General features: G+C 42.4%; 1 protein-coding gene across 3 annotated transcripts; it reads right to left on the minus strand.

Moving 5' to 3' along the window:
- Window positions 1-33,300: 33,300 nt before the first annotated feature.
- On the minus strand, window positions 33,301-92,313 carry LOC147457082 (110 kDa U5 small nuclear ribonucleoprotein component CLO-like). 3 transcript variants are annotated; one of them, XR_015188074.1, is made up of 12 exons: window positions 91,508-92,313; window positions 91,020-91,088; window positions 89,757-90,944; window positions 36,788-36,886; window positions 36,533-36,691; window positions 36,332-36,417; window positions 36,053-36,251; window positions 34,748-34,858; window positions 34,448-34,654; window positions 34,232-34,348; window positions 34,107-34,159; window positions 33,301-33,704 (listed from the first exon to the last, which is right to left on the minus strand). XR_015188074.1 is itself a non-coding variant. In XM_086512099.1 (11 exons), exons 1-10 carry the CDS (start codon window positions 92,276-92,278, stop codon window positions 34,253-34,255), a joined length of 2,985 nt encoding a protein of 994 aa, XP_086368225.1. In that variant the 5' UTR covers window positions 92,279-92,313; the 3' UTR covers window positions 33,301-33,704; window positions 34,232-34,252. The 3 variants fall into 3 exon arrangements, 2 of the variants coding, with proteins under 2 accessions (XP_086368225.1, XP_086368224.1); XM_086512099.1 differs by lacking the exon at window positions 34,107-34,159; XM_086512098.1 differs by having other exon boundaries at window positions 33,301-34,159.
- Between the last annotated feature and the right edge of the window lie 51,866 nt (window positions 92,314-144,179).

Genomic DNA, 144,179 nt, shown 5'->3' on the forward strand with positions numbered 1-144,179 from the left:
TTATACTTAGTATACTTTTTTTCACCCTTCCCCTCCCCTTTGGTCTTTTGGATACCTCTTAGTGCTTGGATAGCTAGTAGTCTTTTCAGTATGCTAACCAAAAGATCGATTTACCATAAGCATGATAATTTGAAGTCATGTAGACTCTAGCCTCTTGCTACCATTAAAATACTTTTCAAAAATAGATTACATTAAATTTCTTTATTGAGATTTACTAGATTGTCCATCTATAAGTGGGAGCTAGGAGATTTCCAAACACACCAAAATAGAAGTGTGAAACTTCAGTGGAAATTATTTTCACAATGATGCATGTTTTCATGTAGCTATATCAGATCAAAATACTAAAATGTCTACAAATGAAGCTCAAAACCACGAAAGACCTAATTGTTTGCAAAAAGCGCTAGATTAGAAGCTCTTGAAAAAAAAGCACTCCTCCATGTACAGGGTTGAATTGTTCTTTTTTTAAGAAAACAAACACTATTGCGTGGAGGGTCTCTAACTCTAGGATCTCCTCTAGTTGCACAAATATGGGGATGCAAATTATTAGGAGGCTACCCTCATAACTTATATGCTTATGTACCTCGGGTGGGGAAAAAACAAAGCGTTGCAAAATAATTAGCTACTTAACAATGCAACATCAATAATCGTACATAATAACCGCATCATCACTTGTATAGTCCTTTGAATTTGATTGGATGTTCATGTTTGCTTCAAAGAGAGAAAGAGGGTAGGAAGATGTTGCTCCACACAACAAGAGTAGGTATTCGATGGTTCTATGCTTGAGTAGCTGAGTTAGAAAATGTGGATCTACAAGAACTGTGAAATCCATCAAGAATGGACATCTGTGTGTCCTATGTGCGTGTCTTATTTTGTTCTACCCGTGTTGTTGGCATCCCTTAGATATCCTCGATAAAAACCTCATTAATGACGTCTTGTTCTCTAGTAAACACAATTGGCATGCATGCTAACCTATGTGCTCCCTAAGTATGTGACTATTCATATAACTAGGGACCTAGTCCTTTGTAAGTATGTGTCTTTTCATCCTCATTTTTCCAATGCTCTATGCACACTCATCATTATGATGCATCTGCTCATGACTTAGTAACACATAGCATTAAGGGAAGGGGGGGGGGGGGGGGGGGGGGGGGGGGGGGACCAAGGGCTGGGAAATTTGCGCACGAAGGTTGGGAAAATTGTAGCCGTAAATGTCGACTTAAAAACTAAACCCGGCCATGGACTAAACTCGGATAGTGTTAACCCTCACGGCTCAAGGACACCCTAGCACCTACGATGGACGTTGTATAATTTACATGGTAGAGTCAGGTATCGGGCTTGTCGGTCCAATAGGAAAAGGGTAAGAGTGATCGCCGATGAGAGGTGCACTCTAACTAGAATATTCAAGGGATTAGTTGGCTAAGCATGGGCGACCAAGTGTGAATGGGGTGAGCTCATATAAAAGTCAACTAAACCTGAAATTCACTCATTCTCTCATTTGTGCAATTGAAGAGTGGTTTTGTTCCATCTCCATCTTCTTCTTCTTCATCTCCTTGTGTGTGTATGTGTGTGTATGTGTGTGTGTGTGTGTGTGTGTGTGTGTGTGTGTGAGAGAGAGAGAGAGAGTGTGTGTGTGTGTGTGTGTGATCGAGCATTGCGGCGACACGATGACGGCGAGGCGGTTGAGCGCGGCGTAGCGACGTCTCCTTCTTCTTCGCGGCGAGGAATCCTCCACGACAACAAGCGTAGAGCGGCGAGTGACACACCAACACCATCTTTGAGCTTACTAGTTTAGGCTTGTTGTGTGCTTGAAGCCATTTGTGGCTCGCACACGGTGTATCGGCAAGTTCCTTGCATTGACACGTGCGACATACGCACACTTTTGGCGCTGCTGCTGCCGAGGAATGCCATACACTAAGCTTGAATGGCACTCTGTGCTTCTTTTGTGGTGCAATTTCAATTGTAGGAAAGGTAGGGAAGGAAGGTGTGTGTGTTGAGAAGAGGAATTTTGTGTTGCTACTGTGTATTTCTTTGTTAATGAAGTTTTGAAAGGTTACTGTGTTTTCTCTGTGATAAGGTCTTAGTATTAAGGTTGTTAGTTCTATGTAATGCAAAGTACAGTAAGTAGGAAGTAGATCTATGAGAGCTAATGAAGTGTGTTAGTGTGTAACAATAGGTGTATTAGTTGGAAGTAGGTAGGTAGAGTGTGTGTGTGTACTCGCGCGCAGGCCGCGGCGACCTTATCCCCAAAAAAAAAAAAAAAAGTAGAGCCGGGATCGGGAATATCTCTCAGACCCAAGCCCAAGCTCATGCTCGGGCTTAGGCCTAAGTCACCCTTTAAAATTACAAATTTTAGCTTCACACATAGCTAAAAATCGACTTTTTTGAGGACCAACGGAGCTTTAAGTGACCAAACATTGTGTTGTAAAGCACACCGCAACCCTCTGAGTGATACGCTCGTTTCGATCTATCACACACTTTAATAAAAAAAACCGATTATTCAAAAATATTAAAATCCATAAAAAAATGAGTGAAAACGAACGCCTAAAAAAGTAAGCAGTTAACCTTCAAGGTTATGCGCGGACGCTTGTAGGGTGCCAAAAGGCACATGCATCTGCGCTCTGGTTGTATGCTAGAGACGGAGCAATTAGAGAGAATTTTGACTTATGCAAGTTCTCAATATCCACCTACCTTAGTTTTCGGGCCCTCGGCGAGGACCCAAGGTAGTACAAACCAAGACCCGAACATAGCGGCTAGTGACTCTTCCTCTAACTACGACGTCATGGAGGGTTTCCCAATGCCTAATCCCGATAGCTCAAGCCAAGACATGCATGCCATGGGCCCGCGGTCCGGGCCGAGCGTGCTTAGCCGCTTGAAGGAAACCTTTAGTAGAGCCACTCGCTCCGAACATGGAGCTAATGATGTAAATGAGGGGGGTGGGGAAGTAAATTCTCCATTCATGACCAACGTAGACCCTATACCCTTAAAGAATGTGCACGTGAATACTTCATTCATTGCACCTCCTGACTCTTCAAAACTATTTCCCTATGAGGTCATATTACCCGATGGTAGAAGCCTTACCGAAGTGCAAGAGGTTGAGCGATATATCATTGCGGCTAGGGAAAAGGAATTTGAGAGCTTACGCAAGGCGGAGCAATAAAGAGAGTTAAAATCGAAAGCCCCTATGTCAATATCCTTGCTAAGGGAGCAATTGAGTGCTCCTGACTTAGCAACCGCTAAAGGAAAACCTCTAGAAAGCAACATTGCATCTAGCTCAAAGGACACCCCTAGCACCTCAATCCTAGATGGAACGTTCTTAAATGAGAATTGGGAGTACGAAGTACAAATGAAAACTCTAACCGACCTATACACAGGTCACACCTATCACGTGGGTTGCTTAGATGTCCTACAATCCACAATGGGTGCTACTAGTGTGGAGGATCAACAACAAAGAGTTTGTGAGGTCATCCATAGGGTCATTGAGTTAGAGTAACAGAACAAGGGGATCAACATGCCTTCAACGGGTCTCATGAGATTCTTGGATACAGGAAAGGCTAAACAACCGACCTTATTGCAAATGGAGACTCCCTTGGTAAGTCCGATGGATCCCCCATATGTTGTTTCGCCAGGGGTCTCGGTGCAATATGAGCCCACAAGTGATAGCTTTACCTTTCCAAGTCTAACTCATCTTTCCCTTGATGACACAACGGCTACCATGCCTACCCCAATGATGGGCATGCTGAGAAACATGCCATGGACCTCATTTGTTAGTAAAGCACCACTACATGGTAGCTCAATGCCTGCAACAGTACCTACAAGTGTGTACCAATCGTATATAGATCCTTGTACTCATGTAGTCCCTACCCCTCCCATTGTTTCAACAACCTATGCTCCACAACCACAACACTCAAGTTCTTATTTCCATGGGACTATACCGGCTAGCATTAGCATGTCACATCCAACTTCTGCTATGCCTAGGGCCACACATATGAACTTTGGACAACCACATGGCACAACATAGTACCCAACGTGGAACCCAAGGGCTTCCTATGCGCCCAGCCCAATGCCAATACCTACTCCACATGTAGTCTCTGGAGCACCTTCAACCACGGTGCCTGCTCACTTAGGTGACTTGGCAACATTTGCTCAAGCTATTGGTCGATCTATTGCTAAGAATATGTGTAACACGCCTGATAGGGAGCCTAGAAGTAAGGCAATACAAATATCCAAGCTCACACAAAAATTTAGTGGAGACGGGGATGTGAGAAAGCATATCGAAGTGTTTGAAAGAATATGCGATTCTCTAGGAGAACACAATGACCTGCATAAGAGTAATGCTTTAAGCCTAACCTTAAGTGGAAAGGCTGGGGATTGGTATAGAACCCTAAGGGTGGAAGAAAAAATGATTTACCCTACTCTTAGGAGACTGTTCTTAAAAGAATACATGCGAGAGGGAGTACTTTGGGGTGTAGCCTCTCAATTCCAGAAAGCCCAACGAGAGGAAGGAGAGTCACTGAGAGACTTTATTAGTTGCTTGAAGCATTTGAATTCTCGTTGTAATACAAAAGAGCACTTCAATAATAATCAATTGCTCGATAGATTCATTAGGGGATTACGACACAAGGATATCTACAATGGCCTAGTCATTAGAGGTATCACCACTTGGGAAGCAGTCACCACCAATGTGATCCAATTGGAGGATAATTCAATGATTCAAGGAGAAAGAGTGTCTGTTGAGCCTAAATCTATTAGCTCACAAGCATCAGGGCATCAGCCAATGACCCTAAAGCCTATTGCTAAGGAGCCAAAGATATCTGAGATGACTTTAGCAGATCTCACCAAGGCTATTCAAGAGAGTCTTAGAGACAATCATGCTCCACAAAACAATCATATGTATCCAAGAAGGGAGCAACAATGGTGCTCACTATACTATGGACCGCATAGTACCAGTGAATGCCCTACTTTTAGAGTAAAATTCAATGGAAATTGCATTGCCTGTGGAAGGTATGGTCATCAAGCTAAGGATTTCATAGTATTTAAGCGCGCGAAGGCCAATATACCAACCTTAGCATGGACAGACACACCTCGAGTGCCTGCATTGATGTCGGCCCCACCTTTTGAACAAATAGCACAACACATGGTCCCTAGGGCCCAAAATGTTGTTCAAACAACACCCTTACCACCTCCAGTACTAGGACCGCAACCACCACATCCGAGAATCACTTCAGTGAATCAAGTAGGTTGTGAGTCATGTATTGCTTGTTTGGAAGGCTGTGAGGAAGATATAGACCCTAATATTGCATATGGGATGGATGTACTTGAAGAAAGTCCACAATACTACATGGAGGACTATTGGGGACAAGTCAAACATGTATATCAAGTAGCTGCTCTTGCTGCAAGAGGCCAAAATATCAATTACACTACTAAGACACCACCTCTTCAATGCTATGAGTATGGAGGTCCACATCGTGTAGCCGAGTGTCATATTAGGCTACAAAGAACGCCACACTAATGCAAACCAATCAAGCGAGCACGTCTACAATGTCGATACTCATGTGTAATCGATGTGGCATAGATCATTTGATTGCCCAATGTCCAAATAATTCAAATGTACCTAAGGTCACGCCATTAAACTTGATTGAGGTTACCGAGGAGCCATCACAAAGTACACCTGTGGTACCAGTAAACGTACTCACACGATCGATGCTCCAAAACCAAAATTATATTCTTGAGGAAAGAGACACGACACAATTGCCCAATCTCAAAAAAAGAAGAAAACTCGAAGGAAGAGATTGCTACAAGCAGCGAAGTCAGACTCCAGTTCAAAGACCAACATAGGGACTGGTGACAACCTCGTATATATGAACGACGCTGAAGAGGATTCTGATTCAGGTGAAACCATGGAGACCAAAACAACCACTAAGATAGAAACCAACAAAGAAGATCTTCATGAGCCACAATGGCCAGGATCCAAGAAGAAGATAGGAACTTATCCAAACCCTATAGAGGAGATCGAACGAGTCAAGCAATTAAGGAGTTTGGTAGAAGTTACCCAAAGGGATCTAGAACCAGCACACCTAGGCAGATCCAGATTACAGACACAATGTTCCCTATGCAACAACAACCTCACCAAGTCCATGGACCCTTAGCCATACCTAGTGTCATCCAAGAAGAAAGTGACTTAAAGTCATGGGAAAGTGGGCGTACTCACTTCTTGATGGAAAGAATGTTTATAGAGGGACTACTTGATCCTATCGAAGAAATGGAGATCCCATCTTTCCCACATCAAGGGACTGAAGCCCAAAAGGTGCCATTAAACATTGCCAAATTGATGGATTTCATGTCTTCAGAAGTCAGAACCACCATCATGTCCAAACTATATAAAGACCCTAAGCTAGTCTCAGCTCTTCGAGCCTTCCTCAATGGAGAACTAAAGTTTGGGCTACCACAATTTTCACAAATGGATGGAGTTGGGGAGATGCCAATAGAGGAGGGACACTTAGATCCAAAACCCAACCTAGATGAGAACCTTGTTATAGAAATACATGTTAACAAGTTGGGACAATACTTTGAGGGTGATGAATCCAATGCGACCATACCTCAGGGGGTTCACTATGTGTAAAACTACCATGTCACGTGCGTTCAAGACATGTTTGTAAAACCCCTTATCTGTGAATTTTGTTAGGAATATAATGTACCCTTTTCTTTTAAAATATTTTAGTTTTTTTTCAAATTTGAAAAAATAATGCCCTTCTGTATTTATATTTATGTAAGTTTGAAGAACTTTAAATACCCTTTTGTTGAACTCACGTGATAGGTTACATTTTTATTAGGTGACCTCCCCGGGGACCATACCAATTACTACTAAGGGATTAACTGTGAAGGCAATCCTTGATGGTGACGTCGGGGTTAGCATTGTGACTAAAAATTGATGGGAAACTATGGGAAGACCTCACCTTGCGACCACAACCATAGTAGTGAAGATGGCCAATGGGTCTATTGTTAAACCTATTGGGATGCTACAAGATCTCAAGATCAAGGTCTTTGGACATAAAATAAGGATTACCTTCATTGTTATGGATTTCTCCAAACACACTATGGCATCGGAGATGATTAGCATTGTGACTAAAAATTGATGGGAAACTATGGGAGGACCTCACCTTGCGACCACAACCATAGTAGTGAAGATGGCCAATGGGTCTATTGTTAAACCTATTGGGATGCTAGAAGATCTCAAGATCAAGGTCTTTGGACATAAACTAAGGATTACCTTCATTGTTATGGATTTCTCCAAACACACTATGGCATCGGAGATGATCTTAGGACGTCCTTTCATGAGGGAAGCAAAAATGGTGCATGACTGGTCTAAAAACCATGTCTACTTGCAGTTCCAAGATTCTGTCATTCGAGTGGATCTTGTGACTGGTCGAGTACATCCTTTAGGAAACAGGTTTATAATTGATCATAGATCTGACACCAAAGTTCACTCGGCCCCATTGCAGTTACACGTGTAAAGCAAACACTGATGTTGGGGAAGATTCTCCTTTTATGGATGTACTACTTGGGATGACTGAGTCAGACAATGTGGATTGGGTCCACCTAGCAGCAACCATAGACACTTGGGGAAACAGGGGGACGACCTGGGTAACACCTGAGGGGGATGAAATGCCAGTACCCTTAAATATGCTACAAGCAATGCATACAGCTTCTGACAAGACTCAACCTCATATAACAAAAAGAACATACAAGTGGGTCCCTAAAGCTTCTTTAGAGACCATAGCTAGTGCTAAAAAACAAAAGAGTTGTAAGAAACGTCCCACTCACCCCAAAAAATGTAAGGAAACGTGGTGTTGGATTTCTAAACGATATTGGAAGCCCAAGGCTACTATCAAGGAAATGATCAAATCTGGGTGCCAAAACGTAGATTGTGTTCTTACTTGTCACCTGACCCATGTGAGCCCAATCTTGTAGCTCCAAAATGAATTGACGATCGTGGAAAGAAAAAAATCATAGAATGCTACTTTGTCCATTCTTGTCTATATGTTATACTTGAGAAGTTTAAATTGTATTTAATCAAATTATAACTTGATCAAATTTTCTTTTCCATTCATCATTAAGATTTAATGTTTGTGTATTTAATGCAGGTATAGATGATGATGAGTTTCTTTCTTCCTTGTCACCCCAGCAGAGGAGGTGGTACGAGGAGCGTCATCACTCTGGAGCACCGTCGTGTCATTCCACTCCTTTAGCGTCTCCCTCTGTTTTAGAGCACTCACTGTGCTCCCAAAGTTTGGTGTTGACGAAACGATCTACACACTCTTCTAGACACAGCGTTCTAGTGGTGGCGGAGGCAGTTGCTATGGAGATGCCGTCGCTGATGCTTCAACACCGCCGTGTAGTCAACGAGGCTCCTTACCTTCCCCTTCTTTGGCCGCCCCCACACCAGCCACGGCATCGCCATTTACTCCAGGTTTTGCGTGGCTATCGGCCGTTCCTGGCTACACACCACTCGCTACTCCTCCAGGAGTCACCCCAGTCGACACTCCTCGCTTCGGGGCCCAGCCCAAACTCCAGTGGAGACACCTGTCGTCTGTACCCCCATCAAGATGTCACTAGATACGCCACTCGAGACCCTTGCTGAGACACCCACGTTCACACGTCACAGGCGAGAGGGCTTACCGTACTCGGTCAACATCAGTGGCGGCATCATATTGGATATGACGACTGTAAGAAGGTGATCTCGAGCATGCGCGGCCTTTGTTCTCAGGTGTTTTGACACTACATACTAAACACCTGGGGTGAAGTACCAAATGAATTAAAAGACAGAGTCATCACCATACTGCATGACGAGCTTCCCGTGTCAAGTCGGGATGAGCACTTCAATGAAGACCTGATGAAGGTGTGGATGCGCGAATACTGCAAGCACAAGCATTCTGAAGTGCAAAAAGTAATAAACCATGGGTGGAATAGTGCAGATTGACTGGCCAAAGAAGATTGGAAGAATGCAAAGCAAGCAGCGCACGAGAATCCTGACAAGTGGAAGCAACAAAAGGAGGCAACCAAAGCATGAATAGAGGCAGAGAGCTTGCACCACTTGGAGAGCGGCAGGAGGGCATCATTTGAGGCCAATTTTGTAAATGTTTTTGCATTGCCCTATAGATTTGGTAGTTATGGATAATTGTACTTTTAAATTCTAACATAACATATTCTTTGTATGTTTTGAATAGTGGTCAATGACAAGACGTAACCCCACACAGTACGAGCACGAGTATGCGGGCAGAAAGAGCTTACAAGCCCTCATGGACATTCTCAGTTCTCGCGTCGGCATAGTTAGTATTTCACTTTACTCTCTTACATATGTTGTATTTTAATAATAATCTAAGAAAATAGATTGTTTTGTAATTATGTGTTTATACTTATAAAAAGTTTTATGCTTTTTTTTTGTAGAATCCGACAGATACGCCACTTGGACACGATGAAACGTCTGATTAGACGATGTCAATCTAGGCATAGCCAAATAGCACTAGTTTTCTTTTGTCATAGCATGTATATATGATGATGCGTGCACGTCATTTTTGTAACTATTGGTCAACGATGTATTTTCTCAATAATGACAATTTTGTTGTAGCTATTACATCAAATGATTTTTCCTTTGATGTGTATAATTTTGTCATTGTATTACTTTCATTAATTCACTTTCCTCGAACTACTTTTTTCTGTCAGTTTTGCATCTTTATTTTGGAAACAATGTTCAATATGGTTGATGGATGACATAGAATTTACTGTCCTGCCACCCAAAAATATTTATTCTCGGGTGTCGCTATAAGCATCTTTATGTAAGGTTATGCAGCGTCGTTATAATCGTCGCTAAAATGAGGATTGTTTCGTCGCTATAGGCATCGCTATATAGTGGCTCTTATAGCGACGTTTATAAAGATTTCTATAGCGACGTTTTCATTTCAACGCTTTTAGTGACGTCGGGGGATTAAAAAATTGATTGTAGTTTCGTCGCTAAGCCGTCACAAGTGCACATAACCTCTTGTAGTGTTGGGTTCAAAACAAGCTGGCGGGAGGCTCATTTTTTTGCACTGTGCAAATTCAATTCCACCCCAATTTTTGGATGTCTGGATTCAGCCGACCTCGGGATTTTACCTTGGACTTCCGAGCCGTCGATCCCCTCCCCCCCCCCCCCCCTCTTTAATGCCCTATGTCACTTAGTGTCGTGGGATGCGCATCCAATTTTTGCCCCATATCTTGGCTACCCACGTCATGTCCTTCGTGCTACCCAAAAGGAACTTGCCATTCTTTGTAAAGGAGTGAGAAACTTTTTACCATATACATGTGGTAGTGATGTGTGTGAACACACTAGGACCGCTGGGGCATTTTTTCCCTCTTTAGGAGGTTTTTTCCCCCGAGCATTGTATATACGCCCATCACTCTAGGGCTATCTATCTTTCCATTGCACACTAAGTAACACACTCTCTGTTGTGTGCCTTGAGCTTCCTTCATCTTCTCCAAGTTGTGTGCGTTTCTCTGCAACCCTAATTCCAACAATTGGTATTAGAGCAGGTTGCATCTTCTTGGGCTTAGTCGCCAGCTGCTCCAGGACACGCCTGCTCACTTTCTCCAATTTTAGTGAGGTTTGGCGAGCGTTCGGCAGGTCGACAAATACTTAGGGGAAGCTCGTAGAGTAGGATCTACTCAATTTTTGATTTGGGGTCATTTCGGCCTCCGTTTCCACTATAGGTAGTACTTTACAGGCTATTTCGTCATCTTGTGCAGAATTTTTGTCAGTGCCGTTTTTTGCATAACAAGTGCCTTATAGTCTTCTACGGTTTGTGCTATAAAGCACATGTTCTTCCCGCTACATTTCTCCTATTTTTGGGAAGTTTTCACATCAGGTGCAGCATTTACCATGGCTGACAACAACAACACAGATGTGTTCAAGATGTTTTGTTGTTGAGGACAGGTTGGATGGGGACAACTACCCTATGTGGGCTTATATGATGCAACATGTTCTTGTGTCAAAGGGCGTCTGGAACATTGTGCAAGGCATTGATGTACGTCCTGGTTCTGAGGATGTAGGCGATGTTGAGGATGTTGCAGGTTTTGCTGCAAGGATTGCTGCTGTTAGATTTGTTTTGCCTACGGTAGAACAAGCTCGTTGGGATGTAAAGGATGCACAGGCTCATGCATTGATTGCGTTGTTTGTGAAGCGCACCATTGTTCCTCACATTTGTTCAGCAAAATCTGCAAAACAGGCTTGGGATATTTTGGCTGGTCTTTATGCAAGTCGCAATGAGGCTAAAATTGCTTTGCTGCGTAAAGAGGTGGAGTCGAAGATTATGCATGAGGAAGATGATATGGACACTTTCCTTGCTAGTGCCAAGGATATAATGAGTAGCTTGTTTCTGCAAGTGAAGTCATTTCAGACAGTTCCCTTGTGCAGACTGTTCTTGATGCCTTACCAGATTCTTACCAGACTTTTGCTAGTACTTGGAGACTTATGACCCAAGGAAATCCAGAAGTTGTCAAGTTTGATGGATTATGCACATTGCTATTGCAAGAGTCACTTTCCATAAAAAACAGGACTAGATAGCGTGAAGTTGAACAGGCTTTTATTGCTTCTCAAGAAAGGGCGGTAACAGCAATGCAGCCACGTCTTATGGTTCTGTTGCAAGTGGCAAAACTTCTATTCCCAATGCTTCTGTTGGCAGCACTTTGTCTAGCAATTCTGGTGATAAGAGCAAAAAGAAAATGTGTTGCCATTATTGTAAAGCTAATGATCACTTGATCAAGTCGTGTCCTAAGTTGAAGGCCAAAGAGGCTAAGAAGAAACAGGGTGGTTCCACTGCAAATGTTGGTTCCACTAAAAATGCAGCCATTGTTGAGACTTCTATGAAAGGAGACTGTAATGCTGATGTTGATGCAGAATGTGATTTTAGCACAGAGTGCACTTACAATCCTGTTGTCCATGATGCATGCTTGTCAGTTGCTACAGATTCACATGTGTGGTATTTCGACAATGGTGCTACAAAGCACATTACCTCACATCGTGAATTGTTTACCTCTCTCGAGTCTGTCCTTCATGGGAATTCAGTCACTTGTGCCAACAATGCCTCTTATCCCGTTCGGGGAGTTGGAAAGATTGTGTTTACTGCTACTAATGGCAGTTCCTTCACACTTGTTGATGCACTTTATGTACCTGGGATCAAGAAGAATATCTTGTCTGTATCCGCACTTGCTAGACTTGGACTTGTAGTCAAATTTGTGGATGACAGATGTACAGTTCATGATCTCAGTTTTGGTGATGAAAATGTTGCATCTGGGCTTTTGTGCCATGGGTTGTATAAGCTCACTTTGTATGACAAGTGTGGACAAAATTTTGCAAATGCAGTTGCAGATTCAAGGGCTATTTCAGATGCAAAACTTTGGCATGCACATTTTGGTCATCTGAATTTTGCGAGTTGCGTTTGCAAAAATCTGATATGGTTGCTTCTTTGCGGCCTCTTGAAGCACCTGCCAAACATGTTTGTGAAGGCTGTTTCCAAAGGATGGTTCAGTTCGGGCCACATGCAGGTTGCAGCTTGTGCATAGTGATGTTTGTGGGCCCATGCAAATTCCGTCCTTGGGGAATTACCTGTACTTCGTGACTTTCATTGATGATTACTCCAGGCATGCATGGGTATTTTCGCTTAGCGCGAAGTCCGAAATTTTTATGTGCTTCAAACAATTTCTGGCTATGGCTGAAAATGTCTCGAAATGTACTATGGGCACCCTCCGTTTTCATAGAGGGGGGGAGTATATGTCTCATGAATTTAATGCATTTATGGTGTGGGCCCGTCGTGGGATAAAACACCAATGTACAGTGCCTTATACACCTCAGCAAAATGGTGTTGCTGAGAGGAAAAACGGGTCACTTACGGAAAGGGCACGATGTATGGTCAAAAGTCAAGCTTTGCCGCATTCTTTTTGGCTTGAGGCCATCATGTGTGCCACTTATGTACTTAACAGGTGTCCTACAAAAGCTTTGCAGTTTATTACTCCATATGAAGCATGGCATGATAGAAAGCCTTCTGTTGAGCACATGCGTGTTTTTGGATGTTTGGCATATGCTTCGGTGCCACAAACACAACGCAAAAAATTGGATGATAAGGCTGTCAAATGTATTTCTGTTGGTTATAGTGCTGAAAGCAAAGGTTACAGGTTGTATCATCTGCAAACAAAACGTATTCTCGTTTCACGGGATGTAGTGTTTGTGGAAGATTCTGTTCAGCCCTTGCTGTCATGGACTAGAGACAATAATGTAAGCTCACAGGATATTTATGACACTTTGTTGCCTCTTTTCAATGGTGGAAATACGAATGTAAGTTCCAATGAGGCAAATGTACAGCCTATGGGGGTTTCTGAAAATGTTACAGATCGGCCTTCTGATGCAGATGTACATGATGTACTTGATGAGGAAAGGGCTGAAAATGAGCAGGCTAGAGGTATGCCAAAATGGCTGGTGCACACTTTGCGTGACAGTAAATTGGACGCACCTTTGTCTAGTCATACTCGTTCAGGCTCTCGCCATGCATCTTATGCATCAGATTGTTATGCTTTGGTTGTGTCTAGCTTACATGATGTTGAGGAGCCTCTGTCTTTTGATGAAGCACAAAATTCAGAAAATTGGATGGCTGCCATGCAATCAGAATATGATGCACTTATAGAAAATGACACATGGACTTTATGTGATTTGCCTCCTGGCAAAAAGGCCATTGGTACGAAGTGGATTTACAAGTTGAAACGCAAGCCGGATGGTGAGATCGATCGCCATAAGGCTCGACTTGTTGCAAAAGGTTATGCACAGCAAAAACGCATAGACTATGAAGAGAATTTTGCTCCCACTTGTTGTATGACTAGTGTGCGTTTTCTATGTGCATTGGCAGCTCATTTTGGTTGGGATGTACATCAATCAGATATTGTTACTGCTTTCTTGAATGGTGACATATTTGAGGAAGTTTATGTAACGCAGCCTCGCGGTTTTGTCATAAAAGGACAAGAGGACAAAGTGTGTAAATATAACAAGGCTTTGTATGGGTTGAAGCAATCTCCTCGTGCTTGGTATGAGAAAGCTAACACTCATTTGGTCAAACAAGGCTTTCGTAACAGTCCAACAGAAAGCACATTATATGTAAAGCGTGAGGGTGATGTACTTCTCATTGTGGTTCCTTATGTTGATGATTTGCTGATCACTCGATCAAATGAGAGACATATTGCTGAATTTAAGGCTTATTTGAATGCTACTTTCAAGATGAAAGATTTGGGGTTGTTGCACCATTATTTGGGTATACAGTTTAAGCAGTGTGATGGTGGTATTGCCTTGTGTCAGAAAAGTTACATAGAGACATTGCTATGTAAGTTTGGACTTGAGGATTGCAAACCTATTGCCACTCCCATGGAAACAGGTTTGAAGTTGAGTCTACATGATGTTGGCGATCCTGCTAATGTCACTCTTTACCAAACTACTATTGGCTGCCTCATTTATGTATGCAACATGAGGTCAGATATTCAATATGCAGTCTCATAGGTCAGCAGATTTATGCATAGCCCAGGGTCTAAGCATTGGCAGGCTGTCAAGAGGATTTTCCGCTACCTTAGTGGCACTTTACATCTTGGCTTGTTTTATCCCAAGGGGGGATCATTGCCGCCAGACTTACATGCTTTTTCGGACTCAGATTGGGCTGGTTGTTTTGACACGCGAGTGTCCACAAGTGGTTTTTGTTTCATGCTTGGCACTTCATGCATATCATGGTTGAGCAAGAAGCAACCTATTGTGGCCACTTCGAGTTGTGAGGCTGAGTACAGGGCAGTCTTCACAGCTATGGTTGAGTGTGTATGGCTCAGACGCCCTATGGTTGATTTGGGTGTTGGACAGGACACTCCCAACACTATCTACACTGACAGTCAGAGCGCATTGGCAGTTGCAAGGAACCCAGTTTTTCATGCTCGCACAAAGCACATTGAGGTGCATTACCACTATGTCAGGGAGAGGCTCTCAGCAGGAGAGATCAGCTTGGCTTATGTGCCAACACGGGACAACCTTGCAGATATTTTCACAAAGGCATTGTCTCATGAAAAGCTTGAAGCTTTCCGCAAAGATTTGGGCTTACTCCCCTTTGTGAAATGATCATGGCCTCAGGGCATGGCACTTCCCTTTACTCATGTCCAGCTCTCGTTCACCGCATCACTCCAGGGGGTATTTGTTACCATATACATGTGGTAGTGATGTGTGTGAACACACTAGGACCGCTAGGGAATTTTTTTCCTCTTTAGGAGGTTTTTTCCCCCGAGCATATACGCCCATCACTCTAGGGCTATCTATCTTTCCATTGCACACTAAGTAACACGCTCTCTATTGTGTGCCTTGAGCTTCCTTCATCTTCTCCAAGTTGTGTGCGTTTCTCTGCAACCCTAATTCCAACAAAACTAACACAAACAAAAAACTATGCGTTTGTGCGCACGCATGCACGTGTGTGCATGTGTGTGTAGAGAGAGAGAGAGAGAGAGAGAGAGAGAGAGAGAGAGATGTCCATTGTCTCATTACTACAAGGATGTGAAACATGTTGAAAACGACAAATATTGTTGCAATCATTGACGGAGATTGTTGAAGAGCTTTAAAAATCCTTTGTGCAGGATTCTATTTACAGAAGCACACATATCACATTGAGTATCATGAAAACCAACCACATTGCATGTTAAGATATCCATGTACAAGGTTGGATTGGTCTTTTTTTAAGAAAACAAAAACTAGTGTATGGAGGATCTCTAACTCTAGGATCTCCTCTAGTTGCACAAATAATGGGGATGCAAATAATTAGGAGTCTACCTGCATAACTTATATGCTTATGTACCCCCGGTGGGGGAAAAAAAAAAGTGCAACCAATTGCCAAATCCTTAGCTACTTAACAATGCCACATCAATAATCATACATAATAACCACATCATCACTTGAATAGTCCTTTGAATTTGATTGGATGTTCATGTTGTTTCAAAGAGATAAAGAGGGTAGAAGTTGTTGCTCCACAAAGCAAGACCAGATATTCCATGGTTCTATGCTGATGGAGAAGCATGAGGGAGAGAGAATGAAGAAAAGTGGGAATTTGGGAAGAGGGAGCGGGGGAAGGGTGACGGAATTGGACTAATAACATTGAGAGTAGTGGAACTAAGATAACTAAGTGAGCATTTTTTTATGAGAACTCTTCAAGAGCATAAAGAGAATACTTGATTAGAGATAGCAAAATAACCATTATACCTAGTTAACTTGGCATAAACAATACTTGTAAAAGAGAGAGAGAACTAGAGAAAATTAACAACATTTGAGGACCGGATCTATGTGGAGCCAGTCCCCCCTCCAATACAAGCTTGTGTTCCTTGAGACCTTGTTGGTGCAATGAATATGGTAGACTTCATACACCAAAATTATGTCCTTAACTAACTTGCAAAATAATTAACATGTCCCCGGCCTCTATCCCAAGACCTCAAACACCTTAAAAGGTGGAGAGAGCTATTAGAGAGTGAGGGAAGGGAAGAGGAACAAGAAGTAACATACGAGAAAGAAGTAGTGTCCTCTCATACCATTACTCATAGAGCATAGCATAGCGTAGTAATGGAGATGAAGAAGATGGAAAGCATAGCTTTGAATCATGGCTCTTGTTTGGATTTTCATTCCATAGACAATAGATGTTGGTGTAGGCTCTCAAGCTTGGAGAAGGAGATGAAGCTCTTGCTCTCACACAATGAGAGAATTTGTGTGAGTGTGTGGGAGAGAATGATCAAAAGGGAGATCCCTCTCTTGCCTTGGTCGACCCCCCTTCCTATCTCAAGCTCTCACATGATTGGACCTCACCAAATTTAGCCAATTACATGCATTATCGTATCTAGTAATAATGGTAGCATTTGGACAAGTGTCCTCCTTACCCCTTTAGAAGAGAGGGCTTGAATAATGCTTGGATAATTATTTAATTAGTCTAAATTCTCATTGGACCTCTCTAAAGGTCATCTAATAAGATTCAAGCACACCATGAGGGCAACATGGGGAGGGGCTTGGCATGTGTCCTTCTTGCTTCTTAAGTCTTGGCTTGCCTTGACAGTGTGTGTGAGTGTGTTCTCTCTCATCCCCTAGCTTCAAGGCTCGCCCCCTCTTATGTATGGATCCCATTGACTTTAATCACCTCAAGCACCTTAGCTTTCAAGCATGACAAGCATCTCAAGCACTTTAATCATCAAGCGTGACAAGCACCTCAAGCACCTTAGTCAGCATGGGCAAGGTTTCAACCTCAAGGTCAGTCCCGAGTGTATGATGCTACACCAAAAAACATAAATAAAGAAAATTTGAACACAAAAATGAGAAAAGTTTCCTTTGTTTTTCTATAATTTTTTTAAAACTCGATAAAAGGCCTCCACAAGAGATTAAAGATTTCAAACAAGATAAAGTTATGATACAAAATCCCTTAAACAGAACTTCTTTTGAGCCATAAATGCAAAAAATACAACGCCAAAACCATGGAGAAAAATAATTGATGGAACTCCCTCATCATTTGCACATGCGTAGGTGATAAAAAAGTTTTGGTCTCAAGATTTTTACGATAAATCTTTTGAGTTTTTGGAGAAATATAAAGGGTTTTTTTTTTTTTTTTTTTTTTGGGGGGGGGGGGGGGGGGGGGGGGGGAAGACGATTAGGAAACTTCAGCCTTACTTTTTGAACATTTCTACAAGAACTTTAGAGGCTACTCTCATACGATAAAGATATCAAACTTGTTGAAAAGGAGAAAAAAATCGAACAAACCATCAAAACATGAAAAAATAGGGGAGGCCGGAGCTCTTCAGTCATCCATGCATGCACGTATGATCGGGGAGCCCCAACACACCCCCCTTCTCCGACTTTTCCATGTTTTGAAAAGAACTTGTGAGCATTGTTCCCACTATGTAAAACTTGAAATCAAACCATTGCATCTAAAATGCAAATCTTGAAATACAACCATTCATTCAAAGCTTGAAATCCAACAAATCATTCTGCAATCAAGGAAACAAAACATGAGAAGAAGAAGGGGGATGTAAACCCTAGATCGTCTATGCGTGTGTGGACAATTGATGGGTTCCGGCCTCCTCTTTTTTCTCACGTTATAAGAATAACTTTAGAGGAATACGATGGGAGTGCTCTTAATGGAGATGGGAGGAGCAAGGTGGATTTGATGGCAGCGAAGTAGCACAAGGGATGCCAACAACGAAGGGGACAGGATGGCACAAGGGAGGCTTATGATGCTAGCGACCGGAGAGTGCAAGGTGGATGGATGGGGAGGATAGAGTTGAGAGAGAGAGAGATCCTTCAACATGTTAGGGTCTAGTGTGTTTACACTTGTTTAGACTATAGAAATTAAAGCAAAATGGGGTTGAAAGCTTTTAAACAATGAGTAAAGAGACATTCTTTAATCCCTCTTGTGTCCTGAAAAAAAATGTATTAGTACTCTTGTGTTGCATATATGTTTATCAGTGTGTGTGTGTGTGTGTGTGTGTGTGTGTGTGTGTGTGTGTGTGTGTGTGTGTGAGAGAGAGAGAGAGAGAGAGACTCCTTCTTCTTCTTGGACTAGCAATCCTTCTTGACATGGCCCTTCTTGCAGTAGTTCAAATATTCAAGAACTGACTTTGTGCGTGACTTGCTACGCCTTGAGCGATCAAGACCTTTTGGTTTTTAAACCTCTCCTTAGGCCTTCCTCTTGTTTCCACTTACACTGCAACAGCAGTTGATGATTCTCTAGTGCTTCTCCTTCGCATTTCCTTGCTTAGAAGAACACCCACAACATCATCAACTTAAGAGTATTTGTGCCAGAGATAGAAATCCATCACAAGATTGTCCCAACTATCTGGTAGAGACGATAGTTTAAGGAGAGCTCGCACTTTGTCATCGAAATTGATTTTCACCGATCAAAGTTGACTTGTATTGGTGTTAAAGTCATTTAGGTGTTTTGTAACTGAACCATTCTGCCATCTTTAGATTGATCAAGCGCTTCATGAGAAATACCTTATTGGATGTCGATCGTTTCTCGTAGAGACCATCAGTGACTTCATCAAGTCCTCCGTGGTCTTCATCTCAAAAACGTTGAACGCCACCATTGACCCCAAGCTTAGTCCGATTATTCCTAATGCCTTTCGGGCAAGGACAATCCATGTTTCATCTGCCATTGTTGCGGGCTTCTTTGCAAGACCGCCTAGTGGCAAATAAAGGTCCTTCTGGTAGAGATAGTTTTCAATCTTCATCTTCCAGTGTTGGTAGTTCTTGCCGTTGAACTTCTTGATCGTGAGCTTCCCTTCCTCCGCCATTACTTCCACTCAATTCAAAGAATCATTTCCTTGAGATACTTTAGCTACAAGCAAACCTTGCTCTGATACGAGTTGTTAGTAAATAGGACGTATCTAAATAGATATTTGAGTAGCTTACTTAATGGAAAGAGACAAATTATCACACACAAGAGACTATAAAGTAGAGAGAGAGAGAGAGAGAGAGAGAGAGAGAGAGCACACAATATATGTGGTTCACACAATGTGGGCTACGTCCACGGGAAAGCAGCCACTCAATGGCTTGAGTACTTCAAAACAAGAAGTAGATTACAAAGGGATTATACCCTTGATATCTTCATACCAAGTATCCTCTTTGTGGCACCTAAATCTTTCATTGAAAAAGATTTAGACAGCTCCTCTTTTAGGTCTTTGATGTCCTGCATGTTAGCACTTGCAATTAGCATGTCATCAACATACAACATTAGGACGATGAACTTCCCATCTCCCAAATTCTTCATGTAGACACAATGATCTGAGTTGCACCTTCTTAATCCAATTTAAATCATGAGCAGTCACAAGGCTTAAGACAAGCCTAATTGAGTTCATTTTTACAACATGAGAAAATATTTCATTGAAGTCAATACCTTTTTTTTGAGAAAATCCTTTTACCACAAATCTAGACTTGTACCTTTTCTTCCCACCTTCTTCTTCCTTCAGCTTGTACACCCATTCGTTCTGAATTTCCCGCTTACCTTTAGGCAACTCAACCAACTCCCATGTTTGGTTGCGATGTAATGAGTTTATCTCCACTTGCATGCTCTTTATCCATTCTTCTTTGGATTCGTGTTGCATAGCTTCCTCGTATAATTTCGGCTCTCCAAAATGTGAGATCAAGAGATGGTTGAAGGAAGGCATAAACCTTCCTGGAGGTCTACTTGCTCTTGTAGATCTTCGGGGAATAGGTTGAGGCTCCTCATTTGGTTGACGTTGTTACACATTGTCATCGTTTGCAATCCTTGAGTCTTCACTGTTCTCAAGCTCCATGTATTCATCACCTGTTTCTTTTATTTCTTTTCTTTTCAAGTAATCTTTGTACATATTTTGTTCATTGAAAATTACATCCCTACTTCTAAAGATTTTACCATCTTCAAGATTCCATAGGCGATACCTAAAGTCACCTTCTCCATAGCCGATGAAGAAACACTTTTTGGACTTTGCATCTAGCTTTGACCTTAGGCTTCTATCTATGTGCATGAAAGCCTCGCACCCAAACACTTTTGAGAAATAAATAGTTCACCGGTTTATCTGTCCACGCCTCCTCTGGAACTCTCCCATCCAATGTCGTTAAGGGTGACTGGTTGATTAAATACATAGACGTACGTACTGCTTCCGCCTAAAGTTCAAGACCTACGTACTGCTTCCGCCTAAAGTTAAGGGTGACCGGTTGATTAAATACATAGATGTACGTACTACTTCCGCCTAAAGTTCAAGCGGTAAGCCTGCATGTAGCCGTATGCTTCATGCTTGCTCCATGATTGTCATGTTCATTCTTTCCAAAATCCCATTTTGTTGAGGCGTCCTTGGGGTTGTCTTTTGCCTCCGAATGTCATTGTTAGCACAAAAGATTTCAAAAGCTTGGCTGCAATATTCGTCTCCATTGTCGAATCTGAGGCATTTAACCTTGGTACGTGTTTCATTCTCCACAAAGACTTTCCACCTTTGAAATATGAAAAATACATCGGATTTATTATTCATTACATAAACCCATGTTTTCCTAGTCGCATCGTTTATGAATGTTACATAGTACAATGAGCCACCAAGTGATGGTGTACTTGCAAGACCCCAAACATCAGAATGAACCAACTCAAGTTTTTTATTTTTTCTTTCATTTCTTGATTTTTGAAATTTTACTCTCTTTTGGTTACCATAAAAACAATCTTCACAGAACTCTAAGTCCACTTCTTTCAAACCTGGTAGAAGCTTCTTTGTTTGAAGGATTTGCATTCCTTTGGCACTCATATGCCCAAGCCAGCAGTGCCACACCGTACTGTCGACTTCTGTAGCTATTGCACAAGTTGAAGATTGGTGTTGACTATACACAAGTAAAGTGTACCGACCTTTTCTCCCTTGGCAACCATTAAAGATCCCTTTGAGATCTTCCATCGTTTTTTTATGAATGCAATGTTGTGATCTTCATCATCCAATTGTCCTGTATATATCAAATTTTTGCGAAGAGAAGGAACATGCCTAATATCTTTAAGCTTCCATTCATTTTCATTATAGCAGTTTTAACACAAACTATACCTTTGCCGACAATTTCACAAGGTTCATCATCTCCCAAGTATACATACCCAAAATTACATTTGGTGTAAATTTGGGACTTGAAAATGTTTCTTGTGTGGTGTCGCATGGAATGAAGCATCGAAATTTACTATCCAAGAATTAGACACACTGTCTGAGGATTAGAGCATCTTGTTCTACTTTACCTACCACATTGGCCTTCGATGATGGCTAGTTGTCTTGAGACTCCGACTCCTTCTTCTTCTTGGACCAGCAATCCTTTTTGTGGCCCTTCTTGCCGCAGTTCCAACATTCAAAAACTGACTTTGTGTGTGACTTGCTCTGCCTTGAGCGATCACGACTCTTTTGATTTTTGAACCTCTCTTTAGGCCTTCCTCTTATTTCCATTGACAATGCAGCTGTTGATGATTATCATGTGCTTCTCCTTTGCATTTCCTCGCTTAGGAGAACACCCACAACATCATCAAACTTAAGAGTATTTGTGTCACAGATAGAATTACTTACAGCCATCATAAGACTGTTCCAACTATCCGGTAAAGACGATAGTATAAGGAGAGCTCACACTTCATCATCAAAATTGATTTTCACCGATCAAAGTTGACTTATGTTAGTGTTAAAGTCATTTAGGTGTTCTGCAAACTGAACCATTCTCTATCATCTTTAGATTGAACAAGCGCCTCATGAGAAATACCTTATTGGATGCCAATGGTTTCTCTTAGAGGTCATCAAGTGACTTCATCAAGTCCTTTGTGGTCTTCATTTTTGAAACATTGAAGGCCACCGTTGATGCCAAGCTTAGCCGGATTTTTCCTAATGCCTTTCGGTCAAGGACAATCCATGCTTCATCTGCCATTGTTGCGGGCTTCTTTGCAAGACCGCTTAGTGGCAAATAAAGGTCCTTGTGGTAGAGATAGTCTTCAATCTGCATCTTCTAGTGTTGGTAGTTCTTGCCATTGAACTTCTCGATCTTGAGCTTCCCTTCCTCCGCCATTACTTTCACTCAATTCAAGGAATCCTTTCCTTGAGATACTTTAGCTAAGAGCAAACCTTGCTCTGATACCAGTTGTTAAAAAATAGGATGTAGCTAAATAAATATTTGAGTAGCTTACTTAATGGAAAGAGACGAATTATCACGCACGAGAGATTATAAAGGAAGGAGAGAGAGAGAAAGAGAGAGAGAGAGAGAGAGCACACGATATACGTGGTTCACCCAATGTGGGCTACATCCATGGGAAAGCAGCCACTCAATGGCTTTAGTACTTCAAAACAAGAAGTAGATTACAAAGATATTATACCCTTTTGAAGCTCCCACCTTGATTCACTCTCACCGCCTCACATCAGCTTCACAATGTGCCAACAATGCTTCACAATCCGTTTTTGTGTGTAGAAGAGGCCTCCTTTTATAGGCCAAAAGGGTTGCCCTCTCTCATGAGAGGCAGCCGTGTGTAGCCGCCCTTGTGTTGACAAATCCAAAGTGGACCCTCCAATTTGCCCATGTGTGGCTGCCCTTGAGAAGACAAGTCCGCCTTTGAAATCGGCCACCGACCATTGACTTTTGACCACAGGCCATTGACTATCGGCCAACCGATCAAACAATCGACAGTTTTTCGATCACTTTTTGATCGTTGTCCAGTCATAGTATTCCGGCAAAAAGGAATTTTCGACGGAGTGAAAATTTTGGTTTCCGGTGAGTGATTTTTCTTCACGCACAATGGATTCTCCTCATAACGGGGTCCTTACAAATGTACATTTTTAATACAAAAAATCACAAGGGGTAATTTAGGCTCCATACTTAACAAAAGCTGACACTCATTTTGTCAAACGAAATTTTGTAATAGTCCAACAGAACGCGCTTTGTATGTAAAGTTTGAGAGTGATGTATTTCTCATCGTCATTCTATATGTAGATGATTTGTTGATTACTAGTCACACATTGCTAAATTCAAGGCTAATTTGAATGCTACTTTCAAGATGGAAGTCTTGGGGCTATTACATCATAACATGGGCATACAATTTAAGTAGTGTGAGTGGTATTTCCTTGTGTGAAACAAGCTACTTAGAGACATTACTATGTAAGTTTGGACTTGAGGATTGCAAACCTATTGCTACTCCCATGGAAACATGTTCAAAATCAAGTCTTCATGATGTTAGTGATCCTGCAAATGTCATTCTTTATCAAACTGTTGTTAGATGCCTTATGTATATATGCAATTTGAGGTTGGATATTTGATTTGCACTCTCACAGGTTAGCAGATTTATGCATAGCCCAGGGTCTAAGTATTGGTAGGTTGTTAAGAGGATCTTTCACTACTTGAGTGGAACTTTACATCTTAGGTTGTTTTATCCCAAGGAGGGATCATTGCCACTAGATTTACATGCCCTTTCATACTCAAATTGGGTAGGTTGTTATGACACACGAGTGCCAAAAGTGGTTTTTGTCTCATGCTCGGCAGTTTATGCATATCATGTTAAGAAAGAAGCAAACTACTGTGGCCACTTCTAGTTGCGAATCTCGGTACATGGCAGTCTTCATAGCTACGGTTGAGTGTGTATGGCTTAGATGCTTTCTGGCATGATTTGAGTGTTGGAGAGGACACTACCAACATCATCTACACTGACAGTCAGAGCGCATTGGTAGTTGCGAGGAACCTAGTTTTTCATGCTCGCACAAAGCACATTGAGGTGCATTATCACTATGTCAGCAGAGAGAGACTCTCAACAGGAGAGATCAGCTTGTCTTAGGTGCCGACACAGGACAACCTTGCATACCTTTTCACAAAGGCTTGCTTCCCTTTGTAAATTGATCATGTCCTCAAGGCCTCGCACTTCCCTATACACTATGTGCCAGCTCTCGTTCACCACATCACTCCTAGGGGAGGATTTGTTACCATATATGTGGCAGTGATTTGTGTGAGCACACTTAGGATGGTCGGGGCATTGTATATATGCCCATCATTCTAGGGCTAACTTATCTTTCCATTGTAAGCAATATACTCTTTGTTGTGTGCCTTCAGCATCTTCCTCTTCTCCGAGTTGGATGTATTTCCATGCAACCCTAATTCCAACACAAGTAAATGTTGTTTGGGGAGGTAATTGAGTCATGCATGTGTCATCCTTTAACTAAGTCACACATGTGCAAAACTTTTTGCATTTATTAGAAGGGATAAAGTTATCTAATAGCCAAAATAAGATGTCACGGCTTTTGTTTTCACCAAAAATACTTGTGTACAAATTCGAATTGAAGGCTAGGATAATTGCTTGCTTAGTATCATTTGATGGCTATTCCTTTTCTATGATCTATCTCCTGTTACCATATACATGTGGTAGTGATGTGTGTGAACACACTAGGACCGCCGGGGCATTTTTTCCCTCTTTAGGAGGTTTTTTCCCCCGTGCATTATATATACACCCATCACTCTAGGGCTATCTATCTTTCCATTTCACACTAAGTAACACACTCTCTATTGTGTACCTTGAGCTTCCTTCGTCTTCTCCAAGCTATGTGTGTTTCTCTGCAATCCTAATTCCAAGAATTGGTATCAGAGCAGGTCACGTCCTCCAGGGCTTAGTCGCCAGCTGCTCCAGCACACGCCTGCTCACTTTCTCCGCTTTCAGTGAGCTTTGGCAAGCATTCGCAGGTCTGCTCAGAATTTTGATTTGGGCTTATTTCGGCCTCCGTTTCCACTACAGGCAGTACTGCACAGGCTATTTCGTCATTTTGTGCAGAATTTCCGTCAGTGCTGTTTCCTGCATTACATGTGCCTTATATTCTTCTACGGTTTGTGCTATATAGCACAGGTTGTTCCCGCTCCGTTTCTCCTATTTTCGGGCAGTTTTCACATCAGGTGCAGCATTTACCATGGCTGACAACAACAACACAGATGTGTTCAAGATGTTTGCTGTTGAGGACAGGTTGGATGGGCATAACTACCTTATGTGGGCTTAAATGATGCAACATGTTCTTGTGTCAAAGGGTGTCTGGAACATTGTGCAGGGCATTGATGTACGTCCTGGTTCTGATGATGTAGGCGATGTTGAGGATGTTGCAGGTCTTGCTGCAAGGATTGTAGCTGTTAGAGTTGTTTTGCCTACGGCAGAACAAGCTTGTTGGGATGTTAAGGATGCGCAGGCTCATGCATTGATTACGTTGTCTGTGAAGTGCACCATTGTTCCTCACATCCGTTCAGCAAAATCTGCAAAACAGGCTTGGGATATTTTAGCAGGTCTTTATGCAAGCCGCAATGAGGCTAAAATTGCTTTGCTGCGTAAAGAGCTGGAGTCGAAGATTATGCATGAGGAAGATGATATGGACACTTTCCTTGCTAGTGTCAAGGATATCAATGAGCAGCTTATTTCTGCAGGTGAAGTCATTTCAGACAGTTCCCTTGTGCAGACTGTTCTTGATGCCTTACCAGATTCCTACCAGAATTTTGCTAGTACTTGGAGACTTATGACCCAAGGAAATCCTGAAGTTGTCAAGTTTGATGCATTATGCACATTGCTGTTGCAAGAGTCACTTTCCAGAAAAAACAGGACTAGGCAGCGTGCAGCTGAAAAGGCTTTTATTGCTTCTCAAAGAAAGGGTGGTAACAATAATGCAGCCACTTCTTATGGTTCTGCTGTGAGTGGCAAAAATTCTATTCCTAATGCTTCTGCTCGCAGCACTTCGTCTGGCAATTCTGGTGATAAGGGCAAACAGAAGATGCGTTGCCATTATTGTAAAGCCAATGATCACTTGATCAAGTCATGTCCTAAGTTGAAGGCCAAAGAGGCTAAGAAGAAAGAGGGTGCTTCTGCTGCAAATGTTGGTTCCACTACAAATGCAGCCATTGTTGAGTCTTCTGTGAAAGGAGACTGTGTTGCTGATGTTGATGCAGATGGGCATTTAGCGCAGAGTGCACTTACAATCCTGCTGTCCATGATGCATGCTTGTCAGTTGCTACAGATTCACATGTGTGGTATTTCGACAGTGGTGCTACAAAGCACATTACCTCACATCGTGAATTGTTTACCTCTCTTGAGTCTGTCCCTCATGGAAATTCAATCACTTGTGCCAACAACGCCTCTTGTCCAGTTCAGGGAGTTGGAAAGATTGTGCTCACTGCTGCTAATGGCAGTTCCCTCACACTAGTTGATGCACTTTATGTACCTGGGATCAAGAAGAATCTCTTGTCTGTATCCACACTTGCTAGACTTGGACTTGTAGTCAAATTTGTGGATGGCAGATGTACAGTTCATGATCTCAGTTTAGGTGATGAAATTGTTGCATCTGGGCTTTTGTGCCGTGGGTTGTATAAGCTCACTTTGTATGACAAGTGTGGATAAAATTTTGCAAATGTTGTTGCAGATTCAAGGGCTATTTCAAATGCAAAACTTTGGCATGCACGTTTTGGTCATCTGAATTGTGCCAGTTTGTTGTGTTTGCAGAAATCTGATAAGGTTGCTTCTTTGCCACCTCTTGAAGCACCTGTCAAACATGTTTCTGAAGGCTATATTTTGGGTAAGATGCAGCGTTCTAAGTTTCCAAAGGATGGTTCAGTTCGGGCCACATGCAGGTTGCAGCTTGTGCATAGTGATGTTTGTGGGCCCATGCAAACTCCGTCCTTGGGCAATTACCTGTACTTCGTGACTTTCATTGATGATTACTCCAGGCATGCATGGGTATTTCCGCTTAGCGCGAAGTCCGAAGTCTTTATGTGCTTCAAACAATTTCTAGCTATGGCTGAAAATGTCTCGAAATGTACTGTGGGCACCCTCCGTTCAGATAGAGGGGGGAAGTATATGTCTCATAAATTTAATGCATTTTTGGCTAGTCGTGGGATAAAACACCAATGTGCAGTGCCTTATACACCTCAGCAAAATGATGTTGTTGAGAGGAAAAACAGGTCACTGACGGAAATGGCACGATGTATGGTCAAAAGTCAAGCTTTGCCGCATTCTTTTTGGCTTGAGGCCATTATGTGTGTCACTTATGTACATAACAGGTGTCCTACGAAAGCTTTGCAGTCTATTACTCCATATTAAGCATGGCATGATAGAAAGCCTTCTATTGAGCACATGCGTGTTTTTCGTTGTTTGGCATATGCTTTGGTGCCACAAGTGCAGCGCAGAAAATTGGATGATAAGGCTGTCAAATGTATTTTTGTTGGTTATAGTGCTGAAAGCAAAGGTTACAAGTTGTATCATCTGCAAACAAAACGTATTCTGGTTTCACGGGATCTAGTGTTTGTGGAAGATTCTGTTCAGCCCTTGCTGTCATGGACTAGAGACAATAATGTAAGCTCACAGGATATTTATGACACTTTGTTGCCTCTTTTCAATGGTGGAAATACGAATGTAAGTTCCAATGAGGCAAATGTACAGCCTATGGGGGTTTCTGAAAATGTTACAGATCGGCCTTCTGATGCAGATGTACATGATGTACTTGATGAGGAAAGGGCTGAAAATGAGCAGGCTAGAGGTATGCCAAAATGGCTGGTGCACACTTTGTGTGACAGTAAATTGGATGCACCTTTGTCTAGTCGTACTCGTTCAGGCTCTCGCCATGCATCTTATGCATCAGATTGTTATGCTTTGGCTGTGACTAGCTTACATGATTTTGAGGAGCCTCTGACTTTTTATGAAGCACAAAATTCAGAAAATTGGATGGCTGCCATGCAATCAGAATATGATGCACTTATAGAAAATGACACATGGACTTTATGTGATTTGCCTCCTGGCAAAAAGGCCATTGGTACGAAGTGGATTTACAAGTTGAAACGCAAGCCGGATGGTGAGATCGATCGCCATAAGGCTCGACTTGTTGCAAAAGGTTATGCACAGCAAAAACGCATAGACTATGAAGAGAATTTTGCTCCCACTTGTTGTATGAATAGTGTGCGTTTTCTATGTGCATTGGCAGCTCATTTTGGTTGGGATGTACATCAATCAGATATTGTTACTGCTTTCTTGAATGGTGACATATTTGAGGAAGTTTATGTAACGCAGCCTCGCGGTTTTGTCATAAAAGGACAAGAGGACAAAGTGTGTAAATATAACAAGGATTTGTATGGGTTGAAGCAATCTCCTCGTGCTTGGTATGAGAAAGCTGGCACTCATTTGGTCAAACAAGGCTTTCGTAACAGTCCAACAGAAAGCACATTATATGTAAAGCGTGAGGGTGATGTACTTCTCATTGTGGTTCCTTATGTTGATGATTTGCTGATCACTCGATCAAATGAGAGACATATTGCTGAATTTAAGGCTTATTTGAATGCTACTTTCAAGATGAAAGATTTGGGGTTGTTGCACCATTATTTGGGTATACAGTTTAAGCAGTGTGATGGTGGTATTGCCTTGTGTCAGAAAAGTTACATAGAGACATTGCTATGTAAGTTTGGACTTGAGGATTGCAAACCTATTGCCACTCCCATGGAAATAGGTTTGAAGTTGAGTCTACATGATGTTGGCGATCCTGCTAATGTCACTCTTTACCAAACTACTATTGGCTGCCTCATTTATGTATGCAACATGAGGTCAGATATTCAATTTGTTGTCTCACAGGTCAGCAGATTTATGCATAGCCCAGGGTCTAAGCATTGGCAGGCTGTCAAGAGGATTTTCCTCTACCTTAGTGGCACTTTACATCTTGGCTTGTTTTATCCCAAGGGGGGATCATTGCCGCCAGACTTACATGGTTTTTCGGACTCATATTGGGCTAGTTGTTTTGACACGCGAGTGTCACAAGTGGTTTTTGTTTCATGCTTGGCAGTTCATGTATATCATGGTTGAGCAAGAAGCAACCTACTGTGGCCACTTCGAGTTGTGAGGCTGAGTACAGGGCAGTCTTCACAGCTATGGTTGAGTGTGTATGGCTCAGACGCCCTATGGTTGATTTGGGTGTTGGACAGGACACTCCCAACACTATCTACACTGACAGTCAGAGCGCATTGGCAGTTGCAAGGAACCCAGTTTTTCATGCTCGCACAAAGCACATTGAGGTGCATTACCACTATGTCAGGGAGAGGCTCTCAGCAGTTTGGCTTATGTGCCAACACAGGACAACCTTGCAGATCTTTCCACAAAGGCATTGTCTCGTGAGAAGCTTGAAGCTTTCCGCAAAGCTTTGGGCTTACTCCCCTTTGTGGACTGATCATGTCCTCTGGGCATGGCACTTCCCTTTAGTGATGTGCCAGCTCTCGTTCACCGCATCACTCCAGAGGGGATTTGTTACCATATACATGTGGTAGTGATGTGTGTGAACACACTAGGACCGCCGGGGCATTTTTTCCCTCTTTAGGCGGTTTTTTCCCTCGTGCATTATATATACGCCCATCACTCTAGGGCTATCGATCTTTCCATTGCACACTAAGTAACACACTCTCTATTGTGTGCCTTGAGCTTCTTTCGTCTTCTCCAAGCTGTGCGTGTTTCTCTGCAACCCTAATTCCAACATCTCCTAGACCCTTGTCTTTTCTCTTCCATGTGGTTCCTTCAATGCAAGGAAGAAACTAAGTTAGTTTCACTCTTGGATGTGAGTAGGGAATGGATTGATATGGAGGACAATAATAGTACGTATTCTTCCTCCTTGATTGAGAGCAGTGTTTTGGAGTGCAAGGCACCGGTGTGTCTTTGGTTTCTTGACTACCCCATCAATGTGATACCCAAGCAAGAGATGGCTCTTAGATATTATGCACTCTCGGATGTAACTAGGGAATGGATTAATATGGAGAACAAGAATACTATGTATTCTTCCTCCTTGATTGAGAGCGGTGTTTTGGAGTGCAAGGCATTGGCGTGTCTATGTTGGCTTGACTACCCCATCAATGTAATCCCCAAGCAAGAGATGGCTCTTTGAGCAAGTATGTACCTTTTTTATTGTAAGTGGGGTCTCTATGAAACATCTCATATTGTCAAATAATCTTGCAACCCTGTTTCCACCTATTGGTATTGTAGTAGACTTCAAAATCCTAAGGAACATTGCTAGCGCTTCTTGGCTCAATGTAGATCGTCACAAAATAAATTCTTTGTATTCATTACACTGATTTTCTCATAAGGTTTAAGCGCATTCTACAATATGAGGCCATCCACGTGTAGCCAATGGCAAGAAGACACTCGGATAACATGGATAAGTTGGTATTAGTCCTTCACTTAGCTACATATGGTGAAAGTTATGTATTTCTTGAGGTTAGAGATGCTTCAATGTTTCCACATATGTTTCAAGGATTGTATACTATTTGCCCACCACTTATTCAGTTTGTATCATGCTATATAAATTTGATTCTACATTGACTTTAGATTACTTCGTATAGGATCGCTTACTTGTTCTTTGTTATTGTGTAAGATCCATAGTGCATACTTTTGTACACGAGAAGAATTATGCTTATGAAAAAAAAATTAGGTTTTTTTCTTGAGTTTACTTTTTTATGTGTGTGCACACATTTTGTAACCATACTACATAGTTTTCTAGATACATACACCTAGTCATAATTGGGTTTATTAAGCCAATCCGAATGAATACCTCTTAACTATGGTTTTAAGAGTAGTTTATTGCAAGTTTGTGACATGAATAGAAAAGAGCTTCTAATTTTGATAGTATATTACAAAGCGCACTAGTGATGCAAGTAATAGTTGAACCCTTTGCTTGCTACATTTGGCAAGAGCATCCCCCTAAAGAACCTTCTGTCTTGTAAATTTGCATGCAATTGGTTTTCATAATCTATTCATACCACCTCTTAACTATGGTTTTAAGAGTAGTACATTGCAAATTTGTGACATGAATAGAAAGTAGGTTCTAATTTTGATAGTATATTACAAAGCGCACTAGTGATGCAAGTAACAGTTGAACCCTTTGCTTGCTACGTTTGGCAAGAGCATCCCCCTAATGGACCTTTTGTCTTGTAAATTCGCATGCAATTTGTTTCCATAATCTATTCGTACTAATTTTTAAGCAAAATTAATGGTTATTTGAAAGTTATTCAAAATTATGAACAATGTTATCTCGAAGATGTTAATGTTGAATGGATTCTTTCAGGAAACTTACTATATGTTTCATAATATTTGGGATTATAAGTTCCAAACACACATACCCATATTTCCCTACTCTTTGGTCCCTAATAAATGCTTATTAACTATGGTATTTATGAGACATGTTAGCTTTTGATTGCAAGCAACATCAAGTTACTCTTTTAATTACGCAATCACACTTATATAGAATTTTCACAATGAGTTTCAACGTATTAATAAAAAGGAATGCTACATTACTTCCTCACAATTTGTATTCCAAATTAAGAAATTTGGAATGCTTCAACCGAGAAACACCTGACTATGCCAAAATTGGTCAGGTTTTTTAAATGCATAGACTTTTTCAAGATTCTTGATTTAATTCTTTGTGGCTAGTGAGTTTCTAAATGCATCATGCAAAAGGCCTCTATGCTTTGAAACCATGAACTATTTATCCTTGTGTGGTCTTCTTTTTGCTACTTCCCTCGATATGGAATTGGTTTTCAACTCCTTAAATTATCTGAATTTGATTATTAACATCTACTTTTTGACAATCACATTGGATGGCAACCACAAGCATCAAAGTAAACCCCTAAGGGCTTTTGCAAGTCTGGTAAAGCCAGCACCGGACCCGTTGTCAACTTTTCCTTGAGAGTCCAAAAGGCTGCAAATTCCAACGGTCCCTAAGAAAAAGGAACCCATTTTTGTGTCAACATATGCAACGGAGAAGCTATCTCCACAAACTTTTGAATGAACCACCGAATATAAGAGCACAAACCCAAAAAGCTTTGAACTTCCATGTACATTTTTCAATATGCAAACTTAAGAGGAGGATTTCTAAGATGGAAAACATGCAGTAAGTTCATAACTTACATTCAATTAGAAGGGTTGGAGTTCACCTCTTATTGGCAATCAGATAGCACATGTACCAAATGTGCACACTACTATTAGTTTAAATATTAGAAAGAGAATTATCAAGACAACCTATGCTATTCTTGGGGTGACTTGTCCTATATCGTTGGCCTTGGTTTCAAGAATTGAGGAGTCCCATTGTAGTTTGCATTTGGAATGACCATCAAGTTTGGAGACGGACTCTGCGCACAACATTATTTGATAAGAATACTTTCAATTTCTAGTTCAAAAAGAATGACATTGAGGATTTTGGGGGTGAGACACCTTAGATAAAAAACCTGTCTTAGGGATTTACTTGGCAAGTTTAACAGAAATATGCTAAAACTAAGGTATAACTTTGGGGAAACAGATTCTAAAGGAGCATGGGCAAGGTTCCCAAAAAGGAAAGAAAGGATGACATCATAGCTTTATGTTGGTCACACCTCTAATGTACTTCCCGCATCCTCCCATTTCAATTCTAGAATGCCAACCACAACTACATGTTATAGTGCATTCATCTAGGAAACAAGCAATGAGTTTAGCTTGTTCAAAATCGCCACATCAATTGATAGCTCAAAATTGCACCAAAGAGTCCCATCAGCTTCACCCGGAGTTTTGGAGTGTCGTGCGATGTGTTGATTTTAATTCTCTTGATTACACTCAGTAAAACTCCGCACGACTAAGTACAAATGCTTGTTACTACGGTCGGTATATAATTCAATGACACCTTTGTTTCAATTGTACATATGACCACCGTTCGGATCATTACGGTCATTTGTCATATTGCTGTTATGCACCTCTTTACACACCACCATTACAAAATACATAGCACAACAGTTAATATCGTGCTTTGTTCATTATAACAATATCAGAAAACCAGACATACACTTAATTTGATTCCCCCATCATGTAAAATGACAACATGGCTAACTAAGAACACAAACTTGTGCTACATCCCTGCAATATTAAAGACCATGGCCTCCCATTGAATCCTGAGAAATAACACGCCCATCTCTTTATAAAATTGCCGTCTTTTCTCCATCTCTAGTGCCTTTTTGTTTTAATCACCGGCAACATGAAATACTAGTATACACTGCAATAGGTACACCGTCCCATTAAAAAAGTCGAGTCCATCCATGGCCCAGTTTTGTTCTCATCACTCTTATGGGCATTCTCCCTTCAAGGTGCAGCACTAGGGCAGCAAAAGCGCGTTGATCGCTGAAATGACAACATAATACAACTCAATATAACAAGGGAGTCCAGAAGGAAATTCCAAATGTCTACTTGAGGAAGGAAAACCTTTTTGCATATTTTTACAGAAGTTAAATTTAACCCCTATTTGGGTGTGCTGATGGCACCCATTTCTCTTTTAAAAACACACTGCTACAAAAAGCTCTGCTTGTGTGCCTCTAAACTACTAATCCGCAATTTGAGCATTCAGCTAACATGGAATTTACAGGGGGCAAGTATTGCAGAATCCCCTGAATTGGTGTACAAGGCAAACCCCCTTCTAGATGGATAAGTGTACGGGGCCATCAGCGGCAGAGCCATGTTGAAGCTCATTTAAGTTCTGCAAACTTTTACAAGCTGCTGCATAGACGGTGGCAATGCAGCACTCACCCTTTTAAGCCCGCATGACAAAATGAGCGAGGCAAACATCCTCATCATCTTGCCTGTAAGCACAGAAGCATGAAACACTTCAGAAAGTTGTTCAAAAAGGATATAAAATGAGTCCAGAAAGCCACCTGAATCTGCATCCTCTATTATCACAGAATCTGCTGAAGATCAGCATCCTGTCGGGCAAGCTCAAGAAGCATAGGATCATCGAAAAATTTGTTAATGCTCACATCCTCGCTCATACCCTGCATTAGTAGGGCCATAGACATGTCAACACATGTGGGGCCAGAAGCACCGGAAATAAAGAACGACAATCAAAGCAGCGAGAAGGGGGTGAGTCCTGCCTTTCTGCGCCTAGTTTTGACCATAAACTCTCGGGCCAAGTGCTGTACTTGTGCAGGTTCCAAAGGCTTTAACAAGATAGACTTATCCAAAGGATCTCCAGGCACAATCGACCAATGGTCGAAAACAGATAAACAAAATGCCTGGCCTTGTGTGTGGTAGCGCAAGTCGGTCTCAAACCCAAAAGACTCTATGACTGGTACATATGCCTGTTGATAGCAACCATAAAGCAATAAACAAAAAGCCTCTAGAACCAGAACAAAAACTTATTTGATAAATTACATGCTTCAGAGGAGCCTTACCTTCACAATGTAAGCAGGTGTGCCAGGCTTAGGCACATCAGCAGTGGAATGCCCTCGGCGCTTGGAAAGCACCGTGTAAATAGCAGTCAGACAGTCTGTTGGTGTTTGAATCTGTAGCAGTAAAGCATACTTCAATAATCTCATGTTACAAATTTTAGGAAAAATAACCCTGAAATTTGGGAAAATTCCCAAAATACCCCTCATATTTTGCCAAAAATTCCCAAAATGCTCTTGAATTTTCTCAAAACTCCCAAAATACCCCATATTATTCTTTCAAACATCTCCAACCACTTTCTTTTTTGCAACTCTAGGAATATTTCAGTAATCTTTCCATGCTCTCTGAGAATCCCTTGCAAAAAGGAACTATCAAAAATGCCCAACCAGTTACCATTTCACAGTGACCAAGCAACCAATAAGTAACCATGGTAGAGCCCAAAACCGCCTCTAGTCATCCATCACTAAAATCACAATTTGAAGTTCATAGTGGTTTTCCATACAAAGGCATCACATCTATAAGCTCCATCATGCATAGTGCATAAATACTGCACTATTTCCACTGACACTGTTATTGCTCATTACAATCAATATTCAAACTGGCATTCTTATTGTCCAATACTGGGTATAGAACTAGTTGTCAATACTCGCTCACATACAAGCTCCAAGTATGCAGGATAGACTTAGTCATAATAGAAATTAGCAATTAATGACAAATATGAAAAGAAGTGAAGGTAAGATCATACTGAGTATAGAACTAGGTGTCAATAGTCGCTCACATACAAGCTCCAAGTATGCAGGATAGACTTAGTCACAAAAGAAATAAGCAAGTAATAACGAATATCAAAAGAAGTGAACATAAGCTCACTCAGCATCACAAATAACCTGAGTACTAGGATCCAGGTGCTGACTGAACCCAGTCACTTCCCTCTAAACATATGCCTCCTGTGTATATGTAGTTACACCAAGTAAAAACAGGGGCTATTTATAGCCCAATGGCCATTTTGAAGGGTCTTCAGGATCCTTTGGCTATTTTTCAAAAAATCATTTGTCAAAATATTAGCCCAAAATTTTTACATTGTTGTGGTTTTGGGAGATGAACTCACCAAAAATACGCTTGAACGTGCCATTTTTGTCAAAAATATAAAATAATTCGCCCCAAATCCTCTGCTTATAGGTTGAAGGACAAGATATATTTGCCAACCATCTACACTTGCAAATACTTGAAGGGCTCTTATTTTACACCCTGATGTACACACTCTCTCAAAAGCACCGACTCTGGTACTAAAGACAGAACTCTTAAAAATATACCTCAACGTAGTAAAAAGGCTCCATGAGGCGTGGTGTTGCCATGAGAAATGCAGAATATGCAACTCTTCTGGATGTTGGAATAATCTGACCACCTCCTCGATGAAGAGGCTCTTGAGCAATGGTTGCATCAAGGATTTTAAACTTCACATTTCTAATTGGTTCGTCACACAGCGGACCTTCACGAGCACCCCACTGAAATCTAAACAATCAAAAGAATGCATTACACTTTTGAGTCATAAAGAGCTTACAAAAGCTGAGGGAGATCCCTGGAGAACCTACCCTTGAACGATAGAGTCTTTCACTGCATTGAGGAGTCCCTTGTCTACTTCACTGGGTAGGGTGTCATCAAGAAGAATATTCGGACCCTGCTTCAAACACCACAAAACTCAAAGACCTTGGAAGACTTGAAAGACGTCACAAAAAACAAAACCTTCATCAAAGAAATCCTTATGAGTAGAAAATAGTAACAAGGAGAACTACCTGTTTGTCAGGACCAAATGCCCATATAGAGCGGGCAGCAAGCACGTCCCAATCATATCTTGCCTGGAAAAAATCTCCTAGCTTTTTGCGAGGCCAATCTATGCTTACAACTCCATTTTCTATGTCTTCAGCAAGGCCCTTTTCCAAAGGCTCTGCAATCTGCCAATGTCTATGATGCAATTATTGAAGCTAAAATAAATAATGGCAAGGTAAGCCTTATGAATGCGCTAAAAAATCGATCTCAAAGCAGCTTACCATTGTAATCTTATTTTTCCTGTTTGGAGTCTCTGCAAAGCATTTCAAGGACGAAGTTTCTACAACAGTTTCACAGAACGATACAACTGGATCTGCGACCTGCATAGAATGAAAAGAGCATAATTAGCATGAATGCAGGCCCTGTTGAGTCTTTTTGTCCCTTTGAGTCTTTTTGTCTGTGTGCACGGTTGCACATGCTCGCTGTGTGTGCACACATAAAGCTTAAGCGCCATATGTGAGTGTGTAAACATGAAAACAAATTCATGCATGAAATATAAACAAACGTATGTTTCTGTGCACATGAATAGATTAGAGCAGATGTAGAAGTAAACAAACACATACTGTGTATCCATGAGCATTGCATGAGTAAGCCATATCTATGGGTGGAATTTTAGAATCCTTTGGCAAATCTCCAAAGTAATCCCCAACTTAGTAGCTCTCCGACGTATTAGATCGCCGCAATTGAAACAATGCAGAAATACAGAAAGGGGCACCAATCTTTGACGCCAATCTGGTGTCGTTTTCTCTTCCCCCCCCCCCCCCCCCCCCCCCCCCTCTCTCTCTCTCTCTCTCTCTCTCTCTCTCTCTCTCTCTACTTGTGAAGTGCTACAGGTCACACCGACTTTTTCTTGCGTAAATCTAGACAACAATAATTGACTCCGTTTTGTGTTTTACCACCCTTTGGAGGTTCCATATACCATTTTATATAACCTTTTGGATATGGTACAATGATATACCTTCATAAGTTCAGAATAGTCTGAACTCACGAATTATAAGAGGGAATAAAGCACTCATAAAACTATAAAAGCAAGGGACACACGAAAAGAAAAGAAAAACAAAAACAAACAAACAAACTAACTAAATCACTTTGATTGCTTCGAAACAAAACTAGATAAAACAAAACATTATTAACTTAAAAATGTTTTCAGAAAAGGCATGTGTAAAATAAGTTGACGCAGCTTACTTGGCTTAAAACAAGTACTCAACTTTAAGCCAAAAAAAAAAGGATAAGACATCTTAAAAACTTAATCCTAGAAATCAAACTTCACACAACAACCTATAATGGAACACATTCTTAAGTCCTCAGGTACAATGATGTTGTACGGTATCATACTTTTTGTTCCATCATGCTTTAGAAATAGATACAAAGAAACAGAAGTCTCTGTGGGTGATGGAGGGGTCCTCTTTCATCTTAATGGCCTTCATCTTCACTGATATGGTACAATGATGTTGTACGGTATCATACTTTTTGTTCCATCATGCTTTAGAAATAGATACAAAGAAACAGAAGTCTCTGTGGGTGATGGAGGGGTCCTCTTTCATCTTAATGGCCTTCATCTTCACATACAGGGTTGGTAAGCCAATTGTCACTTGGCAACTCCACATCACTCCTGCAGGTTCATAACACCAAACCCTAAAAACACAGCAGAAAATCAGACCCCCAATTTGGCCACTTTTCAGCAAGCAAATGCAGAGAAACTTATATACGGACGTGCCGAATTTCCTGCCACACTGAAAAGACGAGCTTCACCCACCCACCCTGTCATGAGGGCGTGGCAGCTGTTAACTATGTCACGAGTACGTGGCAACTGCTAACCTTAGTTGTTGGTTTCTTTCCAATGATTTTTGTTTCATTTTTATTTTTTTCGAGAAAAAGATCCTTCTATTAGTTACTGAAACTGCCCATAGGGCTACAAACACCTCTTCAAGAGAGGGCTACAACAACCATGGTGGGAGACTCTCCCAATGAAAAAACCAGCATATGTACCATGGGGCTAAATCAAGAAATGGGGGGAGGGAAAAGCCACACAGGTGGCCGGTAGTGCCATCGTAGTACACCCTGGACCATGGTGTAGAAGGGCCCAGGACGCCAGAGTCATAGGAAAGCCTCTCTGCGCTCCCGCATGCGGTCGGAGCTGCCCTGTAGTCCCTCGAGCTGTCCTCTGAGAGTGTGGATCAGCTCTAGCCAAAAATCGCGTACAGTCTCTGCTGGTGGCACAGGGTGAGCCTCAAAGATGCGGAAACAACGGGCCCGCCAGATGAACCGGAGTGTCAGGCCACTGATAAGCTCCCAACACTCCTCTCTCTCGCTGCACCTCTCCTGTGAAGTAAGCTCTATAGCAAGCTGAAGTGTAGGTCGCCCCTCCTGCATCACTATCATCCTGCTGGTGGAGGATAGCTCAAACTGAAGTGCCGGGCCCGTGAGGGTGGACCAAGCCGCTGCTCCCCAAGTGTACTGTCGAGCCGTGGAGAGAGCAGGCATCAGCCAAAGAACTCGTAGCCACACCTACTGGGCCGAGGGACAGTCCCAAAGACAATGACGCTAACTCTCCACAAAATGGTCACAAGCTGCACATGCGGCCGAGAAACCACTATGCACTAGCCAACTCGCAACTGCTGTAGCTCTGTGTGCGACCAGCCACCACTGAAACAAGGTGGCTCGCCTCGACTGTCTGGAGTCCCACAACCTCTCCCAAAATGCTGTCAAGAACTCAGTTGTGAGACCCTCCTCATGCCAATGAGATGCTGCAGAGGGGCGGGCCTCTCTCTGTGCTGCTAGTATATGACGTCCCAGCCGAACGGTGTACTGAAAGAACGGGACTCCTCGATGGTCTGCAGAAGAGAAGGGATCCCTCCATAGCCACTCACCAGGATCCCGCTGTACTCGTGCCAATGGACAACACTCCCAAGCCCACAGCCTCCAATGTCCAGTCTTAAGAGCTGCTGGACAGGATCTATGACACAAGTCCTCCCACAAATGCCCACTACTCAGATCCTCTGAAAACAGCACTCTGCCACCTGTGAGGCCTCTACTGCAACTCGTTGAAGGCGTCCCCCACCCTGGAGCTCGAAGAAAAGGGATGGAGCAGTCTCTGAGCAGGCCCTGACTGAGATGAGAACCTCCAGTCGTGTGAAGGCTCCCATCCACCGGGGTGCTACTGGCCCGAGAGGCGTGAGCCACTTAGCTGGAACTGACTCTGAGATGTCCTGGCACATGCTCTGCACCCCTCTCATGCCCAGTAGCTGAAGATCCTACACCTCCTCTGACAAACCTGTGAACTCTAGCCAATCACCTAAAGAGCGCGCTGGACCTGCTGCCATGGGACCCCAGGAAACATGAGGCCGATTGCCGACCAAGTGGCCTCTCTGAGTGCTAACCATGGGGTTCCAGACGAGGAGCTGCCGTAGGCGCTCCTCCATGCACGTAGGTTGTCTCTGCTCCAAGCCACGCCGCAAGAGCTCCCAAGATCGAAGCAAGCTCACAGCGAAGCGGTCCTCCAGTCTCCTGCTCAACCCAACTCTGCGCATCTCTGTGAAGATCCATCTGGTCGAAGGTTGCCAAGGGCCTCCTGCCTGAGGCACCCTAGCACGAAGCCGCTGTAGCAAGAACTCCTTCCTGGAAGAAGTCCTCTGACGATGAACTTCCCAAGAAGGGCTCTGCTGTGCTGGATCAATGATCCCAAGCCCTCCTTGTGAACAAGGAAGAGTGATGACCTACCAAGCCACTTTGGCTCGGGCTATCTGAGTGTCACGTCCTGACCAAAGGAAGTTCCTGATCAGTCTCTCTACCTGGCTGATACAACAACTCGAGAAGATCCAGCAAGAAGTGATGTACCACATAGTCGCCAACAACACTAGGTTGGTAACTAGTACTCTGTCAGCCAAAGAAAGTCGTGTTGAGCTCCAATGTAACAACTTTCTACTGATAGACAGGAGAAGGGGAGCAATCTGCTGCTCGGGAGACAAGTCCAAAACCACCTGACAGCCCAAGTAGCGAACTGCAGTCCCTGGGGGAATCCACCTAAAACCCTCTCCTGGCATCCAATCGAGCACAGGAGCACTACCAACTGAGAAAGCCACTGTCTTTCTCCAGTTGATTAGTGCACCCAATGCACAACAGAATGTCTCCAGAGCCTGCTCGCAGCTGTGAAGGTTGGCCTCCTGGCCATCTAAGTACAAGGCTGAGTCGTTGGCAAACTCAGCGTCCAATAGCTCATCTAGGGAGTGCTAAGCCCTGTAGACCAACCTGCTGTGACACCAAAAGCCTGCTCATCGCCTCCGCATAGAACAGAAAGAGGAAGAGAGCAAGAGGACAGCCTTGTCTGACCGAGCGTGTAAGCATGAAGCGATCACCTCTACCTCCTGCCAAGCGTACCTGACTATGAGCCTGTCTATACAAAGCTGACAGCCCTCTGATCCAAGCATCTGAGAAGCCCATCCTGCGTAAAGTGCCCTCTAGAAAGTCCCAGTCAACTCTGTCGTATGCCTTCTCAAAGTCGAGAAGAAGAATCACAAGGTCCTCACCACGGAGTCGTGCCAGGGTAGAAGCTTCCCAGAAAGTAAAGATGTTGTCAAGGATACTACGTTCCTTGACAAAACCTGTCTGAGTCCCATGTATAAGGCTCTCTAGAAGTGGCTGAATCCTCAAACTCAGAGCCTTGGCAAGAATTTTGTAGGCTGAGTTGAGGATGGTGATGGGGTGCCACCGTCGAATCTCATCCAAGGAGCCACCCTCCTTGGGAATGAGGTAGATCATGCCCTCACTCATGCTGTCAGGCATCACTCCTGTGTGCAAAATGTATTGAAAAGCACTACAGAGATCTGGGCCAAGTAGGTCCCAATACTCCAAGAAAAAACTGAGAGTCAACCCATCCTCACCTGGACAGCTCATAGTTACCGGGGAACGCCCCCTAGCCCCCGTTCCGGCGTTCCGGGGGGCAGTTCCCTTCTTGAACGTTCCGAAACGTCCCGGAACGTCTGACGTTTCGAGTGTGCAAACCGGAACGGCCGTTCCGGAACGTTCCGGAAAGCCCCCGAACGTTCCAGAATTCCCTTGGAACGGCCAATGGCTACAAACAAATTTGGTAAAAATTGAAAAAATTGAAGTAAATGTTTGGGCTTCTTTTTGAAGTGTGCAAGGCCTCAAGGACTCATAAAATGCACCCCCTCCCCCTTTCTCTCCACAAGCTAATCCTCAAGGCTCAAGCTCTCTCCCTCTCTCCCTCTCAAGACTCTCTTTCTCAAGGCTCAAGGCTTTAGGCCTTCAAGCTCTCTTCCTCTCCCTCCCACTCTGTCAAATGTCTCCCTCTCCCTCTCACTCTCTCGAGTCTCTCTCTCTCTCTCTCATCATCTAGTCATAGCAAGGTTGAATGGTCTTCAAAACGAGTTTTTTGTGAGTATTAAAGTCAAAGCACTCTAATCTTCCTTGTATTTAAACACAAGGAGCTAAAAAATGCACTATTTGGGTGTTTTTTATACCTCCCGTTCCGCGCCGTTCCTGTTCCGGACCCCTAGCCGTTCCCCCGTTCCGCAAGGATCCCGTCGCCGTTCCCGTTCCGCGTTCCGGGTAACTATGGGACAGCTACCACGGGGGAGGGCCCTAAGAGCTATGTGCAGCTCCTCAAGCTAAAGTGGCAGCTCAAGCCTCTGACGCATCTCCTCAGTCACAAGACAAGGCATCTGTGCCCAAACCTGCTCCCTGCATGTATCCTAACGCTCTGACTGGGACTCGCAAACAGTAACTAACGATAAAAGTCAGTAGCAACTGCACGCATATCCTCAGGCTCAGAAGCAACTGACCCGTCTGGCCTCCTCAACTGCTGACCTTGGCATGCGAGTGCCGAGGTCCCACTGCCTCAAAGAAAGCACCAGTCACTCTATCGCCCACCTGGGTCCACTGAGATGCCTGTCGATGAAAAGCAAATTCATGTCGCCTCTCCTCTGTGCTAGCAAGCTCCTATCGAACCTGCTATAACTGCTCCTCCAACCAAGGACTGTCTGGATGTTGCTCCTGCATCCTCTGCAGCGAAGCAATGCCCCGTCTGAGACGCTGCTGCTCCTCTCTCGCGGCAGCCCGGCGAGCTAGAGACTCCTGGAGAAAAAAGAGACTAATCTGGGCCAGGCCTGAGGCCACTCTGTCAGCAGGAGACTCCTACATGTCCAAGCTCTCTGTCCAAAGAGCCTCTACCCGCTCTCTGAGTACTGAGTTCAACAAGACTCTCTCTGGGATGCGAAGCATCGTGCTCCCACTCCTCTGCCTGTCTGCCACTGTGAGGATCACTGGTGCATGGTCCGAGAAGGAGGTCCTTGCCAGAATGCCCATTGTCCATCCCAAGTCACTGAAGTGGTCACTAGTGTAGAAGCGATCTATCCGCGATAGATTCACTCCTCCCACTCTGCGGTCCGATCGAGAGAAGGCAAGGCTGTCTGGGGGCCTCACAAAACCAGAGTGCTGTCAAACATCCGAAACTCTCAGAGTCATACAAAACCTCTCCCAAGCTTCCAACTCAACTCCATGCACTGTAGCATGGCTGCCACCAATCCTGTCAGAAGGGTCCTCCAACATGTTGAAGTCCCCTCCTATGCACCAGTGTTCTGCCTGCGGCGGCAGAGACTCAATTATCTGAGACCAAAACTCTGCACGAGCACTCGCCACATTGGGCGCATAGATGTTCAGGAAACCCACTAGGCCACCCTGAACCTGCATAGTAATCCACTGAACCCTGCCTGGCACAATAATCCCTCTGCCCACAATGGCTTGCTGCAAAGAGTCCGCAATAGTCACCCTGGATGCCTCCAGGTCCAAAAGCAGCTGACCAAAAAGTATCATATCGTCCACACAAGAGCTGACCACAACGTCTAATGCGGCTCTCACACAAATGGTGCTCCTGAAGCATAAGGAGATCAATCTCTCCTCCCACAAGGCAGCGCTAAAGCTCCTGACGTAGTCGGCCCTCCTGACGCTAAAATTGGGGCCCACCTAGTCCCTGCACGTTCCATGAGACGATCCTCATGGGGAGCGAGAGAGAATAGATGCTGCTGCAGCAGCGAGACAGGCTATCTTCGAGGCTGGCTTGGATGGGGAATAATCCGCATTCGAGCGTCCTCTAGATAGGCGTGACTACATCGAGTACCTGGCCCAAGCCCAAGCAGAGCGAGCCGTACGTAAAGCAACCTCCTCTGTCCAGGAGTCCTCATGAATGTATACATAGCATGGCAAGCACTGTGTATCGGCAAAGAAGTAAACCACAATGTGTCTACATCCTGCTGAATCTGGAGGTGTCACCGCAGACTTGGCCAATGGCCACAAAGTCTGGAGCATGTCTGTAACTCCTAGTTCTCCCATGTGGTGAGAGAACTCTAGGACCTGAGTGTGCAACCATCCCAACACTGAGTCGAGAGTCCACTCTGTCTGGTCTCTGCCGCAAAGGGGGAAGGAGAAGCCAACTACTGAGTCCAAGGCCTCTGTCCCCCTAGCGGCAAGGAATAGAACATGGACCCTGAAGCAGGCTGCCTCATGGTCTGCTGAGGGGTCGCCGAGAAAACGAGTGAACCCGTAGTCGAAGAAGTCCCATCGGCGCCGGATGTCAATGCTCATCAGACCACGAGGGATAGCTGCAAGGGAAGATGTATGTACCTGTAGAGGGGGTCGCAAGAAGGACTATCCCTCTCTCGCTAAGCGACTCATGGCAAAGGCGCTGCCAAGAGATCTCCTAGCCGCCGGAGAAGGCCCTGCCCACTGGGTCGACTATGGAATTGAAGCAGGAGGGGGAGGGACCGGCAGAGGTAGAGGGACGGGGGGGAAGAGGCGGTCAAGAGGCGGAGGGGAGGATGAGGAAGAGGGGGGGAACTCTGGGGGAGAGGGGCTGTCGAAGGTGAAGCTGGGGTCGGGGCTGGAGCAGGGGCATCATCCTGCTCAAGAGGACCAAACCGGTTCCCCGTGGGAACCCACTGCTGCTGAGTAGGCGCCTGAGGACCACTCTGAGTGTCAGGCTAACGCTGTGGCCCCTGACGTCGTCTACCACGGGCCTGCTGTCATCCCTCCTCCGCTGGAGCCCAGACTCACAGGGTGGCTCTGCATCTGTGCGCTGTGTCTTTGTCTGTGTCTGCTGGCCAGCCCTTGCAGGCTGGGAGTGAGGCTGTGGTGTAGGTCGAGGCCTCCTGCATGGACAAGCCTTCGCTAGATGGCCCATCTGTCGACAAATGAAGCACTGGTTCGGGAGGCCCGAATACTCGACACTCTGTCTAAACCAACCCCCACTCACCCGAGGCAGAAGAATAACCTTTGGGAGTGTGTGGGTGTCTCTGACCAAAACGCGAACTGAGGGAATGCCAGCCGCCTTGGCAACTACTGAGGCTACCGTGCGAGGTGTCTCCAGGAGAGGCCCAATTTCTTGAGTCTCGGCCAAAAGAAGTAACGCTCCACACCTTTCAAGGTGGTGTCGATGCCGCGGTGACCCGTAAAAGGTCGACAATGGCACTCAATCAAAACCTTTTCCCTCAACGGCTGTGTAATGCACAATTTCATCAAGTAGCCATCCCGTAGGAATATCCCGCTACTACCTCCCCCTTCTGTATTCAAGTGAATACATCGAAAAAATGTGGATCTGTGGCGTATTGATTAACCATGTCCTAAAAGCTTCTATGATAAATCGCGGAGATAGCCAAGACTAGCGGCTTTCGAGACAAAGCCTCTACTACCAAGTTCTTTTGTCCCTGAACATGGACAATCTGGAAGTGAAACTGTGACAAGATGTTAGCCCACCGCATCTGCTTTTCCGAAAGCTGCTTCTGTGACAAGAAGTAACGTAAACTCTGATGGTCAGTGAAGACCGTGAAATCGGCTCCGAGTAGGTAATGTCGCCATTGAGTAAGAGATAGATCACTGCCAAAAGCTCTTTCTCATAAATCTGTGTTATCAATTCCGGCCTTGAAAACAATTGGCTTTCGTAGGCAATCACATGGCCTTCTTACATTAAGACCGCTCCCAGACTACGACCACAAGCATCACAATATACTTCAAATGACTTTTGCAAATCCGGCAAAGTCAACATTGGTCGAGTAGTGAGTTTCTCTTTCAATGTATGAAAGGCAGTCACCTCTGTGGGTCCCCACGAGAAAGGGACTCCTTTCTGTGTCAGAATGTGCAAAGGGGAAGCTACCTCTTCAAACTTTTGTATGAACCGCCGGTAGTAAGAACACAAGCCCAAGAAGCTTTTATATATAGCCAATCACGCATTGTCTCAATCTTGGGCGGGTCCATCTGTACTTCTGCCGGTGAGATGATGTGTCCCAAGAAGTGTATCTCCAGCAAGAAAATTTCACTCTTTTTGGCATTGATAACTAACTAGTGATCACGCAATGGGTCAAAGACCTGTAGTAGCAGATGGTGTCTATGTTCTGCTTCATCCTTGGAGAAGGCTATAATATCATCAAAGAAAGTGCCGACAAACAATTTGTACTCTCTGAAAATCCTATCCATCATTCGGTTCAAAGTCACTGGAGCATTGGTAAGGCCAAAAGGCATCACCAAAAATTCATATAAACCAAAGTATGTCCAAAAGGCTTTCTTGTAGACATCTCCTGGAGCGATGGATCTGTCGATATCCACTTTTCAAATCAATTCTGCTGAAACAAAAGGATTCCTGAAATCTGTCAAAAATCTCATGGATCCTTGGAATTGGAAATCTGTTCTTGATAGTGATTTTGTTGAGAGCTGTATAATCAATGCACATTTTCCAAGATCCGTCTTTCTTTAATAACAACAACACCTAAGAGCAGTAGAGTGAAGTACTCGGCTAGATAAGACCCTTTTCCTATAGGTCTTTCACTTGGTTCATAATCTCTTCATTTTGGGCTCGGCTAACACGGTGAGGTGGCCGGTTGGGTGGTGTGGTTCGAGGAATTAGATCAATGGTGTGATCCTCAGGACGAGGTGGGGGCAACTCACCTGGCAGGCCCTCAGAGAAACAATCAGCATGTGTGGAGAAAATCTTGGTTTTCTTTGTCAAGGTTAGACATGTTTGTTGTGTGTTCATCATTTAACTCTTTCAAGAAGATGGAGTAAACAAAGAGACTGGATTTCATTAATTTGGAAATGGCCGAAGCCGATACAATAAGGTTGGACTCACCCTTCAATTTTACATCAAGTACTATTTTTCAGCCCTTTTCATTCGTTAAGATTGCTTTCTTTGCCCGAAAATCGACCGCGACGTTTTTTTTTATGGTACCAAGGGACTCCTAGGAGAACATCACTGCCTTCGAAAGGCATGATGTAGAAGTTTTTGTGCCCTAAATTCCCCTGACAATGCAACCAAAGTTTGCCAATGACAGGTGTAATGGCTATGTCTCGTCCGGGTGTCGCTGGTAGTGCCCTGCTGGTGGTCCCATCCTGTCCGGTGTAATATCGAGCCGCGCTGCCAATTCAAGTGAAATGAAGTTGGCCTTGGCTCCTCCATCGAAGAAAATTAGAAAATTAGGGCTTCTTGATCTTTCACTTTGCCCCAAGCTCGGCAAAGCTCTGTACTTTCATCAATCAGGCTTGGGTCAGTATCCATGCAATCTGGTACCAGTTCTGCTTTCATTCTTCCACGTTCCTCTGTTGCTCTCAAATTCTCTGGCTTGTCTTTAGTCTGTTCTTGGTGTGCTTTTTGGGGCACTTTTCGAAGATGTACCCATGTTCCCGCAACCAAAACACTTCCCCTCTCTGATATAATTGGCCGTCTCTCGAAGAGTGAGCCGGGGTCGTGTATCCTTATCCTTCTTTTCTTGAGAACTCTTTTTCTTTCTTTCTTTTGTATTGAGGAAGTCATATTGGTTGGCTCTATAGAAGTGCTTCTTCATTGCATAAAACATATGGTCATCGTAGTCCGAGCTGTCAGAGGATGACTCCTCCGTAGAGCTACCAGAAACTGGGTGAAATCTGAATTTTTTTGCTTTTTCCGAGGCTTTGCTTTTTGCTTCGCTTTTTGCCCTTTCTGTCCTCCTCACTCGAGTCCGAAGAGCTAGAAAAACTGTCAAAAGCAGAGGAAGAAGAAGAACTGGGTAGTCCTTCAAATCGTCCACGCTTCTTCTGCTTTCTTGCAGATGCTAAAGAAGATTGACGGCCCAAATAACCAGGGTAGTCAGTCTCCTTCTTGCGCTTTTTCACTTGCTCTTTGGATTGATTATTCGCGTCCAAAAGCTAATTGATCTGGGTCTGAACGACCTCCTGAAGTTCTTGTTCTGTAAACATTCCCGGAGAAGGAGATTTCTTGATTGACGGTTTGATTGGTGGTTCGGTGGCTTTCTGCCATTGACTGTGTACTTCAGCGATGGATCGCCGAGACAAAAATCTTGCAAACTGAGGATCTTTCTCAAATTTGATCATCTGCTTTGTACACTCGTCAACTTGCTGTTGACGTTCCATCTCTTGAAGTTCGTACTGAGTAGGCCGAGGTGGCCCGTACTTTTTCTCTGTTAATTCAGTTAAATCCTCTGCATGATCTCTTTTCGCATCAACAGATGCAGACGAAGTCGACTGATCCATTATTGTCGCAAAATAAGGGATCGGATTTCCCGATAGAAGAGAAATCGGCCGTGCTCTGATACCACTGTAACAAACTTGGACACCCAAGTCAAGATTCTACTGCGACACAGTAGAGATTCACTTCAAAACAGTTCACAAAAGATGACACGGCCAGGCGTAGTTCTGTGCTAAGAGGTCTTGGCCCGAAAGATTGGCGCCCCTTTCGGTATTTCTTTTTATATTAATCTGTGTGCAAAGTACAAGAGAGTCTGTGGGTACTCACTCTCAGATTCTGCGTCCAGATGCTCTCAGGAGTGAGTCCCTAAGGACTTATTTATTCTTACAAGGGATGCCCAAAAGCAAAGCCCCAAAATCAGTTAAGTTTCAAAAGCACCAAGAGCAGCCAAAATCAGCCAACACAATTTCCGTACGCTGTCAACGGAAATCATGGAAATCCGTACGCTACCACATCAGCATGTTAGCGCGTTCTGCGGCCGTCCGTACAGTGCCACGTCAGCCTATCGGCGCATTCTCTGGGAATCTGCCACGTCAGTAATTGTGTTTGTCTTTGTGTCCGGGGGCCTGCCACATCACCAGTTTGTGACAGGGGTGGAGCTCTAGTAGTAGGGATATGTGCATGTCTATATGCTCAGGGACACCGGACAGGCAGTAGGGGGGGGACAGCAATAGCGAGCCAATATCCCTTGCGTATCAAAAGTATTCAATTCAATATGAAATGTCTTTGTTTCATTTTTGAGACCCTCTTTTTGAAGTTGCAAATGGTCGGCCATTGTATGGCCAATGTGAACGGTAGTTTCACCCGCGGACAGGAAGTGGTCGGCACTGGAATTCATATAGTAAGAGGATGTCTAGGCTCAGCTCAAGATCATGTAGGTCCCCCCGTCGCACTTAGCAAGTTGGTGGATGCTAGGAAGTGAACTCAATAAAGGTACAATGTCAAGGTGGGGTCACCAAAGGAAAGTACCCAACAACTCGGCTACATTGCATTTTTGGATGCGGTCCCGGTGGGCATTGATGGTCAGATGACCAATGGGAGTCCAACGGAAGCATCCCCTAAAATTTAGGGAACTGCTGTTTTAAGCCATGAAATTTGTTCGCAATGAGCTTCAGAATGACAAGAAAAATATTTTATTACTCTGCTGCAAAGTCAACTGATGCACCAGTTGAGAGATTTTTAAGCAGGAAGCCCAATGCGGGAAAATTGTGCCCAAGTGGCACTTTTTGGCCAATTTACCAAGTCTGGGAGAACAGAACTCGTAACTGACTTTTTGGAGTAGTTTTGGAGGCTGATAACTCTTGTTTTCAGCCATTTCTCTCCATTTTCAGAGCTTCCCATGCCTTTATCTAAGAACAAGGAGCTCATTTTCAGCATTGGAGGGCATCAGATGCGTGTTTATAGGGCTGTTTTGCTGCGTTTTCAGTGATACGCAAGTTTTGGCAGCCATGGAAATTCTTTCCCTTTTGCATCTATTTGTTCACAGATGCATTACAGGTCAAGGGCAGAAGAGGGGGTGCTCGATTTATGCTGGGGGATGCTTCATTGAGAACCTGTCACAGGTTAAGAGCTATGGAGTGCTTTCTTTCCTTCTCATGCACAGTGTGGTGCTAGGAGTGATGCACTGCACACTACACACTGCTCTCTCTCTCCCCTACGTGCAGTTATGTGATGCCCCACAAGAGGGCTCTTCATTTGACTGTTGTACAGCTGTGTGGTTTCATGCTTTTGTGCTGAGACAAGAGCTCCTTAAGCATGAACAAGGGTAGCTACCTACTACTCCAAAGCAGGCACCGATGAGGGTCATAACCTCACCGTACAGGTGCAATTTCAGCGTTGTGTATGCGCTGTAAATTGACTGTTTTTCAGCCATACGGACGCCAGAACCATTGGGAATCGTGCCCCACTGGTAGAGGATAGTTAGAGGACTGTTTGGGGCTGAAAACAGGGCAAAAACCAATAAATACAACGTGCTGAATTTACTGTTTTTGGGCAGGAATCAAAGGGTTTATGCCAGTGGAAGTGAGTTTCAACAGGGGAATTGGTTTCGTTATGCTGCCGAAATTTGGCCAAAACAGGTGGTATCTAGCTGGATACAGGTAAAGAATTCCCAGGACTCTACTTTGTAATTTACCCTCTCAAAGAATAAAGAAATACCGAACGGGGCACCAATTTTGGGGCCTACAGGTTGTCGGCGTCTGCTCGGAGCATTCTCACTTCTAAGCCGTGTGTGTGCACAAGTGTTAATTCCCATCACAAGTTACCTTTGCAAAGTGCTCTCTGTGTGTGTGTCTAAAGTAAAGTAAAGAATTTCGGGTGAAAGCAAAAGCCTACCGCCCCACTGGCCGGTTTGAAGGTTCCGTTGCCGGGACATCAATCACTTTTTCCTTAAAGAGTGAGCCTCGGTTGTTTTGGGTATAAACACACAGTACAGGAACGCGGGATTACACTATGGCCGACAAAGGGAAGGGGCATTATGGAAGAGGGTTCCTCTTGACAGGACAGACAGGAAATTCCGCATGTTCGCCCTGCCAAAAAGTGGTCAAATTAGGGCTGATTTTCTACTGCGTTTTTAGGGTTTGCAAGTATGAACCAAGATGAGATAGGGAGAGGTCTCACGGTGGTAGATTGGCCACTAGATCTCCTGTGGGTCTGCTAGGTGACACGCTGCTCACCGATTCTCTGAGGCAATTGCTTGGATTCTATGACGCATTGGTAAATCATCTTGAAATTTGAGCTTACTTGGTCATGGGTGGTACGTCACAATGTTGTGGAATTATGCTCGTTTGCAGAGGCAAGAGCCTCTTGCACAGGTAAAAAGTTAAGGGACAGGTTGCAAGATGCTATGTGGTGAAGTTCAAGAACTATCTAGTGTCCACCTATGGATGGAAAGTGCATGGAAGAGCATGAACTGTCAGAGTCACCAAATCTATTGCAGCCTTACCTTGAGGTCTTTGGGTTACTGTAACAGACTTGGACACTCCAAGTCATGAATCAACCGCGACAGCACCAAATAACCACTTCAAAACAATTCACAGATCACAATAGATTTGCATTGACCCGACGGAGTTCCGTGCCTAGAGATATTGGCCCCAAAGACTGGCGCCCCTTTCAGTATTTCTTTTTATATTAATCAATCATCAAAGTACAAAAGAGCGGTTAGGGTTTCACTCTCAGACTCTGCGTCCAGATGCCCTTTGAAGTGAGGCCCTCACCACTAATTTAAAGGTTACAAGGGATGCCCAAAAGCAGAGCCCCAAAAGCTTCAAATCAAAAGCAATTGCTCTCTCTCTCTCACAGAGAGTCAAAACATGAAAGCAAAAGCATTCTCTCTCTCTTTCTCATTTAAGTAGAGAAAAAGCGAAACTTGCGTCGCTCATCATTTTCCCAAAAAATAAAAAAATAAATTAAATTTCAGCCTCCGCGATTTCCGAAAATTAGGGTTTCTGGCAGAAATTAGGGTTTTTGTTGTCCGCCACGTCATCACTTTGTGACATACCCCCCTCTTGAAAGCATTGTAATCGACCGCGATTACGCCTACAAAACCGACAAAAGCCATAAACCGTCTTAGCAGACACTGACTGTAAGTACCTACGTACTAGGAACACATATCTAGCACATGTACAAAATCGACAGTCACATCACACGACATCACAGGACATCACCAGACATCACATGACATTCAACATTCATTTGGATCTTAGACCATGATTTATCGGCAATGTAGCTAGCAATCATATCTAGGTCCAATCGGGACCTCATCGATGTCCGATTGACTAACCCCTATTGCAACCATGTCTATTCGAGATCAATCAGACCAAAATGCTGCAGTCATTTCGGCATCAGTTCCTACACTCACAAGAAGTCAAGAACAAATCAGTATCATTATCAAGAATTCCATTTCATAAAGTCATCCAGCAGAATACTGTCAGCTCTCAGTATCCCTGAAGCTCAAAGAGACATCAGTGACTTTAGTATCAAAATCGAGGCATCTATTGACAAAGGAGTGGAGTAACTCCCCTCTTGTGCATCCCACTGCACCAGATCTCCGGCCAAGCTGAATTCTGGGTTCGTTTGGAGTAGACTATGCTAAACCAAAGCATCGAGGTAAAGTTTCACAATCCGAGGAGTATCTGCTAGGTCCTCCTCCTCCATCCACTTCGCATCAAATGCAGGAAAGTTCTTGAACTAAACCAAGAACCCGCCTTCGGACTTTACCTTTCTTCGTATCATTATGTGCCAAAATCTGTTCAGGAACAAGGATCTCCTCGTTTTCTTCCACTTTGGGTTGCTCATCACGCTCCCCATCATCATGCACATCACCCTTAACAGGTTTCAAGAGACTCACATGCAATGCATTATGAATCCTCCAAGTATCTCGCAGTTCCAATCGGAAGGAGACATCATTTATCTTGTCAGTGATCTGGAAAGGTCCGTAGTATCACATACTAAGCTTTGGAAAAAGCCTCTCCTTTCCCTTTTTCTTTCGCAGGCGTGCCTTCTCAAAAGTAAGAGCACCCAATCATCCTCCTTCAGTTTCCAGTCGCGACGATGGCAATCCGCTGCCTTTTTTTGTCGTTCTTGAGACTCCTGCAAAGTCTCGCGAACCTTGGCAAAAGCCGTATCCAAGTCTCGCGAATATTCATCCGCTTCAAATATCTAATCTTTCGTGCTCAGGAAGGATGGAACCTTCGCAGCACTTTCATCAATCTCACATGGCATCTTCCCCGTCGAAGAGTGTATCGTGTTATTGTAGGCAAATTCCACCAAAGGTAAGTTCTTTTCCCATTGAGTCTTCTGATCCGAGATACAAGACTTCAATAAATCTAAAATCACTGAATTGGCAATCTCAAATTGCCCGTCAGTCTGCAAGTGGAACGATGACGAGAACTGCAACCGCGTGCCAATGTTCTCCCGAATTGCCTTCCAAAACAAACTCATAAATCTGGGGTCTCTGTCGGAGACAATCGTCTCACGCGTGCCATGTAATCGGAAAATCATCGTGATCTTTCTGTATTCTCGGGAGATCAAAAAAAATGAAATCCATTTCAATATTTTCCCAAGGGCGGGTGGGTATGGGTAAAGGCTGTAACAATCCCTGTGCCTTATGTCTGTCAAACTTGACCTTCTGGCATACCAGGCAACTGCGCACAAACTCTTCCACATCCTTCTTGAGTCTCCGCCAAAAGAAATATCTCTCTACCCCTTTCATGGTGGTAGCAATGCCGCGGTGACCCGTAAAAGGTGGACAGTGGCAATCAGTCATAACCTTTTCCCTCAACGGCTATGTAATGCACAACATAGTCTTTTTCATCAAGTAGCCTTCCCGAAGGGAGTATCCAGCTACTGTCTCCCCATCCCGTAGCCGTGTGAAAATATCTGCAAAATATGTATATGTGGCATACTGATCGACCATATCCTTGAAGCTCCTATGATGTATCGCGGAAATAGCCAGAACCAACGGTTTTCGAGACAAAGCATCTGCCACCACATTCTTATGTCCCTGCACATGGACAATCTGGAAGTGGAACTGTGACAAGATGTTCACCCACCGCATTTGCTTTTCCGAAAGCTGCTTCTGTGACAAGAAGTAGCGCAAACTCTGATGGTCTGTAAAGACAGTAAAATCCGCTCCGAGTAGGTAATGCCGCCACTGAGTAAGAGCGTGGATAACCGCCAAAAGCTCTTTCCCATAGATCTGTGTTGTCATCTCCGGCCTAGAGAACAAACGGCTCTCGTAAGATATGACATGGCCTTCTTGCATCAAGACCGCACCCAGACTACGACCACAAGCATCACAATATACTTCAAATGACTTCTGCAAGTCCGGCAAAGTCAAAATAGGTCTCGTAGTCAATTTCTCTTTCAATGTCCGAAAGGCAGTCACCTCTGTGGGTCCCCACAAAAAAAAGGTACTCCTTTCTGTGTCAAGGTATGCAAAGGGGAAGCAACCTCTGCAAACTTTCGTATAAACCGCCTGTAGTACGAACACAGTCCCAAGAAGCTTCTAACTTCATGGACATTCCTCAAATCGGGCCAATCACGGATAGTCTCTATCTTGGCCGGGTCCATTTGAACTCCTGCTGCTGACACAATGTGTCCCAAAAAGTGTATCTCTGGTAGGAAAAAATTCACTTTTCTTTGCATTAATCACTAACGTGTGATCTCGTAATGCCTGAAAGACTTGAAGCAGATGATCTCTGTGTTCTGCCTCATTCTTGGAGAAAACAATGATGTCGTCAAAGAAAGTGCCAACAAATAGCCTGTACTCTCGAAAAATCCTGTCCATCGTCCGGTTAAATGTCGCAGGAGCATTGGTTAAGCCAAAAGGCATCACCAAAAACTCAAATAACCCAAAAGTCGTCCGAAAAGCTCTCTTGTAGACATCTCCTGGCGCTATCCTGATCTGATGATATCCACTCTTCAAGTCAATCCTGCTAAAGCATGAGGATCCCTGTAACCTGTCGAGTATATCATCGATCCTAGGAATCGGAAATCTGTTCTTGATGGTGATTTCATTGAGAGTGCTATAATCGATGCACATTCTCCAAGATCCGTCTTTCTTCAAAACCAACAACACTGGAGAGCAATACGGTGAAGTACTAGGCTGGACAAGACCCTTTTCCAAGAGGTCTTTCACTGGGTTCATAATCTTTTCATTCTGTACTCGGCTCACACGATAAGGTGGCCGATTCGGTGGTGTGCTTCCAGGTATCAGATCAATGGTTTGATCTTCAGGCCCTCTGAAAAGCAATCGGCATGAGTGTGGAGAAAAAAAAAATCTTGGCCTTCTTTTGATCAGGTCAAAAGATATTCAACCTTTATCCAGCGTTCAGTTCTCCCAAAAGAATGAGTAAGAAAACTGAAGTTCATCAAGTACAATCTCTAAGCCCTTCATTTATCAAAGTCGCTTTCTCGGCCCGGTAGTCAACCACGGCGTAGTTCTTGTGGTACCAAGGGATCCTGAGTAGAACGTCACTCGCGTGCCCTGAACACCCCTGTCATTGCAAACGAAGTTTGCCAATGCTCGGTGTAATGGCAACATCCCATTCGGGTGCCAGTCGAACTACCTCCGCCTGGGGCGTCAGTCTGTCGGGCGTAGTTCCGAATCGAGCCGCCAATTCCAAGTGAAAAGAAGTTGGCCTTGGCTCCTTCAAAAGAGCTTCCTGATCCTTAACTTTGCCCCGAAAGCGGCAAAGTTTGTACTTTCATTCATTAGATTCGGTGCAGGTCCCACGCCATGTGGTACCAGTTTTGCTTTTCTATCTGCCTTTTCTGCCACATTCCTCAGCTGCTCTCGAACTCTCAGACCTGTCCTCGTTCTTATCATTCTGTTGTTTCTGTGCCTTTTTAGGGCACTTCGTGGAGATATGTCCATGTTCCCCGTATCCAAAGCACTTCCCCTCTCTGATGAAGCGAGCTTTCTCCTCAGGAGTAAGCTTGAGTCGTGCATCCTTTTTTTTCTCTGGGTTGCTCTTTTTCATTCTACTTTCATTCCCAGAAGTCTGTTCGGCTCGTTGTGTCATGGCCTCATCTGTGGGGTAGGTCAGACTGCCAGAGTGAATGGCAAAGCCCCGCTTCGCATGACTCATCAACTCCTGAACAGAAGCTAACTTCTGTTCCAAGCAGTGATTTCGGATCTCTGTAAGTAGACCCAAGGTAAACCGCTCAATCTGTTCTCTGAACGAGATCTTCTTGAATGAAGAGGCGGGTAGAAAAGAGCTCCAGAATCTTTCACAATAAGAATTCACTGTATCGCTCTTGGTCATCCGGAGATGGTTCCAAGCAGCTCGTATATCTCGCTCAAACTCTTGAGTCAACCAAGAAGAAATAAAAAGCCTCTTGAATTTCAGCCATGTAACTAGCACAGTCTTGCTTAATAGAAGCGTGGACCACCAAGTACGAGCATTCCCCTTAAAGTAAGAGGCAACTCTCCGAATCTTGGAGTGCTCTGAAAAGCGTACTCCCGCGAAAGCGATGTCAAACTGCTGTATAAAAGACAAAGCCTTCGAAGCATCTGAGTATCAAACTTGAAAAGTATCAAACTTGATCGAGTGGCCACCTTCTTTAAACTCTCGGACTTTCTTGCTTTTATCTTCGAGAAAGTCATACTGGTTGGCTTTGTAAAAATTCTTCTTGTTCGCATAAAACTTTCCGTCATCGGAATCTGAGCTGTCTGTAGACGAGTCCTCAGTAGAATTGTCAGTCTCTGGGCGAGATTTAGCCTTCTTTGCCTTTCTCTTGCCCTTTCCAAAGCGTTGCTTCTTGCTTCGCTTTTTACCTTTTCTGTCTTCTTCGCTCGAATCCGAGGAGCTAGAAGAACTGTCAGAAGAAGAAGAAGAAGAACTGGGTAGGTCTTCAAACTTGACGCGCTTCTTCAATTTCTTTGCCTTGTCAAATGTCGACCGACGACCCAAATATCCCGGGAAGTCAGTGCCTTTCTTCTGCTTTTTGCCGTGCTTTTTGTCCTTCTTTTGCACGTCGAAAAGCTGAGCAATCCGTGCATCAACCACGTTCTCCAGTTCCTTCTCCGTAAATTTCTTGGAGGCAGAAGGTTTCTTGAGAGCGGGTTTCGAGAGTGGTGTTGTGGTTCTCTGCCACTCCATCTATACCTCTTCCAAAGAGGTCTGGTTCATATATTTTGCCATCTTCGGATCCTTGGCAAAATTGAGCATCATCTTTGTTGCATTGCCAATCAATTGACGACGCTCCATCTCTCTTTGCTCCGCTTGAGTAGGCCGAGGCGGGCCATACTCTCTGTCTGAATCTTCGTTGTGATCCCAGCCCACATCTCCAGATGCAAAGGGAGTCGACTGATCATTGCCTGAAGCCATAGGTGCCGCGGAAAAAAAATTCGGGGATCGGATTTCCCGTAGATGAGAAATCGGTCATGCTCTGATACCATTGTAACAGACTTGGACACTCCAAGTCAAGAATCAACCGCGCCAGCACCGAATAACCACTTCAAAACAATTCACAGATCACAATAGATTTGCACAGGCCCGACGGAGTTCCGTGCCTAGAGATATTGGCCCCAAAGACTGGCGCCCCTTTCGGTATTTCTTTTTATATTAATCAATCATCAAAGTACAAAAGAGCGGTTACGGTTTCACTCTCAGACTCTGCGTCCAGATGCCCTTTGAAGTGAGGCCCTCACCACTAATTTAAAGGTTACAAGGGATGCCCAAAAGCAAAGCCCCAAAAGCTTCAAATCAAAAGCAATTGCTCTCTCTCTCTCACAGAGAGTCAAAACATGAAAGCAAAAGCATTCTCTCTCTCTTTCTCATTTAAGTAGAGAAAAAGCGAAATTTGCGTCGCTCATCATTTTCCAAAACAAAAAAATTTAAATTTCAGCCTCCACGATTTCCGGAAATTAGGGTTTCTGGCAAAAATTAGGGTTTGCATGAATTTTAGGGTTTCTTGCAGAAATTAGGGTTTCTGTTGTCCGCCACGTCATCACTTTGTGACAGTTACAGCCTACTTATGCCCCAACCCAACGTGTGCATGGAGGGATAATGATAGAGCTAGCACATCATATGTACATATGAATTCAGTGTAATAGATGGAAATGACAAAAGTATGAAGGTCTCATTAAGCCATTTGTATCTATGTGTTATGACCTTTCTTGCGGATACATGCGATGATAAAAGAGTGCTTAACAACACAAGATCATCAGTGGCGTGTATTTATGGTATGTAATCGAGGACGTTTGCGATTTCAAGAGGGGGATATGTCACGAGGGCGTGGCAGCTGTTAACTATTTTTGAGACCCTCTTTTTGAAGTTGCAAATGATCGAACATTGTATGGCCAATGTGAACCGTAGTTTCACCCGCAGACGAGAAGTGGGTCGGCACTGGAATTCATATAGAAAGAGGATATCTAGGCTCAGTTCAAGATCATGTAGGTCCCCCCGTCGCACTTAGCAAGTTGGTGGATGCTAGGAAGTGAACTCAATAAAGGTACAATGTCAAGGTGGGGTCACCAAAGGAAAGTACCCGACAGCTCGGCTACATTGCATTTTTGGATGCGGTCCCGGTGGGCATTGATGGTCAAATGACCAATGGGAGTCCAACGGAAGCATCCCCTAAAATTTAGGGAACTACTGTTTTGGGCCATGAAATCTGTTCGCATCATTAGCTTCAGCATGACAAGGGGAATATTTTATTACTCTTCTGCAAAGTCAACTGATGCACCAATTAAGAGATATTTAAGCAGGAAGCCCAACGCGCGGAAATTGCATGTATGAATGCCAAGTGGCACTTTTTGGCCAATTTACAAGTCTAGGAGAACAGAACTCGTAACTGACTTTTTGGAGTAGTTTTGGAGGCTGATAACTATGATTTTCAACCGTTTATCTCTATTTTTGAGCTTCCCATGACTTTACCTAGGGCCAAGGAGCTCATTTTCAGCATTGGAAGGCATCAAATGCGTGTTTACAGGGCTGTTTTGCTGCGTTTTCAGTGATACGCAGGTTTTGGCAGCAATGGAAATTCTTCCCCTTTTGCATCTATTTGTTCACAGATGCATTACAGGTCAAGGGCAGAAGTGGGGGGGCTCGATTTATGCTGGGGGGATGCTTCATTGAGAACCTATCTCACAGGTTAAGAGCTATGGAGTGCTTTCTTTCCTTCTCATGCACAGTGTGGTGCTAGGAGTGATGCCCTGCACACTACACACTGCTCTCTCTCTCCCTTACATGCAGTTATGTGATGCCCCACAAGAGGGCTCTTCATTTGACTGATGTACAACTGTGTGGTTTCATGGTTTTGTTGTCACGTGACGCATCCCAACCCTATGTGTCCGTGGACAAGCTACACCACAGCAAGGTTCAGTCAGTTCAATCAAGTCTAGATTAGCAATGATCTGGCACTTTTGTGAGTCTATTCGTAGACCGTGCATGCTCAGTCACTTAGCATAGATGCATATCCTCCACTTGCACACAACATGATCATCAATATTTCCATCAAATTCCATCAGAGTCAGTTTGGGGATTTTTCAAGTGACTTTATCCCATTTTCCCTATTTTGACATTTTTCACTTATTTATTAAGTGACTTTTGTTGGGTAGTCAGTAGAGCAAATTGGGTAAGTTAATATAAGCAAACCCAAGTTAGCACTTTCTGGCAGAAGAGGCAACAGGAGCTTCCCGCTCAACAGGCAACTTCTCAGCAGTACCCCCCCCCCCCCCCCCCCCCCCCCCCCCCCCACCCCCGACAGATTTCCATCATCATCGAAGCTTCCCCATCTTTGGCGTTTTCCCTCTTAGCAGTCATCGCCATCATCACCCCATCCTGGCGTTTGTTCCCCCTTCAACCAGCCTCCAAAGCTAGCGTTTTTGGGATTGCAAAGCATCAGCAGATCAGCGTTTTGACATCAGCATTTCAGCCAATTTACTAACGCTAGCAGAAGCTTGTCTCAGCGTTTTTCAGCATACGGAGAACACAGCAGTTTCAGTGTTTTTGGCAGCATAGAGTCAGCGATTTCAGCATGCATGACCGTAGCAGATACCTCCCAGATTGGTAGCAGAAGAACCCCCAAATTAGCCCAAGAAAACGCAGCCAAAACAGTCATTTTCAGCCACCGAACAGTCCCGAATTCAGCCAATATAAGATCCCAGATTTCAGCCATCAAGTCGTCGTCGTCATCACCGTCGTCGTCATCTGCATAGTCCATGTTGCATCAGTCCATTGCATATGCATTGTACACCTTTGTGCAATCAAAGTAGACCACTCTCGCCGACGAGAGTGGGGCCTTCGGAGGAGGGTTTTACAACCTCTCGGGTGTCGTATCTCTTCTCTCTCCTTCTCTCAGTCTCATTCACTTGCACGCACAATATCCACTCACTTTGTTCGTGATCATAGCACTCTCCATAAGACGGAAAGCTCTCTCTTTCCCTAAGAACTAAAAGGAACCTTGAGCAATAAAGATCACTGATCTTGAGAAAATACAACATTCATTCCGCTGCACCTTACATTGGTATCAGAGCTTTGGAAGTGTTTTGCATTACTCAAGGAAAGAACCACAAGAATTTTTTTTGCTTGTTGCAATCGCACGAACCCAAGTTTACTTGGGCATGGCGATTCCTAATCGTGTTTTGTTGAAGAGTGACAGGAATCCCAAGAAAGAAGGGTTGTCCAGACTCCCCTTACGTCTCTTTTCACTCATTGAGAGCGGACCGTGCACTTAGAGGCCGGTCAATCGACGTGAGGTGGGAAAAAGCAACCTTGGTGTGAGCGCAAGGCCGCCAAGGGGTGCGCCCGCAGAGAAGGGTAGAACTCAGGTGAAGAGAAGATCCTTTTCCAACGTGATTGCAAGCGAAAGAAACCTCAAGAACCCAAGAGCCGCAAGAACCCAAGTTCCTCGTAAACTTAAGAACCCAAGACCCCCAAGAACCCAAGTTCCTCGTGAACTTAAGAACCCACAAGAACCTACAAGAACCCACGACTTCAGAATGATCATCACTCGAACCGGAATGGATACTTTGCTTGGAGGTGATGAGCATGAGAGAGGCGAAGAAGAATTTTCCCCACCAGGAGGTTTTTCTGGCCCTTCCCCATCTACGACAAAGATTGCACTAACTCCTATGGAGGAGTTAAAGCAGATGTTTATGGAAAGATTGGCAGAAATGAAACGCAGACACGCAGAAGACAAAGCAGAAAGAGAAGCCGAAAGAAGGGCAAGACAAGAACGGCGCGACCGACACATGCAAGAGTGCGTGCGACTCTTGTATCCCGTGCTGACACAAATGCAAGAGATTCAGGAGACGGAGACTCTCTCAGTCTCTTCTTCTCCAAAGCATGACACACAGGATTTGCATGATTGTGTGAAGCATGATGATGATTTGATTGACAATGACTTGCATGATGTTTTGATTGACAATGATAAGCACAATGATTTGGATGACAAAGATAAGCATGATGATTTGAATGATATTGCTAAGCATGATGATTTGGATGCCAATGACAAGCATGATGATTTGCATGATCAAGATGTGATTTCTCACAAGCATGATGAGTTGCATGAAGAAGATGTGATTGTTCACAAGGATGATGTGTTAGTGGATGCTTTTCCTAGTGAAGCTAACCTCGTTGCAGATTCGATCAATTACGAAGATCCGATCTTGGCTTTCGAGTCGAGGTCCAAAGAACCCCCACAGGACGATTCGATCATTCAGGACAAATCGATCTTGACTCTGGAGCCTTGGTCAAAAGCACTCTCACAGGAAGTATTGTGTGTTCGCATGATTGATACGCACGCATTATTTGAGTGTTTCATTCGTGAAGGTTTCCTGTATTTTAGTCAGCATCGTTATGTGATCCCTTTTACTAGGCATGGCATTGTATGTTGAGCACGTTTCTCTCATGGATGGGCACGAATGTATGCGGATTTTTCATTAAAAGCTGAAATTTTTGTATGTAAGGAAGTCACATTCAATGTCTCTTCCTTGGCATGACACGGTTTCTGAAAGAGCACATGATTGTATGAGCACCAAGCATGGGCATTTCCATTGTGATTTGCCACAATTGATTGATTTCGATCAAACAGAAAAGATTCGACCTCATTGTTTGCATGTGTTTGATGAACGGGTTGTCACTTCGTCTATTTGTTCATCTACATTGCATGCACAATCTTTAGAGCAGACAATATTTTTTTCCTTCACTTTACATGGAATAGGTATGTTCATGGTTTTGTGTTGGAAGTGGTTTCAAGAATTTTCAGCCATGGAGATTCTTGAAAACGACGGAAGAAGGACTCTAGAAGTTGAAGCATCAAAGGAGCCACAAAAGACTTTGAGTCGCTTTCGGCGCGGCCCAAAGAAGCAAGAGTTGCAAACCTTTATGAAGTTCAAGTACCGCACGACCCACACATCAGAGTGGGCCGGCGAAGAGTCCCTTCCAAGATTCCGGATGCTGTTGGCGATCTCTCTCGACGCCATACAGTTCGGTATCAGTACGTCACTTTGAAAAGGAGGGGATGTCACGTGACACATCCCAACCCTATGTGTCTGTGGACAAGCTACACCACAGCAAGGTTCAGTCAGTTCAGTCAAGTCTAGATTAGCAGTGATCTGGCACTTTTGTGAGTCTATTCGTAGACCGTGCACGCCCAGTCACTTAGCATAGATGCATATCCTCCACTTGCACATAGCATGATCATCAGTATTCCCATAAGATTCCATCAAAGTCAGTTTGGGGATTTTTCAAGTGACTTTATCCCATTTTCCCTATTTTTGACATTTTTCACTTATTTATTTAGTGACTTTTGTTGGGTAGTCAATAGGGCAAATTGGGTAAGTTAATATATAAGCAAACCCAAGTTAGCACTTTCTGGCAGAAGGAGCTTCCCGCTCAACAAGCAACTTCTCAGCAGTACCCCCCCCCCCCCCCCCCCCCCCCCCTCAGCATCCCCCGCAAATTTCCATCGCCATCGAAGCTTCCCCATCTTTGGCGTTTTCCCTCTTAGCAGTCGTCGCCATCATCACCCCATCTTGGCGTTTGTTCCCCCTCCAGGCAGCCTCCAAAGCTAGCGTTTTTGGGATTGCAAAGCATCAACAGATCAGCGTTTTGACATCAGCATTTCAGCCAATTTACTAACGCTAGCAGAAGCTTGTCTCAGCGTTTTTAAGCATACGGAGAACACAGCAGTTTCAGCGTTTTTGGCAGCATAGAGTCAGCGATTTCGGCATGCATGACCGTAGCAAATACCTCCCAGATTGGTAGCAAAAGAACCCCCAAATTAGCCCAAGAAAACGCAGCCAAAACAGTCATTTTCAGCCACCGAACAGTCCCGAATTCAGCCAATATAAGATCCCAGATTTCAGCCATCAAGTCGTCGTCGTCATCACCGTCGTCGTCATCACCGTCGTCCATGTTGCATCAATCCATTGCATATGCATTGTACACCTTTGTGCAATCAAAGTAGACCACTCTCGCCGACGAGAGTGGGGCCTTCGGAGGAGGGTTTTACAACCTCTCGGGTGTCGTATCTCTTCTCTCTCCTTCTCTCAGTCTCATTCACTTGCACGCACAATATCCACTCACTTTGTTCGTGATCATAGCACTCTCCATAAGACGGAAAGCTCTCTCTTTCCCTAAGAACTAAAAGGAACCTTGAGTAATAAAGATCACTGATCTTGAGAAAATACAACATTCATTCCGCTGCACCTTACATTTGTGCTGAGGCAAGAGCCTCCTTGAGCACCTACGAGCTCTCCTGCATAATCTGGGCTGAAATCCACCTGTTCTGACCCGATTTCGGCAACATAACTGTACTAGGACGCTTCACAGACAGTATCCCCACGCAATAGATAACTTTCCTGACATATACGAACACTTTGCAAAACCTGGCGAGAATCTGCAGCATGCTGAAAACCCTGTTTTCTGCCTCGAAAATGCGCCAGATCACCTCTACAGCAGTCCCCTCGCGTCCCCGAACCTCCTGGGGGTATTAGGGACCGTTTAGGGCCGAAACCCTAAATCTGCAAAAATACATAGCAGGCTGTAATTCCCTGATTTGGGCTCCGTTTAGCGAGCCAATCGCATTTGTAGCAAGTCCTCGAGCTCCCGCACCTGTAGGGCTACTTGCCCTTTGAATCAGACGAGATTTCTCACGTGAAACCTCTCCGAATTCACCTGTACCTGCGGGGGATTAGCAATTAGCTAATCCAGTACCTGTGCAAGAGGCTCTTGCCTCGGCAATCACCCATGAACCCACACAACTGAACATTAGTCAAATGAAGAGTCCTCTGGGGAGAGAGAGCAGTGTGTAGTGTGCAGGGCATCACTCTTAGCACCACACTGTACATAGAGTGGAAAGAAAGCACTTAACCTGTGATGACAGTATGAAAAATGAGGCCTCCCAGCTTAATATTCAGCGCTACCTCTTCATGGCATAAGGAAAGTACACTAAAATGCGCCACTTGGCACAATTACACGCATTTTCTCGTTTCAAGTTTGCCGCCTGAAAATCTCCCGACCAGTTGCCTAGTTGACTTCGCGACAGAGTTGTAAAATATTCCCCTTGTCATTCTGAAGGTAATGACGCGAACACATTTCACGGCCCAAAATAGCAATTCCCTAATTTTTAGGAGATGCTTCCGTTGGGCTCCCACTGGTCTTCTCATTGGGACCGCATCTAAAAGTGCAATGTGGCCAACTGTCGGATACTTTTTGTTGGTGATCCCACCTTGACTTTATGCCTTTATTGACTTCACTTCCTAGTACCCACCAACTTGCTAAGTGCTACGAGGGGACCTACATGACCTTGGACTGAGCCTAAACATCCTCTTACTATACGAATTCCAGTGCCAACCAACTTCCCGTCTGCGAGTGAAACTACCGTTCACATTGGCCATACAATGTCCGACCATTTGCAACTTCAAAAAGAGGGTCTCAAAAATAAAACAAAAATCATTGGAAAGAAACCAACAACTAAAGTTAGCAGTTGCCACGTCCTTGTGACATAGTTAACAGTTGCCACGTCCTCGTGACATTAATGATTGAGAACAAATGTTTCATATGCGAGCAGCCTTGCCATTTTGCTACAAATTGTCCCCGAGGAGGAGGTCAGCTGACTCAAAGGACAAAGAGGACAAGAAAGGCAAGAAGCCTAAACCCACGGTAGGTCTAATATACCTTGAGGGCATGTGGATTTGCTTGAGACGGGAATGGGTGTGAGAGGGTGCATTTTGAGTCCTTGCACACTATAAAAACACCTAATGTTCACTACAAATTTGCAAAAAATTGCCCATTTCTCCCCATAAATGAAAGTTGGCCGTTCTGGGCCATTCCGAGCCGTTCCGACCGGCCATTCCTGTATCAAGTGGTCACCCGGAACGGCAAAACGTTCCGCGAGCGACGTTCCGGCCTAGCAGGGGGAGAGGGAACGGCGTTCCGACGTTCCAAGGCCTAGGAAACGTCTTCCCCGGTAATTATGACCAGATTAGCTACTTGCTAATCCCCCACAGATTCACACGGTTCCCTCGCGAAGGATTGCGAAAACGGAGAGCTCTCTCGCGTGAAAACTCGTCTGATTCAAAGGGGAACTGTCCCATTGCTTGCGGGAGCCCAAAACAGAAAATTACAGCCTACTGTGTTTTTCTGCAGGTTTAGGGTTTTACACTTGAACTGCAGAGGAGCTTCGAAAAGCCTTGGGATGCTTAAATAGGGCTTTGGGCACCTGACATTGACAAAGCAAGGAATTACAATGAGCTTGCTGTGGAGAGAAAGGTAGTGGAGAAGTATTCCATTCGTAATGGATTACTTTTCAAGCAAGGCAAAGGGTGTGTGCCGTTGATGAGGATATCCACAAGCAAATTTTCTTTGAGTGTCATGATGCACCTAATGCAGGACACCTTGGCATACACCGTACTGACCTTGGTTGGCCGGTATTTCTATTGGCCGCACATGAAAGCTTTTGTAGAAAAGTATGTGCGGGAATGCGCGCAATGTCAGCTCAACAAAGCTGAACGTCAAAAACGTGTTGGATTATTATATCCTTTGTAAATTCCAATAGCAAATAGAGAAGCATTTCTATGGAGTTTGTAGTTGGATTGCCCCGAACGAACCGCAGGCACGATGCCATTTGGGTCATCGTCGATTGACTCACGAAATGGCGCGATTTATCCTTCATGTTCCACCATAAAGAGCCATGAGTTAGCCCAGCTTTTTAAGGAACACTTATACAAACTATATGGTTTGCCGGACGAAATTGTCAGTGATCATGATCCAAAATTCAAAGGCAATTTTTGGCAAACTGTCTTCCAGAAATTGGAGTCCCGTCTGTGCATGTCGTCCTCAAATCATCCTGAAATTGATGGATAGACCGAACGCACAAATCAAACTATTAGGACATGCTACGAGCGTATGTCTCTCAACGTCAATCTGATTGGAAATGCTATCTTCCACAAATTAAGTTTGCTTATAACAGTACAAAGCACTCAGCTAGTGACTATAGACCGTTTGTGCTTATGTATAGTTATGAGCAGAAACCACACTGGATTCAAGGGGATCAAGATGCAATCCGTAACCGATTTCTTACATGATATGCAAGAAATGCTCCAGATCGCAAAAGAGAGTATTAAGAAGGTACAAGATCGTGCCACATTTTACGCTAATCAGCAGCGGCACCCCTGCGAACTCTAGGAGGGCATGTGGGTGTACCTTAGGGTATTGAAGGATTCCAAAACGGTCCGAGCTAGTCAATGCTCGAAGTTATCTTCTCGCTATTGTGGTCCGTTCAAATCACAAAGAAGATAAGTGGGGTTTCTTACAAGCTAGACTTGTCTCTAGGCATTGTTGTTCATCCCGTGCTCTACGTGAGCCGTCTAAAGGAACGATTGGGGCGGGATGACTTAGTAATTCCTCCAAGGCAAGTCCTGAACTTGCAAGATACCACCCGTTACGTTCCACTTGAACCCAAATCAATTCTCGACCACAGAGTCCGCAAGTCTCGCAAGACTTCGTACCCCAAGTGCTTGGTCAAAGGGAAGCATTGTCCTCAATGCCAAGCTACTTGGGAGTCCGTCAGATAGTTCGGGAATCGCTTCCCTGGTTTCATAACCGAGGATATTGCTGAGGACAACAATTAGAAATAAGGGGGGAAGTGTTATTCCCCATACATCAAGATTGACGTCTGCAATATGTCCGACCAATGTGAACTTGGCCCTTTAGTTATGAGGTCCTATAAATAGGACTTGAGCCTCATTTGTGAGATATCTTGTGGAATCACCACACTTGGACTCTTGACCCTTGACAGCTTTGCCCGCACACCCATACTGGTGTGGGGTCGATGGTATGGGACACCGGCCCTTGCAGAAAATGCTAGCCCACTTGGCTGCACGTTCCCACACTCGGGGGTGAGTCCGTATTGGCTTTATGGCTAGGAGTTGAGCCTGATGTCCGCTCACTATGTGTGTCTAGTTGTGAGTTTGGCTTGTCTCATGTCATGTGTGCAGGATGGATCCGGCAAGGGACTAACACTTTCGGTATTTCTTTATATTGCTTCAACACAGTAAAACGTCGGTACTCCATCCTCTGCACCTCCACGCGAGAGCATGCCAAAGAATGAGACCTGGGCACGTATTTAAAGGCCCTTGGCCTTGGAAGCAGTTTACATGAAAAGCATGAAGTCTAAAAACATCTGATTCAAAAGTTGACGCCCAAAAACTATCGCGTGATTTGCGAAAATCCGTACAGCTACCACATCATCAGTCAACGCAAAACGCAGGTCATCCCGTACAACTACCATGTCATCAGTTTTTACGCAAGAAAGATTGTGAGTGTCTGTCATGCTTTATTTTCTTGTCCTTGGGTCACTTGGGCCCCATCGGGCGGGGTCCCATAAGTTGATAAAAAACCTTGTTATAAATTGTTCCACTCGGTGAGATTCTATAAGTTGGTGGGACGAAACCGGCCCGTAGGGCCGTAGACTTTGGCTTTCACCCAAATCTTTACTCTTTTAAACTTTATGTCACAAAGGAACTTCACAAATAAATATGTGACTAGGAATTACACTTCAAGCAAACCACGGCTTGGCAGCTAAAGTGCTCCCAAGCAAATAACGACACCTGGTTGGCCCCAAAGACTGGCGCCCCTTTCAACATTTCTTTATTCTTATTACACTTGAGAAAAACCTGTAAACGTCTACAAGCTGTCCCACCTTTATCGGGCTGAAATTGCCCTACTCTAACACTATTTTGGTAACATAACCATAGTAGAAGTCTCCACGGACAAAATCCCAAGTAAACAATGACTTTCCATGCACTTTAGAGCACTTTACAAAACCTCGCGAGAAATTATAGCACGTTGAAATCTCTGTTTTTAGCCTCCAATTGTCACAAACTGATGACATGGCAATGCCACCCGGCATAGTTACCCGGAACGTGGACTGGGAACGGCAACAGAATCCTCGCGGAACGGGGGAACGGGTAGGGGTCGGAAACGGGAACGGCGCGGAACGGGAGGGCATAAAAACACCCAAATAATGCAATTTTGAACTCAGTGTGATTGAATAGAAGTAGTATCAGAGTCCTTTGACTCTTAACACTCACAAAATGTTGCTAAATTGGCTTTATCTAACATAAAAATAATTCTAAATGAATTATTGGATTTATAAGTGAGAGGGTTTTCTCGCTTGGAACACCAAGAAAAATAATTCTAAATGAATTATTGGAATTTTTAGTGAGAGGGTTTTCTCGCTGGAGACATCTGTGTACAGAGTATCCCTAGTGCGTCATTCAAAGTAATGACAGGAGCACTGTGAAAGGGAATATCTGTAAGGCCACCAGGAACGGGTACTTCTAATGCGTCAACGGATGGGTGACAGGGAGCATCAGTAAAGAAGTATCCGACCATCCGGGAGCAGACATCTCTGATGCATCAGTAAAGAAGTATCCGACCATCCGGGAACGGACATCTCTAATGCGTCATAGGATGGGTGACATAGAGCATCGTGAAGGAGATTGTACCGTAAGTTCGGTAGGAAAGAACTAGGTGATGGGTATTCCTGATGCGTCACAAGGTGGGTGACGGGTGCATCGGAAAGGGGATATCCATAGTCGAGAGGAAATCCGAATTGGAAAAGAGGAATACGCATAAAGACGCAAGCACAAGAATAAAGATGGGTTCTGAGAAGCTTTTCTTAAAAAGCGGAATATTTTAACGAGTTTTCCGGGAAGAGCAGACGCTTTTCCGCGAGGAATCTATGTTTGCATTGCATTCATGCATGTGGTTGCATCCAAGGACGCCTAGGAAGTGTTGTGAAAGGCATTGTTTTTAACTTACAAGGTTTTATTGAGTTTTTGGGCAGGTTCATACCAATTTTAAAATATGTCGGCCATCCACTTAATAAGTGGGCAGCCACTTAGAAAATAAAGCAACAAAACCAGCCAGCGAATTCTCTCTCCCTATTTCGGATAGAACAGCGCAAAAAAAAAAAAAAAGCCGCGATCTCTACGCGAGTAGAGATTCGTGCTGTGGCCAAGGAGCTATAAAAGCACGACATGCCCTCACTGAAAGAAGGTTACCAACGCCAGCAAGAGAAGACTCTACCGCCAGATAACGCGAGAGATCGCAAGACTACGAAGCACGGAAGTCGCTTTTTCCCGCGCAAGAGCGACAGGTATCTTTTGTGGATTCGCCATACGAATTATTGTCGCGTGTGTGTGCGTGTGTTTGCAAGTACTTCATCGCGAAGGAGAAGCGAGAAGGCTTCGGCCTACGCTTGGGAGTTCCGGGAACGGAATTCGGAAATTGTTTGCGGAGTCTCAACTTCGAGTACAAACGGAAAAAGGATTGAGAGCTTGTCTCTCGGATTTCCCTTACGGGAAGGAACGACCATCGAGTCAGAGAATTAGAATAGAGGGGTTTTCTCCGGTTCTTGTGCTTGTAAAAAGATTCTCCCTAATAAAGAATTCTCTTTAAGAGGGGGGACCAGCCCATCTTCTGGTCCCCAGCACTGTGTCGATCTTCTCACTCTATCTCTCTCTCTATCTATTTCTCTCTATATCCTCTGGCTTCAATATTAAGTGATAAATTTTATTTATCCGAGTATATTTTATAGTGTTATGCGCTCCCATTTGTGACAGTGGTATCAGAGCATGGTCTCCTCTCTTTCTCTGTAAAGGAGGACGACTCTGGGAAGATACGGGAAGAAGCCATGACAAGCCAAGAGAGAAGTAAGCAGGCGGAACCCTAGTCCTGCAAGAAAAAAGTTCGCAGAATTTGGAAAATTTTTCTCTTTGCAAGAAGTCGACACAAGACTTGGGATTCTCTGCCAAGGTGACAAGAGCAGGATGCTCAAGAACCTAGAGAATCTGAGGAGAGGAATGCTCGAGATCCTTCAAATCCAGAAAATATCCATGAACGTCAATCCAAAACTATAGCCATGAAATCCAGTCATTCCGGGAAGGATATGAAGAAGGTCTCTAGACCTAGGAACACTCCAATGACCAGTCATGTTTGATACTTTTGACGTAACGGAAGATGCCCCGAAAGCTACCGCTTTCATTCAACAGTTTGAAGTTGCCTTTGCAAACGGCAATTTCTGAGAAGCGTCGAAGGTCAGGCATGTGACCAAACACCTCAAGGGGATTGCAAGTACTTCAAGGCTCTGCAAGGAACTTACAACAAGACTTGAATTCAATTCAAGGCTGAATTTTCCGACAAATTTATTTTCCTCTATGCTTTGAGGAAGGCATCCAAGAAGATTGGGACCAGTTTGCCCAATAGGAACACGAGCAAGTCAAAGCAAGTAGTGGTTCACTCTTGCCAAGGTCGCTCCATTCTTGATCCTCTCTGAGAAAGGAAATTATGAAGGAACCATTCTAAGCTTTCAAGCAAAGAAAAGCTTTCATTAAGCTTGAATACTCTTTAAGCCCACACCCCCTACCCGGTAAGGGAAGATATGGTAGTGCTTTTCGCACAAGTGAATGAACACTCTCTTTACGAGGGAAGGAAGAAGCGACAACTACGACCTGTGCTCAAGGAATCCAAGGATTGAAATCCTAGATTATTTGATGAGCGGGTTTTGCTCTAAGTTCGAGCCAAGGGATCGTCAGATTGAGCGTCTTCGCTCGAAGGATCTTACGAAGGGAAGGTAATTTCCTAGGTTCACCAAAACTCTCAGCTTAAGAATTATGTACACCTTTGGATACATGGATAACACACAAAGATCCAGACCTATTGCAAGGAATTGGATGAGAGTTTGTTATACTCTCTTGAGCGCCTTTTAGTGCGCAAGGATATTCCGACACGAGAATCTCTATTTGAGATGCGTTGGTAGAAGGAATTTGAGTTTCTCTACAGAGAAGAGGTTTTCTGATGGTCGTTGATCATTGAGTACGCTATGTGCTTCTACCATTACAGTAGCAACTTTTGGTTGCGGTATATGTTTCTCTATGAGCAAGTCAAGTAGCATTTACACGCTGCTGGAATAAATTCGAACTATTATGTTCGTAAGAATATAGTTCGCCAACTGATTCAAAATGGTAAGAATCAAAGAGGATTCGCTCTATTGTGAACCAGGTTTGATCGTGCGTACAAAAAATGCTATGGCTAGAATCTTATCTGCCTGAGATTTTGCAAGGCGTCATTTTTTATGATTCTGTAAGGAAGAGACTCTAATGGGCGTCTGGAAAACACTGCTAGTGGTAATAACTCGCAGGAGGAAAAGATTGGAAGGAAGTGCCGCCGTGCACAAGGAATCTTCGGATTGGAACCGTCCGCCTACGTTGAGCGACGGCCCCAAACAAGAACCTTCTTTAAGGTGATCGCAGACTTTGTTTGTGAAGGAAGACATCGAGATTAATACTGTTATGATTTGAGCATTCCCTATGTGGGAGGATAGAAGAGGTTTCATATCCTCAGGACTAATAGCGCAAGGTTATGCGCAAGGACATAGACCTAAATTGATTTCTAGGAGGATTATTCTTCTTGGAATTGAGAAGGTGGAATTGAGTTAACAGATTCTCGGATGAGGAAACTTCCAATATGTTGGAAAGACACGAATGACGAGTTCTTACATGGCTCGTAGCTTTAATGAAAGGTAAAGGATATCCTGGAGGTACTAGAGGAAGGACATGAACCGATAAGGTAAGTGTTGAATTATTGAATTATTGAATTTTTGTTTAATTTAATTTTTAAGTTCTCTTTTGAGAAAGGACTAGCTCAACTCACCATTGAGCAAGATTTGGAATCTTTCCGGTTTCTCCCCGGTAGTTCAGTTGGACCTCTATAGTTGAGGACAACTGTTTATAAGCGAGAGGGATGTTGCTAAATTGGCTTTATCTGACATAAAAATAATTCTAAATGAATTATTGGATTTATAAGTGAGAGGGTTTTCTCGCTTCGAACACCAGGAAAATTAATTCTAAATGAATTATTGGAATTTTTAGTGAGAGGGTTTTCTCGCTGGAGACATCCGAGTACAGAGGATCCCTAGTGCGTCATTCAAAGTAATGACAGGAGCATTGTGAAAGGGAATATCTGTAAGGCCACCAGGAACGGATACTTCTAATGCGTCACAACGGATGGGTGACAGGGAGCATCAGCGACATCTCTGATGCGTCATAGGATGGGTGACATAGAGCATCGTGAAGGAGATTGTACCGTAAGTTCGGTAAGAAAGGACTAGGTGATGGGTATTCCTGATGCGTCACAAGGTGGGTGACGGGTGCATCGGAAAGGGGATATCCATAGTCGAGAGGAAATCCGAGCTGGAAAAGAGGAATGCGCGTAAAGATGCAAGCACAAGAATAAAGATGGGTTCTGAGAAGCTTTTCTTAAAAAGCGGAATATTTTAACGAGTTTTCCGGGAAGATCAGAGGCTTTCCCACGAGGAATCTATGTTTGCATTGCATTCGTGCATGTGGTTGCATCCAGGGACGCCTGGGAAGTGTTGTGAAAGGAATTGTTTTTAACTTACAAGGTTTTATTGAGTTTTTGGGCAGGTTCAGACCAATTTTAAAATATGTCGGCCGTCCACTTAATAAGTGGACAACCACTTAGAAAATAAAGCAACAAAACCAGCCAGCGAATTCTCTCTCCCTATTTCGGATAGAACAGCGCAAAAAAAAAAAAAAAACGACCACAATCTCTACGCGAGTAGCTATTCGTGCCGTGGCCAAGGAGCTATAAAAGCACGACATGCCCTCACTGAAAGAAGGTTACCAACGCCAACAAGAGAAGACTCTGCCGCCAGATAATGCGAGAGATCGCGAGACTACGAAGCACGGAAGTCGCTTTTTCCCGCGCAAGAGCGACAGGTATCTATAGTGGATTCGCCATACGAATTATTGTCGCGTGTGTGCGAGTGTGTTTGCAGGTACTTCATCGCGAAGGAGAAGCAAGAAGGCTTCGACCTACGCTTGGGAGTTCCAGGAACGGAATTCGGAAATTGTCTGCGGAGTCTCAACTCCGAGTACAAATGGAAAAAGGATTGAGAGCTTGTCTCTCTAGTTTCCCTTACGGGAAGGAACGACCATCGAGTCAAAGAATTGGAACGGAGGGGTTTTCTCCGGTTCTTGTGCTTGTAAAAAGATTCTCCCTAATAAAGAATTCTCTTTAAAGGGGGAGACCAGCCCATCTTCTGGTCTCCACTACTGTGTCGATCTTCTCACTCTATCTCTCCCTCTATCTATTTCTCTCTATATCCTCTGGCTTCAATATTAAGTAATAAATTTTATTTATCCGAGTATATTTTATATTGTTATGCGCTCCCGTTTGTGACACAAAACACTTGAAGACCATTCAGCCTTACTATGGCAAACATGTGTCGTGTAGACTTGAGAGCTTGAGAGGGGGAGAGAGGGAAGGGGGGAGAGAGAGCTTGAGAGTTGAGAGGGAGAGGGAGAGAGCTTGAGAGATAGGGGGAGAGCTTTTAGCCTTGTAGACTCTAGAGTCTAGACTTGAAAGCTTGAAAGAGGCTAGAGCTTGAGAATCGAGACTCGAGAGGGTAGAGCTTTAGCTTTGGCCCTTTGAAAGCTTGTGTGCATTGTGAAGGTAAGGGTGGGGGAAGGGACATTTAACAAGGGGAAGGCTCACAAGACAAATCACCAAAATCTGAAAATGTCACAAACGGGAGCGCATAACAATATAAAATACATTCGGATAAATAGGATTTATCACTTATTACTGAAGCCAGAGGATATAGAGAGAAATAAATAGAGAGAGAGAGAGAGAGTGAGAAGATCGACACAGTACTGGGGACAAGAAGATGGGCTGGTCCCCCCCCGTAATAGTATCTTTATTACTGAGGAGAAGTCTATACAAGCACTTGAACCGAACGTATTACCACGTTCGTTCTAGAATAAGACTTGATGGTTCCCGGAAGCCTCAGGCTTCCGATTCTTAGGGCAAAACCCTATTCCAAGGAACTTCCGTTCCTTATTCCAATTCCTCGACAATCAAGGTTCTCGCCTCTGGATCTCACCTTCCAGACTCGGGGCATGGCATCCCTACAACTCTTTTCCAACTCTCTTTCCAGAGTCCTCTTCCCGCAGAACAACTCTGCTTTCCCGGACACGAAGTCCTTACTTGGGAATCCCAACTTCCGGATCACAACTTGAGAGACTACCTCTCTCCGATCCGTGGATCTACTTCCCAAACTCGGGTACGAAACCCTTGGGCTGATCTGGCTCTAGTTCCTCAGAGCGCTTTTCTCCTGTAGAGGCTCATGCCTTCCTCTGCTCCTACTCCCTCACGAAGAGGAAGTACACCTGCAATCAAATACTCAAAGATCAGAACATGAAAATCGTTACCTTCAAAGTCTCGACGCTCGAAACGCAACTCAATTCTCGAAAAGCAATTCCTCAGAAGAGATCTCTCCATAGAAAATCCTCTTTTCCAATCCTACACACAAAAGAGGTGTGTTCTCGGGTTCCTTCTCGTAAATCAGCCCCGTCTACGACGTTTATGGGCTGAAAAAAGAGAAAAACAGCAACTTGTCGCGATGGAAACACGCTTCGTAGGCACTTCTTCGCGAGGGAACTCGCACACTGAGTCTTGGCGACATCTGGTACACTTGGGGCAGCCATGGGCATCACCGGCAACGTCTTCTTTACGGCTGAAATCTGCAGCACCATCTCCTCCTTGCAAAGATTGGTCCTCTCTTCTGAGTGAGGGCATGTGATGCTTTTATAGCTCCTAGCCACGGGCACGAATAGCTGCTCGCGTAGAGATCGCGGCCGTTTTTTTTCTTTTTTTTTTCTCTTCTGCCAAAAAAAGAGAGAGAGAAAACGCTGGCTGATCTGTTGCCTTATTTATCAGATGGCTGCCCACTTATTAAGTGGGCGGCCGGCGTATTTTAAAAATAGTCTGAACCTGCCCAAAAACTCAATAAAACCTTATAAGTTAAAAACAATGCTTTCACAGCACCTCCCGACTATGGATATTCCCTTTCCGATGCACCCGTCACCCACCTTGTGACGCATCAGGAATACTCATCACCTAGTCCTTTCCTACCGAACTTACGGTACAATCTCCTTCACGATGCTCTATGTCACCCATCCTATGACGCATCAGAGATGTCCGTTCCCGGATGGACGAATACTTCTTTCCGATGCTCCCTGTCACCCATCCGATGTGACGCATCAGAAGTACCCGTTCTTGGTGGCCTTACAGATATTCCCGTTCTCAGTGCTTCCGTAATTACTTTGAACGACGCACTAGGAATACTCTGTACTCGGATGTCTCCAGTGAGAAAAACCCTCTCACTTAAAATTCCAATAATTCATTTAGAATTATTTTTTCCTTGGTGTTCCAAGCGAGAAAACCCTCTCACTTATAAATCCAATAATTCATTTAGAATTATTTTTCTGTAAGATATAGCCAATTTAGCAACAGAAAATTTGCCCATTCCCAGCCGTTCTGGACCGGCCGTTCCGGTATCAAAGTCTCCGCGGAACGACCATGTACCCTGTGTTCCTTGCCCATGGGGTGGCGTTCCCCGATAACTATGCCACCCGGACACACACGACCGTCTGATGACGTGGCAGACAATACAAACGTCCGCAAGTAGCGTTGACAGGCTGTACAGCGCGCTGACGTGGCAGTTGTAGGGATGCTCGTGAAACGCGCTGACTGCTGACGTGGTGTCACGTGACACATCCAACTTTATGTGTCCGTAGACAAGCTACAACATGACAGGGTTCAGTTCAGTCAAGTCAATCTAGAATAGGAAGTGATCTAGCACTTTTGTGAGTCTGTTCGCAGACTGTGCATGTCTAGACACTTAGATTAGATGCATATCCTCTACTTGTACACAGCATGACCATCAGATTGCATTCAGATCCCATCAGTAGCATTTTTACAGTGCATAGGCCTATTTACTTGGTGAGCCAAAGGCTCTTTTCCTTCTATCTGATCGCACAAGCCGCCGCGTGTCAGCTTCTCATTGGCAACTTTTCCCGCTAGCAAAAAGCTAAAAAAACCCCGCTTAATAATTAAAAGCACCTTCGCACGTACACTACAACATCGCAACTTCTCCAGAAGCAGTTCGCAGACAAATTAGACGTGCAGCACTTCGCAAACAGAAGAGCTCGCGGGTTTTTCACAGTCAGCTCGGACAAACATTTCCAGTTCGCAACAAGTTTGGTGACTCGACTCCAGGTTGATGATCTGCGAACTATAACAAGTACCCAGGGTTTGCAAGGTCTTCGGCACTCCTTTCCGATTCTACCCGATTTGCTGCTGCATGGTGCGCCATCGCAAAAAAGAATTGGCGTGAATCTTGAGAATTAGGCATGAGGACCTACTGCATATCATTGCCATGAACATTGAAGGATGGCGAAGGGCACATGGTTGTTACACAGCTAAGCTACACAAACCATTGACACCACAGTAGGAAGGGAACTTACAGTAAGCATCATAGAAGACCCTGAAAAGCTGATCGTCAAAGAGCAAGCCAGTGGAATTGGAGAGGCAGAAAGTGTCGAGGTCGCCTATTGGAAATACACGGAGGAAGACAACACCATTGCCTTCTTGAAGGCATTCGGGTGTGACATTGCTCTCTTGCTCCAAGGTAAGCCCTGAGCCATCCTGTTTGTAGATGATGCTGGTGCAGTTAATGCATTTAGAATATAGAGAGCTGGCAATTGAAATCGCTACTTCTGATGTAGTTAAGGGTATAAAATTCAAAAGCCCAATTGCTGTTGTAGAGGCTAGAAGTAGTTGTATGGTTTGAGTGTAGATGCTAGCCCGGTACAAGCACATATGTTGGCTCATCAAAGCTCTACCATTGTCATGAACACGTCACGGGAAATCTGTACATCCTCGGCACCAAGTCGAACTGAACGTAGCACTTGTCATTCAAGAGAGCTCTCTCTCTCTCTCTCTCTCTCTCTCTCTCTCTCTCTCTCTCTCTCTCTCTCTCTCTCTCTCTCTCTCTCTCTCTCTCTCGTCTTCTCCTCGGGCTCCTCCTCTTCGTGATTCTCCTCTTCCTTACGAAGATTGTGGAGAGCAAGCTGAGATGAGAGAGCACGAGCACTCACTTGCGGATGACCATTTCTTACGATGAGGCAGCTAATAATTAGTGGTGACTAATAGATCCATTATTATTATGATGGGTCGACAGTTGTATAACGTGGTGATTAAATCAGCACAGCCCTTACACAGTCAAATTGTTCAGATTGGCCGCCAGCTAATGGGCAATGGGCATCCCCTGTTTAGGGTGGGTTCAAATGATCCGCCGGTACAAGTTCGTGCTTTGAAAGCTTTTTCCTTCACTAGTTTAGACGGAGGCGGAGATAAAGCTCACAGAACTGCCTCAACAAATCAGGTTGCCTGCACTATTGGCTGCAGCAACCGAAAACACGATCTTTGCACTTCACACTGAAAAGGGTATGGTAGTAGAAACTGTTCCAAGGCAGGCGGGGGAGGGGGGCACCAGCTCTGGCAACAAAGTTGATTGGTAAAGCTTAGTATGCATCTCCTCGTATGTTCACCCTTGCATGATTCTCGCCCTTAATTCCACTTATAGTTTCTGGATAGCACATGGTAGTGAATTTGATGTGCATGCAATAGAGTGAATATGGTTCCGTCTGCTATGGGGACACCGAACTCAAGACGCCCATTATCATGGACAATTAGAAAGGAGGATACATAATGTAGGCTAGTCAACATGGAGGCAAAAAAGACATAATTGCTTACGGAAGTAGCTTACAACACACACACACACACACACACACACACACAGAAGCTAATATTGATCAAAGGACATAGAACATAAAGTTACATCTGCTTCTCTTTAAGCTTAATCAATATCCTACATCTTCTGTATTTGTCTTAATGTTTGTTTTGTGTATGGCAAGGACATATATTCACAACATTGGACATTGTGATTGCAAGCGCGTCTCCAGCTCGGCGTCTCCAGCTCGATCACACTACAAGGTCCGTTATTTGCATCCAATTTTCCATGCGCATGCGTTTGCTTGGCGCAACACATAAACGCTACAGGGCAAGGCACGGCTTCCGTTTCTTATAATGTTTTGGAGAGACCACAGTGCCAGCTCTCCACCATACTTTTGTATGGCACCTCCGCATGACATGCACTATATATTTTGTACTTTCAGATTGTGAGGTTTCATTATAAGACGATATGTTTAACTATTCACATTGCTTTTTTGTAGCTTGACTCAATATCGGCCTATAGATTGGACAATTGAAAAGCACAAGTACAACATTGCAGGTCAGTAAAACACCTCACTTCTTGTTGCAGTTCATTGATGCACTTGACTTTGTATCCTCCCATGAACACAATAAAAAAATTTAAAATGTGCGTGCTTCTCTTTAAAACTCAACTAACTCTCTTAAAAATCACCCCTATAATCTCTATTATTTGACGCCACTTAACTGTCTCTAACCAAAAATATAATAACATTTCTAAATGTATTTCCTCTCAAGCAATGTCGCCATTGTCGAGTTAATCACAATCTTGTTTCCGTTAGTGCTAGATGGTAAATATCAATTTTCATGTCCTGTTATATTCTATAGTTGTTATATAGCAAGGCCCACCAAGCAAGACTAGTTTGCCTATTTTTGACATTTTTCACTATTATTTTTAAGTGACTTTTGTTGGAAAGTAGGTAGGGCAAATTGAGTAAGTTTGTATATAAGCAAACCAAGGCTAGCACTAATTGGCAGAAGAGGCAGCAGGAGCACCTTGCTCAACAGGCAACTTCTCAGCAAGACCAACACTCGCGACAACTCTCGCACTTTCTCTCACCAGAAGGCCTAGCGTTTTTGCACCAGATCAGCCAGTGTTTTTGCACCTGCATCAACCCGGCGACAGCAAGGAACGAATCAGTCCTAGCGTTAGCAGATTTCCCCGCAAGTCAGTTTTCAGCCCTCGTTTTTGGTTTGCAAATCGACCTCACCATTTTTGCAGATCTTCGCGACACAATCAGCCATAGGACCAACGTTTACAGTTTCAGCCCGGAAAACGCAGATTTCAGCATCTGCGTTTTCAACGCGTCGTCGTCATCAACATCGTCACCGACATAGAGTCAGAATTCAGCAGATAAAGATCTGCAGATTTCAGCCATTACCATTTTCAGATTTCAGCCCGTCTCGTCGTCGTCCTCATCGTCGTCGACATCGTCGATAAGTCCAAGCATTGTAGAGATTTGTGCAATCATAAGTAGAACGCTCTCACCATAGAGAGTGGGGCCTTCCGAGAAGGGTTTTACAACGTCTCTGGTGTCGTATTCTCTTCTCTCTCTATCTCTCAGTCTCATACACTTTCACGCACAGTGTCCATTCACTTGTTTGTGATCATTGCATTCTCTCATTAAGAACGGAAGGCTCTCCCTTCCATAAGAACAAAAGGAACCTTGAGCACAGTTCGGAGCACTCATCTTGAGCAAAGTTCAAACATTCATTCCGTTGCACCTTACATTGGTATCAGAGCTTTGGCAGTGTTCTGTATCACTCAAGGAAAGAACCACAAGAATCACAGCATTTTTTTTTGCTTGTTGAGGTCGCACGAAACCCAAGTTCTCTTGGGCGTGTTGATTCCTAATCGTGTTTTTGAAGAGTGACAGGAAATCCAAGAAAGAAGGGCTTATCCAACCTCCCCTTGTGCCTCTTTTCACTCATTGAGAGCGGACCGTGCACTTAGCGGCCGGCCAATCGACGTAGGTGGGAAAAAGCAACCTTGGTGTGAGCGCAAGGCCGCCAAGGGGTGCGTCCGCAGAAAAGAGCAAAACTCGGGTGAAGAGAAGATCCTTCTCTAACACAGATTGCAAGCGAAAGAAGAACTAAGACCCCCAAGAAACCCAAGTTCCTCGTGAACTTAAGAACCAAGACCACAAGAACCCACCCACTTCAGTAGATGGTCATCACTCGAAGCGGAATGGATACTTCGCTTGGAGGTGATGAGCATGAGAGAGGCAAAGAAGAATTTTTCCCACCAGGAGGTTTTTCCGACCCTTCCCCATCTATGCCAAGGATTGCACTAACTCTTATGGAGGCTTTCGACAAGAGGATGATGGACAGGAAGTTAGAAAGCGAAGAAAGAATAGAAGCCATAGAGCGCAAATACCAAGAAAGAATGGCATGATGAGCGCGCGGCCGTGTGTGCAAGTGAAAGAGCACGCAAGGAAGTACAGTGTGTGTGCAGAGAGGGGAGGCGAAGAGCAGCAGGAGAGGAAGCACTAGCAGAAGAAGAGGGAGAGAGAGAGAGAGAGAGCTCACGTTTTTGGGGAAAACTCAATAAGTGAGTTTTGGGTTTTCCCACTTTTATTATAAGTGACCTTTAAAAAATGTGTCCAGGTTCATATTGAACCTGGACAAAGTATAAAAATGTACAAAAAGGGGTTATTTAGGCCTTTAACCCAACAACCTCCCACTTAAAGGCATAAATGGTGCCTTTAAGCTACATGACTCCCACCATCTCTATGCATAGATAATGATGTGCTTTAGGTAAGCACTTAGTGAGAGCATCGACTGGATTTTGTGATATATGGACCTTAACCAATGTAATAAGGCCATCCTCAAGCACTTCTCGTATGAAGTGATACCGCACATCAATATGCTTTGTGCGTGCATGAAACATGGCGTTCTTTGCCAGACATATGGCACTCTGGCTATCACAACCAAGAATAGGTACCTTGGCAGGCAAACCAAACTCACTACATAGGCGTGCTAACCAAATAGCTTCTTTGGAGGCCTCAGTGGCTGAAATATATTCAGCCTCTGTCGTAGACAATGCAACAATCTTTTGCAATCTAGAACACCATGAAACAGCACCTCCCGCAAGAGTAAATACATAGCCACTTGTCGATTTTCGTGTATCCACATCACCAGCCATATCAGAGTCACAAAATCCCTTCAACTCCATTGGTCCTTTACCATAGCAGAGGCATTTGTTTTTAGTCCCTTCACTGTATCCCAATGCAACCTACCTGGATTAGTTATAAACCGGCTCACAACTCCCACTGCATGGGCTATGTCAAGCCTAGTAGCAACCATAGCATACATAAGTGAACCACAAGCTGAAGCATAAGGCACACTTTGCATGTCATTGGCTTCTTCCTTTGACTCGGAACAATCATCCTTGGAGATTTTAACATATGGCTGTAATGGCACACCAAGAGGCTTTGCTTCAGCCATGTTAAATCTGTCCAACACCTTTTCAATGTACTTTTCTTGTGACAAATACAATAGGCGCTTGTCTCTTTGCCGTGTAACACGCACTCCAAGTATATGTTCAGCTGTCCCAAGGTCTTTCATTGAAAACGCAGATTTCAGCTGCCCTTTAAGAGCATCAACAGTGCTTCTTTCCTTTGCAGCTATCAACATATCGTCTACATAGAGCACAAGAATGATAGGGCTACCATCCTCATCACGTTTGGTATACAAACAATGATCTGCATGGCTTCTTTTGTAACCATGTTTAAGCATGAAGCGATCAAACTTCTTGTACCACTGTCTACATGATTGTTTCAGCCCATTCAAGCTTCTATTGAGCATACATACCAAATGTTCCTTGCCAGGGATGACAAAACCCTCGGGTTGCTTCATGTAAAGCTCTTCTTCCACATCACCATGCAAGAAAGCGATATGTACATCCATTTGGTCCATTTCCAAATCAAGAGCAGCCACAATGGCAAACGATACACGCAAAGTGGTAATCTTCACAACAAGAGAGAACACTTCCTGAAAGTCTATGCCCTTGGTTTGAACATATCCCTTTGCCACAAGCCTTGCCTTATACTTGGGTTTTGCATCAACAGTTTTGATTTTATACACCCATTTGTTAGGAATAGCCTTCCTTCCTTTGGGCAATTCAACCAAATCCCAAGTATGATTAGCATGCAAAGCTTTAATCTCTTCTTGCATAGCAAGCTCCCACTTGTCGTGCTCACATGTCTTTGCCTCTTTATACGTAAGAGGCTCTCCCTCATCTGTCAACATAATGTAATGTAAAGAGGGGTCATATAGACTCACAGGCCGCCTTTGACGAGTAGAGCGTCTCACCCAATGATCCACATTATCCGGCAATGGGTTTACATCAGGTGGCACTTCAAAATCATCAACAATGGGCTACTGTACATCATTTTCAGCACCATTTTCAGCATTGTTTCTTGGCTGCAAATGCCCTTCAGGAGCCTCAATTTGCTGTCCAACATCATCTAGCTCAAACACCACTGGATCATCTACATTTTCAGCCATTTGTGGTGCATCCTGAGGGTCAAAAATAGGCCTAACATGTGGCTGGTCATGCTGAAATTTCACCCTTTTATGGTCATGCTTTGAGGCACAATTGTTTTGAAGCAGCCTTGCCTCATTAAAAACAACATCTCGGTTGCGTACAACCCTTTTGAGCTGAGGTAACCAAATCCTGTAACCCATTTCGCCTTCTTCACCATATCCCATGAAGAGGCCTTTAATGGACTTCGCATATAGTTTGCTCCTCAACTCCGGTCTTACATGCACAAAAGCTTCACAACCAAAAATGCGTAAGTGATCATATGAAGCAGGCTTGCTAGACCAAACCTCTTCAGGGATGTCACCTTTCAAAGACGTGAGGGGATCGATTGCATATATGCACTGCAGTTTTCAAAGCTTCTTCCCAAAATCCATGAGAGAGATTAGTTGTGGACAGCATGCATCTCACCCTCTCACAAAGTGTCCTATTGAATCTTTCAGCCACACCATTAGAAGAGGGGCTGTATGGTATAGTAAGCTCCCTCTTAATGCCCAAATTTTCACAAAACTTGTTAAATTCAGCACTTGTGTACTCCCCCCCATTGTCTGTACGCAAGCATTTTAGCTTTCTACCAATTTGGGTGGTCACAAATGCATGAAATCTCTTAAACGCAGCAAAGGCTTCATCCTTAGACTTAAGCAAATAAACCCAAATTTTCCTAGAATGATCATCAACAAAGGAGAGAAAATAACATGCACCACCCATAGACTTAGTAGGCATGCTACATACATCGGAATGTACAAGATCAAGCACACAAGATTTACGAGAGACACCAGAGTAATAAGAACGCTTTACTTGATTGCCATATTGACATTCATTACAAAAGTCATGCTTTGTGTCTTTAGCATCAAGCTTGTTCAAAGTACAAAGCTTAGAAAGGCCCTTTTGGCTCATATGGCCAAGCCTCTTGAGCCACAACTCCATGTGAGAGTTAATTTCAGCCAATGCAATAAACTTGCCCAACACGGCCTTTCCATGCATGCAGTAAAGTGTCCCTTTCTTTGTGCCCTTTACAATCAGCCTTGAGCCTGGTCATTTTCCATGACCCTCTCTCAAATAAGATGTTGTAACCATGCATATCCATCTGATCAACAGAAAGCAGACTCTTCTTGATTCCCGACACATATCGAACATCATGCAAGACAAGCTCATTTGTGTCATCTATGGAGAGATGCACAGTGCCAATATCCTCAATGGAACATGCATGATTGTTTCCAAGGTATACATGGCCACGCTTGCCTGCATCAAAAGTAGAGAAACACTCCTTGATAGGAGTCACATGAAATGAAGCACCGGAATCAACAATCCAAGTCTGGGACAATGCATCATTGACAATCAACAAAGCATCAATAAGATCACTCTTGGTGATCTGCATGTCCTGTGAATGAACATTTAGAGAGGCATCAAAGTCATAAGCATCATCATCTGACAAAGTGGCACACAAGATGTCCTCTATATCTGACAGCTCCTCAATCACGACACTAGAAGCCACATTGGCCTTCTCTTTGTCCTTTGAGCTATCTTATGCATCTGCCTTGACTTCCTTCTTCTCTTTCTTTTTGTCTCCGCCATTCTTTTTTCTTTCTAACTCAGCTTTATAGTACCTGCAATCTGGTTTCTTATGACCTTTCCTGCCACATTGATAGCAAGTCACATCACCCTTGCCTTTGCTTGCATTTCCCCTTTCTTTACTCTTACTCTTACTCCTTTGTGCATAAGCATTCTTCTTTTCTGTCCTGCCTCTAACCATGTTTGCAGAGCTGCCTCCCTCTCCACTTGCTTTCCTTCTGATTTCTTCATTCAAGATAGAACCCCTAACACCATCAAAGGTCAAATTGGGGTTATTGGACAACGAAACCACCAAAGTTTCGCATGACTCGGGTAAGGTCATAAGCAAGAAGATAGCTTTCAGCTTATCATCAAAAGGGGGCAAGCCAGAATCCTGTAACTGCAACAAAGTACCTGCGAACAATGACAAGTGCTCTACCGCGCTCTTGGACTCATCTAGCTGCATGCCAACAAGTTTTCGCATAAAGTGTACCTGGTTGACAGGCGTTGTATTTTCATACATTCCCTTTAACTTCTCCCACACATCAAAAGCAGTCGTGAGACCTTTCACATCAATGACGGTCTTATCTGTCATGGCCATTTTAATGTATGTAACGGCCTTCCTGTTCATGCTAACCCATGCTTCATCTGTCATATTTTGTGGCTTCACCTGTTCAAGTGCCCCTTCGCAATCCTTAAGAAATAGAATTCCCTGAATCCTGTCTTTCCAAAGATCAAAACCTGTACCATCAAACCTCCCAATCTCGAAGAGGTTCTTCACATCCGAAGAAGATCAGGCCATAGTTGCACGAAATAAGAGGGATAATACGTTGAATTTTTGGGCAAAATGCGCAAAAATCGGAGTATAGCCTCACAAAGATGTGCACTACAGCTCCAAATGGTCACAGGAGCAATTTGGGGCAAAATAGGTCGATTTGGGTACAAAATTCAATTTCTGAAATTTATGCGCAAAAAATTTCAGCGAGCGAATTTGTGCTCGAAAACAACGAATTTAGTTGTTTTTAGCCTTAGAAGACATACATAAGGCTAATAGACAGCCTTTAGAAGCATGTAAGCGCAAAAGCCTCAATTTGTAGCATAGCATCAAAATTGCATAAAATTGAGCCACAAATGTCATACATCGACAAAATTTGTCAAATGTGCGTAGATTACATCAATTTGCACTTTCCCGAATATAATCGCACCATAAAAACACTTACAAAACCTGCGTAAATCTGAAATTTGCTTAAAACACCTGTTTTAGGGCTTGTTTTTCGACAATTTCAGGGTTTTCGGGTAGCAGGGACTTAGCAAAAGTATTCCCACACCTTAATACATCATTTGCAAAACCAGTATTTTCCGCTGTCATAACCTGTAATTTCCTGTTTTTGACCTAATTTCAGCCTGTTTTAGGTCAATTTGGGTTGCCGGGAGCTCTCTACTATCCGGGGACGAGTCCTTTGGCGACGCAATTGCAAAATCTCGCGATAAAGTTGACCTTCTTGGCTGAAATTCAGCGTTTGCAGGTTTGGGGACAAACCCTAATCCGGCTCTGATACCAATTGATGAGCGTGCGGCGGTGTGTGCAAGTGAAAGAGCACGCGAGGAAGTGCAGTGTGTGTGCAGAGAGGGGAGGCGAAGAGCAGCAGGAGAGGAAGCGCTAGCAGAAGAAGAGAGAGAGAGAGAGAGAGAGAGAGAGAGAGAGAGAGCTCACGTTTTTGGGGAAAACTCAATAAGTGAGTTTTGGGTTTTCCCACTTTTATTATAAGTGACCTTTAAAAAATGTGTCCAGGTTCATATTAGGTTCAATATGAACCTGGACAAAGTATAAAAATGTACAAAAAGGGGTTATTTAGGCCTTTAACCCAACATGGCAGCCATAGCGCGTGAGAGCGAGCAAGCACGCTTTGAAGCCAAAGAAAGACGAGCAAAATTTGATCGCGAGAACAACGAATGATCGCGAGAACAAAGCAAGACGAGAAGGGCGACCAACACATGAAAGAGTTGTGGCGACTTTTTCCTCAAGTGCAGGCGTACTTTGCACAGAATCAAAGACAGGAGCCTCTCCCACTCCCTTCTTCTCCCAAGCATGACACACAGGATTTGCATGATTATGAGAAGCATGATAGATTGAACAATAATGATGAGCATAATGATTTGAATGCCAATGACTTGCATGATGATTTGGATGACACTAACAAGTATGATAATTTGTATGATCAAGATGTGATTTCTCACAAGCATGATGATTTGAATGAAGAAGATGTGATTGTTCACAAGAAGGATGAGTTAGTGAATGATTTTTCTAGCAAAGCTAACCTTGTTGCAGATTCGATCAATCACGAAGAATCGATCTTGGCTCTCAAGTCGAGGTCCAAAGAACCCCCACAGGACAATTCAATCATTCAGGCAGAACCGATCTTGGCTCTCGAGCTTAGGTCCAAAGAACCCTCACACGAAGTATTATGTGTTCGCATGATTGGTCAACACGCATTGTTTGAGTGTTTCATTCGTGATTGGTTCCTGTATTTTCGTCGGCATCTTTATGTGATCCCTTTTACTAGGCATAACATATTGTACATTGAGCACGTTTCACTCATGAATGAGCACGAATGTATGTGGATTGTTCATGAAAAGCTGCAAAGTATGCATTCAAGGAAAGTCACATTCCATGTCTCTTCCTTGGCATGATACAGTTGTAGAAAGAGCACATGAAAGTATGAGCACCAAGCATGGGCATTTCCGTTGTTAATTGCCACAGTTGATTGATTTAGATCAACAAAACAAGATTCAATCTCATTGTTTGCGTGTGTGTGGTGAACGGGTTAGCACTCCGTCTCTTGGTTCATCTACATTGCATGCACAGTCTTTGAGGAAGACAAGATTTTTTCCAATCACTTTACATGAAATAGGTATGTTCATGTTTTTGTGTTGAAAGTGGTTTCAGGAATTTTCAGCCATGGAGATTCTTGAAGAAGGAAGAAGCATGACTCTAGACGAAGTTGAAGCATTGAAGGAGCCACAAAAGACTGTGTGTCGGTTTCGGCACAGCCCAAAGAAGCAAGCGTTGCAGACCTTTTTGAAGTTCAAGTACCGCACGACCCACACCTCAGAGTGGGCCGGCGAAGAGTCCCTTCCAGGATTCCGAATACTATTGGCGGTCTCCCTCGACGCCATACAGTTCGGTACCAGTACCTCACTTTGAAAAGGAGGGGATGTCAAGTGACACATCCAACCCTGTGTGTCCATGGACAAGCTACAGCATGACCAGGGTTCAGTACAGTCAAGTCAGTCTAGAATAGGAAGTGATTTGGCACTTCTGTGAGTCTGTTCGCAAACCGTGCATGTCCAGACACTTAGATTAGATGCATATCCTCTGGTTGTACACAGCATGACCATCAAATTCCAGTCAGATCCCATCAGTAGCATTTTTACAATGCATAGGCCTATTTTCCCTATGTTTGACATTTTTCACTTATTATGTTTAAGTGACTTTTGTTGGAAAGTAGGTAGGGCAAATTGAGTAAGTTTGTACGTAAGCAAACCAAGGCTAGCACTAATTGGCAGAAGAGACAACAGGAGCACTTGCTCAACAGGCAACTTCTCAACAAGACCAACCCCCGCGACAACTCTGGCATTTTCTCTCACCAAAAGGCCTATCGTTTTTGCACCAGATCAGCCAGCGTTTTTGCACCTGCATCAACCTGGCGACAGCAAGGAACGAATCAGCCCTAGCATTAGCAGATTTCATAGCGTTAGCAAATTTCCCCGCAAGTCAGTTTTCAGCCCTAGCGTTTTTGGTTTGCAGATCAACCTCAGCGTTTTTGCAGATCTTCGCGACAGAATCAGCCATAGGACCAACGTTAACGGTTTCAACCTGGAAAACGCAAATTTCAGCATCTGCGTTTTCAGCGCATCGTCGTCACCGACATAGAGTCATTCAGCAGTTAAAAATTTGCAGATTTCAGCCATTAGCATTTTCAAACTCAACCCGACTCGTCGTCGTCCTCATCGTCGTCGACATCGTCGGCAAGTCCAAGCATTGTAGAGATTTGTACAATCATAAGTAGACCGCTCTCGCCATAGAGAGTGGGGCCTTCCGAGAAGGGTTTTACGTCTCTGGTGTCATATTGTCTTCTCTCTCTATCTCTCAGTCTCATACACTTTCACGCACAGTGTCCATTCACTTGTTTGTGATCATTGCACTCTCTCATTAAGAATGGAAGGCTCTCTTTTCCATAAGAACAAAAGGAACCCTGAGCACAGTTCGGAGCACTCATCTTGAGCAAAGTTCAAACATTCATTCCGTTGCACCTTACACGTGGCAAGACTGTACAAAATTCCACAAATTGCGTTGATGCTTTTACTGGCAGATTTTGAGTCAGTTGCTTTTGAAGTTTACTGCTTTTGGGGCTCTTCTTTTAGCATCCCTTGTATTAATAAGTTAACCCAAGGGGGGTCTCACTTCACAGAGCATCTGGACACAGAGTCTGAGAGCGAGCACCCGTGGGAGTTATACTTTGCTCAAAGATTAATATAAAAAGAAATACAAAAAGGGGTGCCAGTCTTTGGGGCTAATACCTCTGGGGACGGGACTCCATCGGACCGTGTCGACTCTCTCGCTCTCTTTCTATTAAGGTTCAGTGATTATGAAGTTTTTGTTCATGTGTTGCTATTGATTTCTCGCTTGGAGTGTCCAAGCCGGTTACACCAATTTGCACCAAAACACTAGTTCGGTGATTCTCTAGCTTCCCCGAAGCTCTTGGGACCTATAGGCATCAAAGTTGGCCAAAACCCTAAACCTGCAAAAATTACAGCAAGCTGTAATTCTCTGTTTTGCACTCCGATTCGCGTGCCGACCATTCTTGTGGGTAGCCTAGCCCTCGAGCTCCCGCACCTATAGGGTCACTTGCTCTCTAAATTAGACGAGATTCCTCAAAGGCAACCTCTCTAAATTGTCCTATACAAGCACCCAAGCCTTTCCCGAGGCTTCCCTGGCATTACCTTGCAGTTTAGGTGCGAAACCCTTAACCTGCAAAAAGAAAACACAGCAGGCTGTAATTCCCTGTTTCGCATCATTTTGAGCAGAGCAAACACATCTATGCGTGTCTCAAAAGCTCCCGCAAGCAATGGGACACTTTCCATGTAAACTGGACGAGTTTTCACATGAGAAAACTCTCCGTTTTCGCATTCCTTCGCGATGGAATTGTGCGTACCTGAAGGGGATTAGCAATTAGCTAATCCCCTAGCTAATCCCCTTCTTGTACAAAAGCCTCTTGCCTTGGCAAACGCGCATAAAATCCCCAAAACTATACATGTTCATCTGAGAAACCCAACTAGTGGGGCATTACCATATGTGCAAAGGGGGGGGAGAGAGATGCGCGAGAGCAAATCATCGCGCTGCATGAGACAAGGGAGAAGGCAAGCTTTCCATTGAAGCTGTGATCACTTGCACCCACTATTCACACACACACACACACACTGCAGTCACTTATGAGCTCCAAAATTTAGCCCCCTCTCAAAAATGGACTCTCTCTCTCTCTCTCTCTCTCTCTTCTCTCTCTCTCTCTCTCTCTCTCTCTCTCTCTCATGCATGTGTAGATTGGTTCTGCCATTTCCCTCTTGAATAAGAGGTCTTGAGTTCAACTCTCCTCGTTGGATAGATCTTTAAGGTCTCTTGGGATAGTTTCGTACGATGTTAAAATACTCTTCTCTCTCTCTCTCTCTCTCTCTCTCTCTCTCTCTCTCTCTCTCTCTCTCTCATGCATGTGTGTGTATGCATCAATAAATATAAGAGTAAACAGATGTGAACACATGTGCATGCATAATTACAGGCCTTCCTCAAAGCTAAAACAAGACAGTGTGATTTGATGTTTGAACAATCCTGTAAAATGAACAAGCAAGTTTTTTACCTTCACTTCCACCTCAGAATATAGCTCTCTTAAATCTTTCATGATGGAGTCCAGATATATTTCTCCAGTACCAAGAATGGTATGCTCTCCTGATTCTTCCACCTTGGTTATGGCCAGCGGATAACTTTTGCTAATTTTTCGAAGCCCTTCCACCATCTTTGGAAGTTCACTAGGGTTCAGTGGCTCTGTAGCTGTTTTCACAACAGACAATGTGTTGAACTTCAGTGGCCGGAAAATGTACACGTCTTCATCAAAAAACTCGGGGCATAAAGTGGCTGTTTTTGTTATAGAGGCATCCACCCCCTCAATAAGGACCCAAGAACCAGCTGGGGCCTGACTAACCGGTATACGGTACCGTGCTTGGTAAACCCACAATTTTGTGACTTCTTTCACAGCCATATCCTCCTCGTCATCTGGAGAATACCCCTCCCCTAAAACCCTTACAGTCTGGCCTGTATAGAGGGTTCCACCTAAAACTCTTCCAAAAGAATCAAAAATACTACAATCAGATTTAGGATAAAGCTTCGTCACATTGACCATCAAGGGGCCCTTCGAATCGCAACGCCGCATAGAATCTGCAAGGGATGAATCTTGTGGACCAGTGTATATGTGATTCACCTTGCTAGCTGCCGCTGCCTTGGCAGACGGTATGTGTCGAACCAACATGTCTGTAAAACCTGTAGCTGAACCAAACACTGAGCTACAAGCAAGCTTTAGCAAAGGCTTCACATTCAACTTGTATGCTGCATTGCTTAGCGTAACACCCAATTCAGCCAAGGTTGTTTCCACATTTTTCCTGTGTTCTCCAACTACTTGGCTGTACAGCTTGTACAGCGGCTCTAGAATAAACTGCACAAATGTTCTCTCTCCACCTGGAGGAGCTTTCCTTTTGAAGCTTCTATCAGGATGAAAGTACCAATCCCCCCAAAGCCTTGAAGCAAATTGTGCAGCATCAAATGGGATACCATGGAGCTTGACATATAACTTGGCAAACGACAATAGCGTAAATGACCATCCTGCAGTTGCACTGGCAAAACAGACATTTCCAAAAATTGGGTCAATGACCTGTGGGTCATCTGCTCCTGTAGAAAAATTGGAGATAACTTGACTTAATTCTTCAAGAGTATGCCGTAGCTTATGATAAGCATCTGTAGGTGGCAACTTCAACTCAGTAATAAGCCTATCAACCTGCCCAGAAATTTCGTGATATCAAAAACACCAAAAGTGAGAATCAGAAAGAAGCAAACTGAGCAGAGAACTCACTTTATTTACAACAACCACTATCGGTACTCTCTCCTGTATAGCATGTCTGATTGCCCTCTCTGTATTAACCTGCAAACATAGACGCCGACAACACACATTAATAGTTAAAGACAGACCTTTTTCAAACAAGTCGATATCAAAACAATGTGATATACCCAAGTTACACATATGTGGACCCTAAAACAAAGATATTTTAGAAAGATAACCTAGCAAGTTTGGTGCTACTTCAACTGCATGAAAAGACATATTTATGGCCTCCATTTCAGGGCAGCTTGTTGGACAAGCTACTAACATCTCAGAGAGGGACACTATCCCAACGCACACATTCTTAGGATGTGGTGCACAGTCAGGTTTCACATGATGTGCTGCTTTGACTAAATATCGGCACTTGCTTTTTGCTTCAAAATGAATGACCAAACTAAAATTGTACGTTGCATAATAAGACATTTCACTAGTTGAAATCATAGTAAAAAGGTCTCAAGTTGTACCATGACACCTTCAACAGCATCAACAACAAGCACCGCCCCATCAGCGAGCCGGAGTGCAGCAGTCATCTCGTCTGAAAAATTTACATGCCCAGGGGTATCCATGATATTGCAAAGGTACGACTTTTTGTTGCTGTCTTCAAGAACCAAGGACATGGGCACAGCCTTGATGGAGATCTGCCTCTCTTGCTCATCAATGCGTGTATCTGTATACCTGAGGTGCTTCTCACTGTTAGGGTCGAGAGTTTTCATTTCATGTGTCTGCTCAACAAGCATGTCCATGAAGAGGGTTTTGCCATGGTGAAGGTGCCCAACAAGAGCAACATTGCGAACCAGTACAGGATTTGACATGAGCACAAGAAGAAACTCAGTGGAAACATGTGAAGGCATGCTGCCCTCCTTGAAACCCACTTCAAATTTCTTGACTTTGACAGGTTTTATAATGGGTTGTTCGAGAGGCTGCGCATCCTCATCCATGACGAGGGTTTCAACAGACTCACCATAGACTTCCATGGCAGTTGGGTAGTATTTCCTGTCTTCAGCAAGGACGATACCATTGTTGATATCAACGTCCATTTCGTCCTCGGCCAGGTCAGCTCCATAGCCATTCTCAACTTCTGCACTTCCGTCTCGCAAGCGGCCATGCCTTTGCTCAGCAGCTTCTACCTCCTCCTCGTCTTCTTCTTCTTGTTGTTCAGCGTCGGACTCCTGCTCGTCAGAGTCAAGCTCTGGGCCTATGTAATTCCCGAACTCGTCATACAGTGTGTCGTCCATTCTCGCACACAACGTTGAGCGGATGTATGAAGAGCAAATTGACAATTTTTTCTCGGCATATACCTTATATATCACAAAAGTGATTGCTTAGTATGTGCATACGATTTTCGAAAAAGAAAATCGTGGCGAATCTTGGTAGACGCGGGCAGAAAAAAGCCAAACTGGGGTCTTCACTGGAGCTGGAAGGTATGAGCGCGGAGCACCTCTCTCTCTCTCTCTCTCTCTACTTAAAATAGTGAGAGAAGAGGTTAGGTGGATGCCATGTGCTCTCTCTCTCTCTCTCTCTCTCTCTCTCTCTCTCTCTCTCTCTCTCTAATTGGGACAATTGGTGTAGAATGCAGAATGGAAACAGTCATCGCAACTTCTTGCTCTCATCTGATGTAGGCACCAAGAGGAGGTGGAGCGTCTCATAGGCAATGGGAGAGAGCAGGGTAAGATGCAAGACACGAGGGAACGCACATTTTTTCTTTGGGGGGGGGGGGGGGGTTTGGCAGACACCATGGACACCATCTAGTTTTGTCTGCAAGTTACTAGCATGGAAGGGAAAGCATGGCAGTCATGTAAGGGGAAGCAAGACTCGGGGAGAAGATGATGCGCAGGCATTGAGGGAGAAGGTAAACATGGCAGAGCAAAGGGGGGAAGGAGTATGGCGAATGGCGACAAGGCATTAAGAGTAGGGAGGCAGAGATTCTACAGAATCTTCTCACATATGATTTTTTTTAAACGTTTACCAGTATGTACCAAACTTAGGAGTGCTCTCTTTCCATTGGGGTGGGTAGAGAGAGAAAGTCCTCCTTTTGGTTTATATGTAAGATGATGCAAAGCATACTTTAAAACCAAGCTTGGGAGCTTCTCATAAAAATTATCTTTTATGAGGTGCTAGCCTTTGTTCAACAAACTTAGGAGTGCTCTCCTCCTATTGGGGTGGGTATAGAGAGAGAGAGAGAGAGAGAGAGAGAGAGAGAGAGAGAGTCCTCTTTTGGTCTATCTTGATCTAGCAATGCTACGATACATATTAGATAAGTTAACATGGTGTGAAGAGATGAATGCTAAGAGAAGTCAATGTGATTGAAAATGGAGAAGGTTCTAAAATTGGTTTCAATGATAGGAACACAATTGGATTCAATGTCTCTACTCCGCTCTCTTACTTGCTTATATCCTTGTGTCTTTCTTATGAGCAAGACATGGTAGTAGTGCACATCATAACTGCCTATGTAATAAGAAGGATGTCTTTTCCTTGGTCTACCTAGGGTTAACAAAAATGCTACCAAGTCAAGAAGTACAAACTGGGTAAGCTAGCAAGTTGTTAAAGATGAGGACCAATGACTGCTACATTGTGCAAGAAAAGATTAGGACTCATAGTTTCCAATGTACTAAGAACGTTTCAAGTTTCACAGAGATGAGTTGGCTTTTTATTAATATTACGAATGTGATTGACCCTTCCATCTGTGTTTCTCTCTAGATGACTCGCTTGCATCTCTATCTATGTTTTTTGCACAAGCATAGTAATGGTTTAAGTCATCGCTTAATCACAATAATGCATAAGTAGCTTAAGAAAATAAGGTTCACACTATTTGTTTATTTACACTTTCATGTCATTTTCATTTTTAAATGTGATAGAACTGAAAGTAAAATAAGATTGCTTAGTTGTTTATTTTTATAAGAGTTTTGGTCATTATGTTAAACTGAAGGATGTGGTGCAAAATGAAGTCGATGACCTGAAATCATGCATGCCATTGATCTTTCTCTCCCTCTATCCCCGAATTACAAGAGCATGTTCCTCTTTGTGAGAGCATATTTTATTCAACCATTTGCATGCTTTAATGTCAATATTTAGGAAAAGTGATTCGGATGGGGCACGGAGACTCTTTGAGATCGTCAATCTCAAGAAGTGAACCTTAACAAGCAAACACACTAGCTCAACAAGCAAACCAACACGCAATGATCGGGGAAATTTGCATATGCCCTTTCTCACAGCTCTAGGTCATCACGCCATTTCGGCACCCAAACAAACTCGAAATGCAACGAAACTTTAGGAGGAGGTCTAGGACACCTAGGGGCACTATCCTACCAAGTCTGGTCGCAATCCAACAAGGTACCAAAATCACGGTCCATCATGAAAAAGGTCTTGAAAACTGCAACAAATCAGTATAGAAAGGTCGTCCTATGGTCTAAGAACACTCTCCTATGGTCAAAATGACTAAAAACGATGATTTAAGCACTCAAATCTGCATTTACAACTCTCGTTGTTTACACTTGAATTAAAGAGCAACGAGAGAGGAACACAATGCAAGTTTCAAAACTGAAATCTGATTACCCATTCATTAGTTGTGATGATTACAAGGTGGAGGAGCTTCGTAGCTTGAGCGTACGTACAGTAGAGCTCTTTCCTTCTCTAAAGATAAGCCTCCCCTTCACATTAAGGTTATTGACCTTTATACCTAGGGCATTCTACTCAGGAAATTGATCGACTACTCTGAAATCAAGATTTACGTAAAGTATCATCTACACTAACTCGGACAATTAATAGAGTACAAATGTGGTGTCCGGCTACGTGTCCAACCAGGTGGACGTTCGTTTGATCTATCCTCAAACATTCCCCCCTTCCTAATCTGTGTCGTCCCTTGACACTACCTTGTGCATTCTTGTCATAGGGTTGTCTTCAGCTTTGTCTTCAAGGTTGGACTTTAGCTTGGGAAGTGCTTTGTCGTTGATGACGCTCCCCCCTTCCTTGAGTGATTCATTTCTGCCATGTTGTTGATACGTGATTTGATCTTTGATCTTTGATTTTTGAGACAACTTTTCTTCTTGATGTGCATTCGCCTCTTTGTTGCGAGTCTTGGCCACCATGAAGAAGGATTTTAATGCTTTTGAGTTTATAGAACCAATCCTCTTTGTGGATCAGGTAGATATAGTCATAGCCCCAGTCTTGTACCATTTTGAGCTGATGCATGAATGGTCCGCCCAATATGATATCAAAGTTGCTGCTCTTATCAAAATTCATTATGGCAAAGGTGTGCTCATACTCAATGCCACATGAGGATACAATGATTGTTCTAATATTCCAATCGGTTTCTCATGTATCCATCCGCTAATTGTAATTTCATTCGAGTTTTCGTAAGAGCAAGCTTTCTCCATTTTTTCCATATCTCTTTGGTTGCAATGGCAATTCCAGCCCCACTCTTTAATATAGCAACCGTCTTTACTCCTTTGTACTCAAGTGGTAAGGTGGTGTTTCCTTCTTCTCCTTCATAGTAGTCACCAACCTTATTCATTGGTATTGGCTTCGTCTGTGGTTTTTTAGGCGAGGTGTCATCCATGTTTTTGTCCGCAAGTTAGTCATGTGAAGGGATTTTCAACCCCATCTTTTCCAGGTGTTTGCCCATTAGGCCCCATAAGTGCGGTCTAATTTTTAGTATCTCTGAGACATAAAGTGTGCATTGTATAGAAGAAGACATCAATTCATGCAAGCTCTTGGTATCCATCATTTTGGGTGTGACTCTTCACTAAGAAGGTACCATTTTAACCTCCGATTTTGTTTCAAGGTCCAAACAAGGTTGTGGGATAGACCATCTACGCCAACATGGAACCTTGTTTGGACAACTTTGTGCCCAATTATCACCTCCACACTCATAGCATGGACCTTCTTGTTTCATAGCTGGTAATCCAGCCAATGGTTGTTCTTGCCTTTTGAGGATGCTCTTTGAACCATACTCCTGATTGGCAAACATGAGCATATTTGCATCCAAGGAGTACTGATTTCTTGCAGGTTGTGGCACATGTGTTGGCTGAGTTGTTGACTATAGCTCTACCATCATTCAAAAAATGCGGTTCTTGCCCTATCATACATTGCAGTTTTGGTTGAGTGCTACACCATGGAGTGGGGTGATCCCCTCCACAAGTATTACATATCCTCAATTAAGGTTGCCGTACAATCGGGTTCTGTATGTACCCTTGGTTTATTCTTCTAATCACTCCCTCAACCACTTGATCAATGATTGGTTCTCAAGGAGTTTGAGCATCTCTCTTTGTTATTGACTTGCTCTTCAGAGATGAGGCACCACTAGTCGTGTTGTTTGTATCTTCAGTCACCTCTCCGTAGGCTGTATAATTGTCAACTAGATATAGAGCTTCTCTAGTGACTTGCTTAAATGTCGCGCATCCCTTCAAATATAGGTCCTTTTTTAGAGTTTCATTTTTTAAGCCCTCAATGAAGAGAATTGATAATCTCTCATCTTGTGGTAGCTCTCTCCCAGGACATCTCTCGATGTATTGTTTGAAGCGAAGCAGAGCTTCCTTCACTTTTTCATTCGCTTTTTGTTTGAAAGCGTAGATTTGGGACATTGTGTTGTGCTTGATTCCCCTTTTAGAGAACTCCTCTACAAACTCTTGTAAGAGTTGTGCTATATTTGGAAAATCATCTCTGTTTAGTGGTTGGAACCATGTCAAATTCGTTCCTTCTAATGTCAAAACAAATACCTCATACTGAGTATGGAAATCTGCAATCTGTTCAGCTCTCAAAACTTGTTTGAAGAGTGAGACATGAGCATATGGGTCCGCTGACCCATTGTATTTTGTTTTGACACATTGAGCCACTTGATATGGTCTTCATCGTTGTGGTTTAGTCACTAACCTAACCGATTTGTGGTCTCGTGGAAAGACGTCTCTCGTTCTCTCCTCTTGTCTTGGAGAAAATCCCGATGGAATCCTCTCTGATGTGTGTTCTGGCATCGTTTTTGGCTGGAAGTAAGTAGAGATCGGAGTACCCTTGTATCTAAGTCAATTAGATCAGCAAGTCTATACTCACGTTCCTACTTATCTATCATTAAAACTTGCACTCCGTTGGCATCTGTATATGTGAACGCATAGAGATTCTTATGGGTGGTCAACTCTCTAGCATAGGGTTCTACACACTTGTAAAAGATGTATGGCTCCCCGTTTGTGAATCTGTATAAGCCATCATGAGCATAATCTGTTAGAACTTGCATGGCTTCATTGGCTTTTATGAATCTCACCTTTGGTTTGTTTATCAGAGCATGTCTCTCCTCTAGGTATTCTCCCAGTCCCACTGTTGAATGCATTGCAGTGTTGTTGCATTTTTCATGTCTCTAAGTGGAGTAGAGAACCCTGGTGGTGGATAATTCGTCATGTTTGAGGCTCACTCAAAACTTTCAAGATAGTCCTTGGCAAGCCCACTTTGGCTTAGTGCAACTTATCCCTTTTTGTCCCTTGTAAGGTTTCTCAAAAGTCAGGAATTCGTGATTTTTTTGTCTCTGGAAACTAGTTTTGGGTACCCTAGAAGTTTGGATTTAGGAAACCTTGTAAAATTCAACCCCCTAGGTGTGTGCTATTGCCCGCAAGCTTTCTTCCTAGCTATACCTGGCTCAATTTGGAGTTGTCTATCAAAAGTTAGAGCACTTTTAGTGAACTGCACTTAAAACAATACTCAAAACAGTCTCAGGACCAGAACACAGGAACTTTGGCTTGTATCTTGGTCTCTCGAAGGTATTTTTAGCTCAAACTTGAGATTTGGGATGTCCTCAAGTATGTCTATGTTGGAATTAGGGTTGCAGAGAAACACACACAGCTTGGAGAAGACAAAGGAAGCTCAAGGCACACAATAGAGAGTGTGTTACTTAGTGTGCAATAGAAAGGTAGATAGCCCTAGAGTGATGGGCGTATATACAATGCACGGGGGAAAAAACCTCCTAAAGAGGGAAAAATGCCCCGGCGGTCCTAGTGTGTTCACACACATCACTACCACATGTATATGGTAACAAATCCCCCCTGGAGTGATGCGGTGAACGAGAGCTGGCACATGAGTAAAGGGAAGTGCCATGCCCTGAGGACAGGATCAGTCCACAAAGGGGAGTAAGCCCAAAGCTTTGTGGAAAGCTTCAAGCTTCTCACGAGACAATGCCTTTGTGAAAAGATCTGCAAGGTTGTCCTGTGTTGGCACATAAGCCAAGCTGATCTCTCATGGTGAGAGCCTCTCCCTGACATAGTGGTAATGCACCTCAATGTGCTTTGTGCAAGCATAAAAAATTGGGTTCCTCGCAACTGCCAATGCGCTCTGACTGTCAGTGTAGATAGTGTTGGCAGTGTCCTGTCCAACACCCAAATCAGCCATAAGGAGTCTAAGCCATACACACTCAACCATAGATGTGAAGACTGCCCTATACTCAGCCTCACAACTCGAAGTGGCCACAGTAGGTTGCTTCTTGCTCAACCATGATATACATGAACTGCCAAGCATGAAACAAAAACCACTTGTGGACACTCGCGTGTCAAAACAACCAGCCCAATCTGAGTCCGAAAAAGCATGTAAGTCTGGCGGCAATGATCCCCCCTTGGGATAAAACAAGACAAGATGTAAAGTGCCACTAAGGTAGCGGAAAATCCTCTTGACAGCCTGCCAATGCTTAGACCCTGGGCTATGCATAAATCTGCTGACCTGTGAGACTGCAAACTGAATATCCGGCCTCGTGTTGCATACATAAATGAGGCAGCCAACAACAGTTTGGTAAAGAGTGACATCAGCAGGATCGCCAGCATCATGTAGACTCAACTTCAAACCTGTTTCCATGGGAGTGGCAATAGGTTTGCAATCCTCAAGTCCAAACTTACATAGCAATGTCTCTATGTAACTTTTCTGACACGAGGCAATACCACCATCACACTCCTTAAACTGTATACCCAAGTAATGATGCAACAGCCCCAAATCTTTCATCTTGAAAGTAGCATTCAAATTAGCCTTAAATTCAGCAATATGTCTCTCATTTGGTCCAGTGATCAGCAAATCATCAACATAAAGAACCACGATGAGAAATACATCACCCTCACGCTTTACATACAATGTGCTTTCTGTTGGACTGTTATTGTTTGACCAAATGAGTGTCAGCTTTCTCATACCAAGCACGAGGAGATTGCTTCAACCCATACAAAGCCTTGTTACATTTGCACACTTTGTCCTCTTGTCCTTTTATGACAAAACCGCGAGGCTGCGTTACATAAACTTCCTCAAATATGTCACCATTCAAGAAAGCAGTAACAATGTCTGATTGATGTACATCCCAACCAAAATGAGCTGCAAATGCACATAGAAAACGCACAGTAGTCATACGACAAGTGGGAGCAAAATTCTCTTCATAATCTATGCCTTTTTGCTGTGCATAACCCTTTGCAACAAGTCGAGCCTTATGGCGATCGATCTCACCATCCGGTTTGCGTTTCAACTTGTAAACCCACTTTGTACCAATGGCCTTTTGCCAGGAGTCAAATCACATAAAGTCCATGTGTCATTTTCTATAAGTGCATCATATTCTGATTGCATGGCAGCCATCCAATTTTCTAAATTCTGTGCTTCATCAAAAGGCAGAGGCTCCTCAACATCATGTAAACTAGACACAGCCAAAGCATAACAATCTGATGCATAAGATGCATGGCGAGAGCCTGAAAAGGTACGACTAGACAAAGGTGCATCCAATTTACTGTCACGCAAAGTGTGCACCAGCCATTTTGGCATACCTCTAGCCTGCTCATTTTCAGCCCTTTCCTCATCAAGTACATCATGTACATCTACATCAGTAATAGGCTGATCTAAAACATTTTCAGAAACCCCCATAGGCTGTACATTTGCCTCATTGGAACTTACATTCGTATTTCCACCACTGAAAAGAGGCAACAAAGTGTCATAAATGTCATGTGAGCTTACATTACTGTCTCTAGTACATGACAGCAAGGGCTGAACAAAATCTTCCACAAACACTACATCTCGAGAAACCAGAATACGTTTTGTTTGTGGATGATACAACCTGTAACCTTTGCTTTCAGCACTATAACCAACAAAAATACATTTGACAGCCTTATCATCCAATTTTCTGTGTTGCACTTGTGGCACCAAAGCATATGCCAAACAGCCAAAAACACGCATGAGCTCAATAGAAGGTTTTCTATCATGCCATGCTTCATATGGAGTAATAGACTGCAAAGCTTTCGTAGGACACCTGTTAAGTACATAAGTGGCACACATGATGGCCTCAAGCCAAAAAGAATGCGGTAAAGCTTGAATTTTGACCATACATCGTGCCATTTCCGTCAGTGACCTGTTTTTCCTCTCAGCAACACCATTTTGCTGAGGTGTATAAGGCACTGTACATTGGTGTTTTATCCCACGACTAGCCAGAAATGCATTAAATTCATGAGACATATACTCCCCCCCTCGATCTGAACGGAGGATGCCCATAGTACATTTCGAGACATTTTCAGCCATAGCTAGAAATTGTTTGAAGCACATAAAGACTTCGGACTTCGCTTTAAGCGGAAATACAGGTAATTGCCCAAGGACGGAGTTTGCATGGGCCCACAAACATCACTATGCACAAGCTGCAACCTGCATGTGGCCCGAACTGAACCATCCTTTGGAAACTTAGAACGCTGCATCTTACCCAAAATACAGCCTTCACAAACATGTTTGACAGGTGCTTCAAGAGGTGGCAAAGAAGCAACCATATCAAATTTCTGCAAACGCAGCAAACTGACAAAATTCAGATGACCAAAACGTGCATGCCAAAGTTTTGCATCTGAAATAGCCCTTGAATCTGCAACAGCATTTGCAAAATTTTGTCCACACTTGTCATACAAAGTGAGCTTATACAACCCACGGCACAGAAGCCCAGATGCAACAATTTCATCACCAAAACTGAAATCATGAACTGTACATCTGTCATCCACAAATTTGACTACAAGTCCAAGTCTAGCAAGTGCAGATACAGATAAGAGATTCTTCTTGATCCCAGGTACATAAAGTGCATCAACAAGTGTGAAGGACTTGCCATTAGCAGCAGTGAGCACAATCTTTCCAACTCCCTGAACTGGATAAGAGGCGTTGTTGGCACAAGTGACTGAATTCCCATGAGGGACAGACTCGAGAGAGGTAAACAATTCATGATGTGAGGTAATGTGCTTTGTAGCACCACTGTCAAAATACCACACATGTGAATCTGCAGCAACTGACAAGCATGCATCATGGACAACAGGATTGTAAGTGCACTCTGCGCTAAAAGCCCATTCTGCATCAACATCAGCAAGACAGTCTCCTTTCACAGAAGACTCAACAATGGCTGCATTTGTAGTGGAACCAGCATTTGCAGTGGAACCACCCTCTTTCTTCTTGGCCTCTTTGGCCTTCAACTTAGGACACGACTTGATCAAGTGATCATTGGCTTTACAATAATGGCAACGCATCTTCTTTTTGCCCTTATCACTAGAATTGCCAGACGAAGTACTGCCAGCAGAAGCATTAGGAACATAATTTTTGCCACTCGCAGCAGAACCATAAGAAGTGGCTGCATTACTGTTACCACCCTTTCTTTGAGAAGCAATAAAGGCATGTTCAACTGCACGCTGCCTAGTCCTGTTTTTTTCTAGAAAGTGACTCTTGCAACAGCAATGTGCATAATGCATCAAACTTGACAACTTCAGGATTTCCTTGGGTCATCAATCTCCAAGTACTAGCAAATGTCTGGTAGGAATCTGGTAAGGCATCAAGAACCGTCTGCACAAGGGAACTGTTTGAAATGACTTCACCTGCAGAAATAAGCTGCTCATTGATATCCTTGACACTAGCAAGGAAAGTGTCCATATCATCTTCCTCATGCATAATCTTCGACTCCAGCTCTTTACGCAGCAAAGCAATTTTAGCCTCATTGTGGCTTGCATAAAGACCTACTAGAATATCCCAATCCTGTTTTGCAGATTTTGCAGAACGGATGTGAGGAACAATGGTGCGCTTCACAGACAACGCAATCAATGCATGAGCCTGCGCATCCTTAACATCCCAACGAGCTTGTTCTGCCGTAGGCAAAACAACTCTAACAGTTGCAATCCTTGCAGCAAGACCTGCAACATCCTCAACATCGCCTACATCCTCAGAACGAGGACGTACATCAATGCCCTGCACAATGTTCCAGACACCCTTTGACACAAGAACATGTTGCATCATATAAGCCCACATAGGGTAGTTGTCCCCATCCAACCTGTCCTCAGCAGCAAACATCTTGAACACATCTGTGTTGTTGTTGTCAGCCATGGTAAATGCTGCACCTGATGTGAAAACTGCCTGAAAATAGGAGAAACGGAGCGGGAACAACCTGTGCTATATAGCACAAACCGTAGAAGACTGTAAGGCACCTGTTATGCAAAAAACGGCACTGACAGAAATTATGCACAAAATGACAAAATAGCCTGTGCAGTACTGCCTGTAGTGGAAACGGAGGCCGAAATGAGCCCAAATCAAAATTCTGAGCAGACCAAGCTTTTTGAGCTCTCCCAAAATTTTTGTCGACCTACGAACGCTCGCCAAAGCTCACTGAAATCGGAGAAGGTGAGCAAGCGTGTGCTAGAGCGGCTGGCGACTAAGCCCGGAAGGACGTGACCTGCTCTGATACCAATTGTTGGAATTAGGGTTGCAGAGAAACACACACAGCTTGGAGAAGACAAAGGAAGCTCAAGGCACACAATAGAGAGTGTGTTACTTAGTGTGCAATGGAAAGATAGATAGCCCTAGAGTGATGGGCGTATATACAATGCACGGGGGAAAAAATCCGACGGTCCTAGTGTGTTCACACACATCACTACCACATGTATATGGTAACAGTCTACAAGATCATCAAGTCAGATACCCCCACTATGCTTGGGTACATGGATCGCGATCCATGTTCCTCTGACAAATTTTTTTCTCCAAATTTTGACTGTGTGTAGACAAGGTGATACGCAGGATATATACCAATTTTCAGCAAATTCTGATGTTGAGGTACATGGATCGCGATCCATGTTCAACCACATATGGACTTGTCCTCTTGGCAGCTTGTTCCTGACTATGCCCACAAGCTAAATCTCAAATCATTTTGGATTTGGACTTGGTTTGATAGGTCCAATAGCCAACACTAGGTTTGCACATCAGTTTTTTTGTCTGTCACCTGTTTTGCTCACTTTTGACCCAAATTTGCTCACTGTTTTCCAAAATTGGACTTGGGGATATGTTTCCTTGTGTATGCACTATTGATCTGGAAAGTTTCAGGTCAAGCTGTCACTATGGGTACATGGATCGCGATACATGTTTGGAGCCCAAATTGACTTCTCTTGGTACCATCAGATTGAGCATGATTAGTAGGTCCTATGGTATCAAAATTTTTAAAAATGGACCTTCGGATTGAAAGTTAGGTCAGTTATGGCACTTTGTCAGAATGCTTGACAATTCTAAGCTTTTGGATAGGTTTTTGATATCCAAATTCACTTTTGAAAATACCACTAGATTCCTTGTGATGTCCTCTAGCTATGGTGCAAATATGGTATCAATTTGTGACAAAGGAACATGGATCGTGATCCATGTACCTATGTGTCAGATTGCATTGAAACTTATTACACAGCTTCCCCTTGGTCTCCTGATAGTTTTTGTGTGATTTGGACACATTTAGGCCATGCAAAAGTCAATTCACAAGTTTGTTTTAGGGTTTTCACCTTGAAGTGTTTTTGACACTTTTGACCCAATTTTTGAACTTTTTTGACAAAATTTCTTTGGGGACTTTTGTTCACAATGGCCTCTGCTATACAGGCTGGAAAAGTTTCTGTTCAAACATTTCTCAGGGATACATGGATCCCGATCCATGTTCCACCACTTTTGGACCGGGATTTTTGGTGTGCTAATAGCTTATAATGTTTGTAGCTTGCTCACCAAGAATTTTTGGATTTGGATCAATTTTGCCCAACCAAAATTGACTTCTATAGTCTGCTGTGGCAGTTTGACAATGTTCTGTTTTTGGCTCTTTTGACCACTTTTTGCAACTTTTTTGCATATAGTTCTATTGGAAAAGTTGTTCCAAATGATACTAGCTATCTACTGCTCAAATCTCAGCAAAAAAAAAATTTCAATTTTTTTTTCATGAGGTACATGGATCGCGATCCATGTTTGACCACATTTTGACATGAAACTTATTCAACTTCTAGTCCATGTTATGGTGATACTCTTCCCCAAATCTTTTTAAATTTGGACAACTTTTTCTTAGTCAAAAGTGACTTTTTTTGTCTGCCCTACGATTTTTGCCTAGTTTCGGTATTTGGCTATTTTGATCAACTTTTTTTAATTTTTTTAAATTGTCCCTTTTGGCAAAGTTGTTCCACTAGTTATCAGGAATGAACTTGTCAAATATTAACCCCAATTGTCAAAAAGGTATATGGATCGCGATCCATGTTTGATAGCATTTTTTCATAAATTTTATTCTGTTAGTTCTTTATGCCTTGTAGAAGTCAAATCTCACCCCTTTTTGAATTTGGATCCCGAAATCTCAAGATTTGCCCAATTTTATGTATGAAATCTTGTTTTTGCTATTTTTGCCCTAATAGTCAATTCTGATGTGATTTTTGATTTTTTCTTTCAAGCAAACTTGATTAGAGCAGTTTCCCAATGATGTACAATGTAACTAGTCACTTTTCACCAAAAATGGTCTCTGAGGTACATGGATCGCGATCCATGTTCCTCCACAAATTCTGGCTAAACTTTCCAAATTGCTTCTAGAGAGTCTACTGATGCCCTTGATCTACAAATTTTTGAATTTGGATCACTTTTGAGGTCTCTACCATCAAATTTTTAGAATTTCAGAGTTATGGTCATTTCGGCCAAAACTATAGTTTTCACCATTTTTTTTCTCAATCTTTTAGCTCAAATTTGATGGTGGTAGTTTCTATTTACCCTACTCCTAAGTACTGAAATAAAACATGAAACAAAAACAAACTGAACGATACAAAATAAAGTCAAAACGAAAAATGGTACAACACTCTGAAAGCATAGAGAAAATCGGAGAATGAAATGTTTTTGGCTATCTCACTCATAACCCTCTTTACCTCTTGAGAATAGATCTAGCAAGTCCTCGACTTCTAAACTCTATCAAGCACTAAACCCTGTGTCTAGCTGCTTCAATGCTAAGGTGTAAATGGAATGGAAGGAAAATCTTAGTAAAGAACGCTCTAAATATGCACTAGATCACTCACCATCTAAGGATCATATCCCCGGCAGCATCGCCAATGTTAGCGGGTCACCGCGAGCGACGTCTACAACATAGCTTTCAGGCACTAACATAATGTCAATACTCAGGGAAAGTGACTCGAAGGGGGCACAGAGACTCTTTGAGATCGTCAATCTCAAGAAGTGAACCTTAACAAGCAAACACACTAGCTCAACAAGCAAACCAACACGCAATGATTGGAGAAATTTGCCTATATCCTTTCTCACAGCTCTAGGTCATCACGCCATTTCGGCACTTAAATGGACTCAAAATGCAAGGAAACTTTAGGAGGAGGTCTAGGACACCTAGGGACACTATCCTACCAAGTCTAGTCGCAATGCAACAAGGTACCAAAATCATGATCCATCATGAAAAAGGTCTTGAAAACTGTAATAGATCAATCCAGAAAGGTCGTCCTATGGTCTACGAACACTCTTGTAGGTCAAAATGACTAAAAACAGTGATTTAAGCACTCAGATATGCATTTACAGCTCACAGACACATAGTCGTGAACCTCAACAAAACTGACAATGTTTACACTTGAATTAAAGAGCAACGAGAGAGGAACACGATGCAAGTTTCAAAATTGAAATCTGATTACCCATTCATTAGTTGCGATGATTACAAGGTGGAGGAGCTTCGTACTTTGAGCATACGTACTATAGAGTTCTTTTCTTCTCTAAAGATAAGCCTACTCTTCACATTAAGGTTATTGACCTTTATACCTAGGGCATTCCAAATGGCCAGCGCGGCCGACTCACATGGACCTTTACAAATATCATTACAGCATTACAACTCAGGGAATTGATCGATTACTCTGGAATCAAGATTTACATAGAGTATCACTACACTAAATCAGACAATTGATAGAGTACAAATGTGGTGTCCGGCTACGTGTCCGACCAGGTGGACGTCCGTTTGATCTGTCCTCAAACACATACCAACCATTTGGCTTAGCTTCTTAGCTCTTGGTCCCTTACATGTGAGACCGAACATTGAGGCAATGTAGGAGAACGTCTTTTTGTATGCACATTATATCCTTTGAAAATTTGAGAGTATGAATATCATACCCTACTTTAGTGTTCAGCTTTTGATCACGTCAAATTTATTTCTTACATTTTAGCCTGGATCACGACCTACATTTTTTTTTCTCCTAGAAACTTCATGGATTCAATTTGTTAGTTGCCACCGTTATATCCATAGTAGGGGAGCATCTTCTCTTTAAAGATGCCACCAATAAAGAAGATACAACCATTGACATCAATGAAGAAGTTATAGAATATTCTAACATCATAGAAAAAACCTCAAATTAATTCAAAGATTTGAAGCATCTAATAAAATTTGAATGATATAAAAACGATACACGTAAGTCTCTCTCTCTCTCTCTCTCTCTCTCTCTCTCTCATACACACACACACACACAGTGTGCTAGAGTTCAAGACTCTATGAATAGATATTTTCATTGAAATTATGGTTTTTTTTTTAAGGCGTAAAGCTCTCTCTCTCTCTCTCTCTCTCTCTATATATATATATATATATATATATATATATATGTATGTATGTATGTATATGTATATGTGTGTGTGTACATACATACATACGTATGTATACATGTATATATGCATACATATACATATCACGTCTAAACATAATGAAGCAATTCATCTCCAAACCTTACATAACCAACATACATATATATGTATGTATGTATATGTATATGTGTGTGTGTGTACATACATACATACGTATGTATACATGTATATATGCATACATATACATATCACGTCTAAAAATAATGAAGCAATTCATCTCCAAACCTTACATATATATATATATATGTATGTATATGTATATGTGTGTGTGTGTACATACATACATACGTATGTATACATGTATATATGCATACATATACATATCACGTCTAAAAATAATGAAGCAATTCATCTCCAAACCTTACATAACCAACTCAAATTCTAGTTTTAGCTTCTTGTATTCAAAGATAATCCGTCTTCTTATGAAAAGCTACAAAGTTTTTATGGTTGGAGAAATTTAATCTCACAACCAAGGGTATTTTGGAAATTTTGAAAAATTTGAAGGGAATTTATGTGAAAATATTTGGGGGGTTTTGGGCTTTTTCAAAATTGAGGGATATTTTGGAAATTTCCACAAACTAGAGGGGTATTTTGGTAGTTTTCCCTACACACACATGCATATGTATATGTGTGTGTGTGTGTGTGTGTGTGTGTGTATATATATATATATTATGCTTGAATCAAAGGTTTGCCACATGGGTCTGAAGGCTTCTTGCTATTTTCTAGTACAATATTATGACATTCAAAATTTCTATGCCCCCCCCCCCCGCCCACGCCCGCAACAAAACCTCTCTCTCTCTCTCTCTCTCTCTCTCTCTCTCACACACACACACACACACACACACACACACACACACACACACACACACACACACACACACACACACATGTTGGGTGGATAGTAGTTTTCATGGACTATGATCGGCCGCTCTCTCTCTCTCTCTCTCTCTCTCTCTCTCTCTCTCTCTCTCTCTCTCCCCCCCCCCCCTCCATAGTATTCACTTTTGTTGTGAAGACTCGTGCAACTTTTAGTGTCTTTTTAAATTGTTTCTACACCCCTGAACATTTTGCTTTGTCTTTCTCTCTCTCCGTACTTCTCCTTGTCTCATCATTCATTGGGCGCTCAAGAATTATTCTCTCTCTCTCTCTCTCTCTCTCTCTCTCTCTCTCTCTCTCTCTTGGGTTGATTTTTAATAGACACTCTTGCGTGTCAAAATTTGGAGAATTTAAAGGTTTTTAAGTATGGCCCACATTTTAACTCAAAAAAGTAAAAGGATAAAATATTTGAGAACTGGTAAAAGGTCCGTCCAACTGGGCCATCTCTCTCCTCATTTGGGGTGCCAACGTGAGGTTTGGTTTTTATTAGTCATTTCATTCATTTTCTACATGTGAAAAACGTTAGCTATCCTTTTAAAATTACACTCTAATACAAAGAAAACCATAATATCTTGGAAATTGGAAGGGCTTGAAGGATGTCCTTGGTGAGATAGAGTGCATATAAGCTAAACGATAAAATCTTCTTTTCTCTCTCTCTCTCTCTCTCTCTCTCTCTCTCTCTCTCATGCATTTACATGTGTGCATACACATATAGACACCTCCCTCTCTCTCTCTCTCTCTCTCTCTCTCTCTCTCCCCCCCCCCCCCCCCAGCCAATAACGTGGATCGATCTCTTTATTTGCTGACATGTCCTCAAAGCAAGACATCACCAAGTCGACATGAGGCGAGCTTTTTTTTATCGATCTCTTAAAAAAAGACAAACTTTTAAAAATATCTAATAAATATCAATATTGGTCTCGAAAAAAACCCCTTGAAAAGATAAAACCAAATATATATATCCAAAAATTAAATTCTTATTAAATAATAAACTCTTCACCAAAATTATCGTTTTTTTTGTTATGTATATTTAAACTGAAACATTTATTCTATGGAAAGTAGAAAGTCTATTGACTTTACATTTTGAAAAGCCTCTCACTTTTTACAATGTTACCCTTTACTTTTGCATTTTAAATCTAACCCTTCACTTTTGTTTTGCAAGGTTTTCTCTTAAGTGAATGAGTGAGTGACACATGGAGGGTCTCTCCTTCCTTGAAAAATGTAAGCTGCTTCATATATAGTATAGAATAGATGTCTATGTCTATTAAATAAGTATGAGTGGGACTCAATGAATACTTAGATATATGTCTACTTAATAGCTACGAGTAGAACTCCCATCGCTTCCGATGATGGTGCAATCAAAAAACAACATAGCTATACGTAATACCAATAACATATTCTAAATCAATTTTAGTGTCATGAACTATCATCTTTAGTTTTCTCTATTTTTCAACTTTTAACTTAGGTATTGATATATGTAGCCCTTGATGACAACAGAATGCATAATTTGGTACCGTGCTTTATTTGCGATGCTTTCACAAAACTATATTTAAAAGCTTTATGACTCATCATCATTTTTTGAGGATTCCCTAACGAATCGAGGACCTAGGAGAGGTTTCCTCGGCAATGAGTGAACAACTTTGTGAGAGAGAACTCAAAGCTCTATATGCACAAACCAATACTCCGTGTCGCTTGATATTGATGTTTGAGGAGAGGTCTAATTGGTAATGTTCAGCATGACTACAGAGAGGGGTAGAAGTCACATAACTTCACGATCAATGCTCTAGATAATCCAAGGTCAAGAAATCTAATTTAGAAATAGGATAGGTTTTCTCTCAGGCTTCTTTCTACCTCCAAGATCTACAAAGGTTCTTACAAACCCGACACTAGTGATGCCTTAAACAATCTTCAAGGGCAGACTACCGGCGCAATAGGGGGAGTTTTGCGCCCGCTAGAGTGGCAAGTAGAAATGTATTCCAAATGATCATGTGAAGACAAAAATAAAATCTCAAGGACTGAAGATAAGGAGTCGTGGATAGTAAGGAGGCTTGTGCTAGCTATCCAAATTTTCTATCTCCTTGTCGTAGATTCTAGACCATCGATTAGGGAAGCCAAAGAAAAATGGCCTAAAACTGTAGAATATATTGATATTACAATCAAACACTTATATGGCCAAATCTCATGTGACCCAACTGTAATTGCTAGGTCCTTTGATAGACCAACTTCCTATAGTCGTTTATGTAGCTCCTCCAATCGCGAAAAGACCTCAATATGCGTACCAATCTATCTTTAAAGCAAGTATATAAGTTATACTTTACACTGGATTAAGAATTAGACACTCTTCTATTGAATTTCATGTGGCTCACCTATAATCATTTATGATAGCCTAGCTTTTAATAGTATTTTATAGAGGGTCTTTAGTCAACAAAAGATGTATACTAACCCCTGAATCTTTCCCTCTCTACAATGAGAGAGAGGGAGAGAGACTCAATAATGCACATTTTTAAGATCAATTTTTGAACAGTGTGCATTGGTATGCAAGAGCACTTGAGCAATATCTTCCTTGCATGATTAGCAACACTTAGAAAATTTTCCAAGAGAGAGCAACATTTTTTTAATGACCTTGTGAAGAAGTATACACATTGCCCAACTAGCCTACATAACTTATGCTTGATCGAGTTTGCAAGAAATTACATTACTTTATGTGGTGTATAATAGAATTGTAAGAAGCCTTGAGTCATCATATATACAGGATTCAGTCTTGCCAAGGACCCAAAAAGACATTACTGTGGGCTATTTCTATTATTGTTTCCATTTTTCAACAATGAAGCCACCTTTGAGATTAAATCAATTTATCGGAGAGAAACATATGAAATCAATATCGCAACAAACGAAAGTTCTCAAAAATTGACTTGTCTTGCTCCAGTGCCCAAAGTTCTTACCTTAAACTTCCTACTTCGGCATTTGATAACATGATAACAAGATGTTTGAAACCAAGTGAGTCAATAAGCTTATTCATAATAGGAGGGGGTTCAGGCATTGGAAAGACATTTACAGTGCAAGCTATTAATCAAGGCCTTGCATACCACTACAACCAAATACTTGAGAACAATATCGAGTTGCCAACAACATTGTTGATGACCAACATAGGCAAGGTAGCCTCAACCTAGGAGGAACTACAGTTCACTTAGCATTGCATTTGCCCCATATGTTACAATCAAACACAAATATCTCCTCTGAAAGTTTTTGCGAGCTCTCACAACACTACAAGAACCTAAAAGTTGGTTGTTTATTAAGACTCCTTAAACGAGAATAAATTGTGTGCCTTAGACACAAGATTGAGAGCTATCAAGGATAATTACATGTAGCCATTTGGTGGCCTAGATCTCTTTTGTGGGGATTCATGTCAAGCAAGCTCATTTCAGATAGGTGGATATTTAGTGAGCCACAAGACCCCTTACAACATCTCTCACTATCATTCTGGCACACTCACATTAATTTCTAAGAGCTAACACTACAAGAGGTCGCTTAAATTCCAACGCCAAATTACCGGCGTCAATGGCAAGCGTCGGTATATGTGTAGGTAAGTATGGAGGGAGATGATTTTTTTAAAAAAATTCATTTGTAAATTTTTGACGTAAATACCAATGTCTCTTCTGGCCCTTATATCGATGTCTCTTCCGACGCTTGTATAGATGCATTTTTTGACGCCTAGATCGATGCTTGTACCGATGGAACCTGCAAACAACAAACCCGCAGGTCTTTCCCTGCGTATTTCTCTAGTTTTTGTGCCTCTTCTCTTGCCCTTCTCCTCCTCACCTACTACAGATCTAGCGCCTAACAACTTGCCGGAGGTGAAAATATTGCTTGTGGACTACTCTCTAGCACCAAGGTGAGATTCTTTTCAAGTTTGCTTGTAGGTTTAGGGTTTAGGGTTTAACATAGTGTGTGTGTGTGTTTTGCAGGTTCAAGGACGTTTACAAGACCCTTTATTGCTCAAATAGGCCGCATGTGAGTGCTCAAAACTTTAATGCATATTAAATTAATTCGTATATTGACAAAATAAAATTTCATGCTTTAAGCTTTCAATGCTTTAAGTTTTATGCCATTTTGTTTAGGAATAATTCTTTAGAAAAAAATTGTTTTGAAATTATGGTTTGTGTTGTGAAACTATGGTTTGGGTAAATTTTATTTCGAAATTATTCTTTGAAATTATGTTATGAAATTACACTACTATCTCGTCATGTTCTTTTGGAATTATGTTGTTTCAAAATTATGCTATGAAAATATCTTGTTTTGAAATTATGTTTTGAAGAAATTTCATTTTGAATTATGCCGTTTTCTAAATTATGCAATTGATGAGGTTTGGTTATAGGTTTCGGTTAGGTTTAGTTTAAGTTATAGGTTAGGTTAGGGTATAGGTTATATGTTAAGTTATAGGTTATAAGTTAAGTTAATTATACGTTAAGCTAGGTTATGTCATACGTTAGGTTAGATTAGGTTTAGGTTATAGGTTAGGTTAGGTTAGGTTATAGGGTGTGAATTATGTTAGATTAGCTTATAGCTTAGGTTCTAGGTTAGGTTTAAGTTATAGGTTATGTTAAGTTATAGGTTATAGGCTAGGTTAGCTAGATTATACGTTAGTTTTAGGCAACAGGTTAGGTTAGGTTAGGTTATAGGTTGTATATATGCAAAAGGTTAGGTTAGGTTTTAGGCTAAGTTAACTAATGTTTAGGTTATAGGTTTGGTTCGAAAAAAATATGATGCTCCCAACTGAAACATTGGTGGCCCAACCATGATGTCAGTAGCTTACAAAATTATTGCCAAGTCAATTGCCCTAAGACTCTCTCTCCCTCTGAATAAGGGTATCACTCCTCACCAACAAGGTTTCATCAAAGGAAGATCTATTTAAGATAACACTTTGATAACAGTGGTTGGATTAGAATACACACCATTCACCATGCAAGATTGTGTCGGTTATAGGTTAGGTTAGAGCTAGCAAAAAATAGTAGAAAAAACACAAACGGACTTCGATTATGTTAGGTTATAGGTCATGCTAGATTATGTTACATGTCAGTTTAGGTTATAGGTTATGTTAGGTTAGTGCTAGTAGAAATTTAATAGTAGAAAAACGCATGCAAACGGACTTCGAAGATGACTCGTGCACTTCAAAAAATACAAATGGACTTCGATTAGGTTAGGTTAGAGCTAGCGACAAATTAATAGTAGAAAAAACGCAAACGGACTTCGAAGATGACTAATGTATTTCAAAAACCGCAAAGGAACTTTGATTAGGTTAGGTTTAGGTTGTAGTTTAGGTTTAGGGTTATGTTAAGTTAGGTTAGGTTTAGGTTATATGTTAAGTTAGATTATAGGTTAGGTTTAAGTTAGGTTAGAGTTAGCGGCAAATTATAGTAGAAAAAATGCAAACGGATTTCGAAAATGACTCGTGTACTTCAAAAAACGCAAACAAACTTCGGTTAGGTTAGCCTATAGGTTAGGTTTAGGTTTAGGTTTAGGGTTATGTTATGTTAGGTTAGGTTAGGTTTATGTTATAGTTTAGATTAAATTATAGGTTAGGTTAGAGCTAAAGATAAATTAATAGTAGAAAAAATGCAAAAGGACTTTAAAGATGACTCGTGTACTTTTAAAAATGCAAACTGGACTTCGGTTACGCTAGGTTAAGGTTCTAAGTTAGGTTATGTTATGTTAGGTTTAGGTTATAGGTTAGGTTAGATTATAAGTTAGTTAGAGCTAGTGGCAAAAATTTAAAAAAACGCAAACGGATTTCAAGAATGACTTGTGCACAAGGATTTCATTAACGTAATCACGATTGTGTGATTACATCAATAACTCTAGTATTTACACAAAAAAACACATGATCACGTTAATCGTTAACGAGACTTTGATTATGACTTGCAAAAACCCGTAGAACCGGTTAGCCCTCCGGGGTTTTTATTTTCCCTACAGGGTCCGCTGAGCTTTGTGGAAAAATAAAAAAGCCCGACGGGAGCAATTATATATAGTAAACAGTGTGCTAATTGCGGTCCTTTAGCTAGGAAAATCCTTAGGGAGTGCATCCGAGTGCCAGGTATAGTCATCTCCTTGTGAATTGACCTAAGGTTACAGAGTCGCAAGTCCTTTTTTTGGGCCGAACGTGATTCTTAATTCGGTAACCACTTCTAAATTTTTTTAATTCTTTCACGGATATGAGACCGACATAAAGGTACGAAATCAAAACAATTAAAAACTTGGAGAGTCATGCTCATTGCGAAGAAGCCATTGGTCCAAATGAGGGTTGTAATTGGTTTTAGAAGATGAGCATATGTAAACGACAAGTCGATAGTCAACGGTCAGATGTCCTGTACTAGTGTATTGGGCATATAAAGATCCTTGAAGTCTTGCATTTTTCACCATCATAGATTTGAGTTGATATACATTGTCACTCCACAATATAAGAGCTATAATCCTTAATTGGGTTAAAATAGCTTTTATATAATGAATTGGTTGCATGGGGGGGCTACAATCCTTCACTGGGTACAACTAGTCCTCAATTGAGTGATTATATTGAAGATTTATTTGTGTTAGTTCATGCATTGGTTTATATAGAGAGTGCATTATGTATTACGATAGATTATTAGTGTATGTAATGATCAATCATATATTTTATTACTTTTGTTTGTTTTTTGTAGCAATTGAAATTAGGTGTGTCTTATTGTTTGCAAATCAAAGTGGACATATAAATAATCATTATTATTATTCATAACATTGTTGTAGTTATTTGTCGTGCATAGACTGTATTGCAATGTGTCTGTTTGCTCACAATATAGGTGATCAATATGTGGATTGACTAGCATGCATTGAAAATATCATATTGTGCATCATGGTTACTTTCATATTGAATGGTTTTTTAATATATATTGAAAATAAGAAAAATGTTTTAAAAATTGAACATCTGATTCTTTTGTCTTCATTTTTAATTTAAAAGCAATGGAGCGAAATATGGTCACAAGTGGTACGAAGAAGCCAAAGAATAAAAAAGCTTCTGGCAAAGTAAATTTTCCACACAACAAAATCAGGTGCTGCACCACGTATTAGAGACCATTTTTTGGGTAGCGTTAAAAAGAGTTGTAAGAAATGTGAACATCCCCAGGCACCTGCAGTTGCAAAACGTTTGAGAGAAGAGCTCGCCAAATAGGGTGGCAAGAGACAACAGATGTATAGATCTGTGGCTGCGAGTCAAGAGTTCTCAGAGTCAAATATTAACTCCGCAGATCCTTTGGTGACGCCAACTATCCTCGGAGAACAACCTGCGCTGGGGGAGAAGATTCCAGGTTCGCCAAAATAATTGACAGAGCATGTCAGGTTGTGAAATTTATCTTGAAACGACAAAGAGTGCTTGATTTTTATAGGATGCACATGTCAGTGATGTTGAAACTTCCTGCTAAAACTCGGTTCTGCACGCACTTTTATACCTTGGAATCACTTCTCCGCAATAAATGCGATGTGATTGACACATTCAATTGCACGGCCTATGATGAATGGCAACTCGAGCATAAAGAAAAAATGAAATATAAAATTACATGTCTACGTGTCGATGTAAACAAAGCTGCTAGACATTATGTTGAACGGGTGTAGGTCACTGTGTACTATCCCGATCAAGTGGGTAGCTGCAACGCCATCAATTAAGGCGTGACAAATGGCTGGCATCATTGCTCAATCACTGCTTTGATCCGTGTTGTGTCTATCTCTTGTACAAGAAGATTTACTACAGGTAATGACCTCAAGCCGTGTTGTAGCCTATGCATGTGTCGTCTGAACAATCCGTGAGCGAATGGTAAGCAGCACATCATGTCGCCCACGGTACCCCAATTGTAGTATGGGAATATTGTGATCCAAGGAGCTTCACTAGTAAAGCTAATGCACCTTATAATGGAGGGGTGAAGCGTTTGCATTTTTTGCTCTGTCTAAAAGCTGTCAAATTTTTCCGCACTCCCTCCCTTGTAGCATTTTCCCACATATGTAATGTGGTCTGGAAAAAAGAGATGCCTTTGATGGTGTACAATGTATACACACCAAAGGAGCCTGCTCCAAACCTCATACCTTCTACCAAAGCTTTGTGAGGGATCCGACAAGATGAGCGCACTAGGCATTCAAAGCCATGCGCATGATTGTGTCGGTGCTGCTGGTATCGGATCGACCTTCCAAAGTTGCTTGTGCATCTTGGGCCATCTTCAATCTCTTGGGTAAGAATGCTTGGTCCTGCGCTTTCACACGCTTCATCTTTACCTTCTGTTCCTCCCACAACTTATCCTAGAGCTCTAATTTTGACATGTCGCAGGCATGAGGGATATCTTCCTTTAAGTCTCTGCAACATACTTTCATATTGCCCAACACTGTCCTAACCTTGTGATGGGATCAAATTCTTGAATCCTTGCTGGAATCAACAACTCGTATTGGCCTTCACCTTGCAGCTTGCACTCTGTGTTCTCCCATATAGCGCTAGTGAGGTCTTTGATGAAGACATCGCTTTCACTAATCTGTTGTATACGACCATGTGCACATGATGAGATTATCAAAATACATTCTTTACGAATGGCGCACATAATACTTTTCTTTTGATCTGGCATCATATTTGCAATGGACAATAAAAAAATCATATCAAATACAAATTCATGGTTGCGAATGGCACTAATACTCTCACACTATTTCAGACAAACCCTTAACCATGACTTGAAGACTTTAATAAATGTGCAAGGAAATCTTGATAAAAATTGAAAACAATCTTCACTTAAAACTGCAATATGTTACACGTGTAAAATGCAGATCAAACAAGTGTTTTATAAGAACTCAATCCAGATCAAACAATACATGTTAACAATCTGGCACATTTACGTAAATATTGGATTTTTAACTTATATTTTTCACCGTGCGCACATACTAGTTCAAACAAAGCACACACCGACTTAAAGACTTCAAAAACATTTAAAACATTGGAAGTATACAAATCGAGCTAGAAAATTGCAAAGAATGTCTTGCTCTTTAAAGAGATAGAAATTAATATTTGACATGCAAATTGTGTTCACACACTTTTTTACATAGAATTTATGTAAATGTAGCATTCAAAATTGCGATGATAATTAATACTCTTCAAAAAGATACAAAAGAATGTTCAACATGCAAATTGTGTGCAAATTCTTTTTTACAGAGAATTATGTAAATGAAGCATTAAAAATAGCGATAATGCTTGAAGTCCTTTAAAAATATAAAAATGAATATTTAACATGTAAATTGTGTACAAATACTTTTCTGCATATATTTTATGTAGATGTAGCATTTAAAATAGCGATGATTGATGAATAAAGCATTTATTTGAATATGATTAGCTAGTATATAATTTCATATGGGCACTTAAAAACAACAAAATCAAACAATTTAAACATTTGTATATGAAAGACTCTTCACAGCCACGTTACCGATCAAGTATTTCATATACTTAATACTTGAAAAATTAAATGCACATGCACATACAGATTATATGATGTTCATACGAGCGGGTTAACAACCTGAACACCACATTTATGCAAAAATAAATGCTTCTAACAAACAACACTCTATTAGCCGCACTATCGATCGAATGCCGCCCGAATCTAAGGAGAAATAATGGCTTGCATACGAACATTATATAGCCGCATTACCGATCGATGCCCATATGTTTTTTGGGAAAGGGGAAGGGAAGTTGACTTACCATAAGGTTACTAGATTCGCCGCGTTACCGACGTAGTACCCAGACAGTAAGCCAATACTAACCACAAGGACACCATCTTCCCCGCATCACCAAGGTGATGCCCCCATGGTAAGCATTGTTCCATAGAACAACTTACCTACACACTCCAATTGTGTGGTGAGGTACCTTATGACTGCCGTGCAATAAGACAAAAGGCACGCTACCACACAACACATACACACACACACACACCACATACCCGGATCATGTGGTCAGGTACTCCGCTATTGCCGTGTACTACGACGTAGAGCACGCTCCCATACGACCCCCTCTCTCTCTCTCTCCTCTCTCCTCTCGACGTACTTGCAAAGGCGGTTGACTCTCTCTCTCTCTCTCTCTCTCTCTCTCTCTCTCTCTCTCTCTCTGACGATGAAACAAAGAAATAACACCCAGCAGGCCTGATCGGGCTCATATATATATAATTTTGCGGGCCCGGTGGGCTTTTTAGTATTCTCGGCGGGCCCGCAGGGAAAACGTAAAAGCCCAGTGGGCCCACAGGGAAAATGGAAAATCCTAACGGGATTTTAATGGGTTTCCAGGTTGCCCTAAACTGGATTCTTTGTGATCATGTTAAATCATGTAAATGTGTCAATAAGACCTTGTGATCACACAAAATTTGTGGTAATTATGTAAATATTAAATCCTTGCTTGTGTACTTCAAAAAATGCAAATGGAATTCGATTAGGTTATGTTATAGGTGAGGTTACAGGCTAGGTTTAATTTGGTTGTAGGTTAGGTTATAGACTAGGTTAGGTTGGTTATGGGTTAGAGGTTAGGTTTAGGTTATAGGTTTGAAAAGCGCTAGCGCAATTGGACTTCAAAAGCGCACACAGACTTCAAAAACACTTATATATAGTCGTTGACCTTGTGGTCCTAATCTCCGTGCATCTCTAGACCGAGGTGTGCGAGGATCGGGCATGGCTAGAGAATGTGAGGTTGTTAGAGCTAGCTGCAAATAGTTGAAAAAACGCATGCAATCGGACTTCAAAAGTGCCTTGTGTACTTCAAAATGCAAACGAAATTGATAAACAAAGAAAAATAATGCAATCGAACTTCAAAAGTGCACACAAACTTCAACAACCTTATTATATAGGCATTGACCAATAAAGACGAGATTATTATCCTGTGGTCCTAATCTCTGTGCACCTCTAAACCGAGCTGTGCGGGGATCGGACTTGGCTAGAGAATGTGAGGTTGTCATGTATTGTCATGTAGTTAGTAGTGTATAGTTATAACAACTATAGTGTTTTAATTATTTGTTGCATCATTGGTAGATAAAGTATGGATGATAGGATGGCGTGTCCTTGTGCGCATTGCAAGCATTAGATCTTTTGAAAATGAAAAATCTACGACCATCATATATGCAATCACGGTCTCTTTCCAATAGAGCAACTACAAGACCTGTGTTATCGATCTCATGGTCCAAAGATAATAGATCAAACTTGGCAAGTAAATATTGCTTCACCTTTATCCCAGAGAAGACAATTTTCAAACGAACAGCCATCGACTGAGTCCTCCCAACCAATTCCAGATGTGGCGTTTCAAGAAGTAGAGATGGAGCGGATGTTAGATGCGTTCTTTGACATGGATCCCATCATTGAAAACATAGAAGACGACAACATTCAATGCAAACTGCAAACCAACCTCATTCATCCCGTCCATATCGACGGCATGATAGCAACGATAAAGAGGGCAAGATGATGCAAACTCTTGTACGCATACCGCTTTACAAAGGTGCAAAAATCTCAATTCTCCATACTGCGTTGGCAATGCTTAATTTGCAGTTTGTCTACGGGTGGTCCAACGCCTCAATCACAAAGATTTTCAGGTAAATACATTGTATCCTAAGCATGATAAAGTGCAAATTACATTTCAATGATGTGATCAAGGGGCTGAGTTATTCATGTAACGACAGGTTGCTCAACAAGCAAATCTTTCCAGAAGGGAATCACATGCCCCCTACCCATCCAATCACTAAAAATCTTCTTACTAATTTGGGCCTGGATTATCACAAAATACATGCATGTTCTAACGATTGTATATTGCTTCCAAGAATAAAGAGCATGTTCAGATGCAAGTCCATAGCCACTTTGATGACATGGCACTCAAATACTAGATCGACAGATGATGTGATGCAGGTACCTGCTGACTCTCGTGCATGGAAGCACAGAGGAAAGTTGGCCTAAATTTAAGAACGAGTCTCGATGTATCCGCTTTGGTCTGGCAATGGACGGAGTAAACCCATTTCGATTATGGAGTTCGTCATGGAGCACATGGCCTATTTGTTTGGTTAATTATAATCTTCCACCATGGCTAGCTATCAAGAAGGGCCATCTATTGTTGTCACTGATCATCCCAGGAAAGTACAAAGCAAAGAACATGGACGTCTATCTAACACCACTTATAGAGGAGCTCCAAATCTTATAGACATGAAGCAATGTGGTTGATATGTCCCAACCAATCGAACGGTGGAATGTACATGTGCAAGGCATTCTCATGTGGACCATGCACGATTGGCTAGGCTTTGGTGAGTGCTTAGGTAAGTTCCTTTGAAAACCTCACACACGTCATGTTATTCCTGGATATGCCAACGCTTTTATATTTTAATTTTGTGATGTTTCAGACTTGAGTTACTCGGGCAATTATGCATGTCCAAAATGTGGTCCTCGACTTGGCTTTCGCCGCTTTGAGCATTTGAGCAAGACAATTTACGAGGAGCATGGTAGATTTTTGCCTGAAGGACATGAGCTACATGGACCAAACATATGCAAACATGACATGTATCCACTGAAAGCGAGCGATTGGAAAAACATGTGGCTGGAGAGGAGAGATTTCATGCCACCTGGAATGAAAAGACTTTCTATTTTCCATGAACTCCCGTATTGGAGTGACCTGCTTATTAATCATTTGCTCGACCCAATGCACATCTTCAAGAATGTGGGGGAGATCGTATGGAAAACCATCACTGGAAAATGGGAGAGCAAGGCCCAAAGAGATGACCTACAAGCTATGGGTCGAATGCCAGAGATGTGGCCTCGACTTAAACCCAAAGGGAAGTTTGTTGTACCAAAAGGACCATGGGTTTTGAGTCATGCAGAAGAGCAACAAGTGAAGAAGACTATATCTTCATTCAATACTCCCACTGGGTACATGCGATGTTTGAAAACGGCTTTTATGAGAGATGACAATCTCAGTGGTCACGATTGGCACAAGTTTTTACAGCTTATCTTACCAATTGCCATAAAGGATTGTTTGGCAGATGACATTAGAAGAATAATCTACAAAATCAGTGAGTTGGTACGCTGGATTAGTTCAAAAGAGATAAGAGAAGACAACATCGATGCAACACACTTAAATGCTATTGAAGTAGTGTGCATGGTGGAGAAGTACTTTCCAACAAGTATTCTTACCATCCCAATGCATGTACTTGTGCATGTGGCCGATGAAGGTGCAGTTGCTGGGGTAGTTCATAGCAGGTGGATGTTCTTCTTGGAGAGATTTATGAAGAATTTAAAGGGGTTCATTCGTCAAAGGGCTCGCCCCGAGGGTAGCATGGCCAAAGGATGGCCTGGAGTCTCTTGTCCTCATCAGTGAATTTTTGGTCTCAATTGATCCAGAGATGCCCCGAATGTGGACTACTGAGGTCAACACAAAGGTGACAGGGGACCAGCCGTAAGGACCAGGCATCGTTAGGAAGATGGACATCACAATGCGAGAAAAGGTATGAGATTTTTCCTTCTCAAATCAAACATCATGCAAAAGTGGCTAGAGAGGTATGTAGGGGAAAAGCAACAATGCTTGAGAGATCGCCTGCAATTCAAGCGCAACTGTGCCACTAGAAACCTTCCTTTTTCAGATCATCTTAAAAAATTGCCCGACTTTATGATATACAACATCAGATCTCATAGAAGATGAGAGATTAACTAATGATTTTTGCTAGGAACTCTTTTGTAAAACTCTTTTTATTAGTCTACAATACACTTTAGATTCATTCATTTGTGTTGGCGATTCATCGATTTGTTATTTGTATTGATCAAGCGTTTCTTATGTTAACTAACGTATTTTGTGGGTGTTATTTGTGTATTTGTAGCCATGGCCGATGACGATGAGCCATACTCTCCTAGTTTTAGTTTTCCTGTCACTCCGGCAGGCATGTCACCCGAGCAGATGGGTCTCTTTTTGACACAGTTCACACCAGAGCAGATCGCGATTGCACAGAACCTTTGGGTAGCAAGTTCCTCTAGACCTACTATGGCCGACCCTATGCCTAGGACTAGTGTGGTCCCTACACCGACCGGCCCCACACCTTAGTCGAGGTCGAGTGTGCCCCCTATGCCTAGGACTAGTGTGTTTGCTACACCGACGGGTGGTTCGTCCTCCAGATGAGGTAGGCATCATTATGGAGGAGGTGGTTGCTGTGGTAGCGGTTCTACCGATACATCCACACCATCGAGAGAGCGTCCCTCACTCTCTTCAGTAGATAGTGCACCGATTGGCACACCACGTACACCTTGGGGATCACACGAGCATGATCCTAGCGAGGTGTACAAGAGCAGGCATGGGGCGATTGTGGCGGATAGGGTCAGAAAGGCCATGCGATAGAGGATTCCACAGCTTTGTACAGTTCATTTTGGTCACTCTGTGATGGAGGCTTGGGATAATCTCGACGATGAAAGAAAGAGTTACATCATCCGGGCCATTCAAAGAGAGTACAGGCCAACGGAGGGGTACGATCAATTCTCAAATGGCTGGATTTTGGGCATGGCGAAGGCCACAATGTCACACCGTTGGCTAGAGGCAAGAGATAGGTACAATGCCGGTAGTCCAAAGCCGGCATGGTTGGACGCAGAGGATTGGGCGGGGATTGTACAAGAGACACAAGACAATCCAGACAGATTTCACCAGCAGAGAGATGCAACTAGAGCACGTTTGGAGTCTGCTGGAGCGTCACATCTTGGGAGTGGAGGCTACGACACACTTCGCCATGAATTTGTAAGTATTATATGTATGATTTGCATTGTTGAAAATATATATGAAGTTTGAAGATTTATCTCATGATTAAACCATAAATTTGTAGGAAGTTGCCATGAAGCGCCTTCTGACACGCCGAGAGGAGAAGTATGCGTATAAGCATGGACTTATGGCCCTTTTGACCGAGCTGCAGGAGGAGGGAGAGGACGTCGGCTGGGAGGCATTATTATGACGGTCTTCTTGATACAGTCTTACTCAGTCATCTTCATGCAATCTTCTTTGTACAGTCTTTTTTGTAGCTGTGGTCTTTTTGATACAATTTTACTCATGATTGTTTGCATGTACAATTTTGTAGTGCTTATGTTTATGGTTTTGCATTCTGTTTGTGATTATGATTTGTTTCGCAATCATGGTATGTCACAGAGGTTATGGTTATGGTATGGCACATAGGTTTTCATCACGGTTTGACAATCAAGTTATTGTTATGGTTTTGCAATGATGGTATGGAAATCATGGTATGGTTTCGGTTTGCTAATCAAGTTATGGTTATGGTTTTTACTGATGGTATGGCAATCATGTGATAGTTATGGTTTGGCAATCAGATTATGGTTATGGTTATGCCGTTGTGCCCATGGTTTGGGAGTCGGCGTTATGGTTATGCTTTTGAGAACTTGTCATGATTAAGCTTTTGATTTTGTGGTTTTGTTCTTTTTATAGTTTTGCTAATTTGTATACACCCGCTCTTTAGCGTCAACTTGTAGGTGGAGTGGGGTTGCTGGTGCACTCTTCCTTTGTGTAGAGAGGGTTGTTTTCTGTTGCTGCAGTACATGCAACATCAGTTTCCAGCCCTCTCTGTCCATTTTTTTTTTTTGCATGTTTGGTCGTTGGAAAAGAATTCGGTATATGCGCTGGCCTCGGAAGAACCATTGATATCTAATTAAATTTTTGGCGCGTATAACTGCGTGTATACAGGCATTTATAACTGCGTAAATTTCGGTGATTAAACTAAGTATATTCTGACGATTGTTATCGATATGTATACGACGCTTCGATACCGACATTTATTACGATGCTTATTCCAAGGTATTTTACTTATAAAAGAAAGCTTGTCTCGCCGGTATTGGCGCCGATATTTGCGTGACGTGTTGTAGTGGAAAAACAACAGTCTCCTAAATAGACAAACATTTCATAGATATTCTCAATCAAATGTAGATTAGAAATCACACGTTGGAAGATCTGGCCTATATTAACAACAATCACAAAAACAAGCCTCTTGATGTGCTCACAACACCCCTTATATTCTTCACAAACAAATTAAAGAGCAATTATAATCTTGTTATTGAGGGGCTTCCCAATCAAGCATACACCATACATGCTTAAGATACCATCCACAAAAAAATTCTTGAAGAAACTTAAAATCCCAAACAAGCCTCAAACTATTAGAGATTTGGCAATTGTCCTCGACTTGAAGATAGGTATTATAGTTGTGGTTTGCACGGGTAGTATTAACACTTAAGATAGCCTCGTGAATGGTGCAGATGGACAACTGAGATGTATATACACAAAATCATGCTCCTATATTACATGGGTTGAATTTTCCCCCAGCTACAGTAGGACAAAAGCAACAAGCACAAATGCAAGATTATGCCAATGGTCAATCATGGACACCAATCTTTCAAACAAAAAAGACTTCCAAGTTGGTAAAAATGTATTGAACATAGCTTTGAGGGTGCAAATACCAATTCAATATGCAAATGCACACATAAATTCACAGGTCACAAGGCTTGACCATAGAGACAATAAATTTTGACCCAACAGGAATAACCACCCATGGGTTGGTCTGCAATACTTTCGTGTTAGGGACATTGAAAATCTCCCCATTCTTAATCCAATCTTGGGCAAACAAATCAAGGTTGACGATGTTGTGCTCAAGGAACTTGAGGGACTGCACTCAATAGCAAAATGAAAATATTTGTGTGCTCATGCCTGAAAGTTCAAGGACACCCATCTCATTATTCAATTATTGAACATTTTTTCTTCCTAGAAATACATTCAGCATATCAAAGCATACCCAAAATTCACACCATTAGATATCATGTGCTTCCGAGAAATAAGACAATCGACCAACGCAAACTTGCTTGTTCCAGATTTCAATCATATCCACCACAATAATGGCTTCAGGTTGTCCATATAATACAAGCATTCAACATTTCATAGAGACATTGTCATCTCTTGGCCTTGCAAGGTTGCAATGCTTCTTTGCCATTCATGAGTACATGCATCTCCATCTTATCATCGTTTACAAGTCACCCAAGACCCCTATGTTTTCCTAGACAAGAGCAAATTGCAACATAATGAGTGACTTCAGCATTGACATTGACAAAACAAACAACCATTACCAAGAATTGCATGCTATGTTGCACCCAAGACACTACAACATTGACAAAACAAATAACCATTATCAAGAATTGCATGTTATGTTTCACTCAGGCCACTACAACCAAATGATGCATGAAATGACAACGATCTACAATGCAAAGCTAGACCACATTTGGCTCAAAAATTGCCCAAGTAGCTCTATGTCCGATCACACGTCAACACATGTCTCCCTCCCAAAATGATTTAAAGCATGCGCTTCCTTGTGCCATAGCCTCCTCTTTGAAAACGCGTTGCTTTGTGACTCATAAACACCCCCCCTCCCCCCTCGAAGCACTTTGTACTTCTTGGCTATTCCACATCGACTACATATCACCATCCCTTCAGGCACACTCATCATGCCCCCCTTGCACTTTACATTCCTTCAATATTCCAACTTAATCTAGTGTGTTTTCAAAACCTGTGTTTGTATCTTTGAATCATGTACTTTAAGTTTCGGGCAAGCCTCGTGATCTCATCACATTGGTTCTTCATTGCCTAAAAAATGCACACAATTTTTTTTACATATTTCTCTTTTCTTTCCTAGGACATGCTTTAGCCAAATTCCTCTAGAACCTAGTAAAGAAGATTGAAGCCTTAGGAAATTGAGAGTCGTTTCTAGAAGGTAGACTGTGAGTTGTTTGGTATTAGTAGCTTTTGTAGGCAAAGTAAATTGGCACAATGAAGAGGTGAAGGCATATCAAAAGGGTTGCTACTTGCACGCACATGAGTGTAGTATAAGACAACAAGATAGGGTAGTTGGTGGGAGAGGAGAGGATCTGACCACAATGACACTACCATGTTAAGTGCATGGCATGTGCATGTGTGAACACACACAAAATATAATGGCCATGTGGATAGGCTCGACATTTAAATGGCCATGCTAAGGATGACATCTCATAGAGCCAAAGAGTGGTAGAGCTAGCAACAACGTTGTAGTGATGCGACAAATCTTGCAGGAGAAGGGTGTTACTTTAGCCATGGACATGCGCCAGGCCTTTGGGCTACATGAAGTTGAGAAGGGGAGAAATACACGAACAAACAAAAAATTCACAATTGATCTTAAATAAGAAGTTTTTGTATTGCTCACAAGCGTCAAGTCACAACACCCTTATCTTAGTGTGTGTTCAATGTGGCACACACTAGAACCCAAACCCCTAATTGTTGCAACTTGTTCTTCTTGCTTGCAATATTGATGTCATCGCCTTCAAAATTCCTTCCATATCCAAAATAGAGAGAGAGAGAAACACACTTGCATGAGATTATATACCCAAGTTATCCCAAAAAATAGATGTAACATTTAATGGCCTAGTAACTTGTGTGTAGCTGAAATAGCATAAACATAGCGTTTCATTAGAGTAGATTCCTAATGAGCATAGCAAGAGTGCTTGGATGAAGAGAGCAACAAAAAGCATCACCTAGTTAGATAGGCATGAACTATACTTCAAAAGAGAGAGAAATTAAGCTATTGACAACAATTGAGGACCGGTTTTTCATGGGAGCGGGTCCCCCCTCTAAAAGGCTTTGTATTATAGGTTTCCCCCATCAAGGGAAACATTTCACAATACAATACTTTGTGTTCCTTCAATAACTTGCTGGTGCAATGAAGATGGAAGCTTCAAGCACCATGCACACACTTATAAAACACAACATCAATTCCCTCACGCTCTTAGACCCAAGACCTCACACACCTTCGAAGATGGTGAGAGCTAGTGGGGTATGAGAGTAGATTGAGAGGAAGGAGTATTATTACGAGAAAAAAGTATATCGCCTCTCATAATCACTCATAATAGCTTAGCATAGCTTAGTGATTAGCATGGTAGAAGAGATGAGCATGCATTGAAGCTTGGCTCTTGGTTGGATTTGCATCACAAAGCCAAGAGTTGTTGGTGTAGGCCTCCCTTCTAACAAGCTTGGAGTAGGTGATGAGCTTTCCATTAAAGCTTGAGAAGGAGAGAGAGAGTCTTCTTCATTCATACATGAGATTGTGTGAGTATGTGTGTGATAATTCCTTGTCAAATTCAACCCTCCCTCTCTCTCTCTCTTGGTCGACCTCTCTTGGAATTTACTCATGCTGGCACCTCATTGGATCCCGCAAAGCTTAGCCAATGACTGTTACCATATACATGTGGTAGTGATGTGTGTGAACACACTAGGACCGTCGGGGCATTTTTTCCATCTTTAGGAGGTTTTTCCCCCCGAGCATTGTATATACGCCCATCCCTCTAGGGCTATCTATCTTTCCATTGCATACTAAGTAACACACTCTCTATTGTGTGCCTTGAGCTTCCTTCGTCTTCTCCAAGCTGTGTGCGTTTCTCTGCAACCCTAATTCCAACAATTGGTATCAGAGCAGGTTGCGTCCTCCCGTGCTTATCGACAGCTGCTCCAGCACACGCCTGCTCACTTTTTTTGATTTCAGTCAGGTCGATAAATTTTTGATTTTTGATTCGCGCTCATTTTGGCCTCCGTTTCCACTAGAGGTAGTACTACACAGGCTATTTCATCATTTTGTGCAAAATTTTTGTCAGTGCCGTTTTTTGCATAATAGGTGCCTCATAGTCTTCTACGGTTTGTGCTATATAGCACGTGTTGTTCTCGCTCCATTTCACCTATTTTTGGGCAGTTTTGACATCAGGTGCACCATTTATCATGGCTGACAACAACACATATGTGTTCAAGATGTTTGCTACTGAGGACAGGTTGGATGGGGACAACTACCCTATGTGGGATTATATGATGCAACATGTTCTTGTGTCAAAGGGCGTCTGGAACGTTGTGCAGGGCATTGATGTACGTCCTGGTTCTAAGGATGTAGGCGATGTTGAGGATGTTGCAGGTCTTGCTGCAAGGATTGCTGCTATTAGAGTTATTTTGCGTACGGAAGAACAAGCTCGTTGGGATGTAAAGGATGTGCAGGCTCATGCATTGATTGCGTTGTTTGTGAGGCGCACCATTGTTCCTCACATTCGTTCAACAAAATTTGCAAAACAGGCTTGGGATATTCTAGCAGTTCTTTATGCAAGCTGCAATGAGGCTAAAATTGCTTTGCTGTGTAAAGAGCTGGAGTCAAAGATTATGCATGAGGAAGATGATATGGACACTTTCCTTGCTGGTGTCAAGGATATCAATGAGCAACTTATTTCTGCAAGTGAAGTCATTTCAGACAGTTCCCTTGTGCAAACTGTTCTTGATGCCTTACAAGATTCCTACCAGACTTTTGCTAGTTCTTGGAGGCTGATGACCCAAGGAAATCTTGAAGTTGTCAAGTTTGATGCATTATGCACATTGCTGTTGCAAGAGTCACTTTCCAGAAAAAAACAAAACTAGGCAGCGTGCAGTTGAACAGGCTTTTATTGCTTCTCAAAGAAAGGGTGGTAACAGCAATGCGGCCACTTCTTATGGTTCTGCTGCGAGTGGCAAAACTTCTGTTCCTAATGCTTCTGCTGGCAACAATTCGTTTGGAAATTCTGGTGATAAGGGCAAAAAGAAGATGCGTTGCCATTATTGTAAAGCTAATGATCACTTGATCAAGTCGTGTCCTAAGTTGAAGGCCAAAGAGGCTAAGAAGGAAGAGGGTGGTTCCACTGCAAATGCTAGTTCCACTACAATGCAGCCATTGTTGAGTCTTCTGTGAAAGGAGACTGTCTTGCTAATGTTGATGCAGAATGGGCTTTTAGCGCAGAGTGCACTTACAATCCTACTGTACATGATGCATGCTTGTCAGTTGCTGCAGATTCACATGTGTGGTATTTCGACAGTGGTGCTACAAAGCACATTACCTCACATCGTGAATTGTTTACCTCTCTCAAGTTCGTCCCTCATGGGAATTCAGTCACTTGTGCCAACAATGCCTCTTATCCGGTTTAGGGAGTTGGAAAGATTGTGATTACTGCTGCAAATGGCAGTTCCTTCACACTTGTTGATGCACTTTATGTACCTGGGATCAAGAAGAATCTCTTGTCTGTATCCGCACTTGCTAGACTTGGACTTGTAGTCAAATTTGTGGATGACAGATGTACAATTCATGATCTCAGTTTTGGTGATGAAATTGTTGCATTTGGCCTTTTGTGCCGTGGGCTGTATAAGCTCACTTTGTATGACAAGTGTGGACAAAATTTTGCAAATGCTGTTGCAGATTCAAGGGCTATTTCAGATGCAAAACTTTGGCATGCACGTTTTGGTCATCTAAATTTTGCAAGTTTGCTGCGTTTGCAGAAATCTGATATGGTTGCTTCTTTGCCACCTCTTGAAGCACTTGTCAAACATGTTTGTGAAGGCTGTATTTTGGGTAAGATGCAGCGTTCTAAGTTTCCAAAGGATGGTTCAGTTCGGGCCACATGCAAGTTGCAGCTTGTGCATAGTGATGTTTGTGGGCCCATGAAAACTCCTTCCTTGGACAATCACCTTTACTTCGTGACTTTCATTGATGGTTACTCCAGGCATGCATGGGTATTTCCGCTTAAAGTGAAGTCCGAAGTTTTTATGTGCTTCAAACAATTTCTGGCTATGGTTGTAAATGTCTCGAAATGTACTATAATCATCCTTTGTTCCGATCGAGGGGGGAGTATATGTCTCATGAATTTAATGCATTTCTGGCTAGTCGTGGGATAAAACACCAATGGACAATGCCTTATACACCTCAGCAAAATGGTGTTGCTGAGAGAAAAAACAGGTCACTGACGGAAATGGCACGATGTATGGTCAAAAGTCAAGCTTTGCTGCATTCTTTTTGGCTTGAGGCCATCATGTGTGCCACTTATATACTTAATAGGTGTCCTACAAAAGCTTTGCAATCTATTACTCCATATGAAGCATGGCATGACAGAAAGCCTTCTATTGAGCGCATGCGCGTTTGGCTGTTTGGCATATGCTTTGGTGCCACAAACGCAGTGCAGAAAATTGGATGATAAGCCTGTCAAATGTATTTTTGTTGGTTATAGTGCTGAAAGCAAAGGTTACAGGTTATATCATCCGCAAACAAAACGTATTCTGGTTTCCCGGGATGTAGTGTTTGTGGAAGATTCTGGTCAGCCCTTGCTGTCATGTACTAGAGACAGTAATGTAAGCTCACATGACATTTATGACACTTTGTTGCCTCTTTTCAGTGGTGGAAATACGAATGTAATTTCCAATGAGGCAAATGTACAGCCTATGGGGGTTTCTGAAAATGTTACAGATTAGCCTATTACTAATGCAGATGTACATGATGTACTTGATGAGGAAAGGGCTGAAAATGAGCAGGATTGAGGTATGCCAAAATGGTTGGTGCACACTTTACGTGACAGTAAATTGGATGCACCTTTGTCTAGTCGTACTCGTTCAGGCTCTTACCATGCATCTTATGCATCAAATTGTTATGCTTTGGTTGTGTCTAGCTTACATGATGTTGAGGAGCCTCTGTCGTTTGGTGAAGCACAAAATTTGGAAAATTGGATGGTATGATGCACTTATAGAAAATGACACATGGACTTTATGTGATTTGCCTCTTGGAAAAAAGGCCATTGGTACAAAGTGGGTTTATAAGTTGAAACGCAAGCCGGATGGTGAGATCGATCGCCATAAGGCTCGACTTGTTGCAAAGGGTTATGCACAACAAAAAGGCATAGATTATGAAGAGACTTTTGCTCCCACTTGTCTACTGTGCATTTTCTATGTGCATTGGTAGCTCATTTTGGTTGGGATGTACATCAATCAGACATTGTTACTGCTTTCTAGAATGGTGACATATTTGAGGAAGTTTATGTAACGTAGCCTCGCGGTTTTGTCATAAAAGGACAAGAGGACAAAGTGTGCAAATGTAAGAAGGCTTTGTATGGGTTGAAGCAATCTCATCGTGCTTGGTGTGAGAAAGATGACACTCATTTGGTTAAACGAGGCTTTCGTAACAGTCCAACAGAAAGCACATTGTATGTAAAGCGTGAGGGTGATGTACTTCTCATTGTGGTTCTTTATGTCGATGATTTGCTGATCCACTGGACCAACTGAGAGACATATTGCTGAATTTAAGGCTGATTTGAATGCTACTTTCAAGATGAAAGATTTGGGGCTGTTGCATCATTGCTTGGGTATACAGTTTAAGCAGTGTGATGGTGGTATTTCCTTGTGTCAGAAAAGCTACATAGAAACATTGCTATGTAAGTTTGGACTTGAGGATTGCAAACCTATTGCCACTCCCATGGAAACAGGTTTGAAGTTAAGTCTACATGATGGTGGCGATCTTGCTGATGTCATTCTTTACCAAACTACTATTGGCTGCCTCATTTATGTATGCAACACGAGACCAGATATTCAGTTTGCAGTCTCATAGGTCAACAGATTTATGGATAGCCCAGGGTCTAAGCATTGGCAGGCTGCCAAGAGGATTTTCTGCTACCTTAGTGGCACTTTATCCCAAGGGTAGCGGGGTATGAGAGTAGATCGAGAGGAAGAAGGAGTATTCTTACGAGAAAGAAGTATATATCCTCTCATAATCAGTCATAATAGCTTATAATAGCTTAGCAATTAGCATGGTAGAGGAGATGAGCATGCATTGAAGCTTGGCTCTTGGTTGGATTTGCATCACAAAGCCAAGAGTTGTTGGTGTAGGCCTCCCTTCTCACAAGCTTGGAGTAGGTGATGAGCTTTCCACCATTAAACCTTGAGAAGGAGAGAGAGAGCGAATTAAACTAAAAGTACTCTAGCCTAATTCTCATTGGTCCACCTCTATGGCCATCCAATAGGATTTGAATATATTTTGGGGGCAACTGGGCTAGCGAGCTGACATGTGTCCTCTATTCCCTCTGTGTAAAGGGAGCATGTGAGTGAGTGTGTTTCTCTCTCATCCCCTACTAAAAGGGTTCGCCCCCTCCTCTTTTAGGAGCTTGCAAAGACTTTTTGTACACTATCAAGCATCCAATTTTCCTAAGCATTGGTCATTGGACTTAACCTTTGAATTTTGGAACCTTAGCATTTTGGAAGTCTTAATGGGCTGAACCTTAGGTCTTTGAAGCCCATTGCTTACACATTGCTCTTCTGCATATGGTCCCCTTTTGGATCCCTATTTTCCCTCCTTTGAATCCTTATTGTGACTAGTTTGCTACACTTACCAATAATCTAGCTTTTTCTCCCTTGGTACTTTCCCATATTAAATGATTAGTTTAACATGAGAAAATCATTTAGGAGGATTAGATATTAGTTATTATGACAATATCTTTGATTATAACCAAAACCTATTTACAATCCATCTCATTAAAGGAGTTGCCTTCCCATATCTTCATATACAAAATAGCCCCCAAAGTGTTACTTTGGATTTGCTACTCTGATGAAGATTTTGAGTGTAGTGTTGGCTTTGCAAGGGAGCAAAACCCTAGGATACGACAAGGAAACTCTATCGGATTGCTTCTTTTCCACTTTTTATGCCCAGAGTGGTAGCTTAAATTCAGAAGTTTCTTGTGCTTTTTCTAAAAATAAAGCAAAATTATACATGTGTGTCCAAAAACTACAAAAACAGTCTAAAAATGTCCAAAATTATACATGTGTGTCCAAAAACTACAAAAACAGTCTAAAAATGTCCAAAATTTTTCTAAACCTCTAAGAATTTCTATTTTAGCCACATTGTAATGTGACTAAATAAAAGACCTACAATTCCACATTGTAATGTAATCAAATAAAATACCTACAATTCCACATGTGTAAGAAGCTAGAAAAAAACATTCATTGTTGGTTGTTTCTCATCGTCATTGTGTAGAAGCACCAAATCCACCCCCTAAACTTGCACATCCTCTGGCATGTGCCAACCTTTTGTTACCCTCTTGCATTTATTGGATTCTATCATAATAGAACCTCCTCCGATATCATATGGGTAACTTAGGAACTTACTCTACATTGAGCTCAAGGATCTGATCAATGTTGAACAGCTTGAATCATACTCCATATAACTCTTTGAATGCGGAGAGCCCTTGAAAGGATGAGATCCTTTAGAACCCTTGTATCCTTGTTGAATCTTGCATAACCTCTTGGAAACTCTTTGCACCTTTCAACCCCTCCCAAATCGGAGGGCATTATTAAAATAAGTCCATATCCATAACATCAATAAAAGAGGTATAGAAACAACTGCAAACCCTTTAGTCCTCATTAGAAACCTCATGGCATTATGGCATATCTCTCATCATATGATGCATCAAAAACTACATAAACGTGAAGAGCATATCCATCTTGCACAAAACCTTCACTAGGAAGAGACATAAGTTTCACATCTTCCTTTTTAGAAGACCCTTCTAGACTACCTATATAATGCTACAAAGTATCCTTGTCACATACAACATGCATAAGTACTATATAGCCCTTAAATTGCTCCTCAACCCTCTCACCATCTTGAAAATACTTTTGTATTTTTAAATTAGAATACTCTGCATACTTTTGGAAAATAGTGACTATTTCCCTATCCATTTCTTCACCATAAACATCCAACTCATTGGTAGCTCAAAATCCTTCTAAAGATTTTTTTGGAAAACCCATAAGATTTGCATTTTCATTCTCAAAAGAATGATTTAGATAATCCGTCTCATATTTTAGAGAACCCTTAGGCATAAGCACCCGACCTCTTGCAAACCTCTCCTCAATATTCTCACCCACTTTAGAATATGTCTACACCTCTACTTCATAATACTCTCCAAGAGCAACAAAAGACTGCTAATCATCTTGCACCCTCTATGAATGAACAATTCCATCAATATTGTCTGCAATAGCTAGATCAAAGACATAAGCACCTTCACCTTCACTTAACTCTAGCTTTTACATAGAGTTGGATTCTTCTTCTTTCTTCATGTTAACACCCTTCCAATAAATAGAAGACAAATGCTTCTAAACCTACTTGCACTTACCTTGTGACATAGACCTTGATTCAAGCCCTAGACATTGTTCGTATACCCGTCGCAGACAACCCAAACCCTTAGAACCCTATATACTAGGTATTTTATGGCATGCATCCTTATTTTCATCTTCCCACATGCTAGAAATATTACCCATATTGCATACCAACCGTGAATATGTTTCTTGACTTGCTATTCCCCTTAGATTCCACTTCAGCCAATATAGAACACTTAAATACATATTTTCCTTCACTTTATGAATCTTGAAGCTTCATAGTTTCATCCTCGCCATAAAGAATCTGGATTTATCATTCTTGCAAACACATTTTTAACTATATATTCATTGCTAGCCAATACTAAGTTGTCGTCTTCGAGAAGAAATGAATATAAAATAGCTTCAAATTTTACTTCATCTAGCATCTGTTAAGTTTTTCCACCTATATGACTTCTTGATCTCTAGCAGCGTACTGTTTGATCTCTAGTTCCTGATAATCCACCTCTTCTTTTGGAATCACTAGTTGCTAAAAAGCCGCAACCATCAGGTCTTCTCAAACCCTTCAAAGCTAAATCGATGCTTCAATCAATGTATCCTTTAGGATCATATCCATCAAAGATATTTATCTTTGCATGTACCGCTTTCAGTGCTTATGTATTGTATCATCCGTCGCTTTTTCTTTGTTGTTTGGATTTTTTCTCCAGCCAAAATACTTTGCATCATCTCAAACATCATTTTTCCCTTTTGATGAAGAAAAGCGATACATCCACGCATCATCGGTAGAGTCTCTGTCTTGGTCATAATTCTCCCAATTGATGTTTCAGTTATTTCATGTTGGTTCACCAAGTGTAGTGACAAGACGAATCTTGCACGAGAAGGGTGTTACTTTAGCTGGATAGGCACTCGGCCTTTGTCTGCGTGAAGTCAAAAGGGCAGAAATAAACTTGAATAAGAAAATACATCACAATTGATCCAAAAGAAGTTGAACCTTCACTTCCACATGTGAAAGAAGCTCAATTTTTTTTTAATGGTTTTTTCTCATCGTGAATGCATTGCAGTACGACAATGGTCATGGGGCTTTATAGAAAATGATAAGAGATGGGAACAAGCTCATGCAAGTTAGATGGATCTTTGATTACTTCAATGTATTTTTTTGGGACTACAACCAATAGTTTCCATTTCTTTGGTGTCCTCCTCTAAGAAGGTCTTGTGGCTATGGAGCGTGGCAGCTGTGGTGTGCCATGGAGCAAAAAAGAACAAAAAATTCACTATAGAAAAGATGATTTTTCATTAACCTTGAGACATTTAAATAGGCATTTCTACAAGCCATACTCTTAGGAATCTTGGGAAGCCTCTAGCTTATGGCTTACACTTTCTTTAGATCCAATGCAATGACATTGGTGGATGATCATTATGTCATGGACATACATGGACTTGAAAGGGTTTACATGGTTAGATGCAACCTAAATATCACACTTACCACCCATCCCTTTGTTAACACAACAGTGAAAAGTGTCTGTCCATCAAATTTTAGAGGATGCTACCTTCTTAGAGGCTCTTTTGAGTTTGCATGCTATCGGTTGTCCTCCATTGAATCCATTCAACGCTTAGATCAGTGGATCGATAGTTTGATAATTGGTATTTTACCCTTTCTAAGCATTCTGGCCCCATATTTTATGTCACAATTTAAAATTGACTCCTTGAGAGCCACCTATGCATGGATTGATCATTTGCATAGCAGTGCAAACTATCGACCATGAAAGAGAGCAAATTTTCACAGCAAAAAGGTTAAAATTGGGCATACAATGCTTTAAACTTGCAAGGTAGAGTGCTGAAGTAAATATAATCCACCCGTAAATTGCAATAATAAGACCACACTTTAAGGTGTTGTTTACACACTCTCTGCACAAACTTAGAAAAAAATTTAAGGATGAACACACACCAGAAACATGAAAATTTGCCTTAATTTTTGCTCAATTGCTAAAGGCGAGCATGAGCGAGATCTCACTTCATGCATTACTAGTGAAATGTTATTAATCAGTAAGATATCAAGAGAATGAGATGTGTGTGTGTGTGTGTGTGTGTTGATAAACTTATACTACTCCCAATTCTCTTCTCTAAGCTAACTTCTCCTTTGGCCAATCTTGAAGCTAATGTTTACTAATACTGAAGGAAAGGATTACCCCATTTTGTTATTAATAATAGAGATATCTCCACTTCTAAAGTCTCTCTCCCTCTATTTTTGTACCTCTTTTGAAACTATTATTTAGGCTCACATGTGTTCAATGAGGAATGCATGTGTGTGTGCTGGGGGAGGGGGGATATAGCTTGGCACTAGTATTGTTGGCTCCTGTCATTCTTTTGCATGCATGCGCAACACTTTATTCTAGGAGATGCACGTGAAATGGGATCCCTCGTCATCTTGCTCTCTTTGCTTATCATGCCAACATATCAATATATGTATGTTTGTTTTATCTCTCATATGAATTTTGGTTGTTTTTGTAGGACCACTATGGATGTTATAGTGGTATCAAAATCTAGCTCAACACTCTTCATGATGCACTAAGAATGACAAATCAAAGCTAAGTCCTAATTTTTTCCTTGTCTGTTAATACATAGATGTGATTAAATGAATTTCATGAGTTATGCACAATTTGCATAATTCTTTTTGGTGTTATTGGTTCAGACGACACATGAACAAGGGGAAATTGCGCAATTAACTGTAACCCTTGTTTGTTTTTGTGAGGAAGAGTCTATGGTGGGACAATGCATGCTATTGCATTGTCTTCTTCTACGACATAAAACATTGGATTTCATGCCTTTCACTATATATAGAGATTTCTGAGGCATTGCAAGAAGAAATGTGGTAGGCTTTATCATAAAAGTAAAAGAAAATCTTTTATACGATCTTTGAATAGGGATAGCTATAAGATTGATATCTAGTTTTATTTTTCAAAACTATTGTATTGTCATCAACTAGCATTTTATAGTGTGTGTTTTACGATTTATGAATGTTCTTTATGATGATTATGATTAGTATATATTTCAGAAGTCATTTCCTCCATAAAAACAAAATTTCTTTCCAAACTATTCTTATCTACATTTTCTTGAAGAGAATGATTTCATAGTTGAGGATCCATCCTCATTCGTAAAAGCTGTGAAGCTTAAGTGCTTGCTTTTAAAAATTGACTACTTTGCACCATTTTGAGTTAATTATGGCATGTAGATTATGTTTGGTAAAATAGCATGAGATGAAGCTATTAAAAGAACTTAAAAGCTAGGAGCAAGGACGTTTTTGCATGCATATACTTTCTCCTTGAGAGAAGTAGGCAACCACCCATGTAGGACAACTTTTCACAAAAACTGGCATAAGTTTTACACTTGTTGTCAAATGAAAGCTCTCTATGAGCTCTATGTGATTTTGCTATTATTTGTATAATTTGCAAGGTCAATTATTTTTTCAAAAAGAAAGTATTGCCATGTATATAATGGTGATGTGTGCATCGACCTTCTGTGTGCAAACACAGAAGGTTGATGTCAAGAAGGGTGGAAGGTAGTGTCAGATGCTTATAGATGTTTGCCCAAATGTCAAAGCATCTGTGAAGACCCTGAGTAGGCAAAAGAGTCCGTGATGTGTATGACTTATGTGTCTATGTGGACAAATGTAGAGGTTCGATGCTTTAAAGAAGGTTCATCTTAGGGCATGCAAAGCAAGTGGGGAAGTGAAGGCCATGTGGTTAGTGATAAAAAGGAAAGTGGATGTGTAGCTCAACTTTCTTGCATGAGGATAGTCAAAAAGTCCTATTCTCTGAAGGAAAACATTATTTTGAACCTTTTTACGTGTCATGCATGTAAGCTAATTTGGCACCGTTTGAAAGATATTTCAGTTGTTGTAAACTGCTGCTTTCTCACACCGCGGGCATGACAGAGAATGAGACAAAGCTCTGAGATAGCCTTCTTGTGTACATGCCACCATAGCCAATCATTTGAAAAAGAAGCAAGCTTTTATTGCGTCATCTCTGGTGTTGTCTCCCCCTTCCCTTCTTCTCTTCTTTTCGCTTGTGCGAAGGTGTTGGTGTGTGTAGGCTACGTGTGAGCCCCCCGAAACTATTGGTGTATGTGCAAAGAGGGAGGAAGAGAGGGGTGCTATGGGTGTTGTTGAGAATCGAGAAGCGACTACAATGATTGAGATGCAATAAGTTGTGCTTTTGTATGTGATTGTGGGCTTGGGTGTATGCAAATGAGCATTTGCGTTGAAGTTTTGTTTTTTGGTGTGTTCTTTTGAGAGGATTGGGGTGTTGTGATCATTCTGGGCTATAGAGAGAAAATTTGTGAGTGTTTTTGGGTGTGTTTGCATTGCCCCTTTCCATCTTTTGGTGCTCACATTGAGGAGCATCTGATTACTCTTGATTGAAGGTGAAGTTGTGTTTTATGAGATATTGGATGTGCAAATTTTGAAGAGCAAGTGCTATCGAGAAGATGTGGTCGTGTTTTTTTATTTTCATTGGGGTTGAAGATGCGGAAACATGGCTGCAAGATTATGGACTATTTCTACTAGAGAGCAGATTGTCGAGAGAAGAATGTATGTTTCAAGTTTTCCTTTTCTAGTTTGTGATAAAGCAAAGATATGGTACAATGGGTTGCATGATGAAGAAAAGCTGGATTGGGAAGCTTTAGAATCAGCCTTTCGATGCAAGTATGTACTGAATCCGTAGTTGGATGAAGTAAAGCGAAGTTGCGGATAGATTGAAGCCAAGCTTAGATGGAGATTTTTGAGCGTTTAAGTGGGAGTTTGAAGCTCTTTGGGGACATCTTATAAAGGTGACTGCTGTAGAAAAAACTGATTTTTTATAGTTGAGCAAGTTTATGGATTGCTTGCATGAGGATGTTTGAGACAAGGTAGAAGTGGATGGACATGTGTCATACGCGGAAGCGGTTAGTTTGGCAAGAGGCCAAACTAAGAAGATTTTTAAGAACTGGCAAGCTAGGCAGGTTTTGTCAAATACAATGGTGCCAAGGTCAATTGAAGCAGTGGAAGTAAAGGAAAAGCCGCTGCTAGAGAGTATGTCGATGCGAGAGGAGTAGAGGGTTCTTTGGTTGCAAAGAGATGGGGTTGTTTCTATGTCCAAGATGCCAGTTAAAGAAGTTCTAGTGGTCGAAGAGGTGCCAAAGATGCCAATTGAGGTGAAAGATGTACAATCAAGCTCAAATTTGGTTGGTCAAGCTTCATTAGTTTGTGCTAGGGATCGGAAGGTGAGGTTTGTAGACAATGTTGAAGCAGCGGAGATAGGGGAAATCCCAAATCTTGAGATAGAAGAGGAGGTAGACATGGGTGATAGTAGTACTATGGATGCGGATACAACCTGGAAGATGGGATTTTTCCTATTTGAGGTGTGAAGAATTTGATCTTTTGCATGTGGATAAAGATGTGAAAGATGTATGTGAGGAGTAGGAAGAAATGCAAACCAATATGCTCGATAAAATCCAAGTAGAGGAGACCGGGCCTACAGGAGAAGACATGCAAGTGAAGATGCTATGTGGTGCCATGTTGATGGATATGCTTATGAAGGCTGATATGGAATGTGCCACAGTGGTGCAAGAGGTACGGAGTTTTTCCATGAAAGATAGAGAACCCTTGACTATGGAGGTAGACAAGGATAGTGCGGTATGGAGTGAGTTTCTATCTTCTTTGTCTGAGGATGAAGAGGTAGAGCACGTGCTTGAGGATCAGACAGGTGAAGTTAACTAGACAAAGGTACTGGTTGACCTTGATGGGCCAATTGATAGGAGGGATTGATGATGTTGGGATTGAGTGTGCTACATATATGGAGGCAATCGTGAAGTTGGTGGTGCTAGAGGAGCATATGGTGGAAGAGTATTCAATGTAGCAATCGTGTTCTACAAAGCATGGAGGAGAGTCCCAAGGGGTGATTTGCCCAAGATTTTAGAAAAAATATGTGCTTCATGGTTGACAGGTATGCTTGTAAGCACAGACGTGCAATGGGTTATCCGTCAGATACGATGCTCTCCTGTGGGGGGACTCCGCTTTACATGGTTGGGAGGGAGGGTCAGATGTGAATATGGAGTAGGATGGCATGCATGGTGGTGCTCTTTTTGAAGCAAAAAGGAGGCAGGGTGATGCTCGAAGTGGTGTAAGAGTATTATGGGCTTAGTGTGTGCATGGATGGCTACATGCTTGGGTACAACACAATTGGAGTTGTTGCAGATGGATGGGCGTGCTCAAAGCCAAGTGTTTGATCCAGGAGGTTTGACTAAGTAGAGGGATGGGCAACCTACTTGAAAACTGGCAGCAGGAAGTAGGAGTAGGGCTTTGTACATATGGTAGCAGTTTTTTGGTTTTCTCACAATGTTCTTTAGTTTTGCAGCCTCTAACTGAATAAAGGCTTTTTGTGGAAGATCGACTCAATAGGCGCCCACTTGGCCAGACACCTAGTCGAACACCACATTTGCACTTTATTATTTTTCAAGCTAGTGCAGTGATACTTTGTGTATATCCTCATTCCAGAGTAGCAGGTCAATTCTCAGAGTTGTATTTCTATCATGTTAAGTGTAAAGGCCCATGTGAGCCATCCATTGGCCATTTAGAAAGCCCTAGGTATAAAAGTCAATACCTTTCATGTGAAAGGAGGCTTATCTTTTGAAGAAGAGAGAGCTCTATTGTACGTACGCTCAAGGGACTACAAAACTGCAACTTGTAATCAATATAACTAATGATTGGGTAATCCATTTCCAGTTTTGAAACTTGCACTATGCTCCTCTTTCTTTTCTCTTTCATTCAAGTGTAAGCATTCCTAGACCATAGGACGATCTTTTAGGGTAGTTCTACTGCAATTTTCTAGACCTTTTTCATGATGGATTGTGATTTTGGTACCTTGTTGGATTGCGACTTGGTAGGTTAGTGCCCCTAGGTGTCTTAGACCTCCTCCTAAAGTTTTGTTGCATTTAAACTTCGTTTGAGTGTCGAAATGGTGTGATGACCTAGAGCAATGAGAAAGGACATATGCATATTTCTCGATCATTGAGTGGTGATTTACTTGTTGATGTGTTTGCTCTAGGTTCATTTCTTGAGAGCTGAAAACCTCAAAGAATCTCTGTGCCCAATCCGAGTCACTTCCTTGAGCATTGATATATTATGTTAGTGCCAGATAGCTATGCTATAGACATCTATCTTGCAATGATCCACTAACATTGGCGCCATTGCCGGGGGATGATCCTTAGATGGTGAGTGACCTAGTGCGTATTTAGAGAGTTCTTTTTCGAAGATTTGTCTTTCATTTTATTTACACCTTAGGAGTCAAGTAGCTAGACACGGGGTTTAGTGCTTGGTAGAGTTTAGGAGTCTGGGACTTACTAGAGCTATTCTTGAGAGGTAAAGAGAGTGTTGTACCGTTTTATTGTTTTGTTTGTTTTCGTTTTATGTTTCATTTCAGTACTTAGGAGTAGGGTAAGTAGAAACTACCACTATCAAATTTGGGCTAAAATATTAGGGCAAAAGTTGTTGAAAACCATATTTTGGCCAAAACGACCATATCTCTAAAATTTTGAAAATTTGATGGTAGAGACCTGAAAATTGATCCAAGTTCAAAAATTTGTTGATCAAGGGCATTAGCAAACTCTCTAGAAGCAATCTGGAAAGTTTGATCAGATTCTATAGAGGAAGATCCATGTACCTCAATGACCTTTTTTGTAGGAAACTTGCCAGTGACTTTGCATCAGTAGGACATTGCTCTGATCAAGTTTGGAAAGAAAAATTCAAAAATCACATTAGAATTGGCTGATAGGACAAAAACAAGGATTTCAAACAAAAAATTGGACAAATCTTGAGATTTTGAGATCCGATCCAAAAATAAGTGAAAATCTGATATCCATAGAGTACATGCATACAACTGACCAAATTTCATGTTCAGATGCGGTCAAACATGGATCGCAATCCATGTCTCCCTTGACCATCTGGGACTGAGATTCGACCAGTAGGTAGCTGATACCATTTGAAACAACTTTTCCAAAAGGCATAATAGCAAAAAATTTAAAAAAGATGATCAAATAGCCAAAAATATAAACTGGTTAAAAACCACAAGGTAGACAGAGAAACTTACTCTTGATTGACAAAAAGTTGTCCAAATCCAAAAATAAGTGGTGGAGTAAACTAGTGACACTGCAAGTAATCAGCAAGCCAAATTTGGTGTCCAGATCTAATGGAACATGGATCACGATCCATGTCCCCCATTAAGATTTTTGGTTGATATTTGAGAAGTACATAGTTGAGACGTAGACAAACACTTTTCCCAAAAGAAGCGTTTGCAAAAAAGTTGTAAAAGGTGGTCAAAAGAGCCAAACCTAGACATTGTCAAAACTGCCACAACAGACTGAAGATTTCACTTTTGGTTGGTCAAAACTGATCCAAATTCAAAGGTTTTTTGGTGTGTAGACTACAAACATCATAAGCTATCAGATCACCAAATCCCAAGTCCAAAAGTGACCAAACCTGGATCGCCATCCATGTCCCCCATTTGAATTTTTGGACAAAAACTATACCAGCCTGGTAGCAGAGACCATTGTGAACATATTATCTCAAAGGAGGATATCCAAAAAAGTTCAAAAAGTGGGTCAAAAAGGCCAAAAATAGTTCCAGGTAAAGAATAGCTAAAACAGACCTAGGGATTGACTTTTGATTGATAAAATCCAAACCACACAAAAACCATGTAGATAGCATCAAGGGACCAAGAGCAAGTTGTGTGCCCAGTTTCAATGCATTTCGACACAATGGTAAAGAATAGCTAAAACAGACCTAGGGATTGACTTTTGATTGATAAAATCCAAACCACACAAAAACCATGTAGATAGCATCAAGGGACCAAGAGCAAGTTGTGTGCCCAGTTTCAATGCATTTCGACACAATGGTACATGGATCACGATCCATGTCCCCTAGTCACAAACTAAGACCAAACTTGTACCATAGCTAGAGTAGGTCATAAGGAGTCTAGTGGTCTTTTCAAAACTGAATTTCGATATCAAAACCCCAACCAAAATCCCAAGACTGCCAAGTACTTTGACAAGGTACAAGAACTGACCTAATTTTCAATCCAGAGGTCCAAATCCAAAAAAAATTGATACCATAGCACCTACTAATCATGCTGATTCTAATGGTACCAAGAAAAGTTAGTTTGGCCTCCAAATGGATCGCGATCCATGTCCCCATAGTGACAGCTTGACTTGAAATTTTTCAGATTAGTAGTGCATACACAAGGAAACATATTCCCAAGCCTAGTTTTGAAAAAAATGAACAAATTTGGGCCAAAAGACATCAAAATAGGCGACAGATTGAAAAACCACAGTGCAGACCAAGGGTTAAGCATTTGACCTCTCAAAACATGTCCAAATCCAAAAAGATTTGAGATTAAGTTTGTGGACAAAGTGAGTAACAAGCTACCAAGAGATCAAGTCCAAATATGGTTGAACAAGATCACGATCGATGTCCCCCAACCTCAGAATTTGATGAAAATATGCAAAGAGCCTACATATGACTTGGTCTACATGTTGTCAAAATTTGACAGGGGATCATGGATTGCAATCCGTGTATCTCTTCATATGGGGGTATCTGACTTGATGAGCTTGTAGAAATACTTGAGTACACCTCAAATCTCAATTTTGAGCTAAAAATACCCTATGGAGACCAAGATACAAGCCAAAGTTTCTGTGTCCTGGCCTTGAGACTGTTTTGAGTGCCGTTTCAAGTACAGTTCACCAAAATTTATCTTAACTTTTGATAGATAACTCCAAACTTTTTTAGATTCCTAAATCCAAACTTCTAGGGTACCCAAAACCAGTTTCCAAAGACCAAAGAATCACAAAGTTTTGAATTTTAAGAGACCTGAACATGGGAAAAAAGGGATAAGACTATCTTGAGAGTTTGAGTGAGCCTTAACCATGACAAACATCCACCATCAGGGTTTTCTACTCAGCTCAGAGATATGTATCTAGAGGAGATGCATCCTCTTATCAGAAAACCGAATGTGAGATTCATAAAAAGCAATGAAGCTATGAGAGTGCTTACAGATTACGCTCATGAGGGTTTGTATGAATTCACAAACGGGGATTTACATACCTTCTACAAGTGTATAGAGCCAAATGCAAGAGAGTTGACCGACCATAAGAATCTCTATGTATTCACGTACACAGAGGGCAAGCTTTGATGACAGACAAGTATGGACGAGAGTACAAACTTGCTGATTCAATGGAACTAGAAAGGTATACATACAAAAGTACTCCAATCCCTACTTAATTTTGATTCAAAACGATGCGAGAGTGCACATTAGAGAGTATTCCACTAGAAT

The sequence above is a fragment of the Adiantum capillus-veneris genome, chromosome 5, assembly GCF_014529385.1.
Source record: "Adiantum capillus-veneris isolate H3 chromosome 5, ASM1452938v2, whole genome shotgun sequence".
Taxonomy (NCBI): Eukaryota; Viridiplantae; Streptophyta; class Polypodiopsida; order Polypodiales; family Pteridaceae; genus Adiantum; species Adiantum capillus-veneris.

Coding starts and splice junctions, on each gene's coding strand:
- LOC147457082 (XM_086512099.1), bottom strand. CDS start 92,278: ATGGACGACACACTGTATGACGAGTTCGGGAATTACATAGGCCCAGAG. Junction 36,418..36,532: donor CATTTGGTCCTGACAAACAG/GTAGTTCTCCTT, acceptor TGTTTGAAGCAG/GGTCCGAATATTCTTCTTGA. Junction 34,349..34,447: donor TCAAAACTAGGCGCAGAAAG/GCAGGACTCACC, acceptor CTACTAATGCAG/GGTATGAGCGAGGATGTGAG.